Genomic DNA, 144,179 nt, shown 5'->3' on the forward strand with positions numbered 1-144,179 from the left:
TGTAGTATAAAACCATGTTTAATATTCTAGGGGCCAATATCTATTTAATTGATCCAGGAATATCCCTGTATTGATGGGGCAAACCTTAGCCTCACCCTCAGACTTTAAGCACACTTCTTCAGGGTTTTGTGTTTTGTTTGTTTGTTTGTTTGGGTTTTTTTGTGAGTTTGTTAATTCTACTGGACAAACATCATTATAATGAATTTTAGAGAACAGATGAGAAATTAAGATGTAATTTCAGGAAGGCTTGTCACCACTGCCACCAAAAGCATTAGTCCTACTCTCCCCTTTCCTGTTTCCATGTTTGCATAGCTCTTTGGTGAAACAGATTAAACCAGTCTGATTGAGGCCAAAACTAATCCAGGAAAACCTCATGAAACAGCACAGAAGATGGCACTCCCCAAATATGAGCGCAAATAATTAATTTTCTAGTACTGCAGCAAACTTTGTTTTAAGTTTTCATTTCATCTCAAATAAACATTAATATGTATCTAACCTCACACTGAAAACACAATAGGAAGACGGATTAATTAAAATGGCACTTTCTTAAAACATGAAAACAACAATCAGAAAACACGATTCCTTTTCTTTTTTATTGATACTGCCAATGTGACTACCTTTATGCAGGCAGATTGCTTTCCTACATTAACACTTTTTTATGAATTTGGAAGTAACATTTTTCCCTCTATAACTCCTAAGGTTATCCAATTAACACACAGTTATACTTTTAAGAAGTTTCCACATATTCTCTTTAACTTTTTTTTTTTTTTTTCAGATCTGCGTAAAGGTTACTTGGCAAGAATACATGCATATGATGTTAAATGGAGACCAATCCACCACTAAAAGGTAATGCACATAAAACATAATACAGTACTTCGACATCATTCAAATAAATACCCACATACAAATGTAGCAATTTTAAATGCAACAATTTTTCTTATGAATCAATACTGTAACAGAAGATGGAAATACAAGTCCCCACATCTAGGAATAATAATGCTTTTTTTTCCAGCAAACAGAAATCTTTTCCCTGCTGTCAATATTATTTCAATTTCTATTTTTTTTTTCAAGAGTGGGAAGGATCCCCCCAATAAGTACCAATTTGATCATTCATGTAAGCCTCAACAAACAGTAGAGAGATAGGTACAGCCTGTTGATGCGCTTCTCCATTTCTGTTTCCTGAAATTACAATGATTAGATACAACATACAAGAGAAGATATCAATGTTTTGTTGTTCACATTTGCAAACAATACTATGGTTAATTGCATCCACCACCATACAAAGCTAACATAACATCAATATTCTTGATATATTCTCTGTACTGTTACCACAAATGTGTTAATACATCTTGCTCATTTGTTCAACATGAGTCCATTTGGTTACCAATGTGTATTCAGGTTTGTTTAGGTCTGTTTGTGGTTTTTTGTTTTTTTGTTTGTTGTTTTTTTTTTTTTCCTCTATACCCCTGAATTTGCAAGGATTTGCATGATGAAATATCATTGACTAACAGAATTTTTTACAATTCCTTGAATATATAATCTCTATAGTAAGACTACCCATTAAAAATGTGCGAAAGGGGAGTTCACTTTGCACTTATTGCTCCATGTTTTTAATAAATTCCAAAACAGCGATTCCATTTCTTCTAGATTACAGGATTTAGACTAAGCTATTCTAAGAGTCTCCCTTAAAATTATTAAAGGCACTACTGGCAATAATTAATGACAGAAAGGCGCTGATATATAACACCCTATCATTGACAACTTTAGAATTTTTCTTTCTAAATGTACCATAATTTGGCACAATAAAATGAAAAAGTAACAAAACAATTCCAATTTGGAATTTAACTGGTATAGTTGTATAAAATTCCGTTAATCAATAATACTTCAACTTCCTAAAACCCAGGAATTCTGAAATTTATAGGTAATACTATTTATTTAATATTTTTCAAGTGCCTATTACTGTTTTAACTAGAGCAAAGTCAAGTTTTCTTCTTGTTACATTGAACTATTCCTAAGAATAATAATACAATATGAAAAAAACCCCAGAATTTGAATACCCTGGATTTCTTAATGAATATGGCAGTTAAAAAAAAAAAATCAGTAATTTAAACATATAAAGCTTAACATTTTATAATAAAAAGCTGCTGAAGCACAGCACATAGTTTATCAGAGCTCCTGTTTCTTGTTGAAACTCTCTTCTAATCATAATCTAGAGCCCCCCCCCCCAAAATCTCTGCCAAATGCTGATGTAAAATTCAAAAATCACAAGCCCAAACTGGAGAGACACTATAAGCACAAACCACTGCATTTATATAAACTCTTCTACATATGGAATTAAAGAAGCTAAATAAAAATACCAAAATATCAAAAGTGCACAGGTTTAACAATCCAATAAAAAATGAGCATCTGCAATGAAATAAGAAATTCTCCCATCTGAACATTTCTAGTAGATCATAAAGTAATATGGTGATCATTATATTTGAAGTAGGTTTCTTCAGCACTTGTAAGTTTTCTTACTGCAGCAGCACTTATAGGTAAAGCTTGTTTGTTTTATAGCTTCGGACATAAAAGGAAAGTTTCAGGTAGTATATAGGAAAAGGTGTTTTCAAAAGTTAGGATCAGGTCAGTGGTTTCCATTCTGTGTGCAATAGGCTACCACTTTTAGCCACAATGAAAGAGGCTAAGAAATGCTGTCGCACTGTTGGAAAGGCCTTCTCCAGGGACTACTCTACAGCTGAAAAATGGAAAATAAAATAGCATTAGGGAAAAAAAAAAAAAAAAAAAACCAAACCCCAAAATCCGTGTTTATTTCTCAAAGAACTGAAAACTTTAAGCATGCTGTGAAAGCAAGTTAGTTGGTTGAGGGTGTCTGTTAGCTTACCGGAGTTGAAGCAGCCATTTTAGCTCACAGATGCTTTCCAAGCTGATGAAAAAGTGCTCTATGGGTTTAGCCTCAAAGCAATAGTTTTGCAGAAAGAAGGTTTCTTACAAGTACTGAATAAAGTTTTTCTATTCAAGCACAAATTAATAGCAATGAATGTGCAAGAAACATTTTCAGTGAAGCTTTAGGTTCTCCAGAAACATGCAGGTCAGTATACCATGCAGGCCAATGCAGAGAGTATCATTCAGAAAAAGAGCCTGCTTGCAGAGGTAGGTGACGGCTTAAGGAATTTCCCATGCTTTATCCCAATCCATTCAAAGTGATATGAAAGACGTACAGCAAATGTACACTTCAATAAATTGTTAATCAAGAATTACAAGACTCAATCTTAAACATTATCTAAAAATAAGAACAGGATCAAGCCACCTTACGACCATTCCTCATTTCTTTTTACAACAGGTGCTACAAGAAGTTAAACCATAACCTTGACAAGCTCAACTAGCAGTCAGGTTGGGTTTTTTTGGTGCAGTTTTGTTTTGTTTTGTTTTGTTTTAAGATTTACAGCAGTGAATGAAGATGGAAATGACTATGACTATTGGGCTAATAGCATAATTGTCCATATTTGGAACTGAAAGTGTGAGCCAAGATTGATAGTAATAGACACTGTCTGGTGACACTGAACTCTCTTTATAGAAAGTTCCAGTTAATTTGAAAAAACTTAACAATGCCTTCAATTAGTTTCTCCAATTTATCTTTTTGCCATTAGTATTTTGCAAATACACTGCCATAAGAGACATGGAAGCAGTGAAAATTGTATTAAAGCTCCCTACCACAGAGGAAGCAAAATTGTAACTGTTTCTATCGGAGCAGAGAAAGTTAGCACTCAAGTGCCTGCTTTTACAAAGTATTTTTAAATGACACATAATGCAGGAATGAGAAGAATAAAGGCCTTTTGGATGATTGTGCAGCAAAGAAGAAAAAAGCAGGACTGAAAACTATTAAAAGATGTCTTGCTTCTAAAATATCAAACCTGCTATTTAGCAATATTAAAGCTCAAATTCAGGAGAATTCAGTGTTTTCTTAAAAAAGTTGTAATAGACACACAGGGCCTAATTTCTAAAGCCAAAATTGCTATTTGTTTAAATTTCTCAAGCAGTGTTGTTTGAACAACTTATGAGACTTAAATCACTAGGGTTTTCTTTTCTTCCTCTCAATACTGGTAAATGCAACTCTGGCACTGGACTGTGGCATTCAGATGTTTCCCAGCTTTGTAGCAAGGTTTCTACAATTCCATTTATTTAAAGTCTCATTGTATGAATGTAGAAGTCTCCCTATCTCCACCTCTAATATCCAGTAAGCCAAAATCCCATGTGGCTTCCCCTCACTGGGAAAACAGGACGTGCTTCTTATTTCCTTATATTAGTACTAAGATATCTCCTGACTACTTATAGGCAGAGTGGCAATGCACAGGAAGCAAGCTGCTGACCATCTGTAAGAAATGGTAGTGAGATGAGGCAGTACTACACCAGGAATATTAGAATGGCTTTATAAAACATTGCTATCAAGCAGACAACTGTGCAGTCTCACATTGCTTTTAGCAATACTATAGGCATACAAATTATTTTGCAAGAGTACAAAATGAACAGGGCTTTACATTAAAATAAAATTTGTGGCTAGGCACTTCATAACTCTGGTTTAAAGAAAAAAAGTGTGCCTTCTTGTGCTCCACAAATTTTCCACAATTTTGGAATCAACATTTTCAATCTTTTTCTCTTATGTAGGCACCAATTATGAAGTACACTTTCATATTATCAGACACACTGTGATTAAGTGGCTGAAAAGGCCCCTTAGAAGTTTAACAGCAGACAAAGGTTTATTTGTTTTCAAAGACTAATATGTATACTTAGCTACTTCATAAATAATTATTAGCAGGCCTATCTGGTCCAACTTCTTGTGCCTATAATGTAGAGCCCTGTGAACCATGTGCTTCCATAAGGAATGCAGTATCGTTTGTGTATTTAGAAAAAAATGTTCAGAGCTCTGACATACTACCCTATTTAGATTAATACTGAAAGCTGAGAAAAACTGTTCTGTGATTGACAATACTAGACCATAGTCAAATTAATTCTACACATGTATGTTGTGTGGCTACCGTAATAAAACCAGATTATTTCCAAAGTGTTACGCTTGCAAGGAGCAACATGAGACCACAAAGATCCTTTCAGAACATGACACTTTTCCACACCATAACTTCTTAAAGTGGAACTGTCTACCAAGTAGGATCCCAATTCTTAAAATTTTAAGTTTGACATCAGATGGGGTAAATGTTGCATATTTTAATATAAATGTGCAAGTTTCTTCTGATTGACCCTTTGAAGAGGGGGAAGCAGAGTGTAAATAATGTACCTTACCAAGTTTTTTCTAGCTTTTATAGCATATAAGCTTTAGGACTTTGGTCAGTGGTGATATGACAGCAAGTTCTTAATATCTGCAACAATAGACAAATTAAGTTTGGTTCCAGTTTCAAAATGCTCTGCATTTTCAAGACGTGCCTCTAATTTTAACATTTGTCTTTCACCACTTCTTAAGTCACAATAACAAGGAAGGTTTTCTGTTTGTTTCTGCCTGTGAAAGCATTTATTGAAGTATGCTGCAACCCTAGAGAAAGGATCACGTTTGTGCTATACAAACTACAATTAGTAGCACCAGATATACTATATCAGGTGTACTCTTTTAACACTTACCATAAACAGCAAAACCCATACATGTTAATTGTGGAAAAAGCTAATTCCTTTCCACTATTAACTTGTTAATAGCATCCCCATCCTTATGAATTAGTTACAGTTAAGACCACCATAATACAATTTGTATTACCTGGTTCAACAACATACTAGTACAAGTCAACTCACTGCGACATTAGATAGTGGGGATTTATGCTGACAATTACAGCAGAAAGTAAGAAGCATAATATGTTTCTTCTACACACCTGTCCTAGTCACAATAGATTTTATATTTCTCGCTACAAAAAACCTCATTGTTAAGGACAGATCCCTCAGACCTGTCTCCGCAGGACCGAATATGACTTACACTAGGGTTACCACTCCTGGCTTTGGAAGAAGATTTTGTGCGCACCCTTTTGGACTGCTCATGGTCTAGCTCCAGATGTTCCAGGCGCTGGGTCAATGCCAGTTTCTGCTGAATAGCCATCCGAAGCAAGGAGTTCAGAGTCTTCTTCTCATCCTCAGCTGCTGCAAGCTGCCGCTGCATTTCATCCAGCTGTGTGACATATTCATCACATCTGCAATGAAATATATCAATCTTTAGCAATTCTGTTTCCATCTATAAAATATTAATCCCTTGTGTCTGGCCAATATTATCAAGAGTGATAGATTTGCAGTCGCTTGCATACACACTCTTGTAAGTAGGAACTTCAACCGAACTTGTGGAAAATCACAACTACTTCTCACGGGGGTTCTTACAATCCCACACTCAGCACTTAGATGCATGCCTTTCAAGATGTAGTACAGTTAACAGCATCCTTAGACAATGAAAGAACAGAGCATGATCTATAAGTACTCACGTCTAAAGATTAGTAAAATGTCCTTCTATAGTGAGTAGACACAATGCAAATTATTTTTGTCTCTACTTAGGCAGAGATCACAATGGTTCAAAGCCTTAAGCTGGAAAAGAAGTCTGAGGGGAACAGTAAGAATGCTGTAAAATGACCATTACTAAAATGGCTATTATACCATTTGATAAGGACCTGAACTTCAGTTTGTTACTTTACACATGCAGTCCAAATAATAAATTTCCAGTGGTGACTGAACAGCATTGTTAAAAACAAGCATCTTTCATAATTCTACTTTAACCTACTCCTATTCCTGGTGTAAAGAGTCTATAAATAATTTTATTACTGTTTTCTCTATAGCAAATGTCCCTTATACAATTTTCACCATCAAAATTAATTTTAAAATAATTAAACAAAGGAATGGAGTGTTACTGGGTCCCCTGTGAGGGAAGCTCTATGAATGCCTGCAAGCTGTCTCATCTACAGTCATTTTGACTGAGCTTGGAAGCTGCTTAACTTGCACAGTGCATAATGAACAATTTAAAAAATTAATGTCTTTACATGTAGATGCATATTTACTGCACATGGAAGACCAATTATGCATATGGGTAGAAAAATAAATATTCATAGGTACCAGCTGGAATTTACAATGGCCACATCTGTAAAATACAACTTCTTCATAAAAGCAAAAAAAAACAGCAGAGAAGCTCCTTTTAACAATAAAATGGAAAAGCCTCTGACTTTAAGGGACATTTATCATCATTAAGTAATATAAAGCAGATTGGGGAAAAAAAACACACCACAGAAAGCAAAACTGCATTCACATGCAGATTCATCAGCTGTGCTTATACTATCAAGTCCAGAATTCTGCTCTTCCTGACTTCAAATAGCAGGATTAGTCCTATATTCCTAATCACATTTGCTTGGGAAGAAAAAAAAAGGAAAGGAAAAATCAGAATTTTATTTTTAATACATATGGAGATTAAACAATAACCCAGAAATATTCATAAAACCTGCATGAACTACAACTGCAATGTATCTTACCATACCAGAGGGTTTTGAGTTTAGGGACACTATATGAGTGGGAAATCTATCCTCTTGAATCTCTGTGCATCCTGCTCTTGAGTTCATCACAGTCTCTCTTGTACTGTGCAGGACAGTGGAAAACTAGCATGCGAGGGGTTTCTCTTTTTAAAAAGCAAAATCAGGAACCTTAGACTTGCTAGAAGCCTAGCACCTGCCCTTTTCTCTTCATAGCTAGATGGACTTTACAAGGCAAAACCAATCCATACACCTCAGTGAGTGGAAGAAGACTAAGGGACAGATCTTATCCAATTTATCATTAGTGCTAGAGAAGAACAGAGACTGACGGCCCTAGGAAGTCTGAAAAGATGAGAATAAATCTTGAGGGCATAACAGTCCTCCCCTTTTAGGGAAGGTGGCACAAGCTCCAAAATGAGGTCATGGCTACAGAAATGAACAGCTCACAGCATTGCTGCTAACCCTGTACCCTGTTGCTCTAGATTATCAGAAGTGTATTTTCTTCACTTGGGGGTGGGAGCAAGGCACAGACAAAAGATAACTGGGAGGCCTGAGGCCTATGAGGCTTCCATCCAGTTTTCAAATACACTCATGACATTTGAGGTGAAAAGTGCAAGTCTGGTTATATAGCAAGTTACCTTTCTGCTTTCTTTTCTACCCATGCCTCAAACCTGATTCCTTCAAAGTTCCACTACTGCAAACCAGGGGAATGTCCAGAAAGTGTTACCAGTTCCTTGAGGAATGTAATGTGATTGTGTCAGCAAAAATATGATCTGGCACTGGAGTGATCTGTCCCCATTGCCCTTGTTTCATTCTCAGTATTACCCTCCCAAGAGATTTGGGCAAGGTGAAATATGGGGACGTTTAGCCCTCCTTTCTCAATTTCTTTCTTGTGAATATTTTTTTTTTTTTTTAACAGAACAGGAAGGTTAATTTAGCCCCCAAATTTTCAGCTCAGTGAAGCAGTGTCAAGATGGCTACAGTCTGTCTACTCACTTGACTTTCACCAGAGATGCTAATCAAAGCCAGCCAAAGCAAGAGTGGCAGATTTCTTCCCATTGCCCCCCTTGCCCCCCCCAGGCCCCCACCCCCCCATTTAGAAGAAAATAAATGATGAAAAGAAAAAAACATTGCAGTAAAACTGAGTAGGGACTTCCCACATGGGCTTGCTAACGTCCCTTAATCCTCTTCCCTAAACATTTCTGGTATTAATCAAATACCACTTGATCAAAAAGTCAGTTGTGCCAAACCTGATAGCTGTCTGGTAACACGGACAAATGCTTGTCAAAGTCTGGAAGGCAGTAAAGTCATTCACATGTGAGCCAAGCCACAATTAAAGCCATGATTTTGATTTGAAATGGTTATTGTAGCAAGTCTATCTCATCAAGCTTTCTGTTAGCACAAAGGTTTAAAACATCAAATGACTGTCCATAGAAATTACAAGGCATTTGCTATTTCAAATATCTAAATTAGGGGGGGTTTCCCATAAAACTCTATGCAGGGAGTTTTTCCTTCCTTTCCAGCAAAAAGCAAGTGCTATCAGTAGCATACATGCAGCTGCAGTTTTTACTGTACCTGAATAACTGTTCTCTCATATAAAGGAGAGGACTGCAGAGAGGCAGGAGTGTTAACTACTACGGCCACACTCAGTCATGCATCCTGAACCTGTCTTCCTGCTCTTTAAGTTAAATGAAACGATACAGCCTGAAAACCAAACCTCATCCTGGTGCAAGCGTGGCTGTCCAGGGTCAGAGGAACACTACACTATGCAAAATAGAGCAATTGTTCACTTGAACAGAACAAGTGAGGGTTGAAAAATTTCCTAGAAGTTGATGCAGACATTGCATGCACAGGTCGACTGGGATCTACTCTTCTGGGATCTTCTTCCTTTCTGCTGTTCATTGACTACCAATTTAATTTTACAAAAGAAAAGAAAAGTTAGCCTCTCTAAGCAAATAAGAAGACAGTCTCTAGCACTACTTTGGCTTAATGCAAAGCTAGTAGTAGCAGCTATGGCAGAATGTTTTTGCAGCATGTGTATCTATATTTTTGTGGCTTTGCAGATATTACAATAAAAGATCCTTCCCTTTTACAATTTCATTTGCCGTGCGCTGAGTTACTTCCCAGCTGTGTATTTAATACAAAAATCATTAAAAGGTCAGAACAAAAAATGTCTGGTTTAAAAACACCTTTGAAAGAAAATAATTGAGCTTTCATGCTTTAAAGAAGAATATGAAATTAGCATAAGCGGGTTGTACATTTACACATTTACAGTTTTAAATGGATAGTGAACAGAATGCTTTGATGTTGCCTATTTTCTTATGAATCGTAATTAACAGCAGAAAAAGGAGTTTAAGGAGACAAACTAGATTTTTAAAAACACCAACTAAAATGAACATCTACAGAGAGGAAATAAATGTCTTGAAGGTTAATTATAATGATGAGAAATAAAAACTAAATCCTCTAAAACTATCTGAAGCCAAATTATTGAAAAATATAACAATGGGCTGTCTCATTTTGAAAAGCCTCATACCTTTACTTCCCAAAAATGCTAGCTGTGCCTTATTTCTGCATACCATTTTGCTTAAGCTTTAGCGTGTACTATATATAATAACATTTATAGCTAAATTCACTCCTGAATCAAGATCTGTTCTGGAAAAAAAAGTGATGTAACCAAATGCACCTGGGTATAATTACACTTTTTCTCCCTCCTCTGCAATCAATGAGGACCATATGACAACTTCCAAGAAAGCAAGGCAGATGTAATTGAAGGACATCTTCTGAGAGAAGCATCAACTACTTCAACTTTTACCTTGAGATTAAATTGTCAACCTACATAAGAAATTAAAACATGGAGGATTAAAATCACAATTTTTCAGCTTTATTAAAGACTGGGAAACATTCTAGCAGAGAAGCAGTTGAAATGACATGTAAGTGAGCATTGACTGTGTTCAGCTATAAGGGATATTAGCCACCTGCTCTTGCAAACTGAATCTTTATATTATAAATTAATATTAAAATCTGAATTTTAACACCTTCCCCCCACCTCCCTCTTACCCCAAAGCCTGGTGAAAACCAGCTCATCTGCAGAGAAAGAGTTTTGTATTACCAAAGCGAGAACATAGGGAAGAAGATTATGGCACTAATAAAGCTACTGAATCTCCTTTCACAAGGTGGCCTTCCACTCTGTGTTGTATGGCAAATGCAGATGAGTCCCACAATGTGCCACAGAGCTCTGCTCCTCAGCACCAAGGGTCAAATTTAGAGCCAGTCTATACAAGATTTTGATTTTTAAGTGGAAGAACGCGGAAGGTTGTTACTAGGGTCTGACAGCAGAAAAGAGGCACACCTTCAGAAACTAGATCATAACTATTGTCTCACCTAATCTGTCTTAGCTGGTCTCTGAAGGAACTCACTCTGGATAGTTTTGTATAGCCATAAAACCAATTAAAAAAAAAAAAAAAGCTACCGAAGCAGAAGTATTAGAAAGCTTAACCCCACATAAGCATGCTCCAGGCAGGTGAGTTTGCCAGGTGCACTAGTACAAGTGCAGCTGCACCAGAGCTCACATAGACCTGACTGCAGGACCAAGGCCCTCTGGTAGGTCAGCATTTTTTAAGAAAGTATACCAAAGCCCATCTCTTGCCTTGGTTTACACAGTTGTATACCATGCAGATATAAACTCCAGTAACGTGTTCTTCAAGAATTCCTGAAGAACTAAATAAAGCACAAATCCTGAAAAAGGCAGAAGGAAGAACACCCCAGATTTAGGCAGTCTAGGATTATAGATAAGCAAATTCAAGGGAGTATCTATGGAAACCTTAGGCAATTGCTAATTTGTAATTACTTCCTCAATGCCTTGCACTGAAAACTCAAATGAGTTGTATATTTGAAAGGAATAAAAGATGTGGCCTTTATTTGAATAAATCGTTGTGATTTTCACTAAGAACTGAGAATAGTTTACAAACAGCTATCGTTTTCCAGAATGTTCATAACCAGCCATCTGTAATCAATGTCCATTAACAAAAGCTATTATAGAAAGTAATCAGACCACAAATCTCTCTTGTGGTTTGAAACGTAATTGTTCCCGCATCTCCTGCACTGAGAGGGAATGATCAGCCCCACATTGCTGGACACTACAGCTCTTCTAAATTTCTACCAATAAAAACTCTTGAGATCATAAACTTTCGAGGCAAATCCCCTCCTCCTAGAATTAAAAAGAAAACTCCTTTCTTTTTTCTATTTAAAGGTTGAAATTAACAATCCTATGCCATTAGATTAGAAGTAAATTTAAAGCTATTGCCCAGGCAGGATATTTTTCCCAGTTCTTCACTGAAGTGAGTAGCAAGGGCTGGAAGATCTAATCCCGAACTCTTCAGCCCTCTCTACACTATACCACTGAAGCTGTGCACATGCTTTGTTTCTTACAGACTGAACACTGACACATCCTATTAATTGCCAAATGAAACCAAGACTTGCCTATCTAAAACACTATGAATAAAAATAACTACTGCTGCAGTAGTCTCTCGTATAAGGTGTCTTAAAGTAACACAGTCCATTTTGATGAAGAAGGGCAGACAAGCTCCACACAAGAGCCGGCATTGTCTTTACTCTGAATATTTCTACGACACCACTATTACATCACAGGAACACCTCCTGTGTTTTATTCTCCTTAACAGTAGGTATTCAAACAAAGCACCATGGGGCACAGGCATCAGTGGTGTGGAGTCAGCCACTTCGAAAAATATCAAGAAGAGTGTGAACTCACTGTTGCAACCCAGGTCCATGGTCTGTCTACAAGGGGCACCTTTGCCAAGGTTGAGTCTCCACATATCCAGCATTACTATTAGCAGACATTTTAATTGCCAGACACATTTAGAGTCTAGAGCAGGCGTATCAGTTTTATAAACGTGAATATGTGCAAGACATCATTCATGGGTTTTTGTAGCATGCCTGTAAGATAGTCAAGTGCCTTTGTCCTGCCTGGATGTCGCCTTGCTTTCACATGGGTGCTGGCAGCCCAGACATTTTTCTCTCCAGACATCATTCATCACTTCTAGATCTAACACCAGGAATAGGAGAGCAAATGCTGTTACTCCCATCTGGGAATCCCATTCTGGAAACTTTCAAAGTCACATTTTCTGTGTCTGGCTCCTCTGAGCATTTATCCTACAGGATATTTTTAGAAGTTGAATACTTCTACCATGTGGAGTCCAGTATAAAGACCCTTTTAGCTATAATTCTCAACTCCTGTGAAGATTGCACTGTTCTCTGCATGATTTTAAATGCCTTTATATTCTACAGGCCTTTGACGTCCATGAACACAAGAATATTTTCCCAAATGCTTTGGATACTTGGAAAACTGACAGAGCTTGTACAGTTCTGAACTGACATATGTATTCATTTGAAACACCTTTTCTCCATTAATGAACAACAGCTAGATACTAGTTTCTTATGTGTAATCATGGCTTTGTTTCTCTGTCATAAGTACTATCTTGTAATTTTAATCTTGGAACATGCTGTCAGTCCCTCCAGTATGTTTTAACACTTGCCACTTGTCCCCTTGCTGACTTGTTACAGTTTGTCTCTCCCTTTATTTACAGTTTATGAAACACTGGAACATGGGGTAAGCCATTGAGTACATCTAGGCATATTTTTTCTCTGCTTTTCAAAGCTTCCTGCTTCTGCTAGATTTCCTAATTACCGTTCTATCTTTATTTTCGAGGGGTGAGAAATGTCTGTTCTCTTACTATCCTTGCTTCTTCTCATGCTCTGGAAAAGAAACAGAACATACATGAACAGCAAAGTTGAGAAACCTGTGTCTTTAATCACAGGAGCAAAGATCCTAAGTTACTACTTGGAGCCAGTTCAAGTCTGTCAGGAATTATTAGGACAAATGCAACTTCATATGAATACAACTGCTTGGTTTTGTTACCTGACCTTGAGCAAATAAGCCAGCAAGGAGTCAGCTTGTCTGTTTTTAGCCCGTTTTACTCCATCCACTGCAAGAGTTTGACTGTAACCCACTTCTAGAGAGAATAGATTATGGTGTCCTCCCATGAGTGCAAATATAGTACTTCACGTGCAAGTTAAAGAGATAAGAAACTTGTAGGTTATATCAAAAGACAGAAAAAGAGCTGAAAAATAACACTGGGAGGAAAAAGGCAAAAAAACATGTTTCTGTCATTTTCTATATTTAGTAGAATTTTTGAAAGGATGTTTACTCAAATTCTAGCAAATCAAATTCAAGGAAAAGACTAGCATTAACAAAATAAAATAACCTTCGCTTTTTATAATGCAAAATTGTGTTTAAACTGCCTTCTTTTCCAAATTATTACAAGCTTTTCTCAGTGCATTCTTTTCTTGGCTGTGAAGTGATGGCCATACTGGCCTCTTGCTGTTCATCTCACCATCCTTTAAGTACCTTAACATGAACTGCTAATTGATGAATCTGTATTACCTGTGCTTCATTACTACTTGCAGTATACTCTAGAAAGTGCATTCAGAGGTGTTCTCCAAATAACTAGCAGAAACCTAGTCTTCTTACTCCCTCCTTCCTTACTGAAAACTTAAAATAAACAAGCCTCAAGCTTAAAATACAAGCTGGATTTTTTAATCTGTTTTGAGACAGTATTTTTTCCCCCCATAATCAATTTTAAGAAACCTGGGCTCTAATGTGCTTGCAAGTTTGAATGACAAATTGCTTACAGACAATATAGAAATTTACCTCGACCTATAAGCCAAGGAAACCCTGCTTCACTTCCATCCCAAATCATTAGAAAATAGGGCATACTCACTTCAGATTTCCTCAAAGCACTTGGGAGAAACTCTTTGTCTAGCAAAGAAAGCAATCAGTCTTTCTTCTGACAATATTTTAAAGGAAGATGAATTAATTTATCTCAAAACTGCTACTAACACCCACTCCTCACACTGAAGTAGGGATTTATATTGTTCTGTATTAAAAAAAAAAAACATCAATTTTCTTAACCTACTAAATGAGATCTTAAAAAGCAAAACAAAACAAAACAATTTAAGTCTACCATAAAATATTTTTGGCGGTTAACAATTTTTGCCAGGAAAAATCAGGAGCAGCTCCTGGCTCTGTACTCCCCATGCACCACTTTGAAGTGACCTGAATACCACCAGCGGTATCTACCTGCAGTCTGGGAACTTCTGTTCTCACTCACGGCTTTTTCCTTACTTGGTGCTGTTAACATAGGGCGTTGGTCACATTAAACTCAATAAATTCTCAACAAACACTTTGAAAGTAGCCCCTTGTTTCATATATACTTGAACAAAGACCTGAGTGAAATGGGTTAACTGCAAATATGTGCTTTTTATACTTTTTTGTTATGGAGATGCAGCTAAGAATCAGAGACAGTTCAAATTCTGAGAGTAAACACTGCATTTTAAAGACTTATTCTGCCTTTAGGAAATTTCCAGTGAAGATTTTATTTAAAAACAAATTAGTTATTAGCTTATACTGTCTAAGGTAAAAATTATAACATGACTGGTTTGTGTAAAGCCTTACTTTCTTTTGCCAATTTGCAAGGATTTGTTCTTTAAAATACAGAGTGTACTCACCCAGGTATTACTATAGTTCCATGTTACAAGTGTACTGTAAAAGTGACTGCTTTCTTTACAATGTTCAATCTCATCATGTTAACACAAGCTATTCTGTTTTAAATTTTGAAGTAAATACATTCACAACCTGCTCAAAATAGTAACCACAGTAGTGTTCTGTATGATGAATTTTGAGAAAGATTATTTTGGGAAATATTTTTTCAAACAGCTGCTCCAGATAGTAGGTAAAGTACAGGAGGCAGATGGTATCCATAAAGAAAAAGAAGTACCACTTCACATATTGTAATAAAGCTGAAGGCTACACCCTAATAAACATTTGCTGCATCATTGTCAGGCCTTGTTTATTTACATTTTGCACCACTCGAGCTGCCTGTTATCAAGTGCAAACCTACTTGACAAATAAAAAATATGTTCAGCTTCTGTTTGGATTTTAAATGGAGAAACGATCGCATCTTTCTTTTCTGGCGAAGAGACAGTTTACTAATGAAACATCAAAATGCTGGATTGTAATACAGTGATCCATAAAAACCTATTACAGCCTAATTAAGCAGATAAATTCTATTTTCATGTCTACAGGGCAGATTTTAATCTGGCTTCCAGTGCTTTCATTCTGTTTGTACATACAACAGGGATACATGTGTTGATTAAGAAAATTTGGACTTTAACAGTACAGCTACTGCATGTACATCTATAGTACCTTATGCATATATCTTGAGTTATTCCTTTGTATGACAGCTTAATTTTAGGTGTACAGTGTTGTCTAGAATGCTGCAGCAGTCCCTCCATGCTGGAAGATGTTAATCTGTGTCTCACAAGGCTTCCTCTGACTCCAGGCTGAGTTCTTATTTTATTTTCATTTTTTTTTTTTTATAATTTGCTGGTAGTATTGTCAAATTAGTGGAATTAACCTACTTCAAACAGGAAATTAGGTCAGTTACTATATTCGTGCCCAGCCTTCAACTCTCATGTATTGTTACAGCTCTCTTGCATCCTACAAAATGGGCATCTTCCTGTGGAAAAGACATATCTGTGTGCAGCAGTCTGCTTCATCCTTCTCGAACACAACACTGAAACAAACATGGTGGCCTAAAAGCCCTATCATTTGTTATTAGTCTCTGCTGATACAAACCTCTCGGCCAGAGAAGAAACATGACCTACTGTAGACTGTTAAGAGGTGCTCCATTAGCAGGTTGTTTGCGATAGTGAAGACAAAATTGGGCTGTTTACATACTTCTGATATTTGAAACACACGTAAAAAAATCAGACTCCAAAACAGTTTTTGAGGTTATCTTCACCAAACTACCCGGGAACACCCCTTTCAAAACTATCTTACCTGAAATGGAGACTTAAGATTAAACAACCACTAACAAAGAGGAATACACTTGTCCAACCACTAAGCTACTAATCCTCTCTGACTAGAGATCAGGGCGGGAAAGGGTGACGGTACCCTACCTGCAGTAGTAGGTCTGGATGGCATCTGAAACACTGGGCACAGTGGGAGAAAGAAGCAATTCTTCATGCTCTGTGAAACTGCCACTGTCTGAGCCTGCATGCAAACTACAAGGCCCAGCTGCCTATCTGCCATGCAACAATCAGGAATGCAAGTGGTCACAAGATGAAAGGCTCAGCAGACCATGTCTCCACCCACTCCATCTTCAGCTTTTTGAGTCCTCCTTTGCTCTTGGCCCCTTATTTTATTCACTACAGTGACTAAGAAAAGCGTAAGTTCAGAAATTAAAATTGTTCATTTAGGCAGTCTGTTATGCACCCCCAAAAAGAGCTCACTCCTACTTCTAATCACCCACAACGCCCCATGAGAGCTCCAGAACAGAGCTCTTAAATCTGTTGTTTTCAGAAAAACTTATTCTGCCTCTAATTTCCCCATGCCAAGGAATCCTTACTAATGTATTCCCAGTAAAAGGACAAGACTGACCTCTAGATAATACACCAAAAAAAAAGGCAGAGAGAGAATTACCCCTCTGGCATTTCTCTTACAATTCTTCCTCTCCAAACCAGTTCACAGTCACACTCTCACTTTCACACTGAGGCAGGAAAACAAATGTGTAGGGAAAACATACTGCAGTTATGTGTAATTTAGACAGCTAGCTATCTGCATCTAGGAATAATAACTGAAAATTAACAATATGCTGTTTCTCCTTCCTCTCAGCTTCAAGATGATGTACAACTAACAAAGAGATTGCAATTTTTGCATAGTAATTATACTCCAGAAAAGGAGACCGAGAAGAAAGAAAGTAGGACAAATCCAGAATGTACAGGGCATTCCTTTCTCTAGCGTAACAAGCCACCACAATTCAACCTTTAGCATTTCTTGGTATCCATTTCTCCTTTCCATGCTTACCCACATGCATATATATCGCTGAGAAAGGCTGAATCACCAGGAAGCCTAAGATTACTCAAGGAACGTAAGAGCTGCTGCAGAATCAACCCCACAAAAGACCATAGAGAAAAGCCTCAGGAATTGTGATAAGCACCCTTGTGATTCCTTACTATGATACTTTTCAGCAGATGACAGAAAGAAAAGCTGTTTGTTCTTTTTAGTTTTTTTTTTTTTTTTTTAAAAAAAAAAAAAAAAGTGTCCAGAGAAGGCAGAGAACAAACCAGCATACAGCACATACAGACTCTCCCATGCCCTTGGGTTAGCTTAAAAGCAAGTATTTAGGTTACATTAAACAGCATCCTTTACAGTCTCTCTCCTCAATCTTCTTTAGGCAATGCATGGAATGTGCAGGCAAATGAATATTGCCAGAGGTGTCCCTGTGAATCTCACCCAGCTGGGACTGGCAACTTTTAGATAAAGAGTTTTCTCTTCCTGTTTTACATGATCATCTACACAGAGGAGCCAGCTGAATGAACACGAACAACTTTACTGTGAAGCAGATCTGGGTTTTGTAACATGATGTTGCTGCCTCAACATTCCCCAAAAGAAACACGTAGACTTCAGGGAAATTTTTTTAAAAAAATAAAAAAAAAAAATCAATGACAGTAGAAACATGCAGATCAAAATAGCATTTATCACTTCTACAGCATGTGACGTGTCAGGAGGTATTTTTTGTCTGTTAACACCACAAAGCACAACTCAGAAGCAGAAGCAAATTCCAAAGACACATGCAACCCAAATCAGCTCACATGTAAATGAAATGAAAGAGATGCCAACTGCAGGGTCAACAATCTAAGAATACTAAGACGTGTACAAGATCTTTACTTTTTTCTGGATCATTACAGGTCAGGCAGGGTCACATCTTCATTGTGTAATAAATACTCATTCTGTATTGTTAAATGTCACTCCTTCTCAGAGTTAATGACTTCAAGAACTGGGGATAATCTCATACCCGAATTAAATACCACCACAACCAATTATTGTTTTGTAGCAACATACTGTATCTCTGGCATTTTCCTCATCAATCAGAACGTATCACAGACAAACACTGTAAGCAATGAACTTGAAAAAAGGCACCCCACCCCACCACTCCCTGCATGGGTAGGTGGATTCAGCTCTTCCTCCACACAAGCAAGGAATGACATTTTGCAGAGTTCATATGTTCTTTACCTTGTAGCAAACATTGCTCTCAGGGAAGAGAAAGTAGCAGCATCTTCTTTCAAAGCCTTCAGTTCATTTCGCAGTTTCATCATTGTCTCCGTAACCATAGCTTTCTCATTTTCATACTTGCTTTTTAAGTTGGCAAGGGCTACCTCTGCAGTCTATTGTTTACCAAGAAGAACAGAAACGTACTAGTTAATGAAACTCTCTACAAAGTGTCTTGCTAAGAGATTTCTGATCACTATTTACATACCGAAACATTTCCTTTGTGCTATGTGTGGAATGTTAAACTTCTGGTTGACTTTTCTTGTACAGATTAAATAAAATTTCATTTTGAACACTGAAAACAGCTCAGATATATGGGTCTCCTACTCCCATAAACCATGCAGCAGCATCTAGGAAGTTACAGAATACACATCTAGTGACACCTATCTCCAACTACTAAAAGAAATTAAACTTTATATATTTCAACACAAAAGAACAAAATAGTCTATTTAGTATTTCTATAGTTAAACACATTCATCAATCACTTGCACAGTTCTCTAACTCTTACAGCATTTTGCCTATCTTACATTTTGGGACACCTTTGTTAAAATGTACAAAAGAAAATTGGCAGTACCTACTAGACTGGTTTTTTTGGAAGACAACTTCAACTCGCATTACTTTAACTTTAGAAGAGACAATGAAGCGTGTCACATGGTGTCTTAATAGCAGTTATTTTTATGTACTGCACTGCTAATGTGTATCAAATTGTGCAGCCCAGTCCTCAAAGACTAATTTTACCTTTCACCTCTGTTATTTTGACCATGTTCTTGTATTACATCCTCATCTTGGAAGACTTTCTTTTATTTTGCAATTAGAGAGAGTACTTAAGTTTAAGAACTCTTTTAAGGGTAACTACTAGAATTCTTTCAAGTAGAAAGTAAGATTTACATCTTAATTTTAGGTGTCTTACATTAAATATAATCTGATATAATTCAAATAGGCAGTACATTGAAGCTACCTTAAGCTTAATGAAAAGTCTCATAGGTATGTGACAAGCAAAGGTCAGTTAAAGCCCCAGTGCTCAGCTTTATAGTAAGACAGCTGCATGCCTCTAATGAAACAGCCTGCTTCAGCTTTGTACCAAACAAATATCAGCAACAAAAGCCCCACTGAGTTGAGGGTATGGCAGTATGACATCAAAGATAAATTCTCTTGTGTTCATGACCTAATTTCCTGATGCTACAACCTTCACATCTGTAAGACCTCGTTACCTGTTTGTTGGCTTTCAGCACAGTTCTCAGAGTAGCTATCTGTTCTCTCTTGGTGCTCAGCAGGGACTTCAACTTCAGGATTTCTTCCATGAGAGCTTCCTTGTCTTTGTCCACCACTGGTCCAAGTTCTTGAGTGGCAACACGCTGCCTGGACAACTCGGTTGTTCTGTCCACAGCAGCTTGCAGGTGTTTGATCTGATCCCGGATTATAGCAATCAAGTTGTAAATGTTCATTGGTTCCTTCCGAGGATCTGACACAGGAGACGGCAGAGATGACACTGGAGATGGGCTGCTGTCACCACTTCCATTCTCTGCCTTTCCCAGCTCTATAGTTAACAGCCCTTTAGAAAGAAGAATGGGAGACCTTCTTCCCTTGGTCTCTGGACTATTGCGCCCACCTTTACCTTCCTTGTAGTAATCCAGCATCACCCTGTTTGGAGTTTCATTGTTGCACATGCAAACATGGTGGTATAAATTGGCCAGCTCTTCACTGAAGGTGACTAGTTCATCTTGGGCCACACTGAGGCTGCCCTGTGTTTCTCCAGCAACATCACTGACTTTCTTCAGCTCCTTCTCCAGTCTGGCCATCTGTTCCCTATCATGCCTACTGGATTTTTCTAGTGAGGTGATCTTTTCGGTGAGAGCTTGGCTCTCAGTCTCATATCTGCTCTTCTCTTCCTCATACTTCGACTCACATTCTTTGTATTTGGCCTTAAGATTTTTGAGCTCTTCTTTTAGGTCAGTAATCTCTGCCAGAGCCACTTTGTACTTGCACTCCAGGATCTCTGGCCCATTGATGTCAACTTCATAATAGTCTCCATCTTCATGGCTGTCTCGGTCCTTCTCATTGTCAAGGGCAGACTGACGTTCTTTGCTGACCTGGAGCTTCTTCATTGCGTTCAGGTTTTCTGTAAGCCTGCCAACTTTCTCATGCTGCTCTGAGAGGGCCCCCCGTGTATTTTCCAGCTGCTTCTGAGATTCCTGTAGCGTTGTTAACAAGTTCACCTTTTCTCTTTCCATCTGAAATGCATGAACACAGACATCTACATAAAGCAAACTGTATCACTTAAATAGTGTTTTAATAAGAGACAGCAACTTCGCTGAGGTCCATAATGTCGACACTTGCATGTTATGGAAAAGACTATTTGATCTATTCTAAAACTATTTCAAGCAGTGTTCCTTGCCAGTTCTTTTTCATTTCCACCTCAAAATGCATGTTTTTTTAAAAAATTTCTTCCATAGCTGATGGTCTCCTGAAAACATCCTTTCAGCTGAAAATAAGCTACAGTTTACTGTTATCTATCAAATTATCAAGTAAGTATTAGAAAACATGCAGCTAGTCTATGGTGGAGGCTTGAAGCTCTATGAAAGACTCAGAAATATCAAAACTTTAAAAGTTTATTCTCTGAAATTTCTCATTTTGAAAATGTCCCGCAATTTTTTCCACAAAGGCTTTTTTACAGAACGCTTTAAAAATGTGTGACAAAATAACTTTAAAACATTTCTAGGCAACACAAATACGTACCTTGTTTCAAACTCTCCAACCCTCCAATAGCACAAATATAACACAGAAATACTTGGTACTGGTTAAAACTTCATGTTCTTTGAACTAATTACAGAAAATTGTTATGATGTATGAAACTTCTTTTGATGAAGATGAGTGGAGTAACTTGCAGTTTTTAAACAAAATACTATCTTTCTTGCTAGTGATATAATGAAGAAGATACAGCATGTACTGCACAGAAATATGCATTACAACTTTCCTTCAAACACAGGACATGACTGCTAGCTTCTTCGTATACAGTGAAAAAAAAAAAGTTTCTGCTGACAAGCATCTAACAACCTCAAATTCTAAATCAATCAGAGCCTTTCCAAATATAGTTCATACTGTGTGGTGGCCATGTGAGATATTGAAAAGACTGAAATTACAGCCCAAATAAACTCCAGTAGCTACTTGGAAGTAAACAGTTGTTTGGGAAACCTATTTACCTGTACAAGCTGTTGTTTTAACTTCTGGATTTCAGAAATGTTTAATTCACTCAGAAGATCTGAAACCAGACTTGGGGCTGGAGGGAAGCTGTCATTTTTCTTGGGCGTTGATGTACTATTCTTGCCATTGCCGAGTTTGCTGAGGCAGTTTTGTTCAAAACCATTCATGATTTCATTATTGGGCTCTGTGGCTTCATCACTGAACTTCAGTCCATCCAAAGAGATGTTCAGGTGGCTGTTGTACATGGAGTCATTGATGTTCATGTAGTGAGAGAGCTCCTTACGAAGATTGTTCTTCTGCTCCCGCTCTGTCTTCAGCGTCTCTAAGGCCTCCTCAAGCTGGCGTTCAGAGATCTCCTTCAGCCGTATGGCATCTTCTAGCTGGCTGTTGAGAAATTCAGTTTCCTCTTCAAGTCTTTTTATTTCATGCTTCAGGCCTTCAAACTCCACCTGAACATAAGCAAATGGAGGGTAAAAAAAAATCATAATGAAAATGTCTGCCTGCAAGGCACCTAGTAATTTTATTTTTGAATGTCTGATTTGCTAAATATGGTGAGAACAGAATCATTTTTTCAGTTCTGGAGTCTAGTTTTGGCACTATGATGGTAAACACCAGTTACATAATTTACCTTCACACAGACCATGGAATAAAATTTCTAAGCAAACTGTCAAATGAGCTGATCTATTCCATCTTAATTAAAACGGGTGGGAGATATAGTGTGATACAGAGGCATCACAAAACAGGCTTTCCTAGCACATTATGCAAACTCCTTCTCTGTTTGATTAACAAACTCCCTGGCCAACCTTCCCACAAATTCAAGCTCAACATTTCCAAAATCCAGGATCACAAAGCTACGCTTCTCACACTGTTGCACTGCTGTTAGAATATGCCACTGCACTTAAAACTGTTGGGATGCACCTATCAATCAAACTCTGCTGTTATACATTCAAAATAAAATGTTTTATTATTTCTGTCATCATCATTTCAGCACATCTTGAGAGCACTACAATTCAGACTCTACATTTCAGACTCACAGTGCTTCTACATGAAATCTGATGGCACGCTCTAAGTTTTTACCTGTAAAATTGCATTTCTTTTAAACCTCTTGCACTGAAATTCTGAACACCAACCATTAGGGTAAAATTTTTAATCTCTTGGGGGAAAAAAAAAATACTAAAGAATAGCTTTTCCTTACCATGAAAGGAAGGAAAACGTAACACATGATATATGGCCCTGTTTATTTTTGCCAACTGCTAAAGGAGTTTTAGATGCCAACATACACCAAGCTGGTAACGCCGAACCACACCCGACTTAAAAGCCCGGAACCGATCATGTTAATTCAGTTTTGCAAGTTAAGCCTGGGAAAACTTGACAGCTTCTTCTAGTTATGTCAACAGTATAACTAGAGCTTAACAATATTCATCAAGTAGGATTAGGACAAGGCAGAAAATTAAATAATCCACTGCCGCTAAAAGAGTTAGCTCTTGGTTCTGTATGTGTCCACTGAGCTCAAATATTTGTTGCAATCTATTTTCAGTGGTTCCAGAATACAAACACAGCAACTGACAAGATAGCATCTGAGGTTAAATTTGGCTCAGCACAGAATGACAGCATTCTTGAATATCCTTATTTTAGAATGTGAACTTGGAGCTGGGAACTTTCACTCCTCTGAATACAGCGAATGAGACAAGAAAAGGTAAGGAATAGAAGTAACCAACTACATAGGTTGGATTTTACCAGATCACTGCCTCTTCCAGTCTGCATTTAGAATGTAATAACTCTTTCCTCCCTACTGCATGATGCCAGGGCACCCAAAACAGTGTAATTAGATCAAATATATTCATGTGAGAACAGGTCCAACCTGGAACCCCACTTTGGGCACAGCAGTGAGGCCAAAGTAATGCAGCATTGACATGGAGTTTCACCTGGAGATAAATGAAATACATTCAATATCCCAAATACTTCACTTGGTAGGGCAGCTTTCAGTCAGAACACTGGAGGAGCTCTGAAGCAAATCCTAATAAGCTTTTGCAATGTGCTCACTACAACATATGGTATTAACTCTACTGTGTTCTTCAAGAGCTCTTATTTCAGGAATATTATACCATTTTCTCAACTGAACCTTGAGTTTTATTTATATAGTGAGAGTGGCAGATATCTGAACAATAAAAACAGCAAGTCCCCAATTGATAGATGAAGATGAGTGAACTGTGCCAAAGACAACATCTCATCTAGTTACCTCTGAAAATGATAACTCAGGGAGATTCTTGAGTTGTACCAAAAATGCAGCTTTCTAAAATTCTAAAAATAGCTGGAACTGGGCAATTAAACATGACTTTTCAGATGAGCAATCACACAGGTCTGACAGTTTAGAGCAACTGTAACGGTAGTCCATGTTTAATGAAAGTAGCTAGAAGAGAGGAGGAGTACAGAACTGGAAAGATAATGTAAGCACTAAGTAGCAATAAAAACATATGTTCAGAAATAACCAAGTTACAGATACTGTACAATTTGATGGATGGATGGACAGTATTGCAAAGAGACATTGAAAACCTAGTGTAGCAAAAAGACTAAACCAAGTAACAAAGCAGACTGGTAGAGATTTCACTTCCATCAAAGAGAGAGGAAGCAGTGGAGGGACTTGGAGGTCAAAGTAAAAACAAAGTCTTGTGACTGTGTATAAACAGAAGCAGAAAGGACTTTAACATTTTGAAACAGCTCTTGGTACTAAAAGATAGTGCTTATAGTCTCAAAAGCAATACAAACATGAAGAAGAAGTGGTTCGATGTTCAGACAAGATACAACCACACTGTAACACACAAATTAACTGGTGCTATCAAAGCAACGCTAAGTATTTTGAAAAACTTGCCTGATTTTGCTTCAGAACAGACACTTGTTTCTGAAGACAGATGTTTTCCTCTTCAAGCTCAGTGTAGTCTTGCAGCAAACGTGCTTCTCTGAATTTATATTCCTTAATATCATCTCGCAGACGGGCTCTTTGGATCTCCACATTCTGATTAACCTTGGAAAACAAACCAACCCCAAAATTATGCTGATTTGGTCAACGACAATTAAATTTCAAAATTTGATCTTTTCTTATGTGCAGTAATCAATTGGATTCTATTCAAACCGAAACTCTTCCCTCCCCTCTGCCGGCCCTCCCCCCCCACCCCTAAATTACAGAAAACCAAGTAATTTACACAATAATTAGATTTTGTTTTCTTGCTCTCTTACAAATTCTCACCCTTGACTCAAATAAAAGTTAATGAGCAAGCAAGGAAAGCAGCATTCACACCTATGTTGTCTCACTGGTTGTAAGCAACAGACGAAAGTCTTCCAGATCAGAATTCAATGCCTGAATCTGCTAACACACAAGAAGGGCCTTTTCACAATAAAAAGACAGATTCAGATGACTCCAGACATTCTTATCTGGACGTGTATTTGCTGCTGCTTTTCAACAGACCTTTTCTTTATGGCCAGTGCAATAATTTGCAATATGTTCTAATGAATTCCTTTGGAAAGAGACACTGAATTAAAGCTTAAATGAAATCCAAGGTAGAAAAACAGCAACTGTGGTTGACTTATAAAATGTTTCCTCCCCTCTGCCCCAAGACTTATGCAAGACCTTAAATAAGAACTTAAAAAAAAAAAAAAAAAAAAAAAAAAATCAGCATTATTGTTTCAGGATAGATAAGTAGTAAAAATCAACATATTGGTATAGTATGATCTTTAGATCTTTTGTGAATATACACAAATAAATTGAGCTATCACATACCCAGCTATATGAGTGGCTCACTGTACTTAGCTGTTATTTTTTCTATTATTTTCCTTCTAGCCACATCTTTAAATAATTAAAGCAAAGTGAAAAATATGTTCTAAAACATTACCAGAGATATCTTCAGAGATAGGCAAATAGGCAGTATAGTTTCCTGTAAAATTAGTATCCAGATATTTTAGTAGTCATACCTGTGAAGTGACAAGATGGCTTTTGAAGCAGATCTAAATCATCACAAAACAAACACAAACTCATGAAAGAGGCAGCCTATCAATTCATCTAGTTAGATTATGATATCTTATATCTGTTTTAAGCTATCCAGCAGCCTAGCTAAGGAAGATTCATCCTCTGGTATACTAACTCAGATTCTATTAGTGTTCTCCACTTCTGGTTAGAAACAAGAATGTCAGCAATGAATAAAATATGGTCTCAGTCCTCTTGCAAGGGTGCAGCAGGAATATACAGAAGTAATACAACATAGATATCAACAGGCATCTATAGAAAGCTAAGAGATAAAGGAAATGTTTGTGGCAGAAGCATATGCCAAGACTTGAATCTGTCATGTTCTGAACACAAACAAAGAATCACCTGCAACTGTTAAGACCAATAAATTTAAATTATAGTTCCCTCACGTGTCAGGTAAAGGTTAGACTATATAAACTTGTCTGCTTATTTTTAGCAATGAAGAGAAGACCACTTCTTCCCAGCACACTGAGAAGCTAAAATAAACATTTATTACTAAAATCAGACACTACGGTACAACAATGCAAATGAAAAGTTGCTACATTCCATATTCCATGCCTAAGCAAGCATTTGCTCTATCTTTGCACAAACCCAGGTCCAGGGGGGAAGATGTGCCACAGATAGCTGAAGGCTACAGGCTGACATGAATTCACATCTTAACTTCTCCTTAACAACTGCAGTGAAGACCTCTTGCCTTTGACAGAACGAGCCTCCAGCCAGATAATCCTAACTGTTTAACCTCTTGCATCAAACTGAGTTTCATACAAATTAGGAAATCTTATCTGTAATTTTTCCCATTCCAAAGTGAAATGCAATGGAAGATGTCCCACAAATTTACTGGCAAGCTTCTCTCTCCACCATTCAGGTTCCTTTGCTCCTCTTCCTCCCTGGATGATCTAATCTTTGCAGAGGTCAATGCCTGGAGAAGTCACTGGAGCCAATGTTTTCTGGATAAAGAATGGTTTCTGTCCAGTCCTGCCCATTTAATTCAGAGCAACAGCAAGAGCTCATTATTTAACGTAAAAGTATTGCCGTGCTCTGTATAACACAAGAAAAAACATTCTATTTCAATATGTACAGGAAGGCCAGATTTAAAAATAGCTCGTTTCCTGACTAGGGAAGGAAGACAGATTTATTGGCTGTTTAGCAAGTTGTACATTCAGTTTGCTCTTAGCATTTTCTTGTCAAATAAATGTGCATGCTTGCAAGCTGCAAGGTTAAATTAGGTGCCATACTATCTCACGTAACTGACAAAATGGTGAGATTTTTTTCTACGAGAATCTACGGTATCCCACCTTGATCAGATGTTTCTATTACCCATACAGAAAGTGGTATTCATGCATTTTAAGACAAACATACGTATATTGCACATGTTCTCACAGGTGGTGCTGTACTGTTCCTCAAGTCTATAGAAAAGGTGAGCTGACCTACTGATGAGTTTGAGCCTTTCTGTGACTCTTGTTGCTTCACTAGCTTCTTCCTTCCTCCTCTGCCCTGAGCAAGCCCTGTGCACAGGGGAGAGGTCACACCTCCCAACCTAGAGAATATTCCCGCTATGCAGAAGCCTCCCATCCATCCTGCCTGGGAAAAGACTGTGATCCGAAAGTGATTTTGCCTCATCTAAAGGCCATAGAAAGCCCTACTCCTGCTGCTACAGAGCTTGTCTTCAGCATTTTCATGTCCTTAGCTTTGCCTCAGAAGAGTTCTGCAAGGGGCCCCTCTCAGCAGCACCAGTGCTAGAAATAGCAGGGATTTCATCAGGACCAGTTTGAATCCACCCTTGCCTGCATGTTGAAAATACAACTACCATCCTTCATCGCTGCCAAAAGCCTGCTCCCTAGCACCTACCTTTCTAATACATCCCAGCATCTGAAGTTATGTATAATTTGACACTGAGAATTAAAATAATTGAGGAAAAGTTCTCAGGTAGCTGGATTCCCTCCTTTGTTTCAGGCGCTGAACAGTCAGAGGCTGATCTTACAAGCAAAGCTGTGTCACTAGCACAGTTTCTGTTACCCTGAACTCCACCAGCTCATGAGGTCATGGGTCAGTTCTAGTTCCCTGCTGCAGTAAACATGCTCACACCTAATTTTACATGTCATCGTCATCGTCATCATCATCATCATCAAGAGTCAAAACTTTGTCTGCTCAAATTTATTACTCATTCTAGGATTGGATTTAATGCTTCATGATATAAATATTTCCATATATGACCATTCCCTCTTGTGTTCTTCATGGGAAGGATTCACAAAAAGGATGCAGACTCTTTGGAAGAAATACAGGGCAGTCAGAAGGGACAGTAACTGATATATATTCTGTTGCTGTGGGGAGAAGAAAATCATAGACTTATTTAGGCTGGAAAAGACCCTTAAGATCGAGTCCAACTGTTAACCTAGCACTACCAAGTCTACCAAAATAATCAATAAAATATTATCTCTTAGATATTTTATTAAATATCAGCATGAAAATTGGGAAGACTCATCCTTGGACACATAACTTAGCGCCTTCTTCAGCACTTTTTTGAAGGAGGTGCTTCAGCCGATGTTTCTCTGAACACTGCCTTCATACCCACAGCTGTCACTCCAGAAGAGCCAACCTCAAAGCTACACCATCTACCCAGGAACCAATGGTGAAATTAAGAACTCAAAATATTTACCATAAAGTTTTTCTAGGCACAAAAAGAAAACTTCAGGTCAATCACTAGACATTAACACAATTAACAAGTCACATTATTTAAGCTACAAAGACCAGCGGTTGCAAAATGTGTGTGAAATTCACAGCTGCCCATCTGATTTTAACTGTTTCCTTTGCACATGTGAGGACTGGGGTCTTGTGGCAATTACAGTTATGTGATACATTAAGGGCTGGGATATAAAATATTCCTAGAAGACATCCATATTAAGATTGATTGCAGAAAAAAGCAAAAATAATTTTTCCCTATTTCTCAAGTTACAAGCTCTTAAATACATATATATATATATATATATTTGTATTATACATATTAAACAAAGCACTAATATTTGTGTGGGGGGAAAAAATGTTCCATTGGATCCAACTGTTTACTAAGTATCAGCAAAAGCTTTGGAAATCTGAACTTTCACTACTGCAATACAGATCACCTGTGTGACAAGGCCTTTTGCAGACCCTGGCAACAGGGAAATGCTTTCAGCGTGGACAGACAGACCAGCAGGCACACATGGCTTCTGACAGTGGCCTTCTCTCCCTCATCTTCCTCAGGTGCAGGAACTACAAGAGATTCTGGGGTTTAAAATTCTGGCTACTCTGGTCTTACAACAGAAGAACTATAAAACAGTATAAAAACATTTCTTTATTTATCCAAAGGAGAAATGTCATGGTGGCCTAGCTCTGCTTCCACATTCACAGGAGAGACTGCCTCCAGTCACCCCGGCACCTATGTTATCATGTGTTCACATGTATCAGTACAGCATAAGATGCTCCTTTGTATGAGGAAAGATTTACAAATAAAAGACCTGTCGGTACCATGAGTCAGGCAAACTCAAATTGGGAAAAGAAACAATTTTATTTCCCATACAACCACTGTATAAAATTCAGGCTATATCTCAATACACACACGTATCCCACACAGTGAATGCTGGAAATGAAAACAAGTCTGCTGGAGACTGACAGGCAGGCACAGCTATACCTACAGCTGTTTTCTATATATAGAAAAAGATGTAACAACTACCACTCCAAACTTGTAATGATATTTGTTCAGAATTCAACTATTCTAATTGATATACAGTGGTCACTGAGTTACTCAAATGTAACCATCACAGCTTTTATACTTCAGATCAGTTCATGAGCCACAGATATCCCCTCTCCAGCCCTACACAACAGAAACAGATCATCATTTGGATACAAATCTTTGGTTTGTTTCTGACTGTATCCAGCACCAGTCCTCTTCTCCAAACACTGCATGGGAAACTACTAAGAAAACACTTCATGTAAGTGACAGAAAAATCAGCATACTCTCAGCAGTGTTCTACAACAAACACATTCAAAAGAAATATTGCAAAACATAGACCACACAACCAGTACAGAAAGTCTGCATCAGTCACAGTGCCTTTTCCAGAATTTATAGCAAGTGGTTTTGGTGTCTTGTTCACACAAGCCCACTGGGGAAAAATGAAGTAGGTATTATACTGTACTGTAGTTTAGACTCTTCTCCATTCTTCTGTTGGAAGTCATGCCATGAATGGTCTATCTGCTGAAAAGCTGCTTGACTTCCTAAGCCTTGGTGTGACTGCAGACAGAGGTACATACAAATAGGGAAGGAAAGAGGAAGACTCAGCACTGTGGTCACTTAGAAGCAAAGAAACAGTGTTTTATTTGTGTGTTTTCAAAAGCAAAGTCAAGCTTTAATAGCATTTAATGCAGAAAAAAATTACTGAGCCAAAAAAAACCCAAGAGAGAGATGACTCATATCCTAGTCCAAGTCAACCCTTCCCAGGTGCCTCTCTGAAATACCATTTTCCTCTTGGAACAGAAGAAAAAAAACAACCAAACAAAAACAAACAAACCCTCAAACCCCAGCAGTGGCAACTACAAGGCAAGAAGCTCCAAGCCCACCAGTGCAGCACCTGTCCCAGCGCTCACAGAAATTCGAACTAAGGTGCTACTGCAGGCAGCTCTGTCCTCCTAGCACAGCTCAGCAGCATGATAAAAGCCTCCCAAATACAGCACTAGGAACACTTGTGTTGGCACCTTGGGTTGTTCTGCAATTAATGCTAAAAGAACTTACTAAAAAAGTTCCTCACCTCACTCCTTTTGAGGTTTTTCTACACCTGGGCCAGGTGTGCACCCATTTTATGCACTTGGAGCCACTGAGCAGATCTGACCTGATTTCTCTTTCCCAGCAGAAGTTGCAGTCTTACTATTTTTTGGACTAGGAGACAAGATCTGAAGAGCTCTAATTCACATGAGACATGCCCAGTATTCCCAAGCACAGTCAGGTTGAACTCCATGACAAATGTCCTACAGGGAACAAAAATCAGAGATGGCAGGGGTAGTGGGGAAAAAGAGCATACTAGCTATTTATCATAATTTATACATAATGTTCCCAATAGTTCTGAAGCATTAATGGAAGACATACAACTACACTGAAACTTTGGTAGCAAATGTGCCCAACTGACTGCTTTGTGGCTGGGTTTTTTGGGTTTGTTTGTTTTGTTGTTGATGTTATTGTTTTTTTTTTTTTTTGTTTGTTTGTTTGTTTGTTTTTGTTTGTTTGTTGTTTTTTTTTTTTTTTCTTTTTTAACATGACCTCTCATTATCCAAACACCTACCCCATGACAAAGCATCTTACTATTGATACACATGTCTCGGGGTTTTCTTTAGCTGTGATTAACACTGAGGCACCACCCTACTAATACATTCAGCTCAAGATTTATTGATTTCTTTGCAAACCATTAAATAAAAAAATAGAAGCTGTGACATTAAGGATGGGTTTATTGCAACACGGGAGAACAAAGAAATACACTGTCATGGGGTTCTTTCCTGCACAATATTAGAGAACTGAGCTGAGACTCAGTTACCACAGCGTATCCTGGAGCCATTTAAATCTCTTGTAACTACTTAATCAGCATTAAGTCTTGCTACAGTATGTATGTCCTATTACATAACACATTGCTTGCTGTTCAAACATTCGATCCAATCTGTTTAAACATTTGATCCAATCCGGAGTGAATTCCAAAGCACATGCTCCAAACCCTTTGTCACAGGAAGGCTTAACAACTGCGCACAAACGGCAACTTACTCTTGTTTAAGTTTCTCGTACAAGGATCCAGCCCTGCTCTAGTGATGCTCTCCAACTGTAAGCTTACAACCTAGGCTAGGGTTACAACCTCCTCCTGACCCACAGGCTTTAGCTTCCCACCCAAATGGGTGGTCTTTGCCCAGCGGTCCACTGGGCACCAAACACAGGTGTCTGGCACTGGTGCAAGCCCACACGGGCAGCAGCAGTGGTGCAATGTCTTCACAGAAACAAACAGATCAGTGGTGTAGAAGCAGCTGTGAAGGCTGGAAAGAGCCTTGTGATCAAAAGCTGGGAGCACTGATAAGTCTGAGATCTACTTTTTAAATCCATCCAGAATACCCCATTTTAAAACTGGAATAAGTCAGTCACCGTTAACGGGCTTGCTTCCAAACAGTCATCTCATCACCTATAAAACCAAGCCATTTTGGAGCTCCAAGAGCACAAGAAGGGACTCCATTCCCCCTGTGTGTTTCCAGCCTCCCTTCTTCATCGGGGACCCGGCTGCTCCTCCTGCAGCACCGGGGCAGCAGGTGGGCCTGGGCTCTCAGCTCCAGCCCAGCGAGTAGGGGTGGAAATCACCAACTTAACAACAGAGTTAGGAATGCCACTGCGTAACACTATTACAGTCTCCCTCCTTCCTGCACTGAATTGCTTGCTAAGAGCAGTTAAACTCCAGCTGCTTTTCAAATCTAAATGCTTGGCAGCTTTCCAGTCCTTCACTGCCACAAAGAAAACATTTAACCCTTCCCTTCCAAGACTTGCCAATAATCTTTTAGGTAGCTGTCATCTTTTACCTCCAGAAGGACTAGTGGACCCAAGCCCAGCTCTAAGAAGGGTCACTGCCACCCAAAGTGTCCCCAGGCAACCAACCACAGAGACGGGTGATGCTCACTCACTGCTCCACACAACAACGCTGCCTGCCTGTAGCCTCAGCTAGCAGATTTTGAAGTGTTTTCTGTACGCTGTGCTTGTTTCATTAGCATCTGAAAACACAAGCTTGAAGTTGTTTCAACAAACCTCCTTCAAGCTGAAAGGAGAAGGAAGAGAAGAGTTCAGTAACTGAGAAAACAGCCCTCTGCATTCAATGGCTTGCCCATCATTCTCCCAGGTTTGGGAGGGCACAGGGATGTCATTCACTGGGGATAGCTAAACTTGGATATTACTTGGGAATATAAGAACTCAAACCCTGTCTGCAGTAATCCTACCTACAGATGCAAACTAGCAAGGGACTGGAAAGATGAAGCATGGTTCCAGGAAAACGAAATGAACAACAAACCAGCTAGACTTCTATAAGAAGCATGAAGAGCCTTTGTTGACTTTTCTGTGGTTTTGTATACAGCCCACACTTCAGGGGAATAAAGTAGTACCAAAGATGTATTTAAATTAGTAGCTCTAAGTCACATTTAATTAAAAAAAAAAAAAAAAGAAAAAAAGAAAAAAGGTATATTGTGACATCAAACATATTTTTATGTATTTCAGATTAAGACTGCTTATTAGAAGCTAATAACCAAAATCAGTCATCCCTTGTATCTGCACACCTTAACAGAAAACAGCAATAAAACCTATAAGTGAGATATTTGTCTGGAGAAGTTGTGGTGGCTCTAAGAAGTTAAAGAATGAGAGATCACAAAGCAAACTTTGATACAATAATTTGCTGAAATTGATTTCAGATCCTTGAAAGCTCTCAGGGTTTCATTTCCCAACTGAAGCATATCATCAAGACCAGTCTAATGCACCAGGTGTCTTAGGAAAGTCAAGCACATGTAATCCACTGTGATAATTTGGTAGCAAACTCAGAACAGACCAATTTCCCTGTGTAGAAATTGGCCTACAACTCTGGTTTCAGGAATACACTCCTCCTCTCAATAGCAACCACGCTGCTGGAATATGGCTCGTCATATATCCACCACAGACCTTGTCAGAACCCGGACTTTTTCCGGTGAGGTGCCAATCCACTGTCTGCTGGAACTAAATGTGATTCTCCAAGTGAGCTGACCCAACCGTGGCCCCAAACAGGTGCCAAAGGGGCTGCTGGGCAGCGGGTGAACCAGCTGCACCGGCGCACCCCATGCCCCAACAACTGCCAAGCCGGTAAAGTCTGCAGAGCAGTCGATGCTGATGCTCCCAGGTACCTAACAGCCCTGGGACAGCAGCAGTGATGGGGCAGCCAGCCTGCTGGGGAAGCAGCCCCGAACCCCTGATAGTGCCATCAGACCTTTCCTTGTCATCATGGCAGCTGATGTCCTGAATAGTCTCACTTGTTCCCAACGAAGCTAAAACAACTCTAATGTTTTAGTATTTCCATAAAACACTTTTTCTAGCCCGTTGATAACATTTAGATTATTTTCTCCTTGGTCAAGCTTTTTTTTGTTGTTATTTTTATCCTTTTATTTTAACATCCTTCTGCTAATCTATGATAATTATTGACCAAAAACCTCCCACTTCAATGATATTAGAGAAGAACTACCCTATGCTGTGCTCTATGCTTCATCCCTGCAGTCCAAAACTGCAGTTTTTCTCTGCTGTTATGTCCCTTTGCAAATCCATGTTAGGTTTGCCTCATCAGAAATGTTCACAAACCACATACTTTCAATAATCATAAGTACAAGTTTTCCTTGTTAATTAAAGCCTGCCTTCCTCAGTTACAAGATCTATTGAAGGCTCATTTATTTTCTTACTCATATTTCTTACTCTAATATTAAAGGCCTATTTTAAAGTTTCCGTTAACTGCTTCCAGTGCTGACAGTCTCTCTCGGGCAGATTTAACACTAGCATATAGCAGCAGCAGGCCAGGAGCAAGTTTATGTGACTTCAGCACTAGATACCACCAATCCATCAGATTTTTAAAAATTTACAATTAAAATAATGTTGAAAAAAAGCCTAAGTTAGTAGAGTTATCGAAGATTAGAGGTCTCCTACTGACTTAATTTGGCCATAACTAATTTATACGTAAAGCATGAGATGGAACTTTTGGCTGAATTTATCCTGCCAGCATCAGTGGCCTATTTTCACAGGGTGCCATTGTTAAAAAGTGCTTAGGAAAGGAAAGTCCTTAGTTTACAGTACCCAATCCTACCAAGATACAATCATCTCAAAACCACTGGCTTAGAGCTCCATCATTACTTCAAACAATTTTAATGAAGTTAATCTCAAAGGAGTTATCTATCTAAATTAATAATACCACTTTATAAGTAGCAAAGGCGTACAAAAGATTTTGCTTACATTTGGATTATGGAAGTGGTACTTCTTTATAGAAAATGCCATAAAATAAAGGAAAATGCTGTGGTATTAAAAAATGTTATATGGAAGCCTTAGAGAGGCTAGATTTTAAAAATTAAAAAAAAAAAAAAAATGAGAGATTTTTCCTTTACAGGCATAGCATTCCTTCTGGAGTACAGTAGAGGTGATGATGCCTGGCAAACTTGGAAGGATGACAGGTACATGGCACAAGCCACAAAGTGATGCCCATCCCCAGTTCAACTCCCAGGAATGCCTGTCAGGTCCACCCATGTGTTTGGAAGCAGCAACCTTCCTTCTGCTACCTGGGGTGGTCAGAAACACTCAAGCACTCATGAGCTGTAGGAAACCATGCAACTCATGGATGCAGTAAGCTCTGTACAGTGATTCTGGATAAAAAACATCTTCTCAACTCTCTTTCCTAAGCAGGATCTGCTAATGGCATAATCCTACCGGTCTTCACTCACATAAACAGCCAATTTCAGCCACGGTCTTCAGCTGTGTGGCTGTAGGAACAGCTCCTAACACCAGCACAGTCAGACTACAGCATGGTTCATGCTGCCAAACCAGGATCACTTATCATTCCCAATTCAAAGTTGTTTTTTTCTATTCTAGCAGTAATATTTTCAAGTAACACTTCACAGACAACATACCAACTTGCACATGAACTGCACAAATTGCAAGTGTCTCTAGTGCAAATTTTTTAAACAAAGTTGTTGTGTATAACTTGCAATAAACTAGAGGCAGAACCTCTGGTGAGAGAAAAGGATCAAGTGAAGAGGGATAGAAAGGAAGGGTAAAGGGGGATCAGTATGGGCATAACCCCAGCTGCTGCCATATCACAGTCTGCATTGCTGTTTTCCAAAAATCAAACTGTAGGTTACAAAAGGAGGAGGACCGAAGCAGCTCAGACTTTCTTTCAGCAGCCTTGTTTACCACTTAGCAGGACAGATTTTAATAACTTTCTGATGACTTAATACAATTACTTCATATATTTTTTTACTAAACGATGAAATCTTCTCTTTTCACAGTTGGAACTTCAGCCAGTGTGTTACATCTAGCTTGTATTCTACAAAAATAAACAGATGTGGGGACACAGCAATTGGATCTTCGTCAAACAATGACTAAATACTGTTTCCACAGATCTCCTTTGTCAACTGTTATCTTACAGCTACAAGAGGCTTTGAAAAGCCAAAACCACCACAGGGTTAGTAGCCTCTTCCTTGCAGGACATGCTTTGGAAGGAGCAGCCAAGTCCTACGTGCAGAATACAGTATGCTGTAGTGTGTACCAGTAATTAGTAAGATACTGTTTTGTTCACTTGCAGACAAACTGCATGCTCTGTGCCTGCTATAAGACCTGTATTTCCATAAAGTGAAAGGAAGGAAAAAAAAAAAAAAATCTTTGTCCACGTAAGAGTAACACACTGCCATCCTGCTATAAAAATAGGCTAATTTTCCAAAAAACTGTTTTAATAAATCACACTAAAATTATACTGTATAAAAACCTACATGTAGGCAAAACTGGCAGCAGCAAAACACGAGTCCCTTTGTCATGAAAAAACGCTATGTTCATTGACCCCATTCTAGTTTTTCCTCCCACAAGAGCTTCTGTCCAAGTTCCTCTGAACTCGAATGGCGGAGACAGTGTGAAGATCAAACAGCTTGGTTAGAATAACCACCAGAATATGCACCACCACCATTAAGACACAAAATGGCAAGTCTCCATTCCAGATTCTGCATGTTAGGGCAAAATAAAGTGGTGGCATCCAATTCTCAGAAGCAGTTGTCAGTGCCTGTGCTGACATGACCATTGGTAGTTAGCCACAGGCTATCTCAGCATCACTCCTAGAGCTGCTGACTATTTTCACATTGGCCACACAACTGTAACACCATGAACTTCCTTTTAAATTCTTAAAAAACAGATCCAAGCCAGTTATTTGTCGGGTTGAAACCAGTCATCTTTTCAATCCCTACAGCAATGGAGGGTCAAGATAACCCAGAGAATAAAAAACAAAGATACTTCTCTGGCTTCCAGACCTAAGCTATTCGCGGAAGCAGCTTGGACTTCATTGCACAGGATTACTCAATGCCTGGTTATTCTGCTCAGTATTTCCTCTTCAGTCCTGGCTACAGCAGGGACAGCTCCAGCCACTGCCAGTCTGACACAAAGAGGACAGGTAACTTTGGTTCAGGGAAATGCCAACTACAGTGGGCTTCTCTCCTCTGCTCAACTTTCAGAGCAGCAAACAACTCCCTCTGGGCAATCAAATGCTAAAAAGTAGCAGGGATTAAGGAGTTAGCTACACTCATTAAAGAAATAAAGGGAGAGAATACTAAGCAATGTCAATCAAAAAAATCTGGACCCTCTCCTTCATCTGCAGATGATCCAGTGGGCATTTATGGAGAGCTGGGGAAGGAGACTTGATACATTATCACCCCAAACTTATTTCACCTAAAAAAAAAAAAGGTTAAAGAGGAATATCAGTAAAGTACAACAAAACTGAACTTGAAATCCAAAAAACAGGTTAAAAAAAAATAATGGATTTTGATACAGACACAAGGATGGCAACAGTACAGCAATGTTATTTCTGATACTACAGGCACGTTCCACAGCTGTCTCTGTGTTTCTGCCCAAGCGATGTTTTGTCACAAGCTATGTTCTTAAAACCTACCATATGTGACTTGAAAATAAATCTCAGGGTGCAGTTCTGAGTCAGTCTAATCAGCACAGAACTACTAGGTGAAACAATGGAATTTTTTCCCCACATAGAATCACAGTACTGCCTTGAGGCATACTGTAGGACATGCTCTTTCCTATTTTCAAAAAATGCCAATCTGCCCCAGAGAAATCCTGCTTGGATAGATTGCCAAGGATCACCTACTCTAATGGAAGCAGTGCCAAGCACTGGAGAAACAAAGCAATCTCCCTACTTCCGCATACTAAAAATCACACTACCAATAAAACGGAAGTTTTCACTCAGTCGGGGCGGGGGGGGGAGGGGGAGGAGGCATGGCAAATCTCCGCAAACCTCTTCAGTTAACAGTTTGAAAAGTAACTTCAAGCCATTGTTTCACCCATTAGAGCGTTTCCAGCAACTCTTTCAATTGTGCATAGTGATTTTTCATCAGTGATTACAAGATTACAGCTGTATACATGAGACTTTCTCCCTCTACTGCTCAAGCTAGTCAGAAACCCTGGACAGACTGGAGGTCATGATGAAGGTCATGAGGAGCCGTGACTAAAGAGAAAGATTCACCCTGCTATTACTGCAGCACCAATGGACACCCAGCAACTTAATTAGAAAGGATCCCCCCACAAGCATGCTACCAGGTTAGTTCCCAAACAATAGAGTACTGTGGAATCTTAACTGCTAATTGAAACTTTGAGAATCATATTTTGAATTTTGTAATGTCAGAAGAACAAGAATTTAATATTTCTTTGAAATTTGAAAATACACAGTGCTCAAATATTCACTTTCAATACCCTCATTTTCAGTGTTAACTTATTTCTGGACACTGAGTTTCTAGGCAGCAACCATCACAGGAAGAGAAACACTCTTGTTAACATCTTTCCTCTGAATATATCAGTGCACAACAACAATAGCAAAATCACAAGCAGATGCCTCCTTGAATATGTGCAAAGCATATCAACTGAATTTCCACAACAATTCATCTTCTTTGGAGTGGACTTTGATTATGTTTCAAATGGATACAAACAACACGCAGTACTTCCTTTTTGTACTCAACTCTCATCATTCTTAATTTAAAAAGTGAAAATAAAAAAGGAAGCTGTCGGTATAAAAATCAACTTCAATGAAAATAAATAGGTAGGAAGAAATAGCTGCCCTCAGCAACCATCTGCAACGTGGTGAGTCAGCACACAGCAGTGTATCAATATCATACTGTTATCATCGCCTTTTTACTTCCGTGTACTGGACAAGACAGGATTTTTAAAAACAAACAACAAAACAAAACAGCAACTATTCACACTGTAATCCTTCTAATTCTTTCAACACAGAGGACAAGAAATCCAGTCCTGCACACTAAATGTGGTGGGCTCAGTGCCTTCAGGAAACAGACTTGGAGTTTATCAATCCATGAACAGCCACTTCTACATTTGGAGCACGTTTAGCAGCTGATTTCCACATTGATCACTTCAGAATTAACACTTTCAGTGTATTTTAGCATTATTTAAATATGCTTCTGTATGCAAAGTTCAAAAAAACCCAGCAACAAATCAAGCAATATCTTCTATATGTTGCTGGGGATTTTATTTGAGCATTACACCTGGGCCCAGAAGGGACCTAAAAATCCACAGGTAATCAGCTCTACAAGAGCCTTTCGGCTCAGAGGCTTTTTCAGTATAAATTAAGGGTTGCCATAGCATAATTGAACAAGGAGAAAGTGGGGAGAACCCAATCTTTATCCCCAGAGCATTACACCAAAAGCTGCCTTATTACCAAATTCAGTGCTGATAAGCACATCAATTTCTACAAACTTTCAGGGCAAAAAAGACAATGTGCAAGTGTACCTACCTCCTGCAGCCTTTCCTGTACAACATCTAGGAATAGCAGTAAGTGATGTGAGATACCAATCCTGCAGTCGCTCCTGTGGACTGGACAAACACAACATGACCGAGCACAGCAACCCTCAGGTCACACTTTGCAACTCACCAGGCAGAGCAGGGAAAATGCTGTGTTTTTTTCTACTGTGTTTTTTTAAAAAAAAAAAAAAAAAAAAAAAAAAACAAAAACAAACAAACACCCTTTTCTCCACAACTCACCAGCCTGAAATCTGATTTTATAAAAATTTATGCAGTGCTCAGTTCTCTTACACAAGTCTGCTTCCTTGTTGCATTGCTTTTCAGCCATCTGACTGCATAACTGGTCCACCTACCTCCGTGTACACCTCTCCCACACTGGCTACCTCTGGACTGCACTGGTAGTTAAACCAGCACTCAGGCAGCTTCATTTGGCATACAAGCTGAAGCCTAAAGCCACTCACAAATCCCTGCTACGGAGGCTTTCTAGCAAAGCTCACCATATTCTGCAATTAAGAGATTACTTTTTTGCTCTAGCTCCTTCAACAAAAGGAAATCGCTCCTTGCTCTTTGTCAACATCCAACCCCAACCCTCCATTTTCTTCTCACCTCTTTCTAGATCAACAACCCTGCTCCTGCTTCTTTGGTGACCATGACTAATTCATCTCGAAACCCATTCTGCCTCCCATGGGGTCTCCAATTCTCTGTACCTCCTAGAGGCAAGGTTTCTATGAAAGCCTTCATTTACACCTTCCTTCAGTGCAACCAAAATTCTTACAATGACAAAACTTCAAGTTTCTTTGTTCCACAGCAACCAATTCTATCATCAGCTTTCAGTGCTTTCCAGCCTCCTTCACTCCAATTAATCCAAATATTACCACTGAAGTCATCTTCCTGCCCCTTGCTCCAAGTCATATTCTCCATGAAAAATGTGCCTTTTCCCCGCTTTCTACACTTGACACCATTTTAATGCCATTCCCATCTCTAACCTCTTTTTCCATTCTTCACGTTTCTGCTTCCAAAAGCTGCAAATCCTCCTCTGCTACTGTCATTTCCAATTGGAAATAACCCTTATAGAGATGAAATAATTTTTTGTTTTCCTTTCTTTTCCTGGATTCTTATCAAGAAAGACAATAAATCTTTCAGCAATTTCCCTTCTCTAAGCTGTTCACCTATATATGCAGCATTAGAGATTAGACACTATTCAGAGTGAGGAAGGTGGTTTACTCTACACCATGCAAGTATGTACAGAAGATAAGTGTTCTACAAACATATTTTTGCTATATGATTAACATAACCTCAAGTTTTTTTGACTTTTGCAATATATCCAGAAATATTACAGCAATAACATTGAGAATTTCATATGATTTCGTTGCACCAAAAATGTTTCTCCACTTCCTCCATTTATTTAAAAATGGAAGAAAAAGCAAGCACTCCTAATTTAATACAGAAATACAGCTCAGACTACATGAACCATAGGACTTCAAATCTAGAATACACTGTAATAAACTACTTGAACACATTTTTGGCCACTTACCAGTAGTGCACAGTCTGTAATTTAGAATACAATAAAATATTTCCATTTATTCTCTGCTGTACTAATACCTATGCCTTCTTTAAGAAGAGCTCCTGATAGAGCTCTTACCAAATGCAGAATATGGAGGCTTTCCTTACTTGGCTGCAGAGATATGGTTTTGCATTTTCCAGTATGGGTTACCAGTGTGTTCAAGACAGAGAAACAGAAAGCACTATTCAGCACCTTAGCTATAAAACCCAGTGGGAAAGGAAGTGTAAAAATAACTTTAGGAATATTCTTCTTTCACTGCCAATGTTAAGGAAACATAGAAAATTTCAGCAAACAGATTACTGTGTAGTAATAGAAGAACTGTCAGTCATTATCGCTCTGAGCAGACAGGGTCACATCTAACAAACAACTTAATGGCAAAATCACTGGCTCAGAAAAATAAACACTTGCTAGCACTTACTGCAGCCAAAAATTTTTAACAGATTGTGTCCTGGGCTTCCCAGCAACGTCTCTTCCACCTCTGTTCACATATTTTAACTGCAAAGCCCGGAAAGCTGATGCAAGCACATGTAGTATGGCTACGTCCAAGGATACAGAGGGATGACTGCAAGCAATTGTGTTTCTGCATGTGTAAAACAGTCATGGTTGAAGTGGCCCTATCTAATACAGTGAATCTTATGTTTCCAGCGACTGAAGATCATTTTCCACTTGAAGCTATTCTAATCAAAGGGCTGGCAACTATCTGTGCATCCTTCAGTGAAGCATTCAACGACCTACAACAAGAGACCAAGTTCCACATCTTCACTGAAGGATAAAGATGTCAAGGCTGGTTGGTTAAGTTTTTTAGGTTTACTCTGAAAGTATAGGTGAGCTTCATAAGCCATAAAGTTAGTTAAGGAAATTATTTACAGACTTTGACTGCAGCATGAGGGTTGTTAGAGTCAGTTGAGACTCTGATAAAACAAACTCATGACCAATTCCTCCAATATGAAGCAAGAGAATAGGATGGAGGGATAAAACTGACAGATCTTTGTAGAGATCTACTGCTGTGTATCCCTTTTCTCTAGGGTTAGAAACAAACAAACAAAAAATAAAACAACCCAGGATATACAACTGTGTGTGTCTGTTCCACACAGACGTGAATGTCCCAGCATTCTCAATAATAAAAAAGGAGAGTCCTCTGTACATAACAGGGCCAGGTAACAGCCTGGTATTCATTATCCTTCAGATTGACACACACTTTCTTGATAAAGCTAATTAGACAATAATGCAGAACATGAAAGTTTCTTCAGAACAAACCTCAGAAAAACAGCTTCCATTTTAGAGCCTTGGAGGAATAAAATTACTCATGTTGCTGATAACTTAATAGGTTTTTAAAAACATGCTATTTAGTACATATTATATTATACTGCGGCATGTCAGATATTTCTCTTAATGTATAAAAGCACTCACATTAAAATATATTTCCTTTTTTAGTTTACATGATCAGAACACCTTCTACTTTCCGGGAAAGAATCATTCATTCATTTCTCAGCTTCTCTATACTAGGCATGGCTACCTCATGACTTCATAGCCAAATCACCCTACGAAATCTGGTTTGGTACCACTAAAACACAGGAGAGATGAAAGAAGATTAAAAAGAAATAGCAATTATCAATTACTCAGGAGCAATTACTCCTTCCAGTGACTCTTCCAGGACACATAAGCTGCTGAGCTAGCTAATGACAGCAGTAAAACTCATAATTGGTAACCACCCTGCCAGCCTGTCTCAACAAGCCAAAGTCAGATAATTCAACAGAAAGCATCAAAGCCACTTGTGTCTGCTACACTAATGCCAGGTGTACTGAATGCCACTGTTCTTCCCAAAACAACTCACTGTTTCTGTGCAAGTGTCCTTGGAACATATGACAGGGATGACGACATCTTAAGTGCACAGTCTTGAATGCACTTCCAACCCATGCAGGTCAACATCTGGTTTCAACCCACCACGACTGCTGCTGTCAGCAGCATCTCAAAAGGAGCGGTTGCCAGATGCACTCAACCATCCTCCTTGTGCCACTAACAAAGACTGAACAGATTTTTTCAAAAAAGCCCCAGCAACAGTAGAACTCTGTATCCTATCAGATAGCTACAAAACAGTAGATAAAAACTTGCACAGCCAGCCCTGACAAGTGAATCTTCCTTAAAAATAAAGCAGAGATTAAGCCTCAGTTATTTCCTGAGGTTTTTTGCTTCCAAACTTCCTTTTAGTTTTGACAGGAGCAGCCCCCTGCCTGGCCAGAGGACACACAATCACTCATTTTTGACATCCTTTCTCTTATCTGGATCAGATCCACAGCTGACGCAATGGAAGTTAAGTTTCCTGTTCTCCCAGACATCTTACAAGTCTGTTCTCTTGATATGCAGTAATAAAGAACTTCCAAAATACACACTAAAGAGACTAGATCTGCCTACAAACATTCTCTACAACAAGATGGAGAAGAGCCACAGTACTTTTTATTTCATCAGCAGTCAGAAAAAATTAAGGAAGGAATTTCCACTACGTCTCTGCGGTATAAAACAGTAGATCATATTCTGCCCTTCATCCCCAGTACTTTCAAACCACATCAGAATTCTTCACAGCACAGAGACTCCTTGAACAAATATCAACATAAAACTATTACCATGAGACAGGCTAAAGTTAAGCATAGTAGCATGGACTGGGGAAAACCATATTGCTCATCTTGCTCACTAGCTTACAACCACCACAACACATTTCCCTTGATTTCTCTCACACAATGCTTTAAAATTAAATTTGCTATTAGATCTATAAATCATCACAGGAGGCCTGTACATATCCTCCTGTTTCCACTGACCTGGACAGCAATGGTGAAATAGCAACTATTTGAACTTCTGCCGTTTTCTGATGCATTGTACAAGAGAAAAGTCAAGTCCCTCAAGATGGTCATGTTGACTTGGCTTTTTTGTGGGTCAGGAGAAGGCCGATATATCTGTTCATGCACCTTGCCTCACTGTTCCCTAACAATAATTATAAGGCAATTAAAACCAAAATGCAATACATAAATAGGCATCTTCAGAAGAAAAGAATCCCAAACCACACATGGTCAATTGGCCCAGATATTTTTATTTTAACACTAAAGCTCTCATTCAATTTCTTTTTCTCCTCCTCACCTCTTCACAATTTACCAGCAGCAGAAGAAACAGCTAGGCTAAAAAAGGGCAAGGAAAGAAGAATGCACACACTGAGATGACACAAAGTGACAGGCACAGAAGCCCTTAACTGCAAGGTTCCAGTTATTTATCACATTAGGTTTTGATTCTTAACTGAGTTCAGTTTCCACTCAAAGTTTAAAATTAATCACATCCAGTTAATTATCATCAGCCTTTATTTCTAGTCAAGTAACTAAATGCATCTTCTCCCATTCAGCAGAAGAGAGCTTAAAAAACCCCCAACTTTTAAAACAAATTAAAATCTTCACAAGAAACCTGGTATCACCCACTTCCCCTCTTCCTGCACTCTTCAGTTCACACTGGGGTCCATCTCACACAAGCATGTTTGTGCAAAAGGGTGCATGGGTGAGGTAGAAGGACAGAGCACAAGAAAAATCCCACCCTAAAACCTCGCAAACTGACAGCTCATCCAAGGGCAAAAATGCAGCTCCAAGCAAAGGTGGCTGAACTGTGGCAGTATCTAGAAGGAAAAATCACCTTCAGCTGCAGTGATGCAGGGAGCTGGATTGAAATCTGTCAGTCAGCACTCTTTTGAGTGGGTTTGGAATCCTTATGGATGCAATGCTGCTTCTAGGGTGGGGAGCTTTTCTTTTAAGCTGTTCTTAAAATTTAGGAAACAAAGACAAGAGTTATGTGTGTGCTTGCAGGGACTGGTTCCTTGCCTGAAAGCACATGGCCTGATTCCAGCTCTCTTATCCCTCAGCCAGGACCCATAAAATTAAAGGAGAGCTTGACTGACCTGTTTGATCACCTGTGACAGTTTGTCCCACAATTCTCCTTCTCTGTCATACCCCAAAGTGAGGTACTGTTGAGCCCCTACATCTCCACAGAAGTAACCCACATTTCCTCACTATTTTTACCACCACATACTATTCACATATTTGTTTACACAAAGTCATAAAGAAATTAAATGAGACACTTCTGATTTTCAGCTGTGGTCATGTAGAATACATTGAGATTAAGACATGGGCTCTTAGATAACCTCCCGTCCTGGCAGGGGAGGCCACTCGATTATCTCAGGGCTAGATGAGACTAGTACCAAACGCTTCAAAGGAAGGTGCAAGAAAGCTCAAGAGTAATAATTGCTGATTGTTTACCACATCCATCTGTGGTTTGCTGTCTCTAACTTTTACCCAGTCTAAATTTAAGCAATGGCTTGAGCTCTCCAAACAATCTTTTCTGCATCAGTGCCACAGAGACTCCTGCTGAGCTACAGATTTTATAATTAATTAAAATTTCTAAGTCGATTTCTCAGCAATTATTTCCCCTCAGAAATAGGCAGTTTCAATACCAAAACAATAAAGTCAAAAGTACTTTGGAGGTGGTAAGTTAAGAAACCTATGAAAAAGTAAAAGCTAATCACTTTCATGAAAGAAAACACAAGACTATAAACTTTACTAATACTTCTTTTCTGCAACTCTGTGTTTTGTTACACTCCCACATCCTTAGAAGTTAGGGTGGAAGAAGTGATAAAAGGGGAAACTATGCCCCAAATACTTTGCAGTGGGAAAATCTGTATTGGGACTGAGGCAGAAAAAGTACATCCAAAGTATCTCTGTGCTTGGACTAAACAGATTCCTCTACTTTAAGGCAACAGTTCTTGGACTGAGGGAACTGTGTGAAGTATCCATAGCACCAGCATGGCCCGGCCACGCAGTCACTTGTCTGTCAGATCACCTGGGACACAATACAGTGGTTACTGCAGAACTAGTAGGTATTTTAACAGGGCATAGTGAATTTGTACTGGGTCAGAACCATTGTGGGCACAACAGGCTGGTTCTTCAGTGGATGGAACCAGAAAGCTGGATTTAGCGTACTTGATGAATTACATCTTCGGCTGGATGTAACACCAAGGACTCAGGGAGACAACCCATCTTAGTAGCTTCCAGTATTAAGCAGATATCAATCAGGTCCAGAATATTTCTTATTTTGGTTACACAGCACAAGAAAACATAACCACAATACAAGCTGTGGTGCACACTGTGCACTCTCACTCACCTCTTTCAGTTCCTGTGCAACAGAATTAAGGCGCTCGTTTTCAGACTGAGTGTTGGCAAGGACATTTCTGAGCTGCTTCAGTTCTGTCTGCAACTCCATAACCTTTTTCATGTAGTACTCTTCCTTGGTAGCTGATTCCTGAATCAAGGTCTCCTCTCTGCTCTCTCCATCTGCTGCTACCTTCTTGTGGTTGGTATGGGCCTGCCCAAAAGCCTAGGACAATCAGAAAACAAATCTTTTATTAGTAAACCCAGAATTGTACATTAGTAGCTTTCATTTTAAATAGTTGAAAATATATACCCTCGTATTTCTTTGATGCAAAACAACATAACCTCTTCCTACACCCTCTTCTTCTGCAACCAAACCTTTAAAAGCTATTAAGTAGCCAACACAGGGTTCTCGAAAGTAACACACAGCACCCAAGTAATGTTTTGTGCTGCATAGGATACTTATGTAGAATCTCATATAAACCGTTGTGGGAGGCAACAACAATGTATTGACCTAAGTCTGCTTTTAAAACAGGACTTTGGTTTTCACAAGATGACCAGACACTTCTGCATCTGCCTATTCTCTATAGTTGGGCCAGACTCACTTCTGCAAAAACTGAATCCCTGAAAACAGATTTAGTATTAGCAGCCTGTTCCATTTCTAAGGCTGGGAGCACACTTACTTCTCCTGACTCACCTATGCCAGAGAAACATACTGTCACTCTCAGCTGCTCATTTCTGGAGATTACTGCCCTCTCAAACCTGCTAACCCACTTCAGCCATAAGCAAGCAAGGTTAGCAGGGCTACTCTGTAACCAGGTTAAACTAAGGTGGGTCATTCTGGCTGAAGTAGGTCAGTGGACACTCACCCAACCAGCTCTGCTGCCTGCTCTCAGAGTCATCATCTCTAGCAGCATGCCAGTGAAGGGACTTGGAGGCAGGTCAGAGAGATTTAACCTTTTCAGCATAGCATGTCTGTTTAGACCTGACATTCTCAATTTTCACCTCCTCACACTTCTTTTTGAGGGGGTTTCATTTTGCTTGAAACTACCAGATGATGTTCCTAGCAGCAATGTTCTCCAACACATGAGCAATCAACCCATACAAACACCTCAGCTGCTGCACTTAAGAAACCTGCCAGTGGCTTTCACTAATAGATGTTATAAAGCAAAGAGTTTAACATTTTAAGTAGGTATATATTTGTAACAGACTGCCTGGCAGATGGACCAAAGTCAATGAGATTAATGAATGCTATCTTTTAACTGCTGCATGTGCATACACCACAATCCATGTACCTGGAGCTTTTAGGTGCCACAGCATCTTTTGGGATGTCAGTGTCCATACTGCAGGTTTTCATAGCCAACTTTAATATCAGGCATTAAGCCAGGTCAAGAACAGATCAGCATCTCATAAAACTCCTTGTCTAGTCATGCACTAGATTTTCATCTTTTGCTAGTACTTCAGAAATATACTGTCAACAGGGAAAAAAAATCTGCTTTGAAGAAAAGCAGATTCCAGTAATTTATTACTTCTGTATATTAGACCAGATGCATTAATAGTAATTATTGAATATACCAGGGCTGCAGTAGATGACTGAACATCCTAGCACTGCCTACAGTTAAAGACACCCACATATTTCTCCTATCAGATTAAATTTAAAACTGGACAAGTAAGTCAGAGATACAGAAGACAAATATCCATTGAAGAAATTCTAGCCAGATTCACTAAAATGACCCAAGGGACATTAAAAAGGGTCACATTTCAGACAAAGTAAAGCACCGTCTGTGTAAGTCCTTGTCAAATGAGTTTCAACAAAGCAGCTTAAAAGCCTAGTACCTAAGATGTCCATAAATGTTAACCATGCAAGTTTCTCAAATACACTGTTGTTTTTTTTTTTTTCCATAAAGATTTAACATCCATCATTTATAGACCTGCATTTATTAAAAATCTCTGACACAGAGGAAAGGACTCTGGGCATCAATTTGTCCAGTGAAGTGGCATCATTTTCTTGGTAGCAGGATGCCAAAGCAGAGCATATTGAAGCTCAGGATACTCAAAGCCACATCTGACCAGCCAGACAGCAGAGTCCAAGCATGATTCAGTTGAGAAACTCAGTAATACTGCTAAGGGAGAAATTCTTGAGAATAATGACTAATTTGCTCTTAAAACTTTTGACGCAGATCCTAGGCCTTGGATTTCTTTAACAACCAAAAAGAGAATGTCCTCACTTTGCAGAAGCCACTATTGACATGGTTTATTTGAACACAGAAGCTGGCATAGCAGATGAGACTGGGCTTTTTGTTTTTTTTGTTTTTTTTTTTTAAATCCAATATCTTGTTTATAGAGTTTAATGCCAGATGCTTCAGAGAAAGGTGCAAGAAAACCCATAATGTCCCCAGAGCTGGGGATTGCCTTAAGTCTTGAAGCAGAATGCTTAATGTAAATTTGGAAGAGCTATTAACATTTAGTTACCCATGTAAAATATCCCCTTATTTTTCATGGGTTTATGCATTTTTGGCCTCAGGATCCAACAGCAAGAAATTCTGTATTTTAAATCATACTCTTACATGACAGTTTTTTGTCAGTTTACAAGTTTCCCATAATTTCATAAAAGAGAATGTATTTTTGTTCAGACACTGTAAAGTGTGTTGTTATTCCATGATCTCCTTTCAATTGTTCATTCTATTTAGAGACTTCCATCATACCTCTCTATTCCCTGGTGAAGGTGAGGTGAAGTTCAGTAAGTTATCACAACTTTTATGTTTGAGAGGTTTATTCCAAGCCCTAAGACAGACTCCCTTTTTAAAAACTGCCTTTTATTATGGCTTGTATCAAATGGCAAGACTAACCCAATCAAATGGGAGCTGCAGATGTCAGCTCAGATAGACCAACTGCAGAAACAAGCTCATGGATCACACCTACCAAAGGATGCTGATGATTCTTTGTGGGCTCCAGTTTTTTTTGTACTGCAAGGCTGTTACTTGCTCTCAACCAGCAAGCTTATGAAGTTTCAAAAGAAACCCTCCTGCTAGGCTTGACAGTATTATACAGCCCATAAGAAACTTCCTTAACAGACATAGTCATCAGGACAAGCAGCCTGGAACAATTCCATCTGGGTGAATTTATAAGGGAACACTTAAAAACCACCCCCATTCTAACCAAGTTTCATTATCTCTCTTGTACTTACTTAAAAAAACCCTCACACAGTCATGTTAGAAACCATTTTAATAACTACAACAGCCTGTGTGGAATAGGAAATTTAACAAAATTGTGCAAAATTACAGGGCAATGCAATTACCTCCCATGGCTACATCCCAGGCCTGTTTTAAATCAAGCTATTAAAAGGAAAACTGACTTTTTACTAATATGCATAAAACCCATAAATCTTCACATACCCAGAAGTCCAGCATTTACCCGTCCACTATTGCTTCAACATTATATAAAACACAGAAATAGACATCAGTTACTCTGCTCTTCTTCCTCATCCAAAACTTCTATCTATTAAGGTACCAAAACAAGGAAGAAAATGGTTCACTGTTAAAGCAGAACAATACTCTTCAGAGTATCATCTCTTCACAAAATAAATGAGTTTCTCACAACTCATTTGCCCACACCTTGCTGGATGCAAGAGCTGCAAAGCATCATGTTTTGCTCAACAGCTGCTTCCAGGAATTACAAGACACTAATATTAAGGGACTATCAAAGGTCCTTCTCAGATTTCCCAATCTCAGGTCAAAAGCAAAAATCAAAGAGTTCACAAACCAAAATGCTATCTTGCTATTTTCTCAGCTAGATGCCCTCATTGGTACATTGGAAAACACTTCACACTGCTGGACAAATATTCGATTAGCTTCCATCTATCTCTTCAGAAAGCTGCATGAGACACAGATTGAAAGCCCTCCTTTGTTTTAACACTATTTGAAACTAACCAAAACCAACCTCCACCCCAAACACACACAACCTCAAATTCTGTATAGCCATTTATCTCTGGACCAAATGAACATGAAAGACTTCCCAGGCTGAGTGCTCACAGTTACATGGTGTGAGGACAGTGCACATCACAAGGCAGCAAGAAGCACACACCGAGCCCTGAGAAACGCACCAAATCATGTGGACACTAATTATTGATTATTGCAAATAACTTGCTGCTGAAGCTGCTGCAAAGCTGCAGATCAGCTGAAACCCTTGCAAGTTTTCTCTTGTCAAGTTGCCATCCTCTACCAGCCATATCAATACACATGGTCCTTCAGCCCTCCTCCCCCAAATACCACTAGGGAATGTTGCCCAAAGGCTAGTTATAGCACCCTGGAAGCCAATGGGAAATTCATCTTAATGAGCTGATGAACGTTTACCAAAATTAGTATAATCAACCAAAATGTTATTAAATCAACTTTCATGTTTGCAGCATTACTTATAACAGCAGACTCAAACACATGCTGTCATATTCTTAAATAGCCCCAAAATTCTAATTGCTGAAAATCAAGGAGATTTCTACAAATTTAATCTTCAGCCAATGATGTCTTAAATCTCAAGAATGAAAAACTCTCCACAGTAATTACTAATGGGAAAAGGAATTTGGACAGCAAACAGATGAGGTAGAATCATCCAATAACTGAGATGTTATATAAAATGGTCAAAACCAGCTCACTTCAAATGAAACCCTGGATCAGCCTGCATTTAAACCAGGTTTAACGTACCAATTTCCAAAAGACAGACTCAGTAAAACGGGAAGTTTCCTCTAGGTTTGATGATTACACAGATTCATCTGTGTATTTTGCAGGAGGAATCTGATCTCACTCATCTTGTAGAGGAACAGATAGTCTTTGCATGAAACTCATGACACTGAAAGAGACTTTCATATGCAACTCCAGGCTTTGAGAAGGAAGTATTCCTGGTTCCTTGAATATCAGCATACTTGTTAAGGTATCAAGTACTTCTTAACAGCATTGTTAAGATATAGAACCTAGCCTTATTCAAAAAGTTTCTTCATGTGCAGATGTTCATTGATCCCATGAAATGTGAAGAATCTCTAAAACATACTTCTTGGAGTTTCAAATGATATGCTTCTCTCAGAATAGCTACTGTGATACAGGAAATGCAAAAAATTATCTCTGTCATGCTCAAAATCAACACTCTGGGCCTTCTGGAAATTTAGAACAGTGCTGCTCTGTTTGCTTCTTTCTTTGATCTGTCACTCCAGACCTCTACTTAGCCAGAAGCAGGTCCTAATAATCATTTAATTCTCCTGAAGTATGCTGGTTATTCTTCCATATTTTCTGGGACTTCCTGAACTAGACTGCTGAAAACAAGAGATTCACGGATTACCTGGAGCCTGGTCAGTTTAGCATAGCACGACATACTAGGATGCCACTACCAAAAAAGAAGTGAGGCTGGGGAGAGCTCTTGAGCTACAGCAAAACCAGTACAATCTCAAATCCTCTACTGACTTATGGAAAGAGCTGGTGTCCCAGACGGTCCGCTGAGATCTGACACTAGTTTTGACAGCTGCCCTGTGCAGACACTTCAGTCTGTACTGGTCTTCTTATCTAGTGTGCAAGTCAAGGCACATGCTGAACCAGAGGCAAGAATAGAAAGAAAAAGTCTCAGAGCTGCTTAAAGCAGATGCACCAAGGAAAGAGTCACAAACACACACCCCCAGATGTTACAGAGGAGCAAAGAGCAGAAATAAGATGTCCCTCTTACTGGGTCAAAATGATGGGGAGGTTCCTGTGCCATGAAAGAATACACCCAAGAAAATAGAAAACAACAAAAATATGTTGGTGAACGAGTTTCATAAGAGAAGTTGTTTACAAATTAATTTGTCATCTAAAATTGAACTAAAATGTTCTCCATTTAAAGAACAGGGCGGGGGGAGGCAGGGAAAGACAACTGCTTATACATGATTTGAAGGATAAAGAAAGAGGAAGGAAGATCTTGAAGGGGCTCAGGGCTCCACAATACAAATCACCTTCTGGACAGTATGTGTCATCCTAGTAACATGCAAAATTTTATTCCTTCAGACTAAAAAAAAAAAAAGTACTTCAGCCGGTAACAAACATGAAAATTTGTTGGTTGGTTGGTTGTTTTTTTTTGCACAGAAATGTTTTTCTGGTGTAATTCTTTAGCCTGAACAGAAGCCAAAATGATCTTTTGATCTTTTCAAAGAAAAATCCATTATTTTTTTTTTTTCCCCTCTCCTTTGGTCAGCTTATCTCACATTCCTTGGTTGCTAGGATAGAATCAGTTGAGAATTAACAAAAGAAAAGCCCAACATATTCTACAACATTTACTGGAAACCAAGGTCAGATTTTCAAAGAGATGCAGGTACTTGCTTAACCAGTTTATGCATAGCCTAGAACGAAGTACTGGGCATTGATTATCGTTCAGAGACAACCCCACTGAGCTTGCCAATGCCTTTTCATACACACTATAATAAAGGAACTTTTCATACTTTTTGAAACAAGCTCTCTGCTGTTTTATCACAACCCTGAAGTAAACAGCTTATTCTTTCAAAAAATAAAACTCTCACATACCAATTGCTCACCCTAGTCGGTCATGAGTTACTAAATAGCCATCTCAACAGCAGCAGGGGAAAAAAGCATTAAAACTATTAGTGATTTTAATGTCTACTCTGTAATTATTTAAAATTTGCATTTACATATACTCATTAAGTGAAAGCATTGTAAATTTAAATACATCCTTCTTAGTCTACAAAAGTCGTAACAAATGCACATAAGAAACCCCACATATAACTGTAAATTGCTTTTAACACTTTCAGATGAATGCTAGCCAAGGATATTTTCAGCCTCTGTTAAAGTGGCTTTAACACTGCACTCAAGTTGCAACTCCTGACTGAAAAACAGCTCCTAGGAAGGAGCTGAGGCCGCCCCGTGTATCACCCCATCATCTCCTGGGCAGGTTAAGGCTAGAGCTTGCAAGTCAAAACTCTCCATTTTAATACACACTCCTTCTGTGCAACATTCAGGGAGATTATCACACTTCTCTTCCTCAGCATGTCAAGAATGTCAAACCTTTCTTCAATAAACGTAACTTTTGAGTGTTTCTAAAATTTCCCTCTCCATCTGCAGGTAGAGAGGACAGTTGCCTTGGTGAACAGGGACACTAGCACATCTTCCAATGAATGACACTTATGCTGTCAAATTTTCATTCTCTGCACTAGTTCTGTTTCCTTAAATTAAAACAGTTCAAAGGCAAAGAAAAAGTGGGATAAGGTAAATTCAAGTAAATTGTCAAATTTTTCCCTGCGCACAGATCCTGCTTGCTTGCAGTTCTTGGAGCACATACATTTCCCAGCTGGTGAACATAGACGTTGAGCAGAGTCTAAATGATAGGGTTGGTTTTTCTGGTCTTAGGGGGTTTTTCTGCATTACAGTATTTAGAAAATCCTTAGGTGCTCTGCAATCACTTACTATATAGAGCACATGTTCACTGTTGAGAAGCTGGACGCTCCTGGCAACCAAGCTGCACATATCCACCAAGGAACAGCAAGGGGAAAAAAGACTAAAATACAGTTTGGTTTTGTTTCTGATGCTTCAAAGACCTAGAAAATTAAGATACTGTTTCTACTTAAGGATAAATAAAGCTTGAAAAATACAAACACATAAAATATCAATTAACTTTTGAATCAAGAAGATCATCAGAAAGAGCAAAGTGGCAATATTCAAGCTTAATGTTGTTAATGGGTAGGCAGAGACAGAATTCAGCTTATCTGAGAGGTTAGAGTCCTGGGTTCTGGAGGCAGAGGCACCTACAGGTTGCAAACAAATTCCCAAAATAGAGGGCTTTGTGCAAGGAAGTGACCTTGCATCCCAGCAACAGAGGTGGATCATATAGTAGTGTCACTAAAAATCTATGCAAAACCTTGCACTTCAAAAATTTTCATTGGTTTACAAATACATGTTTCAGCAGGATTTAGCTACAAAAGGCCTTCCAAGGAAAGGCAATACTGCATGCCACAGCATCACAATGGAGAGAGCAAGTATGAAGCAGTACCAGAAGGTAAATGATGGCCATTCAGCTAATCTTTGACCTGTGCAATCACAGACTTGGTTAGATCTGAGGGGCACAGCCCACCTTCTATGTGAGATAGAGCACCTATATACCACTTTGTGTCCTCTCAATAATTTGCTGCCCAAAGCAATAAGCCAGTGGCATTGCCAGTCCAGAACTACAGTCGCCTAGGCTAAAGGGTTCACTAATACTGACTACAAATACAGGATGCAATAGGTTGCAGCTGCTTATGTATCTGTAGTCATATGGAAGAAATGGGAAAACATGGTTCTGAGCATAATGCTAGGAGCAGAGGACAGACACCAGCTTTACAGCTGCATTGCTCCAAGGTGGACAGAAACAACAGAGCAGCAGTCAAGAGGAAAAGAAGACTGTGCCAAAGACCATTTAACTTTGTCCCAAAGTTATCAGATGGGGAAAACTCCATCTAACCCAAAGTCTTCAGATACTGATTAGGATCAGGGACTCAGAAGGATCCACACAAATGAAATCACCTGAAACTGCTGGGGATATAACAAACACTACCATCCTTTTAGGATTCAAAAAGGTTTCCAAAATGTTGGGTAACTAGATGCTTTTGCTACTAATAAGACTTCTTATTTGCCTACTTTTATAATGCATGATAGTAACGGTGCCTGGCCTGGCATCCCCTACTATCAGGTAGCGTCAAGGTTTCAAAAAAACCTTCATGAACATGTGTTACAAAGAGCATCCAGATGACAAAACATCCAGCACCTATAAGCTCCAACTTGCTTTAGACATGACAAAACTCTAGTATTGCAATTTTAAAGGTTATATACTTTAAAGACTAAGACTTAATTTCGCCCACTATAGAGACAACTAAACCCAGAAGTGCCCAACCTTCCTTTGTTCCCCAAATGGCTCTGTTTGAACCTTCTTTTTACTGCAGCTTATTTTGCTATCTTGAGGGGTTAGACTGCTTTATTCACATAAGTATGGAGCTAGGAAAGCCAATATTGTTATATTCTCTCTGCTCATCACACACTCCCAGCCAGCATTAAATGTTTGGTATACAAGCTCTGGTTAAGATCAACAGCATATAAAAATAATAAATCTCATTGAATTTTGAGGATGCTTTTCTGTTTATTCCATAAACCTGGTATGGTAACAAAAAAGTGAAGAGACACTTAAAAAAAAAAAAAGCCAAAAAAGACAGAAAAGAAAAAGAAATGTTAACTTTAAGTGAATGTTTAACCATAAATCCTTCAACTGAAAGATAGTCGAGATGTTAATAATATATTTGCAGTAAAGAAATTAACATTTTTATATACAGCTTGGAATGAAAGTTATGTGCATTTCTAGAGTGACTACAAGTTTGCTTTTATCAAATGTCTAACAAATAAAAAAAGACACAAGTATTTCAATAAAAATATAAAGAATAAACCATAGTACATTGCTACAGAATCATATCACTGGGATGAAAATACCAGCAAGACACTTGCCATTTTTGCACATAAAACATGCAAGTGTAGAAGCAAAGGTCAAGACATTTGGGAAAAGTTAAAGTTCAGGCACTGGGGATTAAGATGGTCTCTACTCATTAGGATTGCTACCTTGTGCTGGTAGCACAATTCTACATCTTCCTAATACCTTTTTTCAGATGCTGGTCATCAGTGGAAACATGCTGGACTGAAGAGATGACAAATCTGATTCAATACAGCAATTTTTTCATACTCTCTTACCCCCTCTCACACTGATCAACAGCAACCTTGGCTTTTTTTTTTGTATGTGACCAGCTGCTCTTAAAATCTTATACCCAAGTGCCATTCAAAAAAAAAAAAAAAAAAAAACAAAAACAAAAACCCAAAACAGGCACAAGGGATCACAAAAAATGTTTTAATCAATCCATTCATCCTGCAAGCAGGCCCATGGTGACAATGACTGCCAAAGGGCACTGTCTGCATGAAAAATTTCCCACTCAGTTCTCCCCTCTCCCCAGCCTCTAGTCCCCTCACCCCTCCCTGCCTTTTTGTGATTTGAGGGAGTTTAATCTGTATACAGCAGTTTTATCTTAAGAAGAACAGACTGCAGCTTTTCTGAAGATCTGTGTATAAACCCAACTTTTGATTTGAGTTTAAATATGCCTCTCAATCTTATGCAGGAGAGCTGGCCAGGTAACAGACAAGCTACGATTACTGCTGGAAGCAGTTTTCAAATGCTACTATGCAATACTAGTATTCTCCTCCCCCTATGTGAAAATCCCATGTTTTCATATTTTGTTCTTACGAACTTCATTTTAATTATCAGTATCTCATCAACGTTAAACTAATGAAGATATTTTAATACACATCAAAAGATTAATTAGCTCTAAAAGCCACTTGAATTTTTGTTCCTGTTTCTGCATTGTCAGTCTGAATTTAATTACAAAATTTTAGAACCAGTTCAGCTCCTAATTCTTTCTGCTTATCAGATTCAAAATAAAAGATGTTTTCTGTGGCTTCACCAAGCATTGCACATTTTTCACAATAACAAAATCATTGTGACCATAATGACTTAAAATAGTGATAGCAAAGTGCAAAAACACTGCTCTGAAGAGATTGACAACTCTTTACAGGGAGCGAGGAATTTAACAAAAGGAGGTGTATTCCTCTTGTATTCATATATTTTAATTTTAAATTTTCTTGCAAAGTAGCCATTCGTGCATTCTACAGTTAACAGACCAGTGCTTTGACTAACAGTTTCTCAAAGTCGTTAAATGAACACACAAGACAAATCAGAAGCCTAAAGCTCCAGGGACACAAGCATTTTCATATGCACCCATAAACATAATCCTCTGAGCATGACCTAATCCTACACTCCCACTGACTCAGTCACTCTCAGCTCCCAGTTCCTTCAGCTGGGTGACCAGGGCTGACAGCAGCATTGGCATGACGGGGGAGAGGGATGGATGGGTGGATGGATGGATATGCATGAACTGGGGCCAGAAGACACAGATCCCTCCTTCAGCTCAGCTATCCTGCTGAGACAGAAGTCCTTAATGCCAGCAAGGATACCGAGCTCTTTCACATTTCTTCTAAATTGCTCCAGTACCTTTAACTGGAGGCTTGCTTCTTTTCACAGACCTCACTGTTGTTAAACCCTCAGTAGCACCATGGAAGCTGCAGCTCAAACAGAACAGGCATTTTGTGCCACTATCACTAGAAGACAGTGCCCTACAGGAGTTGATGCTTTTAAGAGACTGGAATTTGAGAGCAAAAAGAAAAGAAAACCTCCCCAAAACAAACATGAGGTTTTGATACCACAATACAAGGTTCAGTTGATTTTGGGGTCTCGTGCTGCATGAATTACTCCCATGCAGGCTCCTATTTGTTTTCCTCAGAGATATGAGGGCAGCACAGCAGAGAAGTCAGCTGTAGTTTCCCTGCCCCAAAGCCATAGCAGATGCTCTGACAATGCTAGGGAAGAACAAGCCAGCTGGGGCAGGCTGGCAGCGGTGTGGTGAAGCTCTGGCACTCCTTTGCTTCCATTTGATCTGAGCCAGTGTGATCAGACTTACATGAGATATAACAAGGTTTCAGGTTTAGCAGGAAGAAATGCAAATACCTTATAAAATCACAATGTTCTTCCTCACAGCTTAGAGGGACATACCACAGATGATTTAGAGATGATTTTGATTTTTTTTTTTTTAAATGGTACAAACACACAGGAGCTTATACTTAAAATATATTGCTTCAGTGCACTGCCACTGGGATGAAAAGATTTGATCGTACAAGTCTAATTCAGCCTGTCAGCTTAGTTAGCTAGACACTTAAGCTGTATTAACTTGCACAGTCCAGAGGGCTAAATGCAATCATGCCTAAATGAGTAGCTAAGCAGAAACTCTATATATTGTTACAAGAGCTAGTAGCCAGGTGTTGGTCATACTGGACACAGCTGGGGAGGAGCTGTAGCCTCCTCTCCTCCCTCAATAAATAATCCTTTGATATGACCCACCAAAAAAAAAAAAAAAAAAAAATCTGAGGGATAAAACACGGGCTAAATGAAGGCAGTGGAAATGGCTCAAAGCAATGAAGGAGACACTCCACTTAAAATCACCAGCACTTGACTTCTTTCATTCACAAGCCTGAGTGCTTCATTTCCATTGTTTCTGTGATTTGGTATGTAGGATCCTCTTACAGGTTGAACCAAGACGTCTAGAAGCTCCAAAGGGATTGCTGAAGCTGAGCATTTGGCTTCAGGTATGAAATCTGCTGAAGCAGGCAAAAATCCGTTTTCTTCCAAAGTGAATTAATGTGAAAAGGTGTTAATATGACAGCTCTTGAGTCATTTAGAAATGCACACAAGATGAAGCATGAGGAGCATCAACAGCATTAGTTTCTCCCAGCACCCTCCCTCACCTGCCCTTGCAGATCACCGCTCAGGTGTGATGGAGTGCTGCTCCTCTACCCACTCTCTCCTCGGCAAGGCTAGCAGCAAGTCAATCCAGAAATTATTCTTGGCCATTTCAATTCTTGCCCTTCTGCTACCTCATTCAGCAATAAATCTTGGACTCATTAGCAAGTAAAGGGTTAGAATCGGAACCACCTTAATAAGCACAGGCAAATTAGACAGCATGAGTTAAGCAAGGGCAGGCAGCAAGAGTGAAAGTGCAGCCTTTTCACAGAGCATTCATCCCCAGGTACAGAAGTTCAAGCTGACAGCTGCTTGGAGGAAAAAAACACAAAACAAAAAAAACCAAACCAAAACAACAAAAAAACCCAAACCCACTGTGCAAAAATTATATCAAAAAAATAGTGAAGATTGCACTGCAAAATAACCCTGTCATGCCTTTTCTGTGTTTTTTATGAAAAAAAAAATATATATATAATAGCTAGATACTTGAGGTCTAGAAAAGTGCTATTTTCAGATTTTTTCATAAAGAAATAAATTAGACATTTCTTTGGACACTTGTAGCTGTGCTTCTTGGGCACTGACTCCCCACAAGTCTCAGATATTCAAACTGCTTTCTTAATTTCAAAGTTTTCATGATATGGACGCCTGCCCATGCCAAAACCACCCCGTTGTTTCATAAAGGCCACACACCAGGCATGAAGTAACAATTATTTCTGACGCTCTTGACCCAAGGTGAAATTTCTTGGGCTGTCCCATCCTGCTACCCCACTGTTGAGTTAAAATCCGAGGCAGCTCCTATCCTCATGATAAAACATGCTAAGGAACGGAAAAGGTTGCTCTCTGCTCTTTAAAAACATCTACTTAACGTGTCATCCCACAGAACAGCCCCACTAGCATCATGGGGACAGAGCAACACTTTCGCTGAAGCACAAAGAGAAAAATAGCATCAGGTATTTTAAACTACCCCTAGATTCACCACATATTTCATCCTTCCTGCTGAAACTGTACTTTCAGACCAGTAGGGGCTATGCAATCTGGAAAAGTGTTAAAACCTTTCCCCACACTAAAGGCGGGCTGGTAAGGGAAACCATGCAGGACCACCACTGGGAGCAGCCATCAGCCTTGGCGGCAAAGGCAATCCCGCAGACTGCACGTGACCTGCCCTGCATCGAAAACAGACTGGCCTGCAAACGGGTCAGGCTATCATGCTTAACCCACAGGAGCTTCCCCATCATTTATTATGATTAAGCCAGGCACTGCTAGCCAGTAGCTCTGGGCTGTTATGAAGATCAAAAAATTGGTGACGGATTTGTCACACTGTACTGTTCCACCTGCACCATATATACCCATACACAGACTGAAAGGGATTGTATTAGGTATAATACAACACTAAACAGAATAGTAAGTAATGAAACCCGTTTTAAGAAAAGGCTTGTGGGTTTCATGCAAGGTAAGAGACTGCAGCAGTGTTACGGATCTCTGAGATGGCACAGGGAAGGAAAATATGACAGCTTAAGTTAACAAATTCATGATGCAGGCTTCAGTACCTCCGGTCTATTTTCTGAGACCTGCATGATCAGCGGTTGCATTAAACTACAAAAAGGTCTCTGCTTACGGTAATGTACATGCATAACACTAGGTAAGGATTTACATACACGTCTTGGATTTCTGCTGCTCCCAGAAGATGCTGAAACAAGTAAAGTAACAAGCAATTTACTGAGGCTTTTTATGTTACCTATAACATTTTTATGCTCTTTCTCATCCTGAAAATTCAACTCTTAACACAAAGGAAAAGTGTTACAGACCATTTTTCATGAGGGAAACAGAGACACAAAGAGGTTAAAGGCCTTACCAAGGTTAAACATCAATCAACATAAGAAGGAATAAACCCAAAGCTTACAGAGTCTCCTGACTAGGCAACCTTCAACTTTATTACTCTGCCTCCCTACAAGCAAATACGTACCTTGAGAATTTGTTCTTGCTGGCAGACTTTATTGCACAGTAGAATCTATCTATCCTGCCCATGCCTGATCATCATAGCATTGAACAGACAGTATATAACTTGCAGAAAAGCTGATATATCAAGGTATCTTTAAGGAAGCATCAATCAGGTTTCTTCAAAATTAAATCAATACACTTTAAAAAAAAAATTCTTAGAAGAAAAACAGGGGGGGAAGGAGTAGTCACCTGATCTGACAATAAAAGTACTAATGTACGAGGTAGGTGACAATCCAAATTTGGATACAAACTAAAACAGCCCTTTCCAAAATAGCTTGATAAGAGTTAAAAAAAAAAAATTCTTATACACACTCCCTCTTGTGTGACCCAGTTCAGCCCTATCTTTTGATTTGCTTTTTTTATCCTCATTGTTCATCAAATCTTATGCTGAAGAACAGAGAATGAATTAGAGAATTATGCCAGAGTATGATTTCACTTCAGAGGTCAAAAGGCTGGTCAACAATGTGACAACACCAACTTGCATAAAACCAGGTCACCAACACAAATCTAACCCAAACTTAGCACAGGTATCAAGATCTACAACAGAAAAAGGAAAGAGTGGGCCAAAAGGAATGAAAAGAATAACCCTCCTATGCTGGTCATGCACTGTTTAGGTACTGCCTTTTCCCAGCCTGGCCAGTTGCAGGCATAGGGGAAGCCCACAAACTTCATCTGTCCTGCCTAAAAAGATCAGAATTTTTGCTGTCCTCATCCCAATTTCATCTTTCCCAAAGACTAAAGGAAAACATGCCTCAGGAACAAAAATTTAAAAAAAAAAAAAATCCAGACAAAAAAAAACACCAGACAGACCAAAAAGAAAAAAAAAAAAAGAAAAAAAAAACCCAACACACAACCAAACTACAACAACAAAAAGAAAACAAACAAACCACCCTTACTCATAAAACTGCTTACTAATATTAAATGTGCAATCTAATTTTTGCAATTTCTTCCCTTGAGGCAGTCTTAATTAAGTAAAGAAGTTAAGTATTAACAGTTTCTAGCAGACTGGTTATTTTCCCAGCTCTTCAGTGAATTTTCTGTATGACTGTTTGGATGGCCATTTCATCACTTTCTGCTTCATGTTGCTGACCTACCGTAGGGAAACAGCAGTCCCAGTGCCCTAATGAAGTACAAAATAGTAGTAAATTTACAAAAAAGGAGGGCAGAAACACAATAACACGGTTTAGTTTTATACTTCACCTCTTGCACTCTTCTTCTTCACCTCTTCACTCCCATCATACAAAAGAAGCAGGTGAAGCCAACCTAAGCACTAGACCTAAAATGTACTTACCTCAAGAAGAGATTTATACAGCCAGTACAGGAGAAAGGCCAAACTTCATCCATTGTAATGCCCCAGCACTTTTATGCTTTACAGCAGCTTTCAAAGGCAATCCTTGTATTAATTAAGTTAAATGAAGAAAACTTGTTAAAATCTCAGTTTGCAAGGATGAACATTTACTTGTGGACTTCATAACAAACATGAGAAGCTTGTGCTAACTCCTGACTTGCACCCTGAGTCATAACTAATATCTCCCATGTATTTCCGTATCATCACACCACTGGCCAAGGGCCATTTCTTAAAAAGCATAACCTACAGAAGGAGAACATTTGCATTATTACATCCAGAATCAGATGACAGAATGGAAAGTGATTATAGAGGAGAGCATTTTTTTCATTCCAAATTGATCTTATTTCCTGCAAACAGCACCACAATGCTCATGAAAACCAATGCATATCTGATATTCACCAGCCTCCCTAATTCCTCCGACAATTACTTCAATAACCAATTTTCTGAGATTAAAAGGTAATCTTCAAAAGTATAAGAGGGGTTTGAAAGACATAATGAAAACAGGATCAACCCAAAACCATAAAGTATGCTGGCAGCAAACTGCACAACTCCTGCCCAACAGCAAATGCCCTAGAGTCAGAAGGCCTCATCACAGCAGGCTCTAATTAAGCACTGCCCGTTGGAAGTGAGACAGGGCATCATCAACTGCCTACAGCCTGCACACCCAAGTGTGCACATTTTTCTACTTTAACCTTTTCATAAAAGAATTGTGTGGGAAAATAGGACACCAGTATCCCTCATGCTCATTTCTGCTCAAATGAAACCCACATTGTCTGTGCGTGTCCCCCAGCAGCGTTAATCCAGCCAAGAAGTGCATTTCTCTTCATTTTCCAAACCGCACATCCAGCCACATGTGATGCTGAAATGTCAAGCAGCGAGGGGCAGTCTCTAATAAACACCATGCTGGCCTTTTCTCTGCAGTGAAACACTGCTATATGTTGATGATATATGATCAACAGATGAATCAACATGAGGCATTAACCCTCGCTTTCACTCACCCAGAGATGTTTAAAATCTGCTTCAGCCCTTCCTATCATCACAGTCACATTACCATATATAGTACACCACCACAAGCAGACCAGAACTGGCACAATGTGTTCCTCCAAGAGGCATGTTAAGAGGAAGAGGAAGTAGTTTCAAACTCAAACTCATTGGATAGAAAAGCAGCCGTAGGTACAGAAGGGCGATATAAAAGCGCTTGTCTGAGAATAATCCCTTGCCTTTCTCAATAAAGTTTGAAAAGCACATTGATGCCAGTGTGTGTGTGTGCACCAGGAAAGCAGTATCACATATGTACTGTCACTAGAGTAAACACAGAAGAAAAATGCTTGTTTCCAGTTTGGGTGCACTCTAGAAGATGACTTTGAGCTTCCTCTCTGCTGAAAATCAAGCAGGATTTGCGGAAACTGCCCCTTTTAGGAAGCTACCATTAGCTACTCTTCAGTGAAAAGAGAGTTTATCCATCAAAAATTAAACAGAACCCAAACACTCGACGACAAAAAAAAAAAAAAAAAAAAAAAAAAAAAAAGTGCAGTTAACCAAGATGTCCTTTTTAAAAATAAGAATAAAAGTCACAAGACCAAAAATCAAACAAGGCATTTTCATTCAGTTGTTCTTTACAACTCAAGAAAGATTCAAGGCTTTTTTTCCCTTCAGAAGGCTTTGTATCAATTAGCAGAGAACACCACAAATCCCAGCCTCCTTCAGCTACAGGCACCAAAATGTGCTCAGGGTACACGCACTCTCCTTTTCGTGTCAGTAAGCAAAGCCAGCCAGCCCTGCCACTACTCATTACTGTCCGCTCTGACTTCCACAGGGAGCAACTGCAGAGCTTGGAGTTAAAAGCCAAAGTACATTAGTCACAAGGTATTTCATTCATTACTGTTCCCTCCAGCCGCGAGGGATGCGGATGCTAGTTTTGTTTCACACCTCATGCTATAAATCAGCATTCATATCTTCCCAAAATATGCTGTCACTCACAAGCACATGTGACTACTGACATCAAAAATACATTTATTGACAGTGTGGAGCACTTCCTCAGCACCCAGTGTCCTGCCCTGGGGACAACTGGCAGGATGGTGCCCCTCATGACCACATCAGAACCTGCTGCTGCCTCCACCAATATTCATCTTCCTGGGAAAGCCACCTGGTGAGCAGCCGGCTTCAAAGCCCACCTGCCATTAAGTGAATAACCAGAAGCTGCTCTAGTTGTTCTCAACTACTGGAATGGGCAGTCATCCAACATTTGGGTTTTCTTAAGAAAAAAAAAAAAAAAAAATCACTGTAACTGTAGCAGGGAAGGAAAATTAAAAGGCCTCAAATGTATTTTGTCGATCTTAAATAAGAGTGGAATGTGTGTTTTGGTGTGCACACGTTTGTGCTTTCTTAAAAATAAAGGAGAGCATGGAGAGGCAGGAAGGTGAAGGGGCTCAAAATAGAAGTCAACACAAAGAAGTCCTCCTTTCGGGATAATTTCAAGCCAAATAAGTGAAGGAAAAATAGTTTTTAATGCTACCTTGGGACATCTTTCTCTACTCTTCATCGTAACAGTTCCATGAACTAACAGTCTTGTCTGCTGCATGCAGACATCTGCCCAGCTCAAGATCAGGTCTCAGAGAAAATAAAGATGCTGCTGTAGATGGAGATGTGAGGGATATGGAGTTAATGCTACTGAACATCAACACTGTTTAGTAGTTTGAGAGTGGAAGAGACTATAAACTTCTACTAACAAGTGCAAAGGGTGCCCACTAGGGCATTCAAAGCACACCTAAAACTTACTCTTTCCAAAATCACATTGCAGAAATTTTGATCATCAACTCCTGTCTTTTAAACCCTTCTGCTAAATTTGCTTGACTGCTTTATTTGCACAGGCTGGTTCACAATGTCAGCTTGATCCTGTTAAGCAGGCCATAGGGCCTTCATCTTCCACTGCACACGAATCAAGAAGGGACTGCAAATAGATTACGAACAGTAGTGTCCTGTTAGGCGGTCGCTCTTCTGCAGGCACTCGAGCTGAGCAACTGTCAGGACAAGCATAAAAAATGATAGTGCAGAAATTTGATGTAGGTGTTACCAACAATTAAATAGTTTTTAAAAATTGAAGACCAAGATCAGTGATCTATAAATGTTACACTAAATCTCTGGCAGCTGACCACAAAGTGTAATTAACTAAAGCCCATTAACAGACTAGAGACCTTAGGAAAAGCTTCCTTCTTAAAATGTTAGCTCTTTACTTAAAACTTAACAAGATCATACTGAAATTACAGACTTCACAAAGGACAATGTAGTTAGGTTATCTTAAGTATACGCCTCACACAGCCTTTGTTATAAAAATTCATAGAAGAGAAAACTTTTATCAAGTGCTATTAAACACAAAGATATCCACTGTTGTTCAGCAAGAGCCTGATCAATAAATCACTGGAAACTAAGCAAATGCATCATGGACATACCTCTGCTGACAGTATTGCTTTCTCATCTTTACCTTCAACCTATGAACATAACTTGACAGTGTGGTAAGTATTAATACTCATTACCATCAGCATTTCCCCCCCCAATGCATGAGCCATTTTGCTCTTTTATGTTTAGCTGTATGTATCATACCATGATGCTATACCCACAGAGTCAGTTGAGCTTTTGTTGCCTCTGAAAACTTCTGCAAGAGGATGAAAGAAGAATCAAATGAGATCTTGGTCCTCTAAACATATGTATGACTATATTTAAATTTAGGAGGAGTTATACTTTGCTGACAAAGCAAGTAGATGCCTTATGTCCTTCACATTAGACCAAAATGGAAATAGTATAATTGCCTCACAACACATGCCACTAAGAAAAATCTTTTTTGTTTATATTTGATCATCTGCAAACAGCCTGACTGCAGTCTGGGGCATACGCAGTGAGAACATGTGTGGCCTGGCTAGAAGCAAGTGTGGCTGACTACCCCCATGGCAGCCTCCTATCTCCAACCCAACACCAATACCACTTTCCTCCAGAGGCCCAGCCCATGCTCAGACTGTGGCCAGCCACCACGGGGGTGTCAGTACAACCACACAGATCTTAGATCCTCATTTGTTCCTCACCCTTGCAAAAGCTCTCTCATTTCCACAAGGTTGGGAGCAGGCTCTTTCTCCCATGCTCAAATATCCCCAGGGGCCAAATGCAAACTTTAGCTAAGCAGCAGGAGTAGATTGACAAACACCAGCTCACTGTTGATCCCATACTTATGGGGAAGTCATGAGGCTTTTCAAAACAATACATCACTTCCTATCACGCCAGCCCACCCCCCACACAGCCACCAAACTCATGTTCCAAGAGATAAAGATCTGTGCACACTCCAGGAAAGAGTCCAGCCTTTGATTTGGCTTTGATTTTGTTAAAATGGTTTACGCCTTCTTTGGTGAAAGAATACAAAAAATAATTCTAGACTGCCTTTCTGTAAAATTATGTGGCTTGAGTTGGAGCAGGATTAGTCGTTCTGGAGCATCACTGCAGCATGACCGTGCAGCAGAGTTTGCTCATCACCTGTTAAGTAATAGACTGCAATTATGAGGAAACTAAGTGACATTACAGAAATTTGAGGTAATCGGGCTCCTCATCTACTCATATAAAAACCTGCCGAATGTCCTTCAACGTGATGGTTAACAACTGAGAGATGCTGCTGCAATATTATGAACTACTTTTCTATACAGTTAGTATAAAAATAAAATGCAAGATGTAACACCTCATTCTCACACACACAAGATTACTTATTAAATATTAACAAAAGCCACCTATGTAACCAATGTTTAATTGCAGACTTCAACAAGGTCGTCCAAGAATTTAAATTGGCACTGAGGGAACTACTCCCCGGTTCAGCACCCAATCTCAAGAAATTAGGCTTAACCTCTCTCCTACCTCCTCTGCCCCAACCCAGCATGTGCAGTTAAAGAACTGAGAAGACTATTGTTTTAACAGGGACCAAGTTTGAGCACTTAGGGATGAGAAGATGCAGCTTCTGCTCACTCTTTAATTATTGGTAACCAACGGACCACCCCCACACACAGAGTACAGTGTTAGAAGCCATGTTCCAGTCTCTTCAGCACTGAGACAGTACGCTGTGGAAGGTTTTACTCCCCAACAAAGCATCTTTTATCTATATGGCTAACAGTGAGCATGACATTCTGCAGTAATACTCATGTAACTTGTTTTCTTTTGAATACAGTAGTTAATAGGCATTAGCATATCATTGCATGAGGAACCCTCCTAAGAACAATGCTTCCCTGCTGAGTGGGCATATCCACTCGAGAAACAACAAGAGGAAGTAAGTTGTATCCTGCAAAACATATTTAATGGAAAGCTCATTACTCTGATGCTTGTTGAGCAGGACAGTGGCTTCCTCTGGTGTGGCAATAATAGAGGCTTCCGTGAACAAACCCTGGTCCATAAGGAGTCAGAAATACAGTTGCATAAACACAGTTCAGCACATGTATATACCTGTGAGTTGTTGGTACCAGAATGAACCAAAGCGTGAGGCACTTTGGGGGAAAATAAAATAATAATAAAAAAAAATAATCTCAGGCTAATTATTTAAAATGCCTAGGCACACTTCTAATCACTGAAGTAGTTAAGGAGACAGAATGATAACTGGGGAATCACTTACTGCATATGTTAAAGTTACCTGTGCTCACATGAGCACAGCTGCTCATTTACCCTGTACAGAGAGCTTTACAAAAGCCAAATCTATTAGTCAGGCTTTTTGGTCTTCATGGTCTTCAATAATTCTCACACACACACACACACACACACAAAACGCTGTACAAGGCGTATCACCAAATATACCATTATTAACGATGTCTGCACTGCAAAAGCAGACTTTTTCTTGTTATCTTACTAGCCTTTTAATTAAAAACACCTTACACCTGAATAGAAATTTATTTTCCACTTAGAACCTAAGCAAAGGCCCAGAAAATTTAATCCAACAGGAACTGCATCCTTTTTTTGTGTCCAGCTAGCACAGTATTTACAAAAAACCTCCAGATGAGTCCCTTGATTGCATTTCACTTTTTTGCTTGCAGCCTACATGCAGGCTTCACACTGAACTACAGCATATCCACTTAACTGTTGCCCATTATGGTTGTACACTGTTTAAAAAAATAGACATTAGACACCAACAAATTTGGGCCTTTATTTTATGGTTTGAGTTAAAAAGCAAGAAGGGAAGGTGAAAAAAATCCAGCCTTTTCCTCATAACACGATTTCTACAGTTAGACAGAAGAGAGCAACTGCCATCTGTAATAGCACACATGGACAAGTCACTGGTGTGCACCATTTAATCTGAAACACACAGCTGAATCAATGTTCAATGCAGCTAGAGGGAATGCTGTCGGGGTACTTGCCACTGTGCTCAAATGTCTAGCTGCTACTGATGTCACTGTCAGAAACAATTCAAGGACAGGCTTTTTCCATCATTAAAAAAAGGGAGGACAAGTGCATTTCAATCTACATGACTCCACAAGACACTTACTGGAGGAAAGGAAAGAATTAGAGAAGAGAGAACTGCCAAACACGGGAGAAAATAAAGCACTGGTGCATTATTTAAACACTGGCAAACAGGAAGCGAAGGCTTCCTTTATAGCCACATCCACCCCATGGGTCCCACCAGCAAGACATAGAGGCCAGGAGGAAGCAGCCTGATCACACAACATCCCAAACACCCTGATAGCTATTTTTACATAGCCCCGTCAGTTACAGCAGTCGCTGCTTATTTCAGAACAGAATGCCTGTCAAAATAAAGAAATAACATACAACTTTCTCATTGGCAGATGAAAAGAGTAAGAGGTTTTACTGAAATGGATAGCACAAAAGACAGAGTCCTAAATCACCAAATTCTCATGACACTGTATCAACAGCAAAGTTACTCCTTCCCTCTAAATATTCAAATATTTCTCATGATTCTCATAATTTAAGTTCACATTTTTGTCTTCTACCTTATGAGCAAACCCAGAGTCTCCAAAGTCCAGACTTGACGGTAGCATGGGCTGCTTTGGCGCTTCCTCTGTAGATTCTTTCAAGTGCCCTATTGTTTTAATAATTAGAGAATGTCAGCAATTACTATCATCAGAAAGACTCCTGTTTGCTCTTTATGCCCCTGGGTCATTCTCTGGAATAGCTAAAATAAACACTTTTTCTATACTATATTTTTTTTTAAAAAATTCATTATATCCGTTTCACTTTCATTTTGCTCCATTTTGTAGATACACAATCTCTGTATTTCCAGATAATAATTTTCAAGCTACCTAAAGACTGATAATCAGGTACCCACCTACCTTGTGTACAGATCTGACATTATCACAGACTCCACTTGTTTAATAAGTATATCTGCATTTAGTACCAAAAAACAAGAGATGGCTTAATTCCTCTCGTCACACAGGCACCCACAAACAGCTCAACCTTCCATCAGTGGACTTTGCCAATTAACATTGAGTTCTTCAATTACAATAAACAACTGCAATTCTGTAGAAATTTAAAGAACTGTTTAGGAACACCAAGACACCTGAATCCATTGATGAAATCAACATTAACACAAGCCCATAATTCCTTCACATCAAGGCTTCAGCACCTTGATATGTCAAAAGAAGCCACAAAATTTCACATGAAGCCAGAACAAAAGACATCCATAACATTCATAGAATGGTTTGGGTTGGAAGGGACCTTAAAGATCATCTAGTTCCACCCCCCTGCCCCGGGCAGGGCCCCCTTCCCCCAGCCCAGGGGGCTCCCAGCCCCGTCCAACCTGGCCTTGAACCCTTCCAGGGAGGGGGCAGCCACAGCTGCTCTGGGCACCCTGGGCCAGCGCCTCACCCCCCGCACAGGGAACAATTTCTGCCTTAGATCTCACCGAAATCTGCCCTCTGTCCGTTTAAAACCGTTACCCTTCATCCTATTCTTACATCCCCTGATCCAGAGTCCCTCCCCCCCTCTCCTGTCCCCCCTTTAAGCCCTGGGAGGCCGCTCGAAGGGCTCCCCGGAGCCTTCTCTTCTCCAGGCTGAACCCCCCCAACTCTCTCAGCCCGGCCCCCCAGGGGAGCTGCTCCAGCCCCCCCAGCATCTCCGTGGCCTCCTCTGGCCCCGCTCGAGCAGCTCCGGGTCCTTCTGCTGTTGGGGGCCCCCGAGCTGGCCCCAGCACTGCAGGGGGGTCTCCCCAGAGCGGAGCAGAGGGGGAGAATCCCCTCCCTTGGCCTGCTGACCATATTAACCACCTTCACATTCCCCCAAAAAACCTGAGTTTATTCTTTAAAGCATTCACTAGTCTGCCTTCCTTCTTTGTGAATTCCTAATGGATGTCACAACCATACATTAACAAGTTGTGCCATGGTATGAAAGGCATTTTTCCTCTGTCTACTGAGTAACTCCAAAGGGTTGGAAGAGCAATTTAAGGACCTTTGTAGTTAACTATTGACAAATACCATTCTTGCCATTCCCAGATGTAATTGCTGGCTCAAAAATGCAGCTTTAGAAGAAGGTCTTCACTGTTCCCACTACCTGCCCTAAATTTTATGCCAACAGCTTAAGTTTCACTTTCATTTATAGGAATGTAAGTGAAAGATTGTAAAGATTTAGACTGATAAAAACAAGTATAGAAAATAGATCATATCAGATGAGATACCTAACTCTTCATATAGTCTACAGTTAGATTCCATTTGTATCACATACAGAAACAAGTACTCAGTACATTTGAAATCCTTGCCAGATTTGCAAATAGGCCATTCTGGCAGTGATTTCTTGCTATCTTTTTTGTACCACTGCTGATTTTAGTAAGACAACTTAAACACAACCAGGAAGCCTCACTCAATACAGATGACAAGTTTTTCCATGGTCAGTGCTTGAAAAAAAAATATCAAAACAAAGTCTTCATTCTACAGCTCTTAAAAATCTTAATGATTTTAATAAGCATCATGTGTTGTTTAGAATTACAAAAAATTACCACTCCCAGGCTGTGAATGCAGAGGCCCTGCTGCTATGAATTACAGATCCCCATTAAAAGCATCAACCATTTAGTGCTTGCCACTCTTCCAGCTATGCAAGGCCCTTGTGTTTAAAACGCTGAGCATTCCTTAAATGCTCTCGAAATGACTGAAACCATGTTGCTTTATAGAATCTTGCATCCCCCTTGGCCAATTGACTTTTCTTCAATCAGATCTAAATTTAACACACATAGCCTCAACAACTTTTCAATTTATCTATTACCCTAAAGTGTAGAGTTCTCCTCACAATGCTCTAGTCTAACACACACAGAGACACACACAAAAATTTGCCTTTGTTAACACATGGGAAGCTGCACTAGCACAGAGCCACTGCAAAAGTAAAGCTGAAACAGTGTGAATTCACCCGCTATAAACAATGTCCAGTTTGTGGTCTGCACACAGGATGCCTGTGACAGGAGTCCACACTGACCACAGTGAGATCAACACCCAAATATAGCCCAAAGGCAGTCTCCCTACTGTTGTAGGTCCTCCTCCCTGGCAATACAGCAGAATGGCATTAATCCAAACGGACTGCACTAAAACAACAAAGCTTACGTTATTTTATTTATCTTGCCTGAACTGCAAGGAAATAAGGTTGTTGGAAACAGAAACAGGTTAAAGAAAGAAGAATACAGGTGAACAGACAAGCTGGTATGCAAAACACAAAAAACAAGCAGACAAGTGCAAGGTGCACAAAATAGTCGAGAGATTATTAGTAGGTATTGGATTTCTATTTATGAAATCTAGCTACACCAGAAAGAATCTTGTGTAGCATAAATCAGCTGGCAATCATCAAGAGCACAAAGCCTTTCAACATCAGACCTGCAGTCCTTACAGTCTGCCTCTGTTAATTGAGCAAAAAAAAAAAAAGGCAACAGACAAGTTAGCTTGAAAACAAAGAAAAGGTAAATTAAAATCAGCGGACTCAGAAATTCCATGACAGAGGCCACACAGTTTTGATTTGAGCAAGAATTAAACAGTGCATGCCAGCACAACGATCACTAGAGCTATCGTTACTCCTGACAGCTACTTTTCAGATCTGCTCTTCCCCATATTTGCAAAGGAGTGCATGTCTCCCTGAAGTTCAGTCCCATAAATACAAACAGCAAATAACAGAAGTGACTTCAGCCACTTTAGTCAGAAATAATGGTCTTTGCTCAAATTGCACTAAACACCATAATTAAAACTGATGAGAAAAACAGATCCCATTCCTCAAAACTGGCCAATTTCTCAGCCAAATGCAAGTTAGAATGTCTCTGCACATCTGCAGTTGTGTGCAGAACTAGCTCATTTAGACACTTCTTCCTTTCACCAAAAGTAGTCAGTGGAAAAAAAATTCATCTTCTCAATGGCTTTGCAAATTCCATTTATTTATTTGTTTGTTTGTTTTTAAAAATAAGACACACCCATCAGTATGGCTCATGAACTGAAAGTTTGAGTCTCAGAGTTTACTCAGCACAGTTTGTTCATATGAATGTGACTCCACTGATCACACCAGACACATAGTGGATTTGTTCTCACACAAGTAAACGTGAGGATCATACATGTAATCACAGAATCCTAGGTTGGGAGGAACCTCAAGGATCATCTGGTCCAACCTTTCTTGGCAAAGCATGGTCTCTACAAGATGGCCTAGCACCCTGTCCAGATGAATCTTAAGTATCCAATGTTGAGAAATACATCACTTCCCTGGGAAGATTATTCCAATGGCTGGTTGTTCTCACTGTGAAAGCTTTACCTCTTGTGTCCAATCGGAATCTCCCCAGGAGGAACTTGTACCCATTACCCCTGGTCTTTTCTATGGGACTCCTTGTATAATGGGAGTCTCCATCTTATTTGTAGCCACCCTTTAAATACTGAAACATGGTGATTAGGTCTCCCCTAAGCCTTCTTTTCTCAAGGCTGGACAAACCCAGCTCTCAGCTTTTCCTGATATGGCAGGCTTCCCAGTCCTTTGATCATCTTTATAGCCCTCCTCTGGACCCTTTTCACCCTGTCCACGTCTTTTTGTAGAGTAAGAGTGCACACCTTCCATCTGATGGGCTCCTATGGCAAACAACATGCCACTGGGAATGGCAATGAGGGCATCACAGTTTCCACATCTGGCAAAACAGTGCCACTTTCATCGGCACTGCTAAGTAGCTAACTAGGCGAATGTGATTTAAGGACAGACACAGACAAGAATTTACATTTTCACATCCACATTTGTGAATGCCCTGAATTATAGTCAGGTTCCGGCAGATTGTGGAAGAACGGAAAGATGACTGAATGGTAAACTACTTTTATGACAAGTGGGGTGTGGTCTAAACTTCTACCCAAGAGCAACTACAGTTCTAAGGAAACTGAAAGCCTGTTACGTATTTCAATATTTTCAAAAAGAGCCATTTAAAACACAGATTTTTTTTTTCATACAGAAGCTTCTCAGTTCCACCAGGACAGATTTAAGCTTTAGCCAGGGGATGGGAGGAAGTGACTGAGCCTCATCATTTGCAAGGGAGCTGCTCAGTCCAACAGGAGACCTCTTGTCTACTTACCTTATCGCACTAAGGCCCAGTACCTAAAATAATGATAAACTTTGAATTCTCCATATTAGATATAATCTGAGAAACCCAAAGATGGTCAGTGAACATGGTCTATTCCTGATTAAAAACAATTTCAGAGGAATTGTCATTTTAAAAAAACACACAAAAAATAAAATGCGTCTTCAGAAAGACAAAACAAAACCCAAAAAACTGCCAACAGTCAGTAGCCTGTACTTGCCAGCAATGCAGCAGCAAACAAGCAACAGGAAAAAAGTCAAGATAAAAGCTATCTTCAGACTGCAAATTAGTTGTACACAATTGCAGGCTACTGAAAAGAGACCAGAATTATTGAAAATAAATGACAAAACGATAACCAGACAAGAGCCTGGTTACTTTTGGTAATGCCAAAGGGTTTTTTTTGTTAATTAAAAGACTACAAAAAAACCTCACACAGATATTTAAATTAAAAGCACCTCAACAGAAAAGGAAACCAGTACAAAAAAAAAAAAAAAAAAAATCTTCAAAGTTAAAAGATGCATCAGAACTTGCAGAATTCAACACAGAAAAAATGGAATTACCAAACTCTGAAGAGAATTGCTCAGCAGACATTTAATACACACAAAGAGCAGTTTAACTACAGTTAGAAATCAACAGAAATATAGATCATTACAACAAATTCCAGAAGAGTGTCTTGAAAACCTCTGTCCTGGGAGTCCAAGGCCAAGGTCTAAAGCCGACACTAGTGCTACAGAGCATCCAGTGAAGAGCAATAAAGATGTTCATACAGCATGATGGATTTAGACACAGTGAGAAACTGTAAAAAACAGTACAAAGGAAAGGAGTAGATCAAGCTTTAGAAATCTGTTCAAGATTATCAAAGACGAGAAAATCTGAGTCACCTACACTGTTACTGTATTCCAAACCTTCAGACATTCAGAAATAAAAGGCAGTAAATTAAGTCCATTAATTTTGGTGTCTTTGAAAGCAGATCACAGTTACAGCTCCTAAAATAGCTGGTGGAATACATCTGTTTATAGCTGTCAAAACATAAATGTATCTTGTATTTCACTAAAGAATTAATTTCCAACTAAGACAACTGAAACTGTATGTATATCTAGTGAACTGATTTTCTCCCCCCTCCAGACAAATTTTAAAATAATTACATGTGTTTTATCATTTCAGGAGATAAGAATCTCATTTTTGCTGCCGTGTTCCATGGGTAATTGTGTCCAACTGTAAACTTAGGTATGACATTCTACCTATGCAGATCCAGTATAATTGTACATCTACTGTGTAAAGGTGTGCAGAATTCTGTGTTTTGCATGGCAGACAGTAAATACAGCCATGATGATAAATGTAAAATCCTGACCACAAATAGCAGATCTCCATTTGCTTGTTAAACAACACAAGACAACTGCATACACAGAAACGAAATAAAAAGAGATAAGGCCTAAATTCAAACTATCTCTTTTAACAAGTACTAATGAAGTGATGGCAAAATATTGTTAAAAGATAAAGTATTTTTCTTCCTCTGTATGGATCTAATTTTATGTTCTTATGCTTATAAATTCATCATACCCTTTATTTCATCAGGGCAGGAAACTGCAGCAAAGCAGGGCAGAGCAGCAGGAAGCAGAGAAGAACGTTTACATTCCTCAGCAGTACTCACTTCCATACCCACTAAAAAGAAACAAATGTCATTATCAACTTAAAAAAAAATGCATACAGGAAACTTAATTTAGGATTTTGGATATGTGAGGGAACATCACATTTTGACTGCTGCAAGGACTAATTCAATGGACACTTTTCATCAGCACAGCTGTTTGGTCAGCTCTTCAGTTTTGCTTACGTTTTTGTTTTCCAAGATGGGGGATGTCTGTTAAAAGACTTTTACTGCATCTCCAGCCAGAAGCCCTTCACATAGGTGCAGCCCACCTTCTGAATACTTGCTATAGATGGTACCTGCTAATTGCAAACCCATCTTTAAACAAATAAACACATCTTGACTCAAGTTCTGAACTCACTCTTGACTCAAGTTCTGAACTCACATGTAGCAGGAACATAATGCAGATTTCATTGCTGTCAATTATAATGCAAACATCTCTATAAAGGTTCAGTTGCCTAAGGTCACCTGCCTGAGGAGGTTATGCATTTGAATTCATTTGACAGCATCCTAGCAAGAACCACCAACTCCTACACTTTGATGGGACCAGACTATTTCAGGAGTCATCTAGTCCTGGAGCCTGCATACACGCTAAAAGTTAAAGCTAGGTATGATCTTTGTAGGAATGTTACAGACATATACATATATGGTCATAAGTGAACAGCAAGAAAAAAATATCTTATTTAACAAGAGGATTTTATATAATAATACTACAGGATTTCAGATCCTATTGTTGGAATCATCCCACTGAAATTCCCAAATTATTTTCCTCCCCAAGGAACTTGTGTTAAAACATGGAATAAAAGCAAGTTTCTTGATACAGTTTTACAATATCACATTCACTGATGAGTTGGGCGCCAATTTGTGTCCCCATTCTTGCCCCCTCCCTTCTTACAACTCCACTTCCTTATTTAAGAACCTTTTTAAAAACAAATGCACATATTTATAAGCAAATAAACTTTCGATTGCAGCTTGCCCTACAGACACAATAGTTTACCTAAAGAAAGGCGTAAAAGCCTAGTGTAAACAAGTGATGAAAAGGCAGTCCCCTCCTTTCCCTGAGGGTGAAATTTGTTGCATATCATGTTTATTAATCCAGATCAGGAATCCGAAAAGAGAAGTCAAAAATTAATCACCCTCCTCACTGATTTATGTTGTGCCAGTCAAATAACAATCATTTCAGCTACAGTTTTATGCACATGGCTGCTTTGATTAAAACAAACCAACCCATGCTGCCAGGACTGTTTCCATAAATGCTTACACCATGCACAACCAGCGGCTCATGAACTGATAGCTGCCAGCACAGACCCAGCACAGTCACAGGGAAAGTGATCTCCCCACGCCACAGAGGCCAGGACAAGGACTTCAGTGAGCAAAAACGCCTCCCAAGTTTCAAACCAAATGCAGTACAAGGAAGTGCTAAATAACTCCTCTACTTCTCCGTATCCCCCATAAGGGATTTTTGAGTAGGATCTACACAAACAGACCAACCAAAAAATTTTGAGTCCTCCCAACAGACAAATTATCCCGTCCATTGTTGTGCGGGTCGGTTGGACAGTGGCCCAAACAATAAGCTGGTTTTAGAAAACTGGGGATTCATCCTCTTATGTGGCATGAGGGAGGGATTTAGCCTTAATTTAGCACCATTTAGAAAAGATTACGCTTTAATTGCGATAGGAGTTGGCAGACACGGGCAGCAATGAAAAGCCTTTATCCCGCAAAGCTTCCGAACTGCCAGCGACAGCTCCCCAGCCAGTAGCAGAGCGCCAGCCCGGGCTGTCCTTGGCTGTCCCTGGCTGGCAGTGAGCGGGACAGGGCAGGGTGGCCACTCCAGGCTGGGCACTAAGGGCACCCAGTTGCGGAGAAACAAACCCCTCGTTCTTCATTGGCATGCCAGTCAGGAACAGCCTGCCCTGCTGAGGGGCAGAGTTGCCACAATGCACTGGGAGGAGCCGCGATCTTTTGAAGGGCTCAGATGTAAATAAAGCAGGGCCCTGACTGTCAGCGGCTCAGTTCAGGGCCCAAGCTGGCTCAGGCAGATATTGGGGGAGATGCCAATTTTGTCCATTTTGGTATCAGTCTGGCCAGGTCAGGAGAGGCACCTCCCCGCAGACTTTGGCTCCCCGTGCCATTCTGCCGTTCCCTGGTGACAGGGCAAGAGAGGCATCAGGCTGTATTTTTGGGCAGCAAGAGCTCTGCCAGAGCAGATGCACAGACGTGCCTCAGGTGTAGGATTGCCAGATCCCTGCCAAGATCCAGTAGCACACAGCCACTCAGGAAGCCATTACAAATGTCACTAAATTGGAGCAAGCCTAATGCTCTTCCAGAACATGGTCCAGGAAAATTTTATTCTTCTTCAAACAGACTTTGCTGCAGCAGTAACACCTGTCTTACATCTGTGCTCGAACCATAAACTGGAATAATCCCAGTTTAGGCTGGCATAGGACATCCCGGAGCCTACTGCTGAGTTTAACTCAACCCAGCTTTATTTTTAATAGTTCAACAAAAAGTAATAATTTCTATGCATAGACAAGGCCTTAAACCAGGGTCGAACCTCCTCCCCCTCCACCTGTTACCCATAACTGGCAGTATCTGGCATTGCTGACAGACTCAGGCCTAAAGCCATGTGAGCATACTGGGAACCAGGGAGGGAAGAAAGAGACTCTTCAGCTCCCGGCCTGCTCACTGAAGAAAATTGTCAGGAAAGGACTGATTAGATGAGGAACCAGAGAACTACTAGTGTCAAGGGAGAAAGCAAATCTTTTAAGGAGGAGGCAAAGAGCACTTGTCGACAGGAAAAGATAAGACAGTCAAAACAGTGGCACAGAGTAACAGCAGCAGCAGGGAGATCAAGGGAACCTGCACAGCACAGTCTGCAGTGGAGTTGAGGAGGAAACCGAGAAAGAAGAACAAAACCAAGGGCAGGAGGAAGTAAGAGTGGGAAGAAGAGACACGAGCCTGTAGCTACTTGACCGCATTGCCCTTCAGATGTGAATGGGAAGCCAACTGTCCTCATCCCCCTTTATGCAGTAACTGCTTCCAACTTCTTAGCCTAAAGCTAAAGTTTGTCTCCCATGCTGGTCTCCAAGGTAAAGATCAAAAAGCATGGCCTCCAACACAGCTGTGTGAGAGACCTTAAAAATATCACACATTAACCAAATCTAGCTAACCAGCAACTGTCAGAGAAAGGAGTCTATTCAAGACATTATTTCAGTCTAAGTCTTTACATTGGACAGGGAAATCATCCTAGCTGGGACAAGGAACACTGCAGTTTTAAACGTACCAGTATGTGAAAGCTATACTTTTTGTCTAGTTTTCACACATACAAGCAGACAATTTCTGACCTTCTTTCAGCTGCTGTAGAAGACACAGAAGAGAAAGTGGATACTGTGGGTTGAGAACAATACCTGACTTGAAAGTTGTGTCATTTGCCCACAGCATTCTTCCCTAAACATTTAGGTTCCCTTCAACACCAAGTAGCCTGGCATTGCACTCAAAAATGCCTTGGAAGTCACTTTAGAAGAGCAAACAATAGTGGGATTTTGACTTGCCTGTTTTTGTTTTTATTAAGGGATACATTTTTGCAGTTACATATTCAGAGTATAATATCATCTGACTGAATAAACCACGGCAAAGTACCACGTTCTTGGCATGCTGATAAAAGAAGTTCATTGCTCTGCCACTCTCCCCAGGACTGAATGTGAAGCAATTCCACATGCTCTGGTACAATTAATTGTATGGATGCTGAAGTTACTGCCAACAGATTACTGAAAGCATATTAACTACACTTAAGATGTAATGTGCTAAGAGACACCCATTCCATGCAGACAGAGTGGTCCTGCAATGAAACCAGACCCCAAATATGCAATACATATTTAATGCAGCCACACAGCAGGGACACAGCAGATACACTGAGATGTTTACAGCACCATGGAGTGCATTAAGCTATACCGGTTGTGTTCAGCTTCACAAGTTGCTGTAGCACATCTCCATTTGTGTTTGCCCTACTCTGGTCACAAAGAGGTAATTGATCAAAAGTACACTTTCCCAGATTCAGAAGAGTAAGCAAAAGACTGTAGTGAAGAGCAAAAGCAGGACTGAAGTAAGTTTTAAAGCTATGTTCTTCAGCCTTTCAGAATCAAACACGTGGTTCTTCTTAATGGCACACTTAATAGCACCCTACCCACCCCACCATTTCCTTGGATATTATTACACTCCTTTGCATTCACTGCCACTGCTGCCCTTGCTGTTCATTCTCAAGCCAAACATTGGGTACATCTGTACTGGTCTAATGTCTAAAGCACAATTAATTCAAAACCAAACTACAATCTCAGCACAGAACTGAGAGAAGCAGAGAGCCCCATCTTGTGCTCACTGACACTGAAGCAGATCAGTTTTATTTTTCAGGACTACAAGGAAGAACTGCCTGTCTCTCCAAGAGCTCATTTCACATTCAGAGCTGAAATTTGATCTAGCTGATTTGCTACCTTACAAATAGACACTGTTATCAGGCACATGAAGGCCGCAAAGAAAAACTAAAGAAATGGAGTAAGAGGAATTCTCACTGCTCACAGATGTTATTCAAATTCCTTGAATGTACCTTTTCTACTATTGCAATGGTCTTCTGCACTCCAAGAAGAAATAGAAATATACATATTAACTACAGTCCTGAAATTTCAAGACTCTAGATCAGTAAGTCCAATGGGAGAACACAATAACTACACTGTGCTACAACACCCTTTCCAGAGGCAGCATTAAGACTGATCTTAAAACACAAGAGGAAGAGTTAAACAATACAAGCCTGTGCACTGGAGAGCATTCACAGGCACATAGACACCAAGTACTGGGCTGTTCTCGATAGCTCTGGCAATCTTTTACAAGTAAAATGTAGCTTTAGAGACTCATTGAACCAAGAGGCAATGGAACAAAACTCCTATCTGCATAAACTCCACATCTTGTGGAGGCTCTGTTCCCTTGTACAGCAGTGCCCACTGAAGATTAAGGCCACATTCTTCATACAAAGCCTAATATTATGTGCAGTAAGACAAAGCTAACACATGACTAACACAGCATGGTACTAGGGAGCAAATAGAGAAGCCCAGGGCAAGAGAAATACTTTCATCAAATTAATCACTTTCTATGGCGATGACCTTGCCATAGAGAACAATGATAAGATGAGAAAATACATTCCTTGTGAAGCACATGTAGAAATACACTGTCAACCTTAACGCTATTTCAGGCCTATTGTGAGTAAGAACAGGGCAAGCCTGTTGTGAAAATATGGGCATACACAACCACACTGATCACGAAGACGCACAGTAGACCATGGGGTCAATAAATGTTCCGAGGCCGGTTCTCACAATTCCCAGAGCCAAGAACCTTAAAAGTGAACAGATGCCTGGCAGGGGCAGCCCCAAAAGCCTCCCTGGATGAGCCAACTCCAGCTGCAGTCCCACATGCTGAGGAGTATGAAAGGAATGAATGCCTTACTATATGCTCCCTGCAAACACAAACAATGGGGAGGTCAGAGGGAACTTCAGACCAATTTTAATGTTAACAGGCTTTGTGTCACATTAAAAGAGTCCATTTGCTTCAGTCCAAGTAACTCATTTATATTTCAGGGTGCGCTTGGCCACACAGGCTAGATTAGAAAAACCAGCTACAAACCAGTATGGTAGCTACTGTAAATCCTTCTATGCAGTTGTACCTGCAGACATTAGCAGCTCTCTGTCACCACATTTCTTACTGTACTCCTGTTGTTTGGTTTCTGCCTGTTTCCCAAATCAAATGAGTAGGCAACAAGGAATCTTTAGAGACACTTTTCTTCCTTGTCTCCTTCCACAAAGAGGATAACATCAAGCTGATTTATTAGCAAGTCATTGGGTGGGGGGTGTCTCACACATGAAACCATTGGGAAAGCTATGCTCTCCCTACCCTATCACATATCCATGAGAGACTGAAATATAGAACATTTTAATGGGAAAGTTTTCCTCCAAACTTTCAGACCAGCTAGTGTTCAAGTCCACTGTACCAGCAGCCCTGATGCAAAATCTACATCCCAGCCCCCAGAGGTTCTCTCATCTTTCTAAAAACCTCCCAAAATTTAGCAAGGATGAGTCACAAGCTAAGATACATACTTAAAGCCTGATTCTACTGGCCATGGACAGTCTTAGGTACAGTTCTCCTCTGATTCACCACTGTGCTTACCTCCACTGGGGACCCAGGACAGTAAAGCATAATTAACCACAGCTCACTTGAGTCAAAATTAATCCTAGAATACAGGACTGTTCCCAGCCCAGAAGCCCACAGAAGTTAAAGGTGACCATAATTCATGCATACCTTTCTAGGAGTTAAATAGCAGTTTGCAAGGTTTGAGCATAGAATGGCGCAGAATACATGCAAGGGTAAGAGGAAGGAAACTCCTGAACATGAGAGTGATTACTAGGATCACTGCAAAAACCTAAATGCAGGAATAAAACTGTAAAGCCTGCGAAAGGCCGGATACTGACAGAAGAGGACCCATCTCTGCATTCCTTTCCTAAGAGGTAATGCTGCAAGTCTCACAGCAGTCAGCATTCCTTTACCCCTCCTGAAATCCAAACTACTAAAATATCTTACATGCTCCACTTGCTAAAATGTAGATCCTTCAACCCTTCAGCAAGTATTCACTGCCTAAATATAGCTGAAGGGGGAATCATAAAAAATTGTTCAAAAACTTTAGAACTGTATCCCAAACTATGGGACATATTATAAAGGAAAGTATTTAAAACCCATACATATATAAGCAGCAGGATAACAGAATCGCAGAATAGTTGAGACTGGAAGGGACCTCTGTAGATCACCTAGTCTGACTTCCCTGCTTAAAGCAGGGCCACCTACAGCATCTTGCCCAGGAGACTGTCCAGTTGGGTTCTGAATGCCTCCAAAGATGGAGGCTCCTTAACCTGTGGGCTAGAAATAGAAAATGAGAAAATAAGTTAAACATGGCACATTGTGTTTGTGGTTATTTATGTATGCGTTATGGTTCAGTCTTTAGTTTTTATGGACTGTTCTGTAGCAACACAAATGCACTAGCGGCTGGAGCTAAAACAACTCCAAACTTGGATTTGTTCCAAGTGACTCAAATGTGCTCTTAAAATATTTCTATGAGTACTGAAGGATCTTAGAACAAGACTTCATTGTAACCAGTGGGGGAAGGGGCAAATGTTTTAAAACACCCCTACTCCCCAAACAGTGTTCTAATTTAGCCAGTTAAGTGCAAGCAGTCTCATTTCCCAGGGATTAGTTTGGATATTTTAGCTTTAGCCCACCTTTAAATAGCTTCATGAATTGAACTCACAGTAGAGAACATAAGCTGCACTCATTAAAAAAAAAAAAAAAAATAGTACTAACTGCCTCTAAAAAAACAAATTTACAAAAATAGTTGGCTTATATTTTGCCTATTGTGTCTGAGTCAAATGTGGCTGGTGAAATGAAGCCACTAACAAAGCTGCAGGTGGGAGCTAGTAGATGTTATATTCAAACCCTCAAATTGCACCCAAGAGCCATAAGAGTCTACTGCCCACACATGCATGTTCCTACCAGCTGATGCTCCTAATCAGCATGTCCTGAGCCCTTTCCATCCATCACAGCCATTGTGAGGCGAATCTCAGTTATGATCACCCAGAAAATACAGTCTCTCATTGCAGTTTATAAATCAGCTACGTGCTATTGTGTCGCAGCTTCCCAGTGGAATATCCCTTTTGTGCTGCTCACCATCATAGCACAAAGTGCTCACCCCAGATAAACCAGGAAAAGAAACACAACCACCAAGCTATTAACATGCAAATTTGGTGTAACATCACCATCAGCTCTCCACCCCTGACAGTTATCTGCTTTGCAAAGATAAACCTCCATTTAAAGTTGGCTACTATTTAGAGATAGTCACAAGAGAAGGAGACAAATCTTTTGTCTGGATATTACTTGTCCTGGGCAGAACAACATTGCTTCCCGATAACTGTGCTTTAGACAAAGTTCCCAGTGCCAAGGCTTATAATTTTCTTGTTAAGCCAAATGTGCATATACTTGTACACCGGGTATTGCTATAGTATTAATATAGTGAATACAGAAATTACTATGTTTATTATATAATAAATAAATGCATGCGAGATGAAACATGGCACAACTGAAAGCAACAGTTACATATGGTAATTGCTAACATTTTAAGAAAAATGACAGGCTTGCAACATATGAACAATGTTAAATTTCAAATAAAATTCCTAATATTTTTTATTTTACTCCAAGCATTCACATTTGAAGACCTTTTAGTAAAAATCCTTCATGAACAGAAAAAGAAGAAACTTCATAAAGGTTACGTAAAATACTCTGCTCTCCAACCACATTGATTTCACAATCAGTGACAGCAACAAAACAAAACCAAAGCCCTGTGTGTTTACAGAGGAACATACGACTGAAGACAGGAAGAAGGTTGGAGTTGGCTGATGTCAGTCGAACGACTGCAGTTTCTCCTTGTTCCTGTGGGGAGTGGGCAGCTCAAACCTGCCACCCACCCAGTTGTCCAGCCTGTCTGGTTTAGATTATCCCCAGCCTCTGTGATTCCCTTTCAGTTCGAGGAAGGCTGTGGCTCTGGAGTGCACACTACATATAGGGACAAGCTGGAGGAAGAGAGAAACAGCATCCTTTGAGAAAAAAAACTACAAAAAAAAAATGTTGTCCTTTTCCACGTATTCTCCTTTATCTTCTGAACCCAAAGGAATTTTAAGACCAAACTGAATTACCAAAAATATGCATATTAATTTAGATTGAATTCAGCAACTATAATCAGAAGGGATCTGAACAAAAGGGCAAAACCTTCATGCAGTGGCAAGCATGGAATAACTAGGAGCCAGAAAAGGAGAAGGGCAGCTCTACAACTACCCAACTCATTTTTGGGAAAGATGTCTTCAAAAAATCCTTTCACATATCCAATAAAACTCTCCAGAAAAGTTTATTTGGAAGCCAGACACAATGCTATTTTCATAACTTTAGAAGAGCAAGGGGGAAAGGGGGAAAAAAAAAAAAAAAAAGAGAGAGAGAGAAAGTTAAAGGTATCAGACAAGGCTGCAACATTCTCCATCAACACAGCTCCAGGAAGGAAGTTTCTGTTGAACAGTGCTTGGGAAGCCATAGGGAATGTTTTGATAATGCTCAGCATAAACAAGTATTTAAAGTTACAAGCTCAGATGCTAGCTCATATCTCATTTTTGCTCTCCTTACCACTTCCCTTCACTCAACTGGCAGCTGCCAAGATTTACATAAGAGAATGATTTACACATTCTTTCATTATATATAAAAAGTGAATGATCATAAACATCTCTCAAAATACATTCTTGAAAAGAGCAGCAAATTGAAGGTCTTTTCTTCTTGTGTTTAGCATGTGTATGCAAAAAAGAAAGATGAGCATTTTCAGTCTCCTCGTAATGCTAGAATTTGCCAGACTTTACACAGAAAGGAAGGAATAAAGATATAAGTAACTGCCTTCTGATGCAAGATATTCAAAACACATCTATGCTTTATTAACTTCCAGTGTAATACAGAAATCTACATTGTGTGTCATGGGGAAATTTGTGTTTACAATTAGGTTTGATGTGTTCAAAGAGGTTTCTCAATGCAGTTAATCAAGGTCCCAATTAAATTATCCAAGTCCATCCATTCAGTATTTTATTGTCTGTACTGTAGTGAAAATGTGAGAGAAAGTGCTAATCTCATGGACCATATTTAAGGGATTTTATCAAGAATTGCTTAAGTACATTAAGTTTTACTTGAAAACTTATTATTGGAATTTCAGGATGTATTTCCTTTCTCAACAAGGGTAACAAGGATTAGAAATAAAAACCCTAAACAGAATTAAAGAATATTAATTTAAGATTAAATTCCAGTAATAAAGCATAAAATCTAAAATCCCTTTCCTTCAATTTACTTTCTCTTAAATTTAATGAGGGAAACATCCCTAATAGCCTCATTGACACTGTAAAGAAGCTTGTGGATACTGTAAACCAAGGATGCAAGAGGACAGTTTAAAAACTAAGACTGCTGCTTCAAAAAGCAAATGAGCTATTCCAATTCCATGAGGTTTTTGGCTGTTTCTGAAAAAAGAGAGTTCAACACCCTTCCACTGGTTTAAGTTTATTTAAAACAGCTGTGCTCACAAAACAGCCATTCCCATTTCCTGCCTGTAGAACATTCCCAACCCATTTAAAATAAAGGAGGGAAAAAAACAAGATAAAAATGTGGTCCTGCAACTGCAGAACAAAATCCAAGGATTTACGAGGGTGTCTCACTGAACTTCCAAGCTACAGCATGCCTGCTTTCCCACCAAACACTGAGGCACAGCTCCAAGGAAATGCTAGCACGTAATTTTCCTGTTGTCAGGGAAGAAATGTCATTACAGTCCTGGTCATTAGGTTTCAGGGTCCATCTGCATTCCCTTTAAATCTCCCATTTTTGTAAGTAATTAGAGCACAACATAAACTACACTTTTATGTTCTTTTTAGAAAAGTTGCCATAAAGGCTTTTTGAATGCACAAGCCTTAACTCACATTCAACTCAAAGCAGCTACAGAGTTAAGGGCATGATTTCATGCATGCATTTGTTTGTTTTAGGGGCTTAGGAGTACAAACATCTGTACAAGGTTAGATGCTCAGTTCACATTTCAGATATACAAATACAAAACCATCTCGTGATTATCAGAGGTCTTAAATTATTTTGCATTTAAAACACAACTACTGGAGTAATGGAATTCATCCTCTTCAGGAAAGGAGAAGGGAAAAATGCAGGATGAGTTCAGGTACTTTGTAGCCTCTGCGGGTGCACAAAAGAAACAAGTCAACCTAACTCTCAATTCCTCCTTCCTCCATCCTCACTTTAAAAAAAAAAAAAGTCATGCCTACAGTTGTTTGAAGTCATAATTCCCGATAGCTTGTCATTTAAGACTAGCAACACTGCCAATAAATAGGCAGTGCACAAAGCCAAGACTTTGTCTATGAAAATCTTTATTTGAGACTAGAGGTGCAGCTTTCTCATGTTTATCTCCCCTGAGCAAGTTTGCTGCACAAGTAAGGGCACAGGTCTCTGTACATCCCGTGTAAGCCCAGCACACGGCAGAAAAGAGGCCGTAATGTTTTCTTAAGTTCCTCTCACTTCAATTAGTTTTTTTGGCAAGACTATCATAACTCATCTATGAGACAAAGTCATACCGGACTGGTCTCTGTTCCCACTCAAGTCCCAGAGGATCCTGTCACAACTGAATAATCAGATGTTAGAGGGATCTTACTAATTAGGAAACATAAATTACAATTCTGCCCTTGTCAGTTCTATGCAACCTTTGCAGTTGACATGAAGGGACAGGTAAGTGCCTTCCTGCCCACCTGAATTGTTTTTGATCACAAAAATGACAGGAGGAAAAGACCATTATATCCTAACACAAACAGACCTAAAAATTCAGAAACCTTTGCCAAAATCAATGTCACAAAAATCAGAGAAGTTTGGATTTAAAGTAAAATTCTCATTAAAGATACACAAGGAAAGAAATAGCGAGACAAGACTAAAAATAAGCCCAGTGTAATACTTGAAACTGCAATCTACTACACCTATCTTCTTCCCATCAGGAAAGAAAGGCCTCCACAAACACACAAGCAATGCCTAATAAACCTGCCATAGCAAGGGGATTTTCCAACTTAACAAAATGCTCTGGTTTTCATGCACTTGACTTTAACCCATTTACATTACTTAAATGTAGCTATACAGTATGCTAAAGATCCCACTTTCACATTAGGATTAGTTGTTATGTACACATCAGACAGATTTTTACATGATAGGATCTCATTCATCTTGAAAACCAAGCAGCCATTCACATTTTAAAACAACCATCCATATTGTTATGAAAGACCAGAAAGCTGACAACAAAAGCTAAAGCAGTTGGATTTATTTAAGATCACAAAGCTTAACATTCCATTATAATTGGAAGAAAAGAAAATCAGAGTATTTTTCTAGAGGGCAAGGCCAGGACAAAGCCTGAAGCATTAGCACCCTCAGGAAGAGGGTACAGTTTGCATTTTCTTACATGTTTTGTCACACTAAATATATTGCTGTATTCAAAATGCAAATTCTTCTTTAAAACCCTCTGCCTATAATCACAGCTGTAAAATGTGGGAGAATATCCCAGTACTGCTGAGTGACAGAATTAAAATCATTAACAAATGCGTAAAAAGGACTCTTGCAAGAAATGTCAGCGATTAAACCCACAAAAGTTTGAGGAAAAAAAGAACCAGGTGGAAGAAAGGTATTTGATGAAGGGAAAAATGACACCTCTTGTTATAGGTCAAGACTCACTGTTATTGACATTACAGCTGTTAAATTATGTACATTTATATAAAATTTGAAGGGACAGAAAATTGGAGCTGGAAATTAATAGATCAATCACTGTTCCTCACTTCAAGAGAAATTATTTATGTGAAAAATGATTACCTGATTTTAACAGCCAACAATATTTGATTTTAACAACTTTTTGGTTAAAAACACTTTATGAAAGCATCACCAAAAGGGAGCCAAGTGGAATTGCTTGTACAGCTGTTGAACATAGCAAACTAAGATATAAGTCAGACTGGAGCCTTTATTCACATAGATACAAGTCTCAGAAAGTTACCAGATTAAGCTGTGCCAGAGAAAAGTTTAAATCAGGACCACTGCTGAAGAATTTCAGCTAAATCAGAGACCAGAATTTATTTAGGGAAGTAGGTTTTGGCAAAATAATCTTTCTTCTTTTGATAGTATGTACCAAAGCTGAGGGCACATGCTATGTGACACTGCTTTTTTCTGCTCATTGCCTCTTGGGAACAGTCAGTCACATTCATCTTACAATAGGCGATTCCCATGTCAAAGGCCAAATGCCCCCTCCACACGGTATCAGAGAAAACCACAAAATAATTATATACTGACTGCTTGAAAATGCATTGTTTCTTTCCTAACATCATACTGTGGAAAAGTTTCATTCACAGATACTGGTAGGGTACTCGCTGCTGAGCTCTACCAAGAGCTAGAGGGCTGCGCTGGCCTACAGACTATGTCATGATATCTAACCACACTGGGCACCACAACCAAATCTCTACCTCAAAACATACACTATCTTGTGTGCAGGGAGTGAAAGAAAATGCCTTCTAGTTTAGAGTCATCTGTTCATGCAACAGAACAAGCTCCAAACAAATATCATCCATTGATCATTTGAAAACAAAAAAGGATTCTGACCTTGGAAAGAGACTAAAATCAAATGTAACAAACACTCTGTTTCAATAAAAGCAATAAAACTTGTTTGGTTTTGGCAGGTTAGATGGTAGTTCAATCGTCTAATATGTATCAATACTGAAAAATAAGCTTATTCATCCATTAGGTCAATACACTTTTCTGCCTTTGAGCCAGAGCTAAACTACAGGACCAGTTCTGTTCAGCACTGACAGACAGGGCATGCACAGAGACTCTCATGAATTTACCATAATACTGCCTCGTTACCTTTAGCACAGCACTCAGCAACACTCCACAAGCTTGCTGAAATCCAAACTGCATGTTCGCAGCAACTAAGGGTGAAAACAAAAGATTCAAGGAGACAAAGGATGGCAGCATACTGCAGAGACCGGGCCATGCAGCACCAGTGCAGCACACCACCAGACCTACCATTTCAACAATAGCTGTATAGGTCCTCATATGGCACAGCCTCTCCCCTACCCAAGTGCCAATCATGGGTGTAGGACTGGAGAGAAACTATATCCATTCCCACACCGTGAGTCAACTTGATTTGGGCCAAACATACCCAATTAGGCACATGTCCAGGCACACAGACCCCAGAGGCAAGCAGTTTTTTGTGTAAAAGACCCTCTAGGTACTATGTGGGTCTGTGCTGCCCCAGAGGCCTAGTGACAAACCCATCTGTTGTATGGGCAAGATGGACAACAGCTTTCAGCAAACTCTTCAGATAGGTCCCATCTACTCACTCCAAAGTGATGCCTGTCTGTGGGGCGAGTCTGACACACCTGGAGATGTGGAGGCAGACTCCACTGCCTGGTATGTATTTCAGCCAGAAGAGGGAAAACAGAAGGGGAGAGAGGAGGGGAAGGAAAGCAGGAGGTGGAAAGAGGACAAGAGCTGAAGGGGAAAATAAGAAAAAAGTCACAGTTCTTCAACTATTACACTTAAAACTTAAGCTCTTGTCTGAAATGGAGGCTCTTCCACTCATCTGGACAGCAAAGTTTATTTATGTCACTTCCCTCTGCTAAGGTTTTGTAGATGATATTTCAAACCCACGTTATACTCCTCTGTTGCTGGGTTACCAGATCTGAACAAACAATTCTCTGCAGTCTGCCAAAAGCAGAGAAAGAAAACAAATGAATGCCTGGAGGATGCATCACCCTCTGGAAGTCATCTTATGGCCCCACGTTGCTACAGATTAGTCACAACCTCACATACAGTAGAGCAAAAGAGGAAATGGTGAATCCATTAACTCTGGGGCAGCACACACATCTGAGATCTGCTGTTCCCACCCACTCACTCCCCTCCTAGGGAAACTAGGCAATTTTCCAAATTATTACAATTTTCTTTCAGATTAGAATAAAAATGACCCTAAACTCAGAAGGGATAAATTGGGTATTAACACCCCTGAAACTAGCAAGTTTGTTCCAGCAAATGTTGAAATGGCAAGGAAGAATTGTGATTTGAAGCAAGTAAGCTGCAGGTATCACTGTAGCAGAGCTGCACAAAAACACTCATGTGACAAAACATTGATGACTGTAGGTTTGAGACTTTCAGCTTCCAGCCAGGATGTCTGCCACATCAGGGGCTGCACAAACTTCTGCTTCAGGGATGTAGGAACACACAGCCATCACCCACACAGTGATGCCCATCAGAAGTCCTCCAGGTTCACTCAAGCCCTCAGCAATATCACTCTGAAGAAACTAGCACCTCCAGAGAGAGGCTGACAGCATGCAGTAGTTGATCTGGCATTTCTCCTGCCACGACTGTTCCTATTGTTGTGCTCTCTGAACACTCAAGCGGCCCTCCACCCTACATGCAGAGCCTTAGCTCTCAGGTGCCCTCATTCAGGACTGCACGCTGAAGGATGCCAAATGCAAGTCTCCAATAGGCACAGTTTGTCTGGGTAAAGCCAGAAAGCATTGCACAAGAGACTACATCCCAGTACAGACCCTACCATAACTGCTGGCCTGACAGTAATGCTGTTGTCACTGCAGCATCCCCAAGACTGCTGATTCCTAGAATTCAGACAAGACAGACCCACGTACACTGTACAAGGTACAGTTTGTGCTGGCAGGCAGCAGCTCCACCATTCAGCTCGGCAGTAAGACCAGCTCATCACCAATATGGTGCTGCTGCAAGATGTTCTCGGCAAGATGGTACCTGCACAACCACATGCAGCATGCCAAATTGGAGAACAGACCTAATTCAAACAGAAAAATAAATTTGCTAACAAATAAAAGAAAAGATAAATAATAAAGAGGAAAATTTGGCTCAGTTCCACAGTGCAGTTCACTATATCCCCTCCACCAAGACCGCATACACCCAGTGCCACCACACTTCCAGGGGAAAAGCATGTAGTAAATGGCACTACTGCTGCTAGACTTCTGTTTCACAAAACGTTGGGTTTAATCTAATGTAGAAAATTAGAAACAAATTATTTAATGTTTGCTGGAGGGTCAGTGACAGCCCTCATTCTGGGGCAAGGCACAGACAAGCATTATAAAACAAAACAAAAAAAAAAAATACACTTTTCACCAAGACCTAGATCTCAGCTGAGACTAGAGCACCTTAGGAAAAACCATTACTCTGGAAACATGAGGCATTTTTTAGTAATTTAATTCCACCCAAAGGTCCTTACTATTCACCCAAATATTTATTGATGTTCTATTACATAAGGTATAGTGAATTTTAATAGAAAAAGCCCAAGAATTCAGCAATTTCATAAGAAAATAATCTTAAATCATCACTTTAAGAATATTATTATTTCTGATTTTTAAGAAAGGCAGTTCAAACAACACTGGCAAAGAAAATTAAGTTAACAACATGAAGCCTTACAGCAAGAAAAACTGGGATGTTTAACTTTTCAGCCTTTGTTTTTTCCAAAATAAGGATATGTAAGAAAATTAGCTTTTCCAAAACACAGTACTAATTGTCTATACCACTGCAGACATAAGATTAAAATAACAGGTGGCTCTATTCTTAACATAAACCAACTATGATTTATCAAAATGTAAGAAGCTTAGTCTACACAGGAACATTTTGCTTACCTCAACCACAGTTTTTAGTCTGATTTTACACTGGAGACAGCAATTCTGTTCTCCTTTTACATTTCAAGTGTGGCAGGTGTTAAGAGTCCAAGTTACAATCACCAGTAAATCCACCAGACAAGTTCACAGAAGTGTAACTATTTTCCGTTAGTATCTGTAAAACTCACATCAGTTCCCCAACATCAAATTATACTTGTTCTTTTCTTATTCTAGATTTACATACATATAACCTGAAATAAATTTCACCTGAGCTGGTCTATTTAAAAAAAAAAAAAAATATATCTTTTATGCACCAAACCCTTTGGTTTTAATAGCACTGTAAAGTTAGAGGTAATATCAAATGACATTAAGATCCTTCCATTTCAGCAGGAATCCATATTATACCTGAATAATAGGAGGAGGCTGCAGAGGTGTACCTGAGGCCTTAGAGGTATTACTACTGAACATTATTATTTACCATGATTAAATGGAAAGATTTGGTCAAATCCAGCACTGAACTACAAGCACAGAGGGTTTAATCCCAGTTTGCCACTAGCTTGTTAGGTGACGTTAGCCCAGTCATTCCTTCCCTCTTTGCCCTTACGTTCCCACACACAAAAGTGGTAAAATGCTTTGAAAGCAGATAAATCCACTGAGGAAAATCACTGCTACTTCTGTAGCCAGCTTATATTCATGTCTATAAAGTATACAGCATTATATAAGGCATATAGGAAAGGGAATGATTTCTCCTTTGCTTCTGAAGGTGAGCCGTTAAAACATTAAACCAGTCTGGATGAAGTATCACATATCCAATTAACTATTACATATATAAGTGAATTAAGCAAAGCAAAACTTCTATCAGTGTTCACAGATACTGTACACTCTACCCGAGCAGTACATTCAAATAAACAGCACAAATATTACAGCCCAGGATGTATTACCTCAGCTGCATAGTACACCCCGCTTTAGCTTAATGGGAAATGAAGCAGCAAGGTGTTGTTTGAATGTTTCTTTCAAATCAGTTTCCAAATCTACCCAGGAATCCTCTACAGAGAATTCATGTCAATACGCAGTCCTTAAAGGCTAAAAGCAGAAACAAGAGCCACTGCCACCCTACAAAGAAGTGAAGAGTCATGTACAGATCACTGCGGTTCTTCTTTGTAAGCTTCCCTTCCCCTCCCCCAATCGACATACAAACCATATACATCACACTGACTGTGATGTATTGACACATGCTTTTAGACTTTAAGGACAGCCATAGTCTACTTACATACTTCTATATCATTACAGAAATAAATAATTCATATTATAACACCCATATTTTCTGAGGAATTTAAACGCAGGTCCACCATCACCTAATACCATATAATAATACAACATAACCACCTAATCAGAAAGGAGCTTTGGACAGCAGCCAGATTCATAACTGAGTTAACAGTTAGCTACAAATCTAACTCACATCTCAAAAGGAACTCAAAATTACCGAGTAAAGCAGATAACCCCTTTTCCAAGCTAACCTTCCACATCACATTCCCCTACAAATCGTCAGAAATGTCAATAACTGAATCTCCAGATAATCATTTTTGTGAGCTAGAGTGCACAAAGAGCTGATCCTACATATCTTCCCCACAAGTACAGAAATCCCGGCTCAAGCAGGTAGGCAACCCTCTAATTTTTACAATTATCGCCATCACAGACAAAGGTTCGCAGAATAACTTACTAGTTGGACACAGCCTACAGAAACAACTCTTTGATGTACTATTTCACTACAAGAAAGACAGTGTCTTATTTCTCTGAATTTCAGAAAACTCTGTTATTTATCTATAATGTTTAATGAAAGTTTGAAATAAAATCCCTGTTACAAAAGCAAAGGTGGAACTCAAGATAACCAGCAAGTTTACCTGGGGAGACAGTTTGTATTTAAATTTAGTTCTCTCAAATGAAAATGATAAAAGAAATGCAGCACAAATTATCATAAAAGATATGAGATCAAGTCAGCATGCAAGCGCGAAAAAGGACAAACTTGGGGAAGAATCGACAAGTTACCAAGGATCCTGGCTAAAAAGAGGTTGGTGTGGAGCCTCAGTGCAAGGACAGGACAGCTCCTCAGCTTTACCAGGAGGACATGAATTGCAAATACTGGGTGTACACAGACATCTTTACAAAACAGGGTACAGCTCTGAGGATACCATCTGCACTTATCAAAGAGATAAAACTGCGGTGGTGCCAACTATGAAATTCTGCCACAATCAGGGATGGGGGGCAGGCAGGAGAACTTGGCCAGAAAGCTATGGAAGATCTGATGACTGTACCAGAAAAGCCTGTACTTTCAGCAAACTCTATTACAAAGTTCCCACACTCAGAGCCCATTTACCTATGGTAGGAACAGGGCCATGATACAGGGTGCTTCATAACATTAAACAAATTAAAGTATATCCAAATCTACAACACCCAGCAAGACAGGAAACTGCTATGTGCCTGTACAGCACTCAGCATAACATGGCCCTGTGCTACTGAGGTCTCCAGATGGAGTAGAGAAGAACAAAACAAAACTAGAATTGCTGTATTTCTAAAAGGCTGCATGAAGTCAACAGTTAAGAAGCAAGAGATGGAAAGCACTCCTGTTCTAGTCAGGCATGCCACCATCAGTCTCCTTGCCTTCCTCAAGAACAACCTCAGGTAACCCAAGGCGGAATCCCTTTAGGTCGGAGCTTGACGTGTGGCATGTCAAGCATTGTATGCAGTGCTCCCTTAGCTGTGCCTGGGAAAAGCAAGAAGTTGCATAAACAGCAAAGAAAATAAACTCCTTCTCTGAAAGCATGCTTCATGCATCTGCTAAAGGTTTACAAGACCTAATGCAAACCAGATTCCTCCACAGTATCACAAGAAAGCTAGAGGAGCAATGCTTTTTCCCTGTGTAGGCTAACTAGCAGAGTCCTCAAGCTGTTGCCAGAATAGTTTGCCTGCTGGGTTTTGACTTAATTACAATGGGGCACGCACACACAAAGCAAATCCTTCAGAATATTAAAAGCAAAAAGGAGTGAATCATTGCCGATCCTGACATTTTCCTTTTTCTTTTAAATCTCTTTTACAAGTTTCTGAAGTGTTGTAGCCTTTTTCTATCTGAAAGCCAAAACATGTCATGCCCAAGCGTACACAGCACAGCCCCTTGAATAAAGTGCTACCTGTGACTGAGGGAACATGGCTTCCATTCGTGGCTCAGGCAGTGGCTTGCTGAATGGGGTTGGGCCAGACCCTTTACCTCTCAATGCCATGTTTTCCATCCCACCTACCAAATGGATCTACTGACTTTTCTTTCCCTTCAGCACAATTCTATCTCTCTCACCTTCTTCCAAGACTGCCTCTACACTTGACTTGCATGTAGCATGTCCCCTACTGTATACTGCTATAACCATGTTGGTCTCTAGTGGGTTTAGTTATAGCAGTGTATCGGTTCAGCTTGCATATTTAGTTAACAAATTTATAGCCATGTAATTCAAAAGTAATTAACCTTTTTTGCTTATGCTTGTTTAACATAATAAAAACAAAATAGAGCTTTATTTACAAGACCAAAGACACAAAGGATGCAAAAAGTGAGGGCATCCACAGATTCATCTGAATTTGTACCAGTCCGTTTACAAGTATTCACTTTCCCTCTGAAACAGTGCATTTTGATGTTACTTTGAATCCATTTCCAACTGAATGAGCTAAACCAAAGACCCAGGATACCATTTGCACTGGTCAAATAAATCCACATATATTAATTAATCTCTTAGACTGTATCATATCTTTTGCAATTAAGGTAAGGCCTAAATCAGCTGAAAAGCAGCACAGGGTTTGCCTGCATTGGAAGGGGTCACCAAAATAACCAAGGGTTTCAGACAGATAAACAAGTTCCCATGGGACATACTACACAGTAGACTGGCAGGGGATCGGCTATCCTCTCATAAAGAAAACTAACTATGTGTCTACATATTCAGGCAAGTCAGTGCTGCTCTCTGCACAACTCTTCCTGAAGCAGCACTTTTTTCATGTTCTAGACCTGGAGATCTTGCATAAGAAAAACTTACATGCCCGTTGACCTAAGAAAACAGCATTTCTTCTGACAAACCTTATTCCAATGTACAGATTAGATCTGAATTTAAAAAAAAAAACAAAACAAAACAAAAAAAAGCCAACAACAGGGATTTGCACTGAACCAAATCTGTGTGAACTAAAGCCCGACATAGTATTTTTGTGGTGGTCCGCATTAAGGAAGTCACTATCACCAGTCTAGGATTTCTCCCTCCACACAAAAGCAGGCATGTGACAGCCACCAAAGAGGCACCCCGGCCGCCATCCCAAGCCTGATGCCCAGGCTTTGCCCTTGCCATGCGCCACCTGCTCGGGTCCCCTCTCAGAGGAGAAGCGAGGTGACAGCACCGAGCAGCCCCAGCCCCAGGAGGCAGAGCTGCACTGGCTCACTGAGAGCAGCCAAAAGGCTCCCCTCCCTCCCGCGGCCCTAAGGCCGACCTGCTACCAGAGCCTCAGGCAAAATGGGGCGAGAGGAGAAAGAAAAGCATTTACCTGCTTCTCTCCCACATCCCTCTGGCACAGGACTGGGGTTAGATGCGGAAAAGCTTTTTTTTTTTTTTTTTTTTTGGTCTTTTTTTTTGCTGGTCTGAAAGGCAATCATCTCCGAGAGCTGTCATTTTGGAGAACGATGGGTTTAACCGCGCAAGCCCGGAGCAAGACTGAGGCCTGGCCGCCTTCCTCCAAATTCTGTCGGGGGTAGGTGACCCTCCAAGCGCCCCACAGCAGCGCCAGGGCCCCTCAGCCCACCACCCTCGGGCTCCACAGACGGCCATCCGTCCCGCTCCCACCTTCCCCAAACCGCCTCCACCCGCGGCAGCGGCAGCGGCCGTGCTCGAGCTCGGGCCCGGGCCCGGGCCGCCCCGCCGGGCCTGCCGCCGCCGCCTCACCTCCTTCAGCTGTTCCATCTCGGTGCGGATGGTCTCGTACTCCAGCTCCAGCTCCTCGTACTGCTGCTTCAGCTGCTGCTTCTCCTCCAGCACGGCCAGCCCGTACTCCGCCGCCTGGATCTTCTCCCGGGTGGTCTCGCCCAGCTCCTGGAAGAGCCGCTTGATCTCGCTCCGCAGCCACTCGGGCTCCGACTCCATCACCAGTCTGGCGTATTCCTCCTCCTCCATGGCCAGCGACATGTCGGCGGCGGCGGGGGCGGCCGCCGGCTCCTACCCGCCAAGGCGTTCGGACGAAAGAGCGAACGCGCAGCCTTGCGTACCGCTCCTAACAACGCCGCAGCCCCCGGGCGGCCATGGCAAAGCTTGCTCAAGCTGCCATCGACAGACGAAACGCCCGCTGCGACGCAGACCCACTCATGCCACGCCGCCGCCACTGCGATACTCACCCCGAAAGCCGACCGCAGTGAAATCATTCAAAAGGAACGGCCGGCCCGGCGCCCCGCGGCACGCTGGGGCCCGTAGTCCGTGCCCGCCGCCGCTCCGCGGGGCGTGCCGCTCGCCGGACTACAATTCCCATCAGACACCGCGAGGGGCGGTGGTGGCTGTGGCGGAGAGCGGCCCCTACCGGGCGCCGGGACCCCAGCCCGCGGAGTGGCGCGGGGGCGACGCTGCAGCGGGGGGTACGTGGGAGACGGTCCCTCGGAACGGGCTGGGTGCAGCCTTTAACAGCCTCGTCTGGCAGCCGCGGCGCCAAAAATTAACCTCAGTGCAGCCCAAGCGAGAGGGGAGCGGAAAACGCACCGCTGCGCACACATCCCTGGCGGCTAGTTCCTTGCTAACAAGTACTTTCAATACGGTTGGAAGCCCGTAGGTGTCAGATGCAGTTGGGTATACAAACGTCAGTACTGTGCAAGGGAGATCTGACAGTAGGCACACATAGGGCCAAAATCACAGATGTGGTGGGATGGTTCCCGTTTGCTAGAATGGAGAGTATCATAGGCCACATCAACACGGAAAGAACTAAAGGTTAACATGGGAAGTCCTGATGTCAGCCCCTAAGTCCACATGCAGGAACTACCACTACCTCATTTGTTTCCTGTGTTTCATACCTCCGGTGCAGTTCCTGCTTTGAATAGTTCTCCATCCACTGACGGCGAACAAAAATCGTATTCCCCAGCATCATCCTGAACATCCAGCACATTCACGGGACGAGATGCTCATGTACTGCAGGACTGCCCAACAGAAGGAGGGAAATTTTGCAGCAAGTTCAACTGGCATTAATAGTTGTGAGACACTAATACTTGGGCAACTTTACTACGCTGCTTGAAAAAGGGTTTACCAATCTGGTCGGAAAATGTGATCAGCTGCTGCTACAGGTTACACCATTGGGCAAGTATGGTGGCAAAGACACAGAAACTGGGATGCTCATTTATCCACCACGGGTAGAATTAATTTCTAAAGCATAATGAAGGCTGAAAACAGCCAAATGCCTCTCTTAGTTGGACCATTGTAATCCCTAAGCAACTCCATAAAGGCAGTGTGAACATGTCCCTGCTTTACACATGGGCAGGAGGGAGTGCTTTACCTCCCCATCAGCAGGAGAGCTCATCTGGCTCTCCTGCTGCTTCATCCTCCTTTACTGCAGCAAATACAGCTCGGCTTTCCTCCAGTGTCAGAAATAGTTTGTAACAAACTGGTAAGCAAATGCCAAACATAATAAAAACAATTATGTGTTTGGGCACTCCACAAGGTCTGGAACATAAATCAACGCATTTGCTCACAGTTAAAGGGTTTTTTCAAGCTACTTTTAACTTCTGCTCATGTTTATCATGCTCTGTTCTGGTACATATAAACCCTTATCCCTTTAATAAACTGTATAATGGCTGAATACTGCCTCTTAATCATGACACTGCTTCAGTCAATTTTTCTTCAGGGCCCTGACACTGCCTGGTGTGCCCTGTGCCTCATGTGCAGGGATGTATTTGTCCCACAAGCACTGATGTGTCATTCAATCACCTAGATCTAAAAAATAGCAAGTCGATACCCTCAGCCTATGGTGTGTATGTGAAATTCCTTTAGTTTTTTATTTTCAGAGTTCCTCAGGGAGTATTTTTGTTAATAGCAAATAAGCACCTGGTTGGCCTAAGCCAGAGAAACACTCACATACTTAGTCTGTAATCAATATGTTGGGATTGATATGGTGTCACGGTTTTATGTTCCTCTGAAGCCATGTCAGATGCATGTGCCAAAGCTCATTTAAAATCCACGTTTGTTACTTTTAGGCACTCTTTGGGGCTGCCTGTGATCTTACATTGTTTTCAACTGGTGCAAAACACACCATACTACTGCAGAACTCTAAAACCTCCAGGCAACCCCTTTTCATGTGAAACTATTGAAATATGTTTCTCCTCCGTTACCCCCTAAGAGAATTTGATAGGATGGCAGCAGCTAAGGACACAGAGGAGAGCATCTCCACCTCACATGGACAGTTGGAAAAGAGGCTGGCAGACACAGCTGCCACATTGGCTTTCCCTTCTCATTTCTAACTTCCACCCGAAACCCGAATCTTCAGCTGTTGGATTTTTTTTTTTATTTTTTTTTGTTGTTGTTGTTGTTGGTTTTGTTTTGTTTTGGGTTTTTTTTTGGTTTGTTTTTTTTTTTTTTTTTTTTCAAGGAATGTCCTGCATTGGCAAATTCTAGTATTACACCCCAAAAGGTTCATAAAAATCCAGGTAGCTACTTCATCACGAGCTGTCCAGATTTGAATTTGGGTACTAGGAGGTGTCTCTGACAGGTGTTCTCAGTGAGAGAAGGCACATCTGATGAAAAACAGAGTAGAGATAGGCAGAGTATCACTAAGGGTCACTTAAAGTCAGTAATATTTCCTCAGAGTTACTTTTAATCCCTCAGTTCAGGTGTATGTCACAGTTTGAACTCAGAGGGCAACTCAGTACCACACAGCAGCTCACTCCCCTCTTCCCCACCAGCACAGAGAAGGAGAAAATAAAGAGAAAGGCTCGGGAATCCAAATAAGGACAGTGAGGGATGACTCATCCATTAAGGTCACAGGTAAAAGACAGATTTAGGGGAAGAAAAAAAAGAACATAAATGTAATGCAGACATTAACAACACCACCATTTAACAGACAGAGGACACTGAGAAGCATTACGACATCTTGAAAACACCTTCCCCCACTCCTCCCTTCTTCCTGGGCTCAGCTTTGCTTCCAATATCTCTACCTCCTCCCCTCCAGCAGTACAGGGGGCAGGGAATGGGGGTGTGGTCAGTGCTGCCACTTTTTCCACCTCAGGGAGGAGGGGGACTTCTGGCATTCTCTTCCTGCTCCATCATGGTCCCCCTCTCACAGGAGACAGACATCCACAAACTTTCTCTGACATGAGTCCTTCCCATGGGATGCAGCCCTTCCCAAGCTGCTCTGGCATGGGACACCCCCACATGTTGCAGTCCTCCCAGCACCAAACTACAACAATGTAGTTTTGTTGCTTTTTCCCATAGGTCCCAGCCTCCTTCGGGTGCAGATGCCTGCTCCAGTGTGGGCTCCTCCACAGTCTTCAGGTCAGCCCCGGTTCCACCGTAGACCTCCATGGGTGTCTGGGGGGGGGTGGGGGGGGGGGGGGGGGTGGGCCCTGCCCTCTCACCATGGGCTGTAGAGGGAGGGAGCTCTGCACCAGCACACCTCACCCCACCTTTCCTCCTCCATAGGTGTCGCAACTTCTCCTCACAACTCCAACTCCTCCTCCCAGGTCCCCTTAAATATATTATCACAGAGGTGCAGCTATTTAGCTCAGCCTTGGTGCAGAGGTAGGTCGAACTTGGAGCCAGAGGAGCTTCAAGAAGCTTCTCATAGGGACCCACTGCTGTAGTCCCCTCCCCCACTGCCAAAACCCCCACCACTCACAAACCCAGCACAGTGTCCCTGGGAGTTAATGTGCTGCAGCCAACACAATAGGAAGGCAGAAAAATATATCATAAATGTGGTGTAACTTAACAAAATCCTCTTGTTCCAACTCAAACTGTACTACAGCACTGTGGTGGGATTCTTGCGCCAGCTAAGAATACTTTGAAACCCATCAGCGGGGTGAGTGATGTGGAGGTAGTCCCAGGCCTGGCAGGGGTTTTTTGTTAGATTCACCCCCTAAAATCCTGACCCAAGCATGCTCAACTGAAGTGGCAGAGCTGTCTCCTGCTCCTGGTCTGCTCAAGCTCTGGTGGCCTTCAAAACAGTGCCTCCCCCATAGGTTAATTGAGAAATGCCTCCATTAAAATGGCAGTAGCTGCAGCTTGACATTTCCAGATGAAATTAATGTGAAAACAAAAATCTAATGCTGTAAGGGAAATAATGTTGTTTTCACAGAACAAGCCTGATAAGAATAAGGGGAGCAACTTCACCAGAGCGATGAATGAGAGCGATTCACAACCCTTTAAGTCCCTAGTCTATGGCTAGAAGATAAGTGGTCCTTTTGTCAACAGTGATGGCCCAGTACTTGGAACGGGTTTTAGGTGGATGGAGATACCAAAAGGCTTGGGGAACCTGAAATTTCAAACTTTTCATCTTAGTACACTTGTGTGATGAGCTCATGCATATTAACTCCTCCGCTCTGGAGAGAGCCAAGGTTCCTTTCCATGAACATGCGACGTATGAACACATACATGAAAGGGCGTGTTGGTAGGCGGTTCGGGAAGTCTGTACAAGCTGTAGCACTCAGCCAGTGAGGAATCAGGGGAGGGAACGTGCCGTTGGGAGAAAGGGATATAAATCATCGCACAATGGCTGTTTGGCACGTCCACCTGGTGGGGCACCCGGTCTTTGTAGAAGCATTTCTAACAGAGAATGGCCACAATATTTTGTTGCAAGGTTTGGACAATCCAGGCCTGAGATCAGACTGCTAACAACAGCTGTGTTATGAGAATGACCTTGAAGGGCTGTGTTGTGAGGAACTGTATCTGTTGAGTAAAGATAAATGAGGAATTTTCCCAGCTATGTATCTGGCTAAGCTAAGCACAAATATGCAGCAAACCGCAAGATGTTTGCCTATCACAGTTTCCCTTTGGGTGCATGATAAGTTGCTTATGACCAATAATCAAGGGGTATGGGGCATGTGAACAGCGGGTGCTTGCTGTGCAAAGTATATAACCAAGCGATTCGGGCAATAAAGGGGGAATGACATGTAGCTTCATCGGTGTGATTGTCGTTACTCAGCCGACTCTCTGAGGGGACCCTGCTTCATCTGGCGCCCGAACAGGGACCCTGTAGAAGACTAGGACTGTGATGAGGTGTCTGAAGTCTGGCGTTTAAATACGGGAAGTCTCCGCAGCATTGGACGACGGATCCAATTTGGGAGCCGGAGAGTTGGGGGCAAAAGAGTTGCTGCAGTAGGAAAAGACGCTAGCAACCAGTCAGCTGGCCAACTGACCCTGGCCGGAGGTAAGACCGCGATGGAAAAAGGGGCAGCAGTAAGACTGCTCCTTAGCATGCTCTCTAAGAGAGGCGAGAGGCTAAAGGAAGGAGATGTCCATGATCTGGTTATGTGGGCTAGAAAACAGGACAGAATGGGTCACCCCTCGCTAATATTTAGCCAACAGGAGTGGCGCGAAGTAGGTGATTTATTGTGGGACAAGACTATCACTGGAGGCAATAAAGGCAGTGAAGCACGACAGCAAGGGGTGGTCTGGCGATCGATCATAAAAGCTCTGGGAGAGATACAAAAAGAAAAGAAAGTTGCCGCTGCTGCTATTGAGGCTGTCGCCGCTATACCATCCCCACAGGTCCCTGCCGAAACCAACCGTCCCTCACGACTAGCCACCTTCTTCGGGGTTAATCAGCAGCTCCACTCTACTAAGGGCATGTCACCAAGTGTTCCTGTTTGCTCCACCGCGCAAGAAGCGGCAGAGAAATCAGGCGGCGCGGGAGAAAAAGTCGGAGTGCCCGCTGAATGCAGTCCAGCGTCTGGCAAGAACCCGGAAGTGGCGCCTCCCCGAGCCGAGGAGGCGGGCCCACCTGACCCCTCCCGCCAGGGGGGAGCGGCGTGCCGCCCCAAACTCCGCCCGCCCGCCCCTTCGGATGGTTCCGCCCCTGACGGCGCGTCAGCGTCCGGCTCAGAGAGTAAGGCGGGGGAGATGTCCGAATTAAAGCGAGAGGGTCACACACCGGTAAAGGACAGCGATGCCTGCGGAACAGAACTCTGCATTTACAATTACAAGAAAAGGAAGCGCTGCCGGCAGCCCCCACCACACCCACTCCCGTCACCCTCACCAGAACCATCTCCGTTTTTAGCTCAGTCCCGATGGAGTGGGGTGATTCGGGGTGCCTTGTTAGAAGGGGACTGGCATGCTGCTGGGGCGTTGGCCTGCCCGGTAGTGACAACGGATGGGGGACCTAATTGGGAACCCCATGATTGGAAAATCTTGAACCAGGCCAAACAAACTGTGACCACTTATGGGCTACGATCTGAGGCAGTGAGAAACATTATACAGTTTTACAGCTGATGTTTTATGTCCAAATGATGGTAAGCAGATAGCATCACTGCTTCTATCATCATCACAATTTTTGCTGTGGGAAAGAGAGTGGAAGAGACTAGCGGTACCAGAAACCAGTGTTCCCTGACAACAGGGAGATGCACTGTATGGAGTGACAGCTCAGATGCTAATTGGGGACGGACAATATTTGACAACAGCTGCCCAATTAGCTCTGCTGACTCCGGTCCACCAGCAGTCACAATCATTGGCTCATCGTGCATTGTTAGTGGTACCAGATAAGAAGAAAGCACCATCGTATGTAACAGTGCGACAGGGGACCACTGAACCATTTAGCCAATTCGTCGACCAACTCCATGCGGCGTTGAAAGATGCTCCGGAACTCACTGAGGGCATGCAGACACAGTTGTTCTGCGCACTAGCTTTTGACAACAGTAATGCCACCACCAAGCACCTAATAGCCACACTCCCGCAAGGATCGGGGGTAGATGACATGTTACTGTTAACATCTCGGGCTGAGCAATCGAACCAAGCTGCAGCTTTCTCGGCAGCCATGAAGGAAACTTTTCATCAACCATTTACGGCAACGGCTGCTGCGTGGAGAAGTAGTGGAGGACGGCCAAAGAGGCAGCTGGCTAAAAGCAGTCAGACCCCGGGCACATGCTATCGTTGTGGTGAGACAGGTCATTGGAAACACAGATGCACCAAGCCTGTTTGGTGCCATACCTGCAATACAGACACTCATGCAACTATGGCCTGCAGAAAGTCAGGAAACGGCAGGCACAGTGCAAAGGGACCTCGCGCGACAACACAAGTCCAGGTCTCAACCCCCCAGGTTTCCTACTCGACCACACACCAGCGACCCCAGGAAGCCTCGGAGTGGATGTGACAACAGCAGTAGAGACCACATTAACCAGTACTTCTGTGACACTTATACCAACCACAGCATATGGACTTTTGTTTTCTAGAGATTCCCCAGTGGGTGGGTTATTAACTAGTCGATCGTCCACTGGAAAGCAGGGCGTTGTTCTGCTCCCTGGTGTCATTGATGCGGATTACACAGGTCAAATCCAAATTATGGCATATGCATTACAACCACTGGTAACTGTTCCAAAAGGTAGTAAAATTGCTCAAATTGTTGCTTTAGAGTCAAAACATCCCTTGCATCAATCACTTCCAGAGGGCCCTTCCGACATTCAAGGAGACACAGATTTTGGGTCAACAGGATATGATGTGTTTCTAACACTTGATTTAAATCAGCGACCACAGCAACATCTTGGAATCGGTGGATGGTTAGCTAGCTTATTAAGAGAAGGCCTTCGCTTGCTTATTTACTGTCTGCTTATATTTTTAGCTGTCTGTCTTTGTATTTCATGTATATGAAAAGGGCTGACAAAGGTTATGAATCAAGTCTGGATTGTCCAAAAAAGAAAAAGGGGGATATGTAGAAGCATTTCTGACAGAGAATGGCCACAATATTTTGTTGCAAGGTTTGGACAATCCAGGCCTGAGATCAGACTGCTAACAACAGCTGTGTTATGAGAATGACCTTGAAGGGCTGTGTTGTGAGGAACTGTATCTGTTGAGTAAAGATAAATGAGGAATTTTCCCAGCTATGTATCTGGCTAAGCTAAGCACAAATATGCAGCAAACCGCAAGATGTTTGCCTATCACAGTTTCCCTTTGGGTGCGTGATAAGTTGCTTATGACCAATAATCAAGGGGTATGGGGCACGTGAACAGCGGGTGCTTGCTTTACAAAGTATATAACCAAGCGATTCGGGCAATAAAGGGGGAATGACATGTAGCTTCATCGGTGTGATTGTCGTTACTCAGCTGACTCTCTGAGGGGACCCTGTTGCGGGTCTTGCTAGAACGTAATAAAAAATGCTTCACAACGTATCCTGTCTGAGCCATCAATAATTGGCAACTGAGCTTTTCTCACAGTCTGAGGGCTCGTCCAGGATAGAAGTTGTCGCCTTAGGGGTCCCCGCCGCTGAGGGCGGGAAGGCACGCCACGTTGATTTCAACAGTCTCGTGAATCCTTGGTGGATACTCCAAGGGGACCGGCTGAGATTCTGAGACTGGTAATATAGACAGGCCTTGTGAACCACTGGGGGGAAGAAGGAGAAAAAAAAAAAAAAAAAGATAAAAGGATAAGGAAACCCTGGAAAAGTGCTATTAGACCAGGCAACACCTTGCACGGACCAAGGTAAGAAAAGTACTGCCTTGGTGGTCTGGGAGATTCTGGTGGGTGGGAGCGAGTGAGCCGTACGTTAGTACGGGCTATAAATGCGGAATCCGCATTGGCCGTTTTGCAGTTCCACGAGGAAAATGACCGGAAGTCTTGGGAGGAAAAATGGGGAACAAAAAGACTAGGCCTAGTGAGGATTCAGGGAAGGTCCCTGAAAACATTCCCCAGACAGTCCGTTGGGGAGAATGTTGATGTGATGAAGGAACGTTCTGGGTAAAAAGGGAATATTGTGTTTTTGTGTGCACCAAGGACCCCGTTTTGAGAAGTAAAGTTTTTTGGCCAAAATATGAGTCGACTAATGACTGGTTATGTCAGGACTTGGAACAGAGGTCAGGATCATGGGTACCACTGCCTCCAAAGGGGGAATCTTGGAAAAATACCCACTGGGTATATGCAACCTTGAAAACAAATTGGTGCACCCACCTGCCCCGAGGGGCTCGGTTACCGGGGAGACTTTGATAAAATATTGTATTCAATGGTGGCCTTTGTATAAGTTAGGATCTGGGGAAAAGTGGCCACTAAATGGTACATTGAATTATAACACCTTGTTGCAGCTACTGTTAAAATTTTGAGATGGGAAGGCAAATGGGATGAAGTAGCTTATGTGAATATGTTCTTTACTTTTAAGAAAACATCCCGAGTGGCAAAAAGATTGTGGGTTTAACACCACACAGTGGGATCCACTCGTGTGATCTTTAGAAAAAGATCTTTAAAAGCCACTCAAGTGTTGTTCTCTGTGTAGCATAGGGCAACTGTGTTAAATATCTGGAAAGTCCGGAGGAGGACTCGGATTTAATGATAGGTGCCAGAAGGAGGGGGGTTGTGAATGAAGTTGTGAATGGTGTGGCAGGAGCCGCGGGTGGAGTTGAGAATCAGGATTTGGGGCGAATGAATAATGGAGGTGGAAGCTGAGTTCAGGGAAGCAGATGGATTTAGCCCAATAGCCAGATGAAAGAAGAGAAGCTGAAGGAAAAAAAACAACCAACCAACCAAACCAAAATGGTAATTGCACCTCTCAGACAGGCTGTGGGAATGCTGGTCTGGTAGTGATAAAGGTTGCCTTTACTATGTGGCTTAGGAGGTTTATCATGATCTGACCACCACTGTTTTAGTTCAGACTCCCATAGGGGGGTTGCACGGAGGTAACAAGGGAAGAGAACGTGCTATGAGAGGAAACAGGACGGGACACTGGAAAAGAACTGCCCTCAATTAAGAGCGAAATACCCTTCACAAGTGACTCTAATAAATACAGAATAGGCAGGGAGGAGACCGAAGACCTCTGCCCAAGCAGAGCCTTTGGTTACAGCCTAACTGGGGAAAGGAGAAATACAATTTTGATTGATAATGAAGCAACATAGTCTGTACTTAACACCTTAGAAGGACCACTTAGTTCAAAAACTATTAAAGGAAGCTGCTATTTACTTTATGGATAATATAATATCTAGCATTCCAGGTGAAGTAGAGGACGTTGTGATTCTTATCGTGTGGGTGAGTGGAATTACCTGGACAGTCCAGGGCAGCAGAACCAGTAAAGATCCGATTGAAATAGGGAATCAGGCCGGTAAGATTGAAACAATATCCAATTAAAATAGGAGTGAAAAGAGGGCTTGAACCTCTAGTAAATGGAATTTGCATATTTGGATTACTAATATGATTATTATTACTGTTATAAACATAATCATTGATATAATTATTAATCAGCAATATTATTATTATCATATTACTAATATGATTGGCATTCACCAATTCAAATATAATACTCCAATATTGGCGGTCAAGAAAGCTAATGGGAAGAATTACAGGCTGGTACTGGATTTAAAAGCAACTAATACAGTAATAGAAGATATACATCCTGTAGCAGCAAATCCACATATATTGTTAACTACATTACATGAAAAATTAAGGTAGTTTACAGTGATTGATTTAAAGGATGCCTTCTTTTGCATCCCTTTAAGTTTGGAGGACCAGGAATTTTTTGCCTTTGAGTAGGAAATCCCTGAAACAGGCCACAAAACAGGTAAGGTGACTGGGCAGTTACATCTCAAGGGCAAATGATGCTAACTCCTAACTTAATGAGAGACCTGGCCACAAAAGAACATGAAGCTACTCACTGGGGAATGGAAAGCCTGGTTAGATATTTGAGGAAAACTCTAACTAGTAGACACATGACTAAAATTGTAAAATCAGTTGTTGAAAAATGTGAAATTTATAAGATAAATAATCCTAATATGGGCAATAGGGTAGGCTGGGGAATAACTATGAGTGGACTGATTCAAGGACGATACTAGCAGATTTTGCTGAATTACCAAGAACAAGGAGATATATCTATATCTTGGTCTTAGTGGACACATTTAGTGGATGGCTGGAAGCCTACCCCTGTCGCACCAATATGGCTCATGAGGTAGTGAAACAGCTGCTGAATCAAATGATACCATGCTTTGGTATACCAGCAGGCATATCTTCAGAGGTCCTCGTTTTTATTGCAGAAGTCCAGAAAGTGGGAAAAGCATTTTGGGATTAGACGGGACCTACATACCCTGTAAAGGCCTCAAGCCAGTGAAAGAGTAGAATGTTTGAAGCAAAATTCTCAAACTAGACCTGAGTATGATATGCCAGAAAATTTGTTCAGAAGCACTACCAATATTATTATTAAGAAAAAGGATGCAGCCTGGAAAAATCACGTAAGCCTGTATGAATTAATGTATCAGTTCCTGAAGACTTCTCTTTGCAGTGAAGCCAGGATCTCTGACAACACCTATTGGCCCAGGGGAGGACCCTCCAGTAGCTTCACAATCAGTTTACATCACCAAAGCAGGTTGGACACTCTGGCTCACCCATTCTGACCAGGGGACTGAATTGGAATTAAACATGGAAAGATGAGCCACTGATGACTAAGTGGCAGGGACCCTTCCAGGTACTATTAACCACCTATACAGCACTGAAGGTAATGGGGAAAGGACCCTGGGGATACACCACTCTCGGGCTAAAAGAGACTCTGCTCCATGGATGGTGAAACATAAATCACCACTCACTTCGAAGTTTGTAAGAAAAACTGAATCATGAAAGGAAATTTGTGGGTGATAATTTCAACTGTTTTATCATTATTACAAAAAAAAAAAAAAAAAAAAAGAGGGCAGGGGACCAGCTATTTAACCAGGTCGGACTTAGGCCAAGAACTTAATTGGTAAAAGGGATTTAATATACATACTGGTCCTGGTTGACTAGTTTGTTGCCAACCCTTTCATGGATAGAGCAATCTGTTGTGATTATAAAATTCTGTTAATCTTTACATGCTTGATTACTCAAATATTACTACTGTTACAATCTTGTTTAGTATTATGTATTACATATATTATATTATATTGTGATAGTATTATAACTAACCACTTGTAAGCATAAGAAAGGATAGACCCAGCTGGATGGCTGATAGTAAATATGATAGTCATTGTCATATTTGTTGTAATCAGTGTAATAAAAAGAATGTTATGGGACTTATGAGAATTTATGGATCAAGCCTTAAAGAGGGGAATTAATACCTCCTGACACTAGCCATTGTGGAATTGCTAACAACAGATAAGTGGAAGGGAGGAGCTAGGTATCCTTTTAAGCTTTGGATGAATGTAAGTAGGACAGAAAGAACCCCAAACTCTCCAATTTGATGCATGTCAGGTGTTGAGCTGTGGAGGTGTTGGGACACAAAGACAGTTAAGTAGTGAAAGTAAATATCTATGCCCTGTGACACAACTTCATAGGGGGCCACCGTGTCCCAGGTGGAATAAGGTATGGGGGACTACCACCTACCAGGGACGGACCTACACACCTCCCTGCCCAATACAGCAAAGGCATTAAAGGATCAAATAAGCATATCTAAAGGGGTCCCCAGTCCCACCTGCTCATCTTTCCAATGTAATCCTATAGTAATAACCATGAAAAAGCTGATAACCTTGTAGATTGTGTTTATGGCCTTGGAGCAGATATAACAGGGAAGGACCCTGTAGTGAGATTTAGAATAGTAGTATGGTCATCACAACCTAAGATTAGTAAGGAGAAAAAGCAGCCCACACAATCTTCTGAAGAAGGAAAAATTGAGTCCCCCTAATGACCCTAAAATCGTGGCAATTGTGGAAGTAAAGGATCTTAAATTGTTTTAAATGGAGACAGGATACAGGGATACAAATGCCTGGGTATTATGGGTGAAATATATGGTACAGAGTTTAAATCATAGCAGTTGCTATGCCTGTGCACCAGGAAGACCCATGGCACAAGTTGTTCCCTTCCCCTTGGTTTGGACTCAGGATCCACGAGGCATGCAGTGCATGATTGCCCTCTACCAGGAGAAGGCTGCTTGGGGTAATCAATCTTGTACCTCTTTAGCATTACTATTTCCTGCCATACAGGACAAGGATATGAAGGTATTGCCTACCTTCTCCACTGCCTCCAGTAACCATACAGCTTGTCTCTCACGACAGGGTAATGAGGCTACTGGATTTTTGGGAGAATTCAAATTATGCACAAAAACCTTGAATGTGACTAACGATGGCGCAGGAAATTACTCAGCATTTATTATCTCCAGAGGAGACCTGGGGTGATGGTGTGGAATAGAAATCCCGAGACCCATCCTACCAGCAGATTGGAAGGGAACGTGTGCAATTGTTCAACTGTCCATCCCATTCACCCTGGCATTTGGAAAAAAAAAAAAAAAAAAATTGGAACCTTCAGGCAGACAAGCAAAGGGGAACCTACGAGTATCATTTGGTGATCAAATATACATTGACTCTATTGGAGTTCCCTGGGGAGTCCCAGATGAGCATAAGGCAAGGAATCAGGTATCAGTAGGGTCTGAGTCCTTTTTATTTTGGTGAGTAACTATAAATAAGAATATAGACTGGATAAATTATGTTTATTATAATCAACAGAAGTTCATAAAATATACCAGAGATGTGGTAAAGGGGATTGCCAAGCAGCTAGATGCTACAAGTAGAGGCCTGGGAAAATAGAATAACTCTAGATATGATACTAGCTGAGAAAGGAGGTGTACGTGTAATACTGGGGAATAAATGCTGTACTTTCATTCGCAATAACACAGCCCCTGATGGGACTATCATTAAAGCATTACAGAGACTTACTACCTTGGCAGATGAACTAGCAGTTCACTGACTGGGTGGCTGGATTCCTGGTTTGGGAAATAGAAGGGAATGGCTGTATCTATCCTTACTTCTTTGATTGTAGTAGCAGGTGTCCTAGCAGCATTGGTATGCAACATAATCCCTTGTGTTCGAGGATTGGTCCAATGCCTCATTGAAACTGCCTTGTCAAAACAGAGGCCTCTGGAACCAACCCCCCATCTCGACAAGATGCTGTTATTAAAAGAACAGAAAGATAATGACACAAGAGATGACCTGTCACCAGAGAAAAGATTCGAAATCATGTTGGAAACACTAGAAAATACTCATGGAGCAATACTCTGAGAATATGCGAAAAGCAACAAGAGTATAAATAAAGAAAAGGGGGAAATTGTAAGGGAAAGAAACAGTGCTGTTTTCGAAGAACTAGTCTGATACAGGAGGAGCCATTCACAGCTAGCCTGTGGCCAGAAGATAAGAGGTCCTTTTGTTAACTGTGATGGCCCAGTACTTGGAACTGGTTTTAGGTGGATGGAGATATCAAAAGGCTTGGGGAACCAAGTTTTCTCACAGTACCAAAAATAAGGTGGTACAGCACATCATTGTTTCATCCTCCTCTTAGCCAATGCATTTGTGTACAGCTCAGCTATAGCAAACATCAGAACAAAAAAATCTTTCAACTGGCCCTGAAACAGGCATAATAATTCTTGGTGACCAGTCCCCAGTTCTTTCTCTTGTTTTCTATTTAAGAAAAAAAAAATTACTCTAGGGGTAAGAATCCTTTCAGACTGATTAGGTGTTTGGGTAAGGTATGGTAATGGCTGTTCTTAAACAAAACATGCTTCAAAATAAGAACCTGAAAGGCTCAGGTGCCTTAAAAATATTTATTTTCAAGAGTTTGGTGAGTTCTTGTCAGAAAGCTGCTGCAGGTAACATCTGCATGGAAGAAATGAGCAGAAGAATTAAGAGACGTTTGTCACGAAACTGAATTCTTAAGATGTCTAAGTGTTGCAAGTACCTTAATAATATAGTTTGAATCCTAGAATATTATTTTGATTTTAGTTTAAAATATGACCTTGATTTAAAATGGAGTTATAGCAGCTATGACAATATAAGATATTGTAAGAAACTATGAACTAAGGGTATTGTTTATTGAAATTTATGTTAAGCTCAATGTAAAGGTTAGGCGGCAAAAGACAGAAAAACTTCTTATGCAAATAGCTGCCAGACACCGCTTGTGTGAGACAAGATAACCTGTGAGACAAGATGACCGCGTGAGACAAGATAACCGCAATTGCTTACACAAACCAGATACTTGTGCAAGCAGAAGGGGTACTGATCAAAGACAACCACGAATGTAAAAATGTATAAAAAGGAACTGTTTGAACTGATCAGTACGGCAGTTGGCGGAGCGCAGACTCCCCTGCCGTCCAGCGCTGTCTTTGCTCATATTCTACTTGCTATAATTAATAAAATTATAATTGGATTATGATCCATTGTGGTCTCAATTTATAACAATTTCTGGTGCCGTGACTCGGATAAGGAACGGTGGGCTTCTGTCCTCCGGGGAGGCGCCCCGCGGCAATCCGCGGCCCCGCGACTGATAGCCCACCCCATCCTTACCGACGAACCTAAATTCTAGAATAATGAGCAAAGGAGAAACCGGTAAAATCCCATAAAAATTCTGTGCACGGGAGTCCGGACGAAGACGCAGGATGCGTAAGTATATTGCGAATTTGTTCGCGGGTTTACCGTTCGGGCGGGATTGGGTTTCCTGGATTATAACGAATGAGAGGTTCGATATACTGAACCAAGCGAGTGCGGACCCTTAAGTACTGCGTTTTCCATCTCCCGCGAGGGACTGGGCCAGGAACAAGGGGAGCAAGTGAGTGTGTGTTTGTGGATAATCCAGAAGATGGGGGCGAAGGGCAGCAAGCCTTCGACTCCCATGGGAAGGGTACCCACTGTACCTAAGAATACCCCTCTGGCATATATCTTAGACAATTGGAGATATTTCCCTGGAACACTAGGGAAAGATAAGCAGAAAATGATAGAATATTGTACTAAGATATGGGGAGGGAAGAAGATTTCTAAAAATGTCTTTTGGCCAGTCTGTGGGTCAGAAGAAGGTTGGATAAAGGCAACAATTAAATCTCTGGGTTAATAACAAAAAAAAAAACAAAAAAAAACCAAAAAAACTCTTAACCTGGAAGAAAGTCAGTATGCGGGAGTGTGGCTAAAAAGACCGGGAGCTAGACTTTACCCGCTGAATGAAATAAAAACTAAACAAAAGAAAAAGAAGGAAGGGTTAGTCGAAACCCTTCTAACCCCCCCTCCTTACATTTCCCCTCCTGCTCCCACAGCCCCTCCAGAGGTCCCCAGAGCGCCCACTCCCCCACCGGAGTCGGAACAAGAGTCTCCCCCTCCTCCTAGACGTGTAACTAGAAGCCAAAAAGGGGCAGCTCAGATGTACCCCCTAAGGGAAATACCCATGGGGGGACCTCAACCCGTGATTGGATATATTTCCGTACCCCTAAACTCGGCTGACCTATGAGATTTTAAAAGAACCGAGATGGGAAACTTAATTGAGGACCCACTCGGAGTGGCAGAAAGATTAAATCAATTTTTTGGACCAAACCTTTATACTTGGGATGAGATGCAATCTATCCTTGGTCAATTATTTACTACCGAGGAAAGAGATATGATTAGATGAGCAGGAATGAGACTGTGGGATGCTCAACATGCCCAGGGACCTCAAGCGGATATTAAATGGCCACTCCAAAGACCTAATAGGGATAATCAGGATCCGGTGCATAGAACTCATATGCAGGACCTGAGAACTATAGTAATTCAGGGAATTAGAGAAGCAGTACCCCGTGGCCAGAATATTAATAAAGCATTTAATGAAATGCAAAAGAAAGATGAGAGCCCTACTGAGTGGCTGGAACGACTGAGGAAAGCCCTTCAGCTGTATTCTGGGGTAAATCCAGACGACCCTTTAGGGCAAGCACTCCTCAAAACTCAGTTTGTGGCAAAATCATGGGAAGATATCAGAAAGAAGATTGAAAAGTTAGAAGACTGGCAGAATAGAGGGTTGGATGAATTATTGAGAGAAGCTCAGAAAGTATATGTAAGGAGAGAAGAAGAGAGTAGCAAGCGACAAGTAAAAATGATGGTAGCAGCGGTCAGAGAGGATTGTAAAGGACGAACTGGTGAACACAGATCTGCTGGAACGAAACAAGGGAACGTAGTAGTAAAGAAGGAACAGAGATGTTGTTTTTACTGTGGAAAGAAGGGACATATAAAGAAGAATTGCAGAGAAAGGATCAGAGATGAGGAAATATTGAAAACGGAATAGGAGAGCCAGGGGCTCTATATCTTAGGGGACCGGAGTCATCATGAGCCCTTGATAAAATTAAAAATAGGTCCCCATAAACAAGAGTTCACCTTTTTAGTAGACACTGGGGCTGAAAAAAAATCGACTATTAAACAAATACCTGAGGGATGTAAAATTTCCCCGGAAAAAGTACAAGTAATTGGGGCAAAAGGAGAACAATTTAAAGTAAACAAAATCAAAAATGTGGTATTCGAAACTGAAAATAAATTTGGAATGGGTGAACTCTTGCTCGTCCCTGAAGCAGAATTTAATCTGCTAGGACGAGGTTTAATTGTTGAATTACAATTAGAAATTAAAGTGAAAAATCAAGAGCTAACAGTGTCTACTTATCCTTTGACCATGGATGAGCAAAAACAAATTAACCCCGATGTCTGGTACTCTCCGGACACAATTAGTAGACTGGAAATCCCACCGATTAAAATCCAAGTTTCTGAACCCCACATACCTGTGAGGGTAAAGCAATATCCCATTTCCCTAGACGGACGGAGAGGATTAAAACCAGAAATTGATCGATTATTAGCACAAGGAATCTTAGAGCCTTGTATGTCACCCTTTAACACCCCCATTCTGCCTGTAAAGAAACCAAATGGGAAATATCGGCTCGTACATGATTTAAGGGAAATCGTTTAAGGGAGCACGGGGCGGCTAGGGTTAATCCCTTGCGGGGAAGTCCCAGCGGCAGGAATTCAAGGGGGGATGGGATTTGTGGATGTGCCGCTCACTAATGTAGAAGTGAGGGCGTATAAGAATGAATTTAGGAGGTTATTAGAGGACCCTGTGGGGCTGTCAGAGAAGACTGATCAATTTTTGGGACCCAGTATATATATACATGGGAGGAGATGCAGTCGATTACGGGAATTTTTTTTCTCTCCTGAAGAAAGACAGATGATCAGAACGGTTGGAATGTGGATATGGGAGAGAGAAAATCAGCAGGGGTTACCCGGGGAAAGGAAACTCCCTGTAACCCCTCTGCAGTGGAATCAGAATGAACAAGAGCGGAGGAGAGATATGAGTGACTCTAGGTCATTATAATAAGAGTCTGGAGGAACTCCTGAGAGAAGTACAGAAAGTAGATATTAGGAAGGATGAAGAAGAGGCTAAAACTAAAGCTAAAACTATGATAACTGCACAAGAAGCTGATAGAAACAAACACAAGGAATCTCAGACGGGAAATCACAATTTGAAACAGGCAAGGGAATGAAAGGGAAGGTGGAACCAAGAGGCACCACTGGCTAGGGAAATCACAAGGGAATGTTTTCATTGTGGGAAGGGGGGGCATTATAAACAAGAATGCCCCCAGAGAATACGGGACCTGTTGGTGTTTGAAGTAACCCAACAGGATGAGGGTGGTAATCACTAGGGGTGTCAGGGACTCTACCTCCTGGGGGATATACCAACAGAAGAGCCCTTGATAAATTTGAAATTAAGACCCCAGGAGGAAGATTATGTAAAAGATACAACTTGGGCTGTAGGGGCTAAAGGTGAAGGGGTTTTCGGTCCCAGTTATAAAGAATGTGTTAATACAAGGGGAAGATCAATATGCTGTTAATGATTTGTTGTTAATGCCAGGGGTAGGATGTAATTTGCTAGGTAGAGATTTACAAGTGCAATTAGGAATAGGTGTGGTGCTGGGTGAAGGAAAACTAGTGGTTAAATTACTAGAATTATGGGAGGAGAATCGGGGAGGATATTTAGGAACCAGAGCATAACTGTTTGGATTTTATAAATTATCAAACGAAAATAAGAGAAGATCTGTTAAATAAACCTTTGCCCTATAGAGAAAAACTATTTATTGATGGGTCCTCTCGATGCCTAGAAGGAAAAATATTGGGTTATGTAATTATCGAGAGGCAGAAGATGGAAGTGTTTGAAAAGGGGAAATTACCTGCTGGGTGGTCAGCACAAGTCTGTGAACTCTATGCCCTAAAACAGACATTGGTATATTTGAGAGATAAGGAAGGGACAGTGTACACAGACTCAAAGTATGCATTTGGAGTGGTCCACACATTTGGAAAAATATGGGAAGAAAGAGGGCTTATAAATACAAAAGGGAAGGAGCTAGTACACGAGCGGCTGATCAGAGAAGTTTTAGAAGCCCTGAAGCTCCCCACAGAAATTGCAATTGTGCATGTGAAAGGACATCAGAGGGGAGCATCAATGGAAATAAGGGGGAATAATTTAGCAGATTAAGTAGCCAGAGAAGCAGCTACAGAATCATCATTGGTAGTTTTATTGGTAATAATACCAGGGGAATATGAGAATTTAGCCCCAAATTTCACAGAACAAGAAAAGGATATACTTAAAAATAAGGGGGGAAAAGATTCAGAAGGAAAATGGACTTTAGCAGATGTTAAACAAAACAAGATCATGAGAAATTCAGATCATGAGAAATTCTGTCATTAATACATTAGAAAATACATTGGGGAACGCAATCACTTTGTGATCATTTTCTTAGACAATATGGGTGTATAGGAATATATACGGTAGCTAAACAACTAGTTGATCGATGTTTAATTTGTTAAAAAGTGAACAAAAAGGTAACAAACAAAAAAAAAAAAAAAAAAAAAAAAAAGGTGGCTGGGGAACAGGAGCTAGCCATACAAAGCCTCCAGGTAGACTTAACAGAGCTACCTCAAATACAAGGGTGAAAGTATTTGTTGGTATTAGTGGCTCACTTAACTCATTGGGTGGAAGCAATCCCCCACACCAAGGGCAATGGCAAGCATGGTATCCAAGGTGTTACTGGAAAACATTATCCCCAGATATGGATTAATAGAAAGAATAGACTTGGGCGGAGGAACACATTTAATTTTAAAAATTATACAACAGCTATCTGAAGCCTTAGGGATCGAATGGGCATGGCACACCCCATGGCATCCTCGGAGTTCTGGAAGAGGAGAAAGAATGAATCAAACTTCAAAACAAACCTTGACTAAGTTAATGATTGAGACTCAGATGTCTTGGATTAAATGCCTGCCGTTGGCCTTATTAAGGATCAATACTCAGCCACGAACAGACCTGGGAATTTCTCCCTATGGAATGATGTTTGGATTACCATGTATGAGTAATGACAGGGATATTGTCATCCCTGAAGTAGGAGATCAGTATGTAAGAAAGTATGTAATAAGAATTGGTAACACTTTAATGAAACTAAGAAAGAAAGGACTTCTGCCTCAAATACCACCATTGGCTTTTAATATCCACAATGTAAAACCAGGTGATTGGGTATTGATAAAAGTGTGGAAAGATTAATCATTAACTCCCGAGTGGGAAGGTCCATTTCAGGTGCTGCTGACCACCGAGACAGCGATCCGAACAAAAGAAAAGGGGTGGACTCTTGCCTCCTGAGGAAAAGGACCGGTGGAAAAGCCTCAGGAGTGGACTGTGGTACCATCAACTGACCAACTACAAGTCACCTTCAAAGGACTAAGTAAATTCATCAGGAGGGGATTGAATGACTCTTAACCAGTGGTTTGACTGGGTTTTTGACTGGGTTCAGAGGTAACACTGTGAAAATTTACTTATTCATTTACTTACTTGCTGTATAAGGAAACAAAAACAGAAAACAAAACCAAAAAAAAAAAAACTGTCAGGGAAAAGCTGGCGTTTACCGAGCATTAACTGACAGACATGTGAGATTATGAGCATTTTGGAGTCAATTAGGCATTGCTAGAAAATCAACCTAATTGGGTAATACCTTGTCTCGAGTGTATGTATGGATGTCATGAAGCGTGGGTTTTGTGTGAATGTGAAATGTGTTACCGGATGCGGTATTTCTTGCAGATGGAGAAAATTGTCTTATAACTGTATAGGGAAGGGGCATGAACTGTAACCTTGATTTACGGGGAAAAAGAGGTTAGTCCCCAGAATTTGTGATGTCCCTGAGAGTTGATGGGAGGACACTATCAGGAAGTGCCAAAATTTTGCTTTGCTTAGAAACAAAGGAAGTGGCTACAAAGGAGCTGCACTTGAATTGACTAACTCTTAACACACGGATTTGTTAAACAGTAGAGGGCAAGACCGGGTTAACCTCTGTGCTCGCCACCAAGAAGACCTTTTTCTCAGCTGTGGGCTGCAACCCCATAGGCATGAGAGGTGGGAGTATATGTTATACCGGACCTCTGCTAATCATCCTGGTATGGTTTGCTTTAATAGTGGCAAATTTGTGCAGCAAGTGCTTTACTGTTATGTCCAACATCAGAGTGGCTTTGCTTTCCCAAAGACAGAAGGGTGGATGGAGATATTTTAGTGGGAAGAAGAGAATCCAAGTAAAAGATGTGACAGAAGTAAAACAGCCAGTACCAAAACCGCCGAAAAGACCTATAACAGAATTTTCGACATGGTTAACCAAAGGAGATGGTGGTTTACATAAGCAGATACAACTACATGGGCACTTGAAAGAGGAACATTTATAAGGGCAAAAGATATGTAGTAAAAAGGCAAACAAAGTGAGGGCTACCAACATCAAGGCTGCACAATAAATTGCTGCCCATGCATAAGCATGCTCCATTGTTTTCGCGGTATCGGAGGTACAAGAGTGAGAGCGCAAATGGTGAACCTGCCTGGTCTGTAGGGATCAGGAGTCAGGGTCCACATACGCAGCAGGAAAATGGATTTCCACGCCCCCAGTCCAAAGCGCATGTGTTGTTGGAGGGTCTCGAAAGTTCGGCTATACCCGGATGGCAAAAGCACCTGCCAGGCCCGCCCAGATCTAGGCAGCACAGGCATTCTGGGTGGAAGAGAAACTTCCGCTCATTGCGCACTTGGACCTTCCTCGGTCAAGCCGCTAGCCTGGGGCTGGACTATCCCACTAATCTTACTGATCCCGCTGGATTGCAATCTTGGGAAGATGGGAGTAGGGGACGATCCCGTGTGCGCCGGCCTGCTGTTGGGATTTTTCATTATATTGGTGGTGACTGTCGTTGCCATCGCGGTATGCGAGGGAATGTCTCGAGGCTGGTGTCGGAGAAGATCACCTCCTCCCCCCAATCCTTCAAGATCACGAAGACAACTAAGACGCCCTCGAAACCTTGATGAGGTGATGGAAACAGACTTATAGTTCAAAGAAGAAAATGTTATTGATCAGAGGAGTTACCACGCGGCGCGTGACTGTTGTTCTTGGACTCTTTCTATCTTTCTATCGCTATCGCCCCGTGAGTAAGGGTAACAAGACATCGAAGGACAACATCCAAAGGACAGTGCTGATATCTTTGGTTCTTACTTTTTCTCTTTCTGATTGTGTCGCATGGGACTTTGCTGGATTGTTATACAGTTAATTATTTCAGGTTCTTGTTTGCTAATAAATTGTTGATTATTGTTTACAGAGTGTCTGATAGTACGGTTGACTGTGCAGTTCGGCACACAGCTCGAATTTGCTTAACACCAACAGGTGAAACAGTAGTAGCAAATTGCATGTTGGTCACAACTTGTTGGATTAATTGAACAAAGCAAGGAATAAATAACACACGGCAAAAACATTAAGGCGACAACTGCACACAGCAGATAGAATAAGGGCTGTTTTACCTATGGTGCTCTGAAAACACCCTCAATGTTAGACTCAGAATGGTGGGATGATCTATTAGGAGCTTCCTGGTGGAAAAGATTGTTGTGAATGCGTTATGCCACGTGAAAACTATGATTGTAATTGTAAGGTATTATCTTGAGAGTGTTATGATAAATGTTGGAATTGTGGAAAAAGGTTTGTTTGCAGTGACGAAAATGAAAGTAGCATCTAATAAACAATAATAGGATAAAAGAAAAAGGGGGGATTGTAAGAAACTATGAACTAAGGGTATTGTTTATTGAAATTTATGTTAAGCTCAATGTAAAGGTTAGGCGGCAAAAGACAGAAAAACTTCTTATGCAAATAGCTGCCAGACACCGCTTGTGTGAGACAAGATAACCTGTGAGACAAGATGACCGCGTGAGACAAGATAACCGCAATTGCTTACACAAACCAGATACTTGTGCAAGCAGAAGGGGTACTGATCAAAGACAACCACGAATGTAAAAATGTATAAAAAGGAACTGTTTGAACTGATCAGTACGGCAGTTGGCGGAGCGCAGACTCCCCTGCCGTCCAGCGCTGTCTTTGCTCATATTCTACTTGCTATAATTAATAAAATTATAATTGGATTATGATCCATTGTGGTCTCAATTTATAACAATATGTTGAGGCCCTTAGGAACAGATAACTAGTATGGTGTTTGGCTTGATCACTAGAGGAATTGTTATGGACTCTGAATCAAACCAATGGGTACTGATTATGGATCTTGAGTTAAATGACTCTGTAACCATGACTCTGCTGAAAAAGTGTATAAATATGTGGTGCTTTGTATCTGTCGTTGAACACGTCTTTGGCGGAGTTACCCACCCCACCCCCCCCCCCCCCCCCCCCCCCCGCCCCTGTTCCCCAGCGCTGGAATAAAGAAGTGCCTGCTTATCTGCTTTGTGTAGATAAGTTCTTTTGCGATTGAGACTGCTAACATAAGCATCAGGATAAAGAGATAACTTAACTTTGGATATCTGATGGAATGACTAGGGCGGATTTAGGAACATACAACAACCACTGGAATTGCTCCTTGACTGGAGGGGTTGGAAATCCAGGCTGATGAGAACTTAGCCCCCTTCCAGGAGTGAAAGCGGAATGGCAGGAGAGTCCAAATAATGACACATGTCTGGGACGCCATCTGCTAAGACTGGCAGGGAGCATATGCTTTGGGTACTTATTTATTCTATCAGGAGGGAACAAACCATAGAGAAAGGAAGATTTCCTCCCCCATCCCCAACCATCTCCCTGTTTTCTCCTCTGCCCTGCACTGCAAGCCTGGCACCTCCCTCGCAGCCACCTACGGCTTTTCTAGACTATGCTGTGTCCTCTCGCTTTTCAGCATTTTTCTTCATTGGTCATTCACTTGAGGAAACCTCTCCTGGATGTCTGCAGAAAGGATCAGATCATCCAAAGTGGCTGACCTTAACTGAACTACAGTAAAGGACCACGTTAACACTTCACGCTGCTGAAAATGTTCCTTTTTAAATCATCTTTGCACATCTGATTGACAAGTAGTAAATGAGCTGCTATTACTCACTCTGTTTTGATGAGGCAAACACACCCTTAGGTAGATTTCAACCAAGATTGTTTCATTTTAGATAAATCACTTAGGCACATGTTTAAACTGAAGCAAAACAAGAGCCTGCACAGTGCTGTGTATTAATATAACCAAGCAGATCATTGCTGTAAGAAACAAGCTCACGTATATAAAAAAAAAAAGTTTTATTTGGGGACAAAGTCAGTGGAGCAAAGAATACAGCGCTGGGTGCAATGGTGTGCACCCCACCCCAGCAGGGGCTTCTGTTTATAGAGCAGCCAGGAGATTTCATTGGTTGAGCAAAAATGGCAGGTTTTCTCCTCTTTACACCTGCGCAGCTCCCTTTTCTTTGTTTCTGCCAGGCTGTCTCTCTCAGTACTTTTCCACTGCCCTCGGGAGGGTTGGAGGTTTGGGGGGGGCGGGGGGCGGCAAAGTGCAGGTTCCTCTTCACCAGGAGTTCTTCGCTTGCTTTTCTGCTGGCTTCCATTCTCCCCCGGCCCCTCCCATCCAGGTTCCCCTGTACATGACACCTAACCACAGACCACCCTCCCATCCTCTTGCTTGCCCAACTCCCCACAATGCCCAACCATATGCCTAATCTGTGATCAAAAAAGGCTTAACTTTTATAATTTTAACAATACTAATTTAATAACACCTTTAGCCTAAGTCAATAAAAGTAATTGTTTAATTACTTTTAGCGAAAGGAAAATCCTTCTGTTATTTGTCACAATTGCAGTGCTATTTCTCTCTCTTTTTTTTTTCTCCCATCTTTATTTTCCTATTATAACTCAGAAGGGTCCCAGGTGCAAAACGTCACCTACAGAGGAGTAATATAGTTATGCAGACACACAGAAATGCAGCACATACTTTGGCAGAGACAGATTTTGGTTCTCTCTGTAAAAGTAAGAAATATTTCTACTTACTTCCACCAGTATGACAAAAGAAGTTTGTGTATTTTCCCTCTTCTCATAAGCTCTGAAGTGAAACAGGTGAAGCCAGACCCTGCTACATGCAGCAAGGATGTTACTGAAGTCAGTTCAATTACTCCAAATTGATGTGACATGAGTAAAATGAGTCAGAGTTTTGGCCCCAGAGAGGATGCTCTTGTAACATCACGGGGACACAGCAGCTTTGGTGCCTTTGAAGAGCATTTCTGCTGCTGACACCTCCTCCTCCATCATTTTTAATGAAGAGCTAATCTGGGAGAAACAGCAAGGCAGCATTTCTGCAATCAAGTGATTTCCTCGCTGCTAGAATATCTTCCTGGCAATGCCAGTTTTCCTTATATAAGGCAAGCCTCTGGGAAGTGCATCAGATCTGCTTTTGATTCAAGACAAAGTTCAGGTAAATGTCACTTTCAAAAGTTTCTCTCTACTTCCAAGCAACCACACTTCTGTGGCATTTGATCTATTTTGAATAACTTAATGTCACTCAATAGATGATACATAAATTCAAAATAGAACATTTTCTCAACTTCAGGGAGGCCAAACTGTGAATTACATCTCTTGTTGATGCATTCACATGCACGTTGTGCTGCTGAGTAGCTCAAGGTGAGAAATGGCTATTAGTCCTTCTTTACTCATTTTGCCCTGTTTTAAACACAGTATTCCTCAGTGCAAATTTTCTAGATTAGTTTAAGGAGAATATTAAAAAAAAAGAAACAAACCAAAACCCACAAAAAAAAAGACATCCACAAAATCTGTGGTGTTAATTTCATCAATTTAAAAGCTAATAAATAAGTCATTCACAGTAGATCTGAGCTCATTGTTACTTTCTCTGTTCTTATATAAGGGCCCTCAATGAGAAGAGCATGAGGTTTAAATAAAAAAAAAATCAGAAAGCTGGTGAAGCTTCATAGGCTGGCAGCAGAGCAAAGTTTCTGCATTTTTGAAAGAACTAGAAGCACAGGGACAAAGCTGCCAGCCAGCCAGCTCAGTAATAGCAGTATGGTAAAGGAAACAGGCTTCATTGTGATCCAGAACCCAGATGAATTAGTTTGTGCTTTTATCACTGAACTAATGAGTTATGGAACAGAAAGGTACTGGTTTGTGGAGAATGTTATTTCCACTTATGCTTGTGGGAATTCACAGATTTCACTGACATCTGCTATAATGTCTGTATTAATTACTAATAACTTGAATTCCTATTAAATTCCCAATTAAACTTTTTTTATGAAAGCAAAATGTATCATTGTGGTCAATGACAGCAGCTGATAATGTCAGAGGCAGGGCTCAACTTTAGCACTTCTAAATATTACTATGTGTATTTAAGATTGTAATAGTAGGCTCCTATTTTATACATCTTGTTAGAAATAAATAGACTTATACCTTAGTCTTTGTTCTGTGATGTCTATCCCTCTGCTCTGGCCTTTAGCTAACGTTGCCTTTCCAGAACTGATTAAAAACAGCTGATATCAAAAAAAAAAAAAAAAAAAAAAACAAACCAAAAAACCCAAAACCAACGGAAACCCTAAATCCAAAAGAAGACATCCCTAGGCGACTAAATAAACATCAGACCTATAAAAAGAGATAACTCTAATGTGTTGATATGGGAAGCATTTTCACTGGATATTATAAAATCCACAATTAAAATGTAATAAAATGCCTCACTGCTCAGCTCAGATCCCCCGTGGGAAGGGGGAAACAGAGTGCCCAGTTAATTGCACCTTGTTAGTGTAACCATTTAAACAACTAGATCTTAATCGGGTACTTTCTGTAGCTACTGCAGTCTTGTATGTCTGAATTATTTTCCAAAGTGGCTTTTGTGTATCTGCAAAGGAGATGCAGGGATGTATGGGTGAAGGGTGTGCATTCACAGTCTGTGTAGCAGATGTCTATTCACACTAGTTATAGACAAATACTGATGTACTGTCTTCACTGGAGATACTTCTTATACACAGGAAGTCAGGTCCCTTCCACAGAGAAACTTGCTTAAAAAGCAAGAATGAGCCTACAGTTGCACTGATAAAAAAACAGAGGTGCAGTGCTTTAGAAGCACACGCTTATACGCAGCAATCAAAGTCTTTGCTGCTATAAACGTAATTAATTTCATAGAAAGATAAAAGCAGACATGCCACAGCTTTTCCTAAGCAATGTCTGTGGGACTAGATGCTTCCATCCATAGTGTCAGCCCCCCAGCCTGGCCACTAGCACCACGCAAGGGAAGAGTTGCACTTTTTCCTTAGTACATGCCCCACTTCTTTTGGTAGCTGACTAGGGCTCCCCATATGATAGTGGGCTGTCAATAACACATAAACAAAGAAAACTGTTGGAAAAAGTATGAACAAAAATAGAATTAGACTCTTGCTTTCTTCTTCTGTTGGAAAAGACTATATGCTGGCCAAAGCATAAGCTACATCTTTCATCATCATATCTGGAAAAAGACTTTTAGTTGGAGGGGAAGAGCTGAAAGCCAGAGATAGCCTGATGTGAAACCACATCCAAGGAACCACAACCCTCTATCACCTTGTCATAAAGAAATTCATGCTATTATACAAGTATTATTCAACATGTAGCACAAATAAAAGAAATGTTAATGGTCCTATTCTTGACTGGAATACCTACAATTCTTATAGGCAATAAATGCAAACTATGTGGTAATTGTAGCCCATCATTACAATGAGAAGGTCCACTGACAAAGTGCTACCATAAATGAAAACCCACATCACATATGATGCCAAGAACATAACCAGCATTCTCCTGTTTCTTCTTGCTTCCTGACTTCCCCTGCTCAGCTCAGCAAAAAGTACCAGGATTTGGTCACCTGGTAAGCTCCTCTTTGAGACAAAGGTGCATGGTCCTTGATGCAGTGCAGTACCACTCACAACATTTCTAAACCCATCAGCCTTTTCTTTACCTGTTAACACTGAATTTTAAACTCCTGCTGCTGTACACCTTTGGCAGATGGGCAAATAATGTCTCATTCCTTCCTGAAGACATTCTGATGGAGACAAGAATAAACCATAGAATCATTTAGGTTGGAAATCATCAAGTTCAACTGTGACCTAACACTGCTAAGTCCACCACTAAACTATGTCCCTAAGCGCCACATCTACATGTCTTTTAAATACCTCCAGGGATGGTGACTCCACCACTTCCCTGGGCAGCCTGTTCCAGTGCTTGACAGTATAATTCAGTACAAAGAAATAAACATTAAGAAAAGTTAAATAAACTAACTGGAATCATCAAGTGTGGCTTTGAACAAGGAGATGTCAGAATTTAGGCCCAAACTAGGACCAAAGAAAGCAGAGTTTTGTCCAGAAGTATCTGTCTCAAACTGCAACACTGATTAGGCAAAACAACAGGCCATTTTCTGCAAAGAGTTCTGTATTTTAATAACTTCAAAGATCTTACTGACACGAGGAAAATTCCTTACCTAAGTGTCTGCATGATCATGCAGGAACCAGCATGGCTGGAGAAGTGTTTTATTTTGCTCCTTAACTATTGATAGTCCATTGAAGAAGGGGATACCATCTCCCAGTTTGACATAACCAGATAAAAGCACATTAACTTGAAATATGTTATGACACTTAACTTAAAACTAAACTCAGTGTACCTTCTTTTACTGCATTGCACAACCAAATGAATGTCACTGCAGGACTGACTTTTTATTGTTTGGGTGCTAACTCTTGTGCTTTTCACATCTCCTGTGTAATCTGTTTTCATATAAGGTACTTATACAGAGAAGGGGTTGTTCTTCTTTAAGAGCATGAAAGAGTCTTACCATGTAGGAAATTTGGTTTTGAGAGCGGCCAGTAACTACACTTTGTCTTTTGTGGAAAAGGTGAGTGAGTCCCATGAAATATACACTGCAGGTGAAAAAGACCTGAAAATAAATGATCTGTTGAAAGGTATGCTTTGCATTTGTGTGACAGTCTTCAGATAAGGTTCACAAAACTACATAATGATTATTTGAATGTTTGATATAGATAGCTAATATTTATATAGCTTGATATTTATATGGATAGCCATGTACTAACTATGAAGTGTAACAGCTTTCATGTAGAAATATATATTAATTTCTGGGAATGGCTCTGGGTTATGGGTGCTCTGTGTTTTGAATTTTCAGTCCAACTCTGGATTTTCAGTAGTTCTAAATCCAGTGGGAGCTACAGATATACAGTAAATCCAGCAAATATGGGGACATGCAACCATAAGCCAGGTACAGAGAATGTGCTTTGAAACTACTGTTTGGCAGGTAGTTGCAACAACCAGGAGAAGGTCCAAGAAAATCACAGTTTCCTATTATAATCTCCAGAATACTTTTCTCAGCAATAAATATATTATTAAAAAAAAAAAAAAAGCATTATTTGTTTCAGAGACAAGACTAAAATTCAATGAAATTACACTGAACCCTTCAAATAATATATCCCCTATCCTCTCTAGTAGTTGGATGACTGCTTTCTGGAGAAGGAAAAATACCTCCTTTTCCTTCTCTACAGCAGATTTTTTCCTACCATATTTTTGGTCTGGTATAAACAGTCAAGCAGTAACTCCAGGTGGTGCTCACCAACAACTCACCCACTTGGGCACTGCAGCCCAGTTACATGAGGTAAAAGCTAGCCAAAGCCAAGACTCTGCTGCTATTTGGATTGGGTGACCCAGATACCCCTGGAACCTTTACAATAAGAGAGGAGATTTAAAAAGAGAAATTGGACCTTGGTCAGTACCTTTGAAAATCTCTCCCCAAAGGTGTAACTCAAAAATCTGTTAATGGGAGAGAGAACTTTCATTATTCGAAGCATGTTTATTGCATCGCTTTCCCCTAAGGAAAATAGCACCTGGCTGTGAAATGGAAGGCAGTTAATGTTTTGCAGCAGCAGGAACTAAATATATTTTCTTCTCTTTTATAGATACAAAATAAAGAAGACAAGGGCCAGCACAGGCACTAACCATGGAGGCTAACTGCTGCTCCAATTCCCCAGACAACAAATCAGTTTTACAGCTTCTCATGGATCCTTGCATGTAACCAGTGCAGGTGCTCTGCCCTGGGAGGATTATTCCTCCCTGAGTAACACTGGTTGAAAGACTCACACCAAACTGCTGTGCACGGATATGTCTGAACAGGCTGGAGGAGACTTACTGGTCCAGGGATAGAGGACTTTGACAAACAGAGGGTCTCTGGGGCACAGGCTGCCTCTCCAGCCTTTCCTGTGGGCACAAGACCTGTGCCCATCCCCGGGTCATGGAAGGGCAGGTTGGAAGCCTGCACCTGTGGGGATACAGTCCAACATCCCACTAGAAGATCAGGTCTCCCATAGCTTGGTTCAGCTACACCCAGCCTCTCTGGGTAACACTTTGCTGCTTCTGCCCTGTTTAGGCAGAATTGCTAGCATGTAATGTCCTCTACCAATTGCCCAACTGTGATGACATCCCTGTTAAAGGCACCCTCAGGCAGCATATTTCATTTCTTCTACTTGCACTGTGTAGAAACTTGCCACCCCACCACCCCAAACTGGCCCCAAAGATAAGCAAATCTGTCCCCGTGCACATCAGCTGAGCTCTGGCCTTTAGCAAAAAGGCAAACCAGGCTGGAGTCTCACAACTGACCTTGTTTCAACAGCTCTTGCCAGCCAACTTTGCTGCCTGTTGACCTAACAGGAAAGAACAAAGGAAGGAGAACATTATCCTGAGCCTGGCACATATAATTTCTGTATCTTGTCCTCCACAGCTTCTTTCCAGAATAATAAAGCCAGGATATCCCCTAACTGAATGACTCGCATAGCTTTGGCTCTTACCCTGACGCTGCAGCACAAGCAGAAAGGAAATACTGAAGTGGCAGTGTAGGAAGGAGAATGGATTTCCCACCCAGGCCTTGGAAGGTGAAGCAAAGCCAGGAGGATTCCTACTTTTAGAAGTTTCATACACATTTTTAACAAACTAGCATGTACAAGAACTGTAATTATGTATCCTGAGTTCTTCTGCTGACTTAGAAGATACCTAGCAGAAGGTTGCAATTTGCATAGAGATGCTGGCATTTATTCCCTTTAGAAAAGAGCTGAGATTGAATCATGAACATCTTCAGCATGGGAACCAATGTCACTCTGAAGGAATTACTGAAGGATGATGTGGAAGGAGACAAATTGATTGAAAAAATATAAACCCCATGGCTTTGATATGCAAGGTTAAAATATAAAAATTAAAAATGGGAACATAAGCTGTATTTATTACATGGTCCAAACACTTACCTTGTGCCAAAGTTCTCCAGACAAATACAACATTTGTGGGATGAAGAGTCTTTTTTATTGCTTCTGTAAACAAGAAAATGCATTGTCAACTCCAAGTTTCCTAGAGTATATATACGGGCTATAGACAGGTATGTCTACACATGACTGTTACATATTTTAATTTGTCAGTGATTCAGCTTGGACAGAGTTGAGACTGCCACATTTCCCCAAATACTGATAAAATAAACAGCAAAAGAAAGGGATGATTTCCCCCAGCTTTTCCACCTAAGTCTGCACCAGGCTCTGGTTACAGTATAGTTTCTCAATAAGAACTGAGGTGAGAGTGAGAACTAAGAAAGCCAATTAGAAAACAGATTTATGAAATACCCTTGGAAACATCTCAATGAAACTTTATGCTGTGGCTTCCTCATTCCTCTACTTCAAGAGTCTATACCCTACTTAACTATTTACAGTCTACATAAACTTAGTGGAATCAGAGTGTTTTGAGAAACAGATGCTGAAGTTGCCCTTTCCACCTTCTCTGTTCCTGGCAGATGATGTTTCCAGTGGGACTGATCCTGTGCAGCTGTACTTGCAGGGTTGAATTTCCCTTCTATTCAGTCTTTTTTCCTGCCATTCCCTCAATGATGCTTGCCTGTCCAGTAAACCTTTGAAAGGCCCAACCCCACCTTTAGATTAACCACTTGCAGCTGACCACAACCTCCTTTACTAGAACTTTGTCATCAAAGCCCTTAGTTCAACTCCTGCCATAGTTCTTTCTCCTGCATGTTTACATTTCTCATGTTCCCACTTCAAACGCTTCACTGCATGACCCCTGCTTTGTGACCATACCTAGGCTATATAAATATCTCAGGGCACGCTTATTTTTTTCACGTTTTCTGTCTCCCTGTCACTGGATCAGCAGGAGTGGCTGGCTGAGCAGGGCTTACCCACCCCCGCATATTTTCCTGCAGGATCACCACAGCTGTGCAGCTCCATGAGATTTTGAAATACACCCTGAGCACTTTGCTTGGGCAGAACAGGGGGAATTGCTGCCTTGTGCTATATGCAGTCAGACATTTCAAACTTGTGCATGTGGACAAAGTAATGTTTTCAAAGCTTCTGCACTCCTGAGAGCTGTATTGTCTCTCCATGGGACATGGCAGCCATTTCCCTCTTCACTCTCTATCCCCTTTTTATATTGTGCTAATGTTACAGTAGAAAAAAAGACAAAAAAAGAGAGAGAACCCAACAATTTTAGTGCAAATTGGGTGGCAGCAATTAGCAAATCTATAAAATGCAGCAGCTGGTGGTGGGATCTTACATATTTCCCTTCCTAACTGGATACATTGCATGTGTTCCTAAATCCCCTTTGCTGGTGTTAACATTCTCATTACCAGTGCCAGAGCTTCTTTGTTTCACTCTTATTCCAGATAAACCCACTCATCCACTATCTTGTATTTGTTATGCTATCTGTTTGGAGATCTGCATAGAACAATAGCAGTTCCTGTCTCCCCAAGACCAGTCAACCCCAGCCCCAGCACTCCCAGAAGCTGCCAGGTAATCCAAAGGGAAAGCAAACATCAGAGAGGACAAACCCTGGTGTTGCACACTTGGAGAAGGAAGATGCAGTTGTGTAGGAAGACCTGTTATCACAGAGTGAACGCAGGTGAAAAGATGGGCCTCAGCAAAGCAGTGCGGAAACGGGAGGGCCTGACCAGTGAGCAATCGCTGTGTTGGAACAGAGATGCCTCCACACCTACTTTGTTGAAAGCCAGTAGGTCTTGCATCACTGTAAATAGGATTAATAATATGTTCAAGTGCCAAATAATTCCTCCAAATAATTATTAAAAAACAAATAAAAATCCAAGGAAATAAAGATTGTGGGTGTGAGGTACTTAAGAGCAGAGTCACTGAAGTCAATCCTCGCCAACTGTGATGAAGACAAGCCTTCTTTACCAGTGCATTGTGAGTTTTCAAAATGCTTTGCTAACATTTTTGACCTACTGCTTAATGCTCTTCTCTCAGACAGTTGCATCTGTCCTGCCAGTAGCTAAGGAAATATTAGCTATAGCAAGAAGGCTGCCTTAGATCGATGATGGTGTCAGTTGTGTGCTGGTACAGCTCTTGATCCTATAATTTTTTCCCAGCCATTACACATATATTTTATAGTTTCAAGCACAGTTTTAGCAGCACATAGTGTTCTTCTGTAGTAAAGGATCTCATGTAGCAGCTTGCCATAAACAGATATATTTCTTTTTTAGAATCAAGACAGCATAATATTATAATGGGTTTATCCAGGTTTTGGACAAAAGTAAGCTTTATTTGAAACCGATTTTGTAAAGGCAAAAATGTCATATAGTAATTATTCCCTTTCCCTATGACAGCATTGATTCAATATACATTCACCTGGCTTCTTAAGAACATTACTAACTGTAATTTCTTCAGAGTAATGAGATTTAATCATTGCTTTCATAATTACATATACTCCCTAGCCTTAGGGTATTTCCAATTGAAGGTAAGCATGATCAGACCTGAGACAAGAGCACAGCAAAAAGAGGGTGTGGAGATTATTAACAAGGAGACAAAGGTAAAAGCAATTGTTCAAAGAGCCAAGCATTTTTGGAAGGATTACCAAAAAGGAAAAAGAATTTAAGTATGGAAACACAGAACATGGGAGGAGAGCAGAGTGCAGTTATGACAGAAGGAGCAACTGAGCCGCTCCCAGAGGTGGCTGTAATAATGAAGACAGTGTTTATGCAGTACTTAATCTTTTGAAAGACAAGAAAAAAAGAGGGCAGGAATAAAGAAATAATTGGGGGGGGAGGGAGGATGACAGAGACAGACAAAAGGGAAAAAACTGTTTCTTGGATTTCAGGGGATTACTGTAGCATGAAAATCTGAAAAAAACATTGTCTTCTGTTCGGTTTTCAGGGACTGTTGTCATTCCTGGCCCTCACCCTTCATGCAGCGCTACCTGAGTCTCTGTGCTGGTCTTGTAACATAATACCAGGACAAAAATGTGGCAGCGTGCCAGCATGGGCAAACCAGTGCCTTAAGTGTGGTGAGGTGCAGATGCCCCTCACTCTGCTCTGCTCAAACTGGAGCCAAGTGCACTGGTGGCAGGGGAGGGTGAACACTGAGGGACTTCAAGATGGATTTTTGTGGCCTCTGAAGTCTGGGACCTTCTGTCCCTTGCAAGGGGCAACCCTAGACCTCCACTGCACAAGGACTGGGTAACACTTCCATCTAGTGGGCAGCCTGGCAGATCTACACTATTTGGTACCAAGGTGTGGGCCACAGGCTGTCTTCAACTTCTCGCCATTTCATAAAAAGTTCCTTAAAATGGTGGTATCCAATTCTTCTGCATCAGTGTGGTGGGGTTCAGCTCATCTGGGAGAAAAGTTCCTAGGTTTCTACCTGGATATCCGAACTCAAAATGTTTGATTTGATAGTGTAGGTCACCGTGGATGTGATGCCTTGGACCTCAGATATTTCATTCAGGAATGCTAAGGTGGGTTTAGGTAGGGCTGATAGGCTTGAATAGGTTTTAAACTTAAGCCAGATCATTTCCAAACCTAATTCCAGTTCCATTGAAGCTAATTCAAAGTTTAGATGAATAAGTAGATCAGGGAAAATTCATGACCTACAGGCTAGTTAAAAATGAACCTAAAATCTTCTATGCTATTCAGTATATGTAGCGTATGTCAGAGGAAAAAAAAACACTCTTTTTTGAAGTGCTAAAACTCAATCTAGAAAAAAAACAAACTGCTTGATCACCTTAGAAATACCCAAAGGGTGGTTTTAGGAGAAGTTTCTCCCGTCTCTCCTATACAACTCCAGTAAATCCCAGAGAAACAGTCTGTCATCATCAACATGCTTAATGCAGATTGCAATTAACAATTTGGATTCTTTCCCTCTTTATTACAGCTGTGAAGATTATAATTTAACATGGTATTGCTAGGTACAGTATATATTTCTGAAGTCCTCTTCTGATTAAAGCCTCTATACACAGATTGTCAAAAGAAATTAAAAACCAAACAAACAACAAATACTCAAGTCCCAGTCCATGAATAAAACCAAATATCCAAGTCCCTGAAAGGACCTAATATCTCCATCCTCTGTTTTCCAAACTGCCTTTTATCACAGTGAATATGACAGTTGCTTTAAGTAACCTCTATCATCTGCAAGGAAAATTCCCAAGCAAAATGCTGAGTCAGATGATGAATTAGCACAGATTACTCTGGTTTGGGGGAGAGGAGAAAGGGGGAGGGGAGAGGAGAAAGGGAGGGAGGGAGGGAGGAAGGGAAGAGAGGTATGCCTTCAGATTTCAGCTTTATTCTGTTATTCAAATACATCTGTATAGCCCTCAAAATTACAGTTGTTAGAGATGCTACCCCCTTTTCCCTTTCATCTTGATCACTGACATTTTAAATGCTGTTCTTTCCTTTACAGATAACCATTGTTCTTTCTAGCAGTATGTGAAAGTCAGAAAGTACTGTGACAAAGGAAAAGCAGCTTCCAGGTGGCAAGCTGCCACCCTCAGTGAAAAAAAAAGACCTCAGTCCCAAGCTCTCACAGCAGAAATACCACCCTCATCGCTCTGCCTGTACAGTGCTGTCCCACGTGGTCCATGCAATGCTGCCTTTAGGTCTGGGGAAGCAAATCTTTAAAATAGCAGGCACAAACCACTTGCAAAAGCACAGACACATAGAAACTGTAGTGCTAATAAGGGCATTGGTGAGTGTGTAGCAAAGGTGAAGCAGTAATAGCTATAAACGGGGACAAGCTGTATGGACCATGTTTATGAGTCTGAGCTGATGGAAGGCAATGTGGTGCATGGGACTGAGTGATTCCAGCTGCCAGATTGCTACAAGCCAAAATAAACACCAGTGTTTCACACTGGTGGGTTGGCACCATCTAGGGATTAGAACAAAAAAGGGCTAAACTGAGGTAAATAGCAATGGCAAATGATTAATAGGTTCCACATGGATTTCTGACCCTTCTTTTTCTGGTATGTATCAAGACCGTGAAAATTGCTGTGGCCTTGAACACAGTTTAGGAGCTTCTTATTCTACCTTCAAAATAAGCCAGAAAAGCCCAAGAGAACATTTGGGGATCACAGTGGCTGAATTAACTTGCTGGGTGTTTTAAGCATGTTTACCCCAATTTTTATACTGTTAGGAGAAATAGAAACAGTGTATATTTAGCATATCTCTATCTTTAAGAGAGAAATTATCTCTCATCAAATTTTGAGTTGATTATTAAAATTTAAAGGCTGTTTACAAAAGAAAAACCTGAAACTAGTCATTTTAAAGCATGATTAAAAGAGCTCTTTCATCCTTTCCCAGCACTTCTTCTCCTGGACCATGCTGCAGACCACTCTGCAGACACCATGTAAGCTCAGCAGCTTTCTCAGAGAGATTTCAAGAGGACCATAAAATAGTGACGTAGAGAAGGCAGTAAAGAGACATCTAATTTGGCCAGCATGGATGAACTTCCAAAATCCAGGTCAGAATTAATCAAGGTCAGATGATTTGTAGGAATCAAATGACACAAAGATAGCTCTTCCTCCTCTAAATATATTTGCTCCAAAGAGTAAGTAGCTTGGAGAGACATAATTTATGCTTCTCTGTCTTAAACTGTGGAGGCAAACACTTCCCACTCTGATGAATGACTGCACTAAGCATGGGAGGGAGGCTGATGATTCATTTTTGCGGACCAGAAATAAGGTAAGCATTGCTGAAGAGACGTTGGAGAAATTGTCTAAGACAGAAAAATTTAACAAGAGAGTCTGGAGGAGATGACATGAGGTGAAAAGCTTAACACCTTGCTGGCAGAGGTGCATGGAGTGTCCCACCCCTGTGAGGAGCAGTGGGAGGGTCATCTGCATGCTACCACATGTTCTGAAAAGTCTGGTCAGATATTATTTGAACTGGGCATCAAAAGCAGGGAGGATTAAAAGCTCCCTTTTTGCTTTAGCTCCTTCTCTATAAAGCGGGGAAAAATATCCCCTCCCTCCACTGGGCTGAAAATAAGATGTTGTGAAGCACCAGTGCCTTTACTGTGCACCATAGCCAGAAGAATTTGGTAATTCTCAACAGTCACCATGGATGCAAGAGTTAAGACTTGAGTCACCCACTGCTAGTGAAGAGAAAATAAATTACTAACTACTTAGTCATGGTTGCTCATTGCTGCTTTGATTGGTTCAGTGACAGCCACCATTCTCAGGAAGCCTGGAAAGTCACATAATGTGCAACAGCTGAAAGAATTCCTGGGAAAACGTATTTTGCAAGAAAAGTTACTGAAGCTGACAGACTTCTTCAGTATTATAACTTCCATTGAAGATAGTATACAGGGATCTGGAATGCATATACAGTCCTGGAATCAGCAGGTTTTTAACAGCTAATGCATTTTCTGCAGCTATACAAAATGTCATCTGACATATCTATACTCTGCAGCAATCTTTTTCTCCAGTAGTTGGAGTGCAATTGATAGGCTACAGTCTGCTGTGCCTCTTGAAAAGCATATGCCTTTATTGAGAAGTATCAGGGTCTTCTATACATTTAAGGGGGGCACAGAAATCCTGTAGCTATGGTACAGGTGTTGACATTATGGCATTAATTAGTCATTAACAACTGAGGCACAGCCCACATTTTCTGGGGATTAATGACTATCTGGGAGAAACTAATGTCCTAGGAAACCTTAGTGTTTAGGTTTTTCCTTTCTCAAGGCCATTGGTATGGCTGCAGGGTATGGCTGGATCAGAGTCCAAATGTTAGCTCAAAGAGCCCCTCCATCCCCTGAAGGGCTTGTACCTGTCTTGAGGCTTGTGGTTTGCTGCCAGCTACTGATAAATTGGTACTGGTGAGAAGGTTTCAAAAGCATTCAGAGACCGTTGTTTGAATGAGGGGTAAAAGGTTCATAGATCAGGTGCATTTTAATATTTTCAGTTTATAATATCCATCAGTTAATTTGTTTTTCCCTTGAGCTCATAAGCAGCTATTTTGCTGGTGTCAGTCCCCAAACATGCCAGTACTGTGGTATCTCAGAGTTCTGTCTGCCATATCCACCAGCAAGAGATGTTTCACAAGGAAAATGGGAACTGCAGGATAACCCACCCAAACGGGGAGATTTTCTTGCTTTGGTATGAAATTGGGATGTTTATATTTTCAATATTTTTATACACACACTTTATATGTGTACATATACATGTATGTTTATGCATACAGAAATAAAGGAAAAGAGTGAAATGACAATGAGGTCCACAGAGATCTGATCATTCTGTACCTTACAAAATGGTTAGATTATGTTATCGTGCCTCTATGGCTTCTGAAGACAGGTGATGCAGCACAGTTCTGTGTTTTCAAATAGGCTTGACGATTATAAACACCTTCCTGTTTCCTTGACTTATCTTAAAATCTGAATCAAGGAAAACAAAATTCCACTACTTCCTTTCTGAAGTTAGTATTACTTCTTACTCTGTCTCATGCATGTATATCTAAACTTACCTATAAATCATTTTGCCTCTCCATCTCTGGAGGGCTTCTACATGTTTGACAGTAGGAAGCCAAAAGGTTTCATGGGGCTAGTAAGCTGAGGCCCAGGTCTTTTCCCATGAGCCTGTTGGCATAGAAACTCCTACCATGTGTGTATTAGTACTGTCCTTCTAACCTACACTAAGAACTATTCACCAGATGGAAGTCATCTGCCACCAAGCGCCCAGTTAACATAGCTCTGTATCTCTTCCATTCTTAACTAATCGCAGTTTTATGTAATTTTGTATCTCTACCCTCAGCTCTTGACTGACCTGTGTGAGACAGCCTCTGTTCTGGTATGCAGACTCATGGTACAAAGCTACTGATGCTTTCCCTCTGGTCCAGAACTCCTCTGTTTCATTAGGGTGCCCCAAAAAAGTTCTGAAGGTGCTTGCGGGGGCACATGAGTTCCCTCAACTGCCTTTCCTGTCCTGGTGGAGATTAGGCCTCTTGTTCCCTTTTCTGTAATAGAATTAGCTGAAATGAATGTGCACTTTTTTTCAGCTGCCTCCATTCATCACCTGCTTCATTAACTGAGATACTGAACTGAGGACTCTTCAGAGATTACCTGAACTTGCTTTTTACTTGACTACTGTATGTCTCTTAATTGCTTCCAGTCAGGCAATCTTCCAAGCTTTTTTTGAAAATCAGAATAAGTTGTATTATTTTTATTTTTATTTTTTTATTTTTATTTTTATTTTAATGTTTATTTTTATTTTTATTTTATTTTTATTATTCCTTTGCCTTTTATCTTCTATTTTGTCATTCAGAATTTTATTTCACAAGTGTTTCACTTTGACCTTCCCACAGGCAGGGCCACTAGTGGGCACTGTCATTCATACCATACAGCAGAGTCCTGAACCAATAAGGAGTTTTGGGGGTAAGAAACTTGACAGCTGCCAAGAGAGTTGTCAGCAGTCAAACCCCATTAACTCCTGTCTGCTAGTGCCTGCCAAAAATTGCACATGTAGAGTGAACAAACCCACTTTCCATACCAGTGAGGAAAGCCTGGCTGAGCAAAGTGAAGAAAAAGACTCCCCAAAATCTTTTACTTATGATTAAGTTACAAGCAGCTGGTAGAGTGACATGTTTAAAGCCCATTTCTACTTGATCAGAAGCAGTAGTGGTTTGAGAGATAATAATGGATCAGATCAAAAGCAAACGCCATAAACCCATTCTTTTTTTCCTAGCAGAAATGATTAATTAAGTTTTAAATAGCTCCATACTTCAGCAAAGAGTGTATTTATCCATTATTTGGCTTCAGCCTCTAGGTACAGACAAGTCTGGCCTTAAGCACAAGCATTGCATTCAGCTAGCATCATGCTCCATCATTATTCACTATGGCTCTTCCCTTGCTCACCAGCATTTGTCCAGACATTGAAAAATTTTTTTAAGAATTCTTTAACAAAAATACATGACTTCAGGTGTTTAAAACCCAGGACCTTTCAATATGTTCTGGCTACTGACAATACTGTTGAACACAAATGTCTTCTGCGCAGTAATTTCCAGTGTCTGATAAGCCCATGTGTGGGCAGGTTGTGCTCACGCAGTAGGGACCAGTATCTTTTGCTGGTAATGAGTTTTTGTTATCAGATAATCTGAGTGTGTGGCATATGTCCATAGGGGTATTTAAGTATTCTCTCCTTTAATGTATACTATATGTCCTAAGAACCTTAAAGACTTAACTAAAACTCTACATGCTCACGGTCCATTTCCTTGTGAGGCTGCTGAACACAAATAGCACTGTTGTGTTACCAATTACAAATCTGTTAAACCAAATAAGCCATTGTTTTTGATATCATATTACTTAAAGCTTTTCTCATTTTTATTTTGATTGTTTGCTAAAGGTCTTCAGAAGTGAAAACAGAAAGGAAGAAACAGTAATACAAATATCCAAAACATCTCTCCATCCCTCCTCCCCAGTGAGACATCCTGGCCCCTGTGAAAAACATATCAAAAATTCCCATTGTTACAAGCAGACACTTTTCCAGCCTTAGTCTTTATGGGCTGAATTAATCTGTAACTATTCAATAAGCATAGAAAATTGTAGAAAGTTCCAACTCTTTTGAATGTCTGATATTAAATTTCATTCTGTCTTTAAAAAAAAATAATCAGGAAATAGGTTTGTTTTAAGAACACAAGATAACATAGCTAACACACATTTCTCAGATCCTGGCAGAAAAAAGAGTTTATAGTTTTTGTCTTTGTATCTTGTCTACTATGTCAAGGTCTTGGTCATCCTTGCCAACCTACATGCTTTTCCAGAGAGCCCTGCTTGCCTATAACATCCTAAATTGCACTGACAGTCTCTTTAGAGCAATCAAAGTAATTTGTGAGAAATGCAATTGCTCCAAGTGAAAAAACCTTAATGTTCTGGAGCTTATTTATTTCATTTATTTACATTGAGTACATTCAAATAATAGTAAAAGTCTGTGTTATTGTAACATAAATAAGAATAGTAAATAATGTCTTTTTTTTTTCTTCCCATTCAATCCTTGCTCTCTGTTTGTGGCCAAAGCATCTACCTGTATGCACAGCCACTGAAACACACAGCAACCTACACTTGCTCATATGGTTGGCTGGAGTAAATGGGAGGAGGACTGGACAAAGTCTAAATAGTTCAGCACTGGTTACAGAGCAGATGTGCTAAGGGCACAGAATGAAGCAGTTCAAGCCCTGATTTTAGCTTTGTTCAATTAGTTATTCTGTAGTTGAGCAGACATAACTGAGGTCTTTCAAGCAGGAATATTCAAGATGGTAATTGCAGATAACCCACTGTTATTAACTTGATGTCCCTTAACCATTGCTTCAATTAACATAAGTATGCAGAGACCTGTGTGGCAGAGTGAGGAGAAGGCCTCACAGCTCTCGCCTGGACATGCATAGATAAATGCCTCTGTCACTCTTCCCACCATTATCAAGGCTGACCAAATGTGGCCTAGACTCACATCAAGGACCTTTCACTTATGTCAAGTAAATATGGAAACCTAACTGAGTGAAAGTGTTACCATACTGCTACATGTTACCAGACAAGACAGCTCATAACAAGTCACAAGCTTTTTCCTGAAATGGAAGTGTTAACTATAGACACTCTATGAAACAACAGAAAGTACTGTACTTCTCCATTTCTTGAGGAAAACAACTCATGTACCAAAAGATAAAACTCGACACCACCCAACTTATCAAAGGGACCCAGCCCAAACCACAGCTATAAAAGCAGTGACTGAGAAAGCTCAGCAGAGCTCCCTCTCAGCTGGACTGAGACCCCCATGAATCTGCAGCAAAGAAGAAGCATTGGACATCACGTTGACAGGTCACATCACCCTCCTTATGTGCACATTAGTTATTATCTATGTAACTGTGTCTCGCGAACTAGTGTTGTTATTAAAACAAGATTGTGCGTGTGTTTTGGCCTGTGTAATAAACTGTCACCGATAAACATCCACCTGGGTCGGACTCCAGTGTAGTGGTTGTAACCGGTGCATGACAACATGCTTAGCCACAAGAGCTTGAATATAAATAAAGTAAACTACTTTTTTTTTTTTTTTTTTTTTTTCAGGATTTGCAAAGCTGATCTTTAAGTACCCCTGTTCCTTTGCAAGGTTATTTGTGAGTTTTATAGGGACTGTGACTCACAAAGGGGAACAACATTTTATAATGCCCACGTGCCCTTTGACAAGATTATTCTGTGGCTATTGTGTAGTTCTATTTAAATTTTGTTGAGGTTAATAATCCAGGAACTGTGGTCGAAGAGAAGCATCAGTGATTTAACTGCAGTGCAGAAGATTCTCTCTTTCTAATTATACTTTTTAAATTATCATGTGGCACACACCTTTCTTTAGCTGACCATAGGTTCTGTTCAAAGGCATGCATTCATGAACATGTTTAGCAAAATAGTCACTCCTTTTATGGATCATAAAAATGCTTATCCATTAAATTTTCTGGGTTTATATTAAGGATTTTATATTTTAAGAGAGAGCATCTTATCAAGGACAGGTAAGCAAGGAAGTGAAACATCTATGAGATATGCCTAGTATCATCTATATGACAAAAATAGTTTTGGCAAAAATTGGCTAGTGCCTACCTAATAAGCACACTTTAACTATGGCCTTTCATGCAGTTCTCTTGTAATGCACATGCGTTACTGTTTCTGCTTGTGCGTCTCAGACCTTTCTCCTGAAGTATAAGGAGATGAAAAACGAGCTACTTCTCTGCTGCAGATCTCCACTCCAGGATCTTTATTGTATTGGCTTGCCTGTACACTCAAATAACAGAGGAAGTGAACTCTTGCATATGCTGATACAGGTTTCTGTCTTTGATATGAAATTATTGCAGAGGGAAGAGATCAGAACTCAACTATAGCCCCATAAGTGTGTCACTTATGCCCTTTTAAAGATTATGTTTCTTCCAACTCAGTTGAAATTTGATCACTTTGACCTTTTCCAGGTCTGAGATGCAGTAGTGAACAAAAAAAGGTAATGAGAAATCACAGACAATTAGAAAAACAGAACGTGGAACAGATTATTTGGGCTCCTATTTCAATCACACTGATTTGCATTATAGTACTTGAAAAAATGGAAGTCTGTGTTGAAGTAAAAACAGCTTTCTACTGTCCCTATTATCACCCCATTTTTAATAAGTTATTCCAGATATTTGAATAAGGATTCACAGCTGTGTACAGTGATTTGAAATACCAGCAGTCTTGGGCTGTTTTCTCAGGTCTCTGCTAACACCACTAACATCAGTGGTCTGCCTGAGGCCAGGTTACAGCCTCATTGTCATGCTGTATGAAGAGACAGGCAGAAACACATAGAATCATAGAATGGTTTGGGTTGGAAGGGACCTTTAAATGTCATCTAGTCCAACCCCCCTGCAATAAGCAGGGCCATCTTCAACTAGATCAGGTTGCTCAGAGCCCCGTCCAATCTGACCTTGAGTGTTTCCAGGGAGGGGGCATCTACCACCTCTCTGGGCAACTTCTTCCAGTGTCTCACCACCCTCATCGTACAAGATGCCTTCCTTATATCTAGTCTACATCTATCCTCTTACCTATCGCAAGAGGCTCTACTGAAGAGTCTGTCCCCATCTTTTTATAAACTCTAAGTATTGAAAGGGTGCTATAAGGTCTCCTCAGACCCTTCTATTCTCCAGGCTGAACAATGCCAACATTCTCAGCCTGATCTCATAGGAGAGGTATTCCAGCCCTTTGACTATTTTTGTGGCCTCTTCTGTGCGGAGCGGCGGAGGAACGATGCTTGCATCTCCCCCAGAGCTTTAAGATCATTCACCAGAGCATCCCTTGCTGTCGTGCTTCACTGCCTTTATTGCCTCCAGTGATAGTCTTGTCCCACAATAAATCACCTACTTTGCGCCACTCCTGTTGGCTAAATATTAGCGAGGGGTCACTCATTCTGACCCATTTTCTAGCCCACTTAACCAGATCATGGACATCTCCTTCTTTTTCACCTCTCTTAGAGAGCATACTAAGAAGCAGTCTTATTGCCGCACCCGTTTCCATCGCGGTCTTACCGAAGGCAAAGGGGCTGTCCTGCAATACAACTCTCCCGGCTCCGATGCCTTCTATTTCGGCTCGTGCCCACCTCCGCCGCCTCGCCTCCGTGCTTTCCGTGACCTCAGTCTCACGATCTTTGGAAGCCTCTCCGCATTTAAGTGATTGAGTTTTCAGCGTTTAAGCTACCCCTGATTTTACACAATCAACTCCCTGCTTTTATAAAAAGCACTGTAATAAATCTAGGGCTATGTTCTGTTCCATATTGCCCACCCTGTGCCCCCTGATTCAGGCATAGTTGGTGCCCCCTAATTCAGGCACCTATTATTACCGATGCCGACCCGGTGCCCCCTAATTCAGGCAACGCCGGGCCTGTGCCCCCTAATTCAGGCACAGTCAGTGCCCCCTAATTCAGGCACCGTTGGCACTGTGCCCCCTAATTCAGGCACAGTCGGTGCCCCCTAATTCAGGCACCTATTAATACCGATGCCGACCCGGTGCCCCCTAATTCAGGCAACTCCGGGCCTGTGCCCCCTAATTCAGGCACAGTCGGTGCCCCCTAATTCAGGCACCATCGTCCCTGTGCCCCCTAATTCAGGCACCTATTAATACCGATGCCGACCCGGTGCCCCCTAATTCAGGCACTGTCGGCCCTGTGCCCCCTAATTCAGGCACCTATTAATACTGATTCTGACCCGGTGCCCCCTAATTCAGGCACAGTTGGTGCCCCCTAATTCAGGCACCGTTGGCCCTGTGCCCCCTAATTCAGGCACCTATTAATACCGATGCCGACCCGGTGCCCCCTAATTCAGGCAATGCCGGGCCTGTGTCCCCTATTTCAGGCACAGTCGATGCCCCCTAATTCAGGCACCGTCGGCCCTGCGCCCCCTAATTCAGGCACAGTATCTGTTCCCTTCGATGCCCCCTGATTCAAGCACCAGTTGCAGCCTTTGCTAGTAGTCCTCGCAGATGGCGATCCTCTGTGTGCGGTTCAGGTCCTCGGAAGGACACGTCGGAGATCCAATGTTCAATTGTTCTTGATCCCCCGGGTGCTGCTGTATCTGGTGCTTCTCCGCGTCCATTCTTGATCCCCCGGGCACTGCTGTATCCCCCGGGCGCTGCTGTATCTGGTGCTTATCCGCATCCATTCTTGATCCCCCGGGCACTGCTGTATCTGGTGCTTCTCTGCATCCGCTGCTCTGTCCGTGTTATCCTTCTATGCGGGTCCCTGTTTGGGCACCATCTTGCGGAGCGGCGGAGGAACGAAGTGCCGAGAGGGACTCAATGTGGGTGATAGAGCATCATATATTGTATATCCTTTATTGGTCCAGGGTACATATATTTATACAGACAACGATGATTATTATGCCTACTAGTCACTAGCTGGTAGGCTTAAGCTCTAAAAGTTGTATTCGCCTGGTCCACCTACTTGCGGTTAGCTAACAGCACAAGCTTCTCATAACACTAAGTTTCTCAGGCCACTATTTCTAATTCCTCTTAACTTGTTTTTGATATACAACAGTACCATAACACTGGGTTTCTCAGACCACCATTACCATAACACTGGGTTTCTCAGACCACTATTCCCAATTCCTCTCAACCTGTTTTCGACACACCACAGTACACAAGGCCGAAGCGTCCTTGACATTCTTCATGTATCAGCAGCTGCAAGCAGCTGCAGGCAAACCCTAGTGGGGCCCAGCAACAGCAAGATCCAGCATCAGCCCCTAGAACAGGCTCTGATTGTACAACTGCTCGGTGGACTCATGACCCTTGTCTCTGAGCCATTCTCCAACACTTCTGGACCCACTCCAACAGGTCCATGACTTTCCTGTGCTGAGGGCTCCAGAGTTGGACACAGTACTGCAGGTGGGGTCTCACCAGAGCAGAATAGAGGGGCAGAATCATGTCCCTTGACTTGCTGGCCACACTACTTTTGATATAGTCTGGGATATGGTTGACTTTCTGGACTGCAAGTGTACATGTCCAGCTTTTCATCTACCAGTACCCCCAAGTCCTTCTCCTCAGGGCTGCTCTCAATCCCTTCATCCCCCAGCCTGTATCAATACAGGGGGTTGCCCTGACCTAGGTTAAAGACCTTGTACTTGGCCTTGTTGAACCTCATGAAGTTAATGTGGGCCCACTTCTCAAGCTTGTCCAGGTCCCTCTGGATGGCATCCATTCCCTCAGGCATGTCAACCTCTCCACTCAGCTTGGTGTCACCCAGCTCCAAGTCAGATCCAATTCTGTTTGGAAACTGAGCCCATCAGCTGCGCCTCTGCGATAACGTATTTAAGAAGGGACGTGGTGATGTGCAGTGGGACTTGTGAGGAGGAGTTGCAGCAGCTGCATGAACACCAAGGTCAGTGGAGGAACGGAGGAAGAAAGGAGGGGGGAGGTGTGCTGGAGCAGAGACCCCCCTGTATCCTGTGTTGAGACGGCAGGGCGGCCCCCCCCGCCACCCATGGAGATCTACAGTGGAGCAGACATTGATTTATGGCCTGTGGCTTCTGCCTGGATGAGCAAGGTGCTGTGCCCAAAGAAGGCCAGGGTCTTGTGGGAAAAGGTAGACCCCGCTGCTGTAATTCAGCACTGGGAGGATTGCAGCATGCGGGGATGTCCCATGCCGGAGCAGCTCAGGAATGGCTGCAGCCGTGGGAGAGAATCCAGTCGGAGGAAGTTGGTGACCCATGACGGAGCAGTGTGGGGAATGCTGCGGCCCATGGGAGGGACTCATGTCAGAGAAAGTCTATGGAGGACTGTCTCCTGTGAGAGGGGGACTATGATGGAGCAGGAGGAGAACTTCTAGAAGCTCCCCCCACCAAAGATGGAGGAAGTGGCAGCACTGACTGCACCCCCCATTCCCTGCCCCTGCGCCGCTGGGGGAGGAGGTAGAGATATCGGGAGCAGAACTGAGCCCGGGAAGAAGGGAGGGGTGGGGGGAAGGTGTTCTCAAGATGTGGCAACGTTTCTCACTGTCCTACTCTGTTATGTGTTGTTAGTGTCTGTAATAAATGTATGTTCTTTTTTTTTCTTCCCCTAATGAGTCTGCCTTTTTCTAGTGACCATAAAGGGTGATTTTTTTCCCCATCCCAGTCTTATCTGGAACCCCATGCCTGGCTCATTTGTCCCTTCTCATCTCTGGAAGGGAGAAGTGAGCGGGTGTATCGTGTTTGGCTGCTGACCAAGCTCAAAATACAATAACTCATGAGTATTATTCATGGAGGAAAAAGTCACTC

General features: G+C 40.9%; 1 protein-coding gene across 3 annotated transcripts; it reads right to left on the reverse strand.

Moving 5' to 3' along the window:
• Nucleotides 1-574: 574 nt before the first annotated feature.
• Nucleotides 575-96,872, reverse strand: BICD2 (BICD cargo adaptor 2). Of its 3 annotated transcripts, none has more exons than XM_042807017.1 (8): nt 96,373-96,871; nt 46,207-46,419; nt 24,749-24,901; nt 21,879-22,328; nt 19,890-20,909; nt 18,643-18,794; nt 6,014-6,179; nt 575-2,734 (listed from the first exon to the last, which is right to left on the reverse strand). In XM_042807017.1, exons 1-8 carry the CDS (start codon nt 96,610-96,612, stop codon nt 2,729-2,731), a joined length of 2,400 nt encoding a protein of 799 aa, XP_042662951.1. In that variant the 5' UTR covers nt 96,613-96,871; the 3' UTR covers nt 575-2,728. The 3 variants fall into 3 exon arrangements, with proteins under 3 accessions (XP_042662951.1, XP_042662950.1, XP_042662949.1); XM_042807016.1 differs by having other exon boundaries at nt 5,969-6,179; XM_042807015.1 differs by having other exon boundaries at nt 575-6,179; nt 96,373-96,872.
• Between the last annotated feature and the right edge of the window lie 47,307 nt (nt 96,873-144,179).

The sequence above is a fragment of the Tyto alba genome, unplaced genomic scaffold (assembly GCF_018691265.1).
Source record: "Tyto alba isolate M040663 unplaced genomic scaffold, T.alba_DEE_v4.0 Super-Scaffold_49, whole genome shotgun sequence".
NCBI lineage: Eukaryota > Metazoa > Chordata > Aves > Strigiformes > Tytonidae > Tyto > Tyto alba.

Bases quoted from the DNA above. Each gene is read 5' to 3' on its own strand.
- BICD2 (XM_042807015.1), bottom strand. From the start codon at position 96,612: ATGTCGCTGGCCATGGAGGAGGAGGAATACGCCAGACTGGTGATGGAG. The intron at 46,420-96,372 runs GTGAGGCGGCGG...TGATTGTCCTAG, and splicing joins AGATGGAACAGCTGAAGGAG to GCTTTTGGGCAGGCCCATAC. The intron at 22,329-24,748 runs GCAAGTTTTTCA...GCTTATGTTCAG, and splicing joins CTGTTCTGAAGCAAAATCAG to GTGGAGTTTGAAGGCCTGAA.